This window comes from Rhinolophus ferrumequinum, chromosome 8 (genome assembly GCF_004115265.2).
Source record: "Rhinolophus ferrumequinum isolate MPI-CBG mRhiFer1 chromosome 8, mRhiFer1_v1.p, whole genome shotgun sequence".
Lineage (NCBI taxonomy): Eukaryota > Metazoa > Chordata > Mammalia > Chiroptera > Rhinolophidae > Rhinolophus > Rhinolophus ferrumequinum.
Genome location: NC_046291.1, coordinates 24,498,640 through 24,614,229, shown reverse-complemented (window position 1 = coordinate 24,614,229; position 115,590 = coordinate 24,498,640). Strand labels below are relative to the sequence as shown.

Sequence of the window (115,590 nt, the reverse complement as noted above, 5' to 3'; positions counted from 1 at the left end):
AGACAGTAATATGCTCTCTACAGGAGAATAAATCCGGAGAGAATATTGCAAGCCAGAGAATTGGCCTCATGGCCCAGAGAAGGAAAAGCGTTGGACCTGGGGAGGCCAGATGCCGGGATATGGTGTCCACTCCACTACTGACCAGTGTGGCCGGCCAAGCCCGTGGCTCCTCTGCACTCCAGTCTCAGATGTCATCTAAAACATGATGAGCCTGATTGACGTAACTAAGAGCACCTTTTGCCCTAACATTCTACAATTCCACAAAGGCTAGCATGTATTATCATTTTTCTAATTCAATAAGTTGGAAAAACATTTGTTGGTAGAACATTTGTCCTACTTCAATTCCTTGACTGGTGTGTGTGTGGGGTGGGGGCACTCACTTAGCTTCGATGCCTTTTTAAAAAGCAAAAAACCAAATACGTAGTGATGGAAGGAGAACTGACTCTGGGGTGGTGAGCACACAATGTGAGAGATAGATGATGTGTCACAGAATTGTACACCTGAAACTTATGTAACTTTACTAACCATTGTCACCCCAATGAACTTTAATTTAATAAAAAAAAGCTAAAAAACGTAGCATTTGTTTTAAAACAATTCTTGTTCTGTAATTCTGAGTCAGCCCTTGAATTTCAGACTTACAAATTACAAGATTTGCATCTCTTGGTTGCTGTGACAGCTTCCTCTTAGACCGACTTTTCGTCCCCATTACCTTTCAATGTGGCGTAATATGCAAAGGTTTACATCTTTAAAATATGTGCCTCTCCTACCCCAAAACCACTAGGCTGGAGGTCCGGAGACCCTGGGAGGCTACCAACTAGCTGGTCACCATGGACAAGTGAATTTGCCTCTCAGCGTTTTTGTGTTTACTCCTCTGTAAAACAAGCATTGAATGGTTGGACAGATCCCTTCTAGCTATAGAGTTCAGTGACTGACATGCATTGAGTAGCTATGCCTGGTTGAAAGAGAGGGACATTGGCAGAGACCCTATTCAGTTTAGATTTGAATTCAGCCAGTCACCCTTCTTTTCTGTCTATAGAGCTTTAACGAAAACAAGACTCTGGCTGGAAAGACACACAAAGGAGGGACTGGAAAGATGTCCGCTGTCTCAGGCATTAGCTGTTTCATAGAAGCCAACCCCTACAAAAGGCACAGCCCCTTTTATATGCCCTGAAGAATATCTGCACCCCTACATCTCTCATGCTATGTTCTATCAGATGCCTGGCTCTTAAGAAATTTCCCATTTAGAATCTCTCACCAACAGGAGACTGATTCCTATGCTTTTGTTCTCTCCCTGCTTCTGGAGGCGTGCGTAAGCATCCGCTTGGACTAGTGTTCACAGGCATCAGGACCACAGATGCTTTTTTTGTGGTTGCTAGGGAACGGTGACTGAATAAAAATAATTGGTTTTTTAAATACACCCCCAACTCCCCAACTGGGAGGAAAAAGTTATACATTTGGGACAGGACTGTGATCCTGACCTGGAGTTCACGTATTTTTGTTACCTGAATAGGCTTCAGTTTCCCATCTAAATGATTAATTGGAAAGCCGAGAGGATGTGAGAAGTCCACCTCCTGCAGGGTGTTTTATAGCACTTGGCTGCAGATCCAGGAGTCAAATGGCCGAGCAAGGATTTCTGAGGAAGGCAGTGAGCCTCTGGCTCCTTATAGGCCGAGGGTTCCCCCAAGCACTTAGGGTGATTCTACTTATCACTATAGACACAGAGCAGTGGAAATCCCGAAGAACCACACCCTGGTGCAGGCCTTTGCTAGGTCTCTCCACTTGGTTCCTCATCGTAAATACTTCCTCTTTTGTTTAAAGCCTTGTCGATGGTTTCTGGTTGTTCTTAGAATAAGATCTACACTCCTAACTATGGCCTGTGAGTCTCCTCCATGCCCCTGGACGGAGGCAGCTTGTTGCTCTGGCCCATCTGGGCCTGGGAATCTATCAATACCACTTAATCCTCATTCCCACGCCTCTCCACCAACCAAGTCTCCTGGTTACCTCAGATCTCAGGTGTTCTATGAGTGACAGTAAAAGTCTAGATTTGGATTTTTATAGATGAGTTGTTCACACCACACTGAATTTATATGGTACCCAGAAGGTTCCAGGCTTTGTGAGCCTGAAGGTTATACAATTTGAATTTCATAAATGGAAGAAAAAGGTTGCAAAATTTTGAATAGAAAATTAAATGTTTATTTAGAATCATTAATCACAAGTTATATATTTTAAAGAGCTAACAAATACCACAAACATTAAAAATGTAGGGGAAAAAAATCACAATATTATCTTTATTATTAACTGACATATCCTAAAATTCTTTTTTTCTTGCATACTCTTTGATTACCTCTTACTGTGACAAAGATTTTGGAATATTATTTTCTATTGAGAGATTGGAAAGACAATTCAGTCTTTCCTCTTGTGTGGCTATTTACGGTTTATTTTTAATTATACATAAAATATTAGAATAAACATAAGAATTGTTTTTCAGTTTACTGACACTATGTTGCTAATGCCTCTTCTATATTGTTTTCCACAATTTCCTACTCAAGAGATGCTCCTGGTACGAAGGCGACCCCTGGGAAATTTTAGCCTTGACCTTGCTAAATTTGTTTACTCCTGCCTCCGCATCACGCCTGCTTCCCCACCCCTACCTACCCCCCCCCACTCCAGCTGCTTACCTAAACATTTTTACTTCCAGGCTGCTTACCTAAACATTTCTTTCTTTTCTTTTAGTTTCAGGTGTACAAAACAATGTAATAGTTAGACATTTCACCTCTCACAAAGTGATAACCCCCCTTCTCCCATAAACAGTTCTTACTATCACTTTTGCCCAATGAGCATGCAGGATTCTAACTTTGTCAAGCCTTTTCTATTTGTCTCTAAATTTTAAAAATTAAACCTGTGTACTTAAAATGTTTATTCCTCAATTAAGTTTGCAATGAATTTACTTGCATTGTGTTGGCCAGAACACACAAGTTGTCACTCTAAAAATATGGGTTCTAGAGTCAGACTACCTGGGTTTGAATCCTACCTTTGCCACTTGCCATCTGTGCAGTTACGTTTACCCAGATGGCCACACAGTTCTCCTGTACCTTACGCTTTTCTTAAAAAGGGATACTTACACTACTCTCATTAAGGTTGGGAGGCAGGGTGTTACTCCCCTTGAATCTGGACAGTCTTGTAATTATTGTAGAAGTGAAACTGTGACTTCCAAGACTAGGTTTTCAAACACATTCATGGACTATTACTCAGCAAACTATTAATACCCGTGTATTTGGATGGATCCAAAGGACATCATGTACAGTGAATAAAGCCAATCAAAGAAGGTTACATAGTGTATGATTCCATTTATTTAGCATTCTTGAAATGATAAAACCAGAGAGATGGAGAACAGATAAGGGATACAAGGAGACAGGTATGGGGGAGGGGAGGGTGGGTGTGACTATAAAGGGTAGCACAAGGGAGTCCCTTTTGTAGAACAGTTTTCTATGATGATTGTGGTGGTGATTATATGCGTCTTAACATGGACTCAAATTGCACAGAACACACACACACACACACACACACACACAGAAGGCATATAAAAACTACTGAAACAGAGTAAGTTCATAGTCTAGTTAACAGTATTGTGCAAATGTCAATTTTTGGTTACGAGACTGGCCTACAGTTACAGCTGATCTCTCCCCTTTGGGGGAAGCTGAGTGAAGCGTTCATAGGACTCTATTACTATATTAGCAACTTCCTGTTAGTCTGTCATTTTGTTTAGTTTATAAAAATTGTTAGTCACAATTTTAAAAAAAATGTTTAAGGTGACACAGCTTTTACCTGTCTTCTTGGGATGCTTGCTTTTGGAGCCTAGCTGTAATGCAGTGGGGAAGTCAATGCCATATGAAGAGGACACATGTGGGGTTCTGGGTGACAGCGCCACCTGGGGTCTCAGCCAACAGACACATGAATGAGGAAACACTCAAGATGACTTCGGCCATAGCCATCATGTGACCGCAACTGTATGGGAGGCCCCAAGTGCGAATTACTAAGTGAGAACTGCCTAACTGGGCCCAGCCAATGTCTAGACTAATGAGAGGTAACAATAAAATAATTGTTATTGTTTGAAGCTAAGTTTTGAAATAATTCAACGGAGGACCAGAACATCATCAGTATGGTCTGGGTACCTGTGCTCCCCTTTACTTATGGAATAAAAAAAAAAATAGTACCTGCATCACAAGGTTATTGCGTGAAGCCAGTAATCAAGTGAAGATCTAGGGTCATGCTTGTATGAGGTTAATAGGTGTTAGCTACAATTATTATTGCGTATCTAAACTGTAACCAAAGACAAACAAGATACGGAATAGCCCATTTAGCTCTGGGTCAATTCCAACACGACACTAAATGACTTGTCTCCCCTTAACCCAACAGACTGAGAGTTAGCACTACAACTTGGCGATAGAGTGGCTTCTATCTTGAGCACATCCTTGGATGACCTCTGTCCTCTGGTTTGTCTGTGGGGTAAATGTACCTTCTAAATATAAATGATGGTTCTCTTAAGATATTCCCAACCCCAGAGTTACTCTTTCCTTCTATATAAATAAAAGCCTTCAGAGCTAAAAGTATTCGTGGGTGCTAATCCGCTCCTTGCAAAGAAAGTTTTTTTAATGGAAAATGTCTGTTGCTTGAACGCTTGAGCTATTTTGGAAGTCTATTACGTAATACACAACATTATAAAAGGCTGTACTTCTTTCTTTTTTGTTTGAGCACAGAGTGTGCTAAATCACATTCTTTGAGGCCCCCTTTTCACTACACCATTTATTATTACTTTTAAGTTATCCTTTACCTCCCACCCTGCGTGTACCTCCTGACCAGAGTTAATGTCAGCGTCCCTATGGATCAGGTCAGCAGACCATCTTTGGAAGGAAGAATTGGCAGAAGGGGAGGCAGAATTGATTAGGAGCAGCCTGGGGTCCTGAGACCACCTGCAGGGAGTCTGCATTTCCTCAAGGACTAATGCCTGTTCAGGAACCAAGGAGGGGTCATTTCATTCAAAGATGCTCACTCACTATAGCTGCTTGGCAGGGATATGCTGCTGCAAGTGAAGCCTGCAGGTAGCACTGGAAAAATACTTAGAACTTCAGACTTTGAAAAATGCCAAATCATTAACCCTTAAGTTCTGGTCCTTGCCCCATCTGTGTGTGTTTTTGGAGGTTGCTTTGGAATCTGGACTCATTCTGGCTACTCAGCCGAGTCAACCTTGTATGTAATACTTAATCCCTAGAGAGAGACTGGGAAAAGCAGAGGTCTAGAGAAACACACATGTCCACCCAGTGAGACAGTTTCTGCATTATTAATTTGAACTCTTTATCTGAGTTATCACAAAACAACATTAAAATACAACCTGAGCTTACTACGTCTTCTTGCTGAAGGTGTGAAATATTATGATAGCACATTTCCTGACGTATCTGTGATTAAATGCAAATATACATTTTATACAGGAGATTCTGGGGGGAAATATCATAGAGTTGCCTGAAAACTAGGACAAACATCCCAGCAGCTAGAGAATCAAGAACTCCTGCCTTACAAAGGACCCTGCTTTACAAAGGAGCACAGCTGACCCTGCCACTCTCCTGACCCCACAACTGGGAGTTCTTAAGGGAATGACAATGACAGTAAGCCCAGATGAACTATTTGAGAGAGTCTATGGATTCAGAAGTGGAAGGAAGGAAGGAAGCAAGCTGAAAAAGACAGGTTAAATGGTGGAACTCAGAGAAAGTCTCCTACAAATGAAAACTGCTGGTGACAGCAAGGGGCATAAAGTAAATAATACACTTTAAATTGTAGTCATTAGGGATTACTTGCAATTAATCATCCACCTCCTCTTTTGGAAATGGTTATATTACCCAATCAAAACTGTGTGTAAATTTACATTTAGTGGCTTTTCCCTAATCCCTTTCCATGGTTCTCAATCATCAGCAATCATAAGAATTACCTGGGGATTCCTGGAGCGCTGCCTTCAGAATCTGATTCAGCAGGTGGAGCCCAGGAATCTGCATTTTAATATCCAACTGGGGGTTTCCGATAGAATTCTCCAAATGGGTGTTCGGTGGCCCTTGGTTCATGTTTTGTCTCAATGACTGAGAAAAATGGTAATTTTGCCTCTATCCTGCTACTTACTAGCTGACCCTGGGCAAGTCATTTTTATTCTCTGGGTCAGTTTCCCCCTGAGCAAAATGCAGTGATGGACTGTGGCAGGAATTAAATGAAAATGCCTATAAAGGACCACACACAAAAATGAATTCCCTCAACTTTTACCCTACTAAGGAATCGAGCACTTACTATATTGCTTCTGCAAGAAGTTGTGTTCTAGTGACAAACAACTGAATTATCCAAACTTTTGAAACACAGTCTATTTGCAAGCTTGCAACTTGAACCTGGTATATGGTTAAACTTATTTACAGAAAACCATGCGTCCAGAGAAGAATTTACTTTGTAGTGTTATAGACTGCAGTATAAATGCTAAGGTCATTAATTTTGCATAGAACTCAGCCTATACACTGCTGTTCCATCACTCTAGATTACATGGGATAATTCCACTTACACATCCCAACCACTCTAACATGTTTAGAGTTTTTTACCCTCTCACCAGCTCAGGACTCTGCAGGGATTCTTTTTTCTTTCTTTCTTTTTTTGAGGGAGGTGTATCTCTTTCTCTAGGCACCTTTTGTGAAATCCATTTATTAACTATGTAAATTGAACATGGATGATTCAGTTTTGTTTTTTTATGTAAATACAAAGTGATTGGGCACTTGAAGTTTTACTCTTAATTGGCATAATTATGTCTTAAACATAATTTTCTCATTCTGCAAATTATTTCAAGTGGAAAGGCTTGTGTCTTCTTGATTCTGAGAAGGTATTACATGCATGTCTATTTCTCATGGGAAACTGAAAGCATTTCAAATGTAGTTGAGAATCCAAATGGGTTAATGCCTCACGTACAACGCCAATGATAAAATTCGAATACCACTTCTGTATACAAAATCACTAGTGAGTCCATTGCTGGAGAGAAAGAAAGATGTGAACTCAAACCACTTTCCAAAATGGGGAATTAGACTAAGAATTCATATGTAAGTAGGAAAATTCCATACTTTGATGTATCTTAAATCTCCGCCTGTGCTCAACTGGGAGTTTGTGAAGCTGTCACATCAGGCCTGATTCTTTTCCAGCACTTGTCTGAGGAAATGGAACACATATCACTGAAGCAAGTGAGACGGTCACAACTGTGCAGAAGAACAAGGATGAAAGCACTCATTGTACAGATAAACATGTTGCTTTCTCGGCATAGCTATAGGACACTTGAAGAATGTAGTCATGGAAAATTAGACTCAAGTTAACTTCAAATAAATTCTGAAAGGCATTCCCATGATACCAGTCAAGGAGCTACTGAAACACTGTAACAGACCCATTGACTCCAACCCCAAGGTTCCTGGCTCTTAGCACTGACACAATGTAAGTACCTGGTACAGCATGACTTGTAAGAGAAGTACCCATATCTAAAGGTTCTGGGTCTTATGGGACACTGATAGCCCAAGAGTGTCAGGATTAGAGGACATACTAAAATCTATTTGTTGGGTGAACTGTGTTCAAAGATATGAGAAATAAAAAAAAATCCTCATATAAAGAATTTGACCCAGATGGAAAAACCAGATTTAAAACTTTGGCTAAGATCCAAGTCGTAGGTATTCTTGGAATAGTACAGGGTGTGGTAATTAATTTGCAGGAATAAACAAGTCACCAACATGCAGGCTATCTCAAACAATAAAAATAGAAAATGATTGAAAGAAAAATAAACTCAAATAATTACAGCAAATGGAGTAACGGTAACCAGAAAATAGGGAAAATTTTAAATAGGTGAGAGTAGTTCTAGAATATTAGAATAAAAATTCAGAGTCAAAGTTAAGTTTTCAGTTTCTATCATATAGTTCAAACATTTCAGAACTTACTTGGGAAATTTGCAGTATCAAAACCTGTAGGGAATGCTTAAAAAGATCTTGAAGTAGGAAAAACAGCTCAATTAATGACTTGAAAACAGGAAGATGTGATTCATTTAGAAAAATGTTCTGAAGCTTAGTCTCTGCACATGTAAATAATGCACAAGGCAAAACAAAGCAAGGCCAACCAGGAAGACAATTCCTATGCATAAAACAAATGAAAGCTTCAATCCCAAAGAGTCCTAATAAGAACATGTCATGGATTCATCAATCCTTTTCTCCTTTCCCCACTATTATTATACACCAAGAAGTGTACCAAATCACTTTAGTAGTATTTCTGCCAAAAATAAAAAATGCAAGGTCCAAAATGCCACAAAAGGCCCTTAAGCATCTTTACTCCTAATTCTCAGTGTACAATTCAGGTGAAATTACAGGGGCAGGGCATTTTAGAGAGTCACTTTCTAGTGTATATTTTAAAAAGTTAAAGACAAGCTGAGTGGCATTGTGTCCCTCTATTAAAGGCAAAACAAAAGGCTTTGGCAGGAGCGTACGCCAACACTGGAGAGATAGTCCTTGGATGTGATCCCGGAGAATGTGGTCCTGTGCAATTAGCCCAAGGGATTCAAAACAAATTTCCTAATATATTTTTTAAGCTTTTTATGGTAAAATAAAATGGATACAGGAAGTCACACAAAACTATAAACAGACATACTTATTTCTCCAAAGGATCAGTAACTAGTGACCCTAGCACTCTAGTACTTTCATTTGCTTCTAACTCAGATCTGTCCCTTACTGCCAGCATTAAATTGTTAAATACCTCTCCAGTCTCTGGAGATGCACCTTGAAAATGGTAGTCTTCCAACACTTTCTGCTGAGCCACTGGCGGGGCGGGGGCGGGGGGGGGGGTCTGACCTGGAAAGGACCAATACATTCTATTGGTAGAAAAGGAAGATTGCGTGTAAAGGCCCTTCTCAGAGGAAGTCTCAGTTAAGAAAAGTAAACCGTGATACTGGGTGACCTAATATACAAGACAGTATTTTTCTTTACCCAATTAACTGCTTGTAAAATATATTACAATGCTGACAGGACCCAACTTGATGGAATCCCACTGGCCAAATGTGAGGCAATTTGAGCATCAAAATACATTACAGTGTTAGAGTATAACCCATTGAATACAGCAAGCATCCATGAATCCATACTGATATGAATGAATAAATAAATGGGGAGAAAGTTGTTCTTTACAGAATTTAAATATGTAATATATTTACAATATATGTAACTATAGAAGTTAGGATAATTATAAAATCACCAATGCATGCTTCAGTTATGGGTGAATTCTGATGAAGAGAAGTATACTTAAATAGCATCTCCCTACATGCTACTTATGTTTACAAAGGGGAAAATAGTACATTCACAGTAGAAATCAAGGTGGCTACCACCGTAACAAAATGAGCAAAGCTAACTTCACCAATATCAGGACAATCCATCTTCATATCCTTTCCTCCTCTCCCCACTATTATACACTGAGAAGCATACCCAATCATGTTAGTAGTATTTCTGCCAAAAATAAAAAATGCAAAACTTGAATCTCATTGCAAGGAAACATCAGACAAACCCAAATCGAGGGATGAAATAATTAGCCTGTATTCTTCAAAAATGTCAAAGTCAAGAAAGACAAAGACTTAGGAACTATTTCAGACAAAAGGAGACTTAAGAGATATGACAACTAAATGCAATATACGATCCTGGATTGGATCTTGGAGGGGAAGCTGTAAAAATGACTGGAGCAGTTGTGATTTGAATAGGGACTATATTATATTGTATCAGTTACATTTCCTCATTTTGATAATTGCATTGTCGTTGTGTAAGAGAGTGTGCTTGTTCTTCTTAGGAAATATACAATAGATTATTTAGAGGTAAAGGGGCACAATATCTTCATATTACTCTAAAATGGTTCAGGAAAAGAAAAACAAAAACCTGTGTGTATATGGAAAGGAAGACAGAGAGAATATGGTATTAACAAATGGTGCAAAAGTTAAAAATTGATAAAAGATTATGGGATTTCCTCATACTATTCCTTTTTTTTAAATTTATGTTTTTAAATTAGTTTCAGGCGTATAAAGCAATGTAACAGCTAGACCCTCATAATAGTCTTAATAATTTTTCTGTAAGCTTAAAATATCAAAATTAAAAGTTACAAAATATACTACAGCATTTGCAAAATTCACCTCAGAGATACCATCCAAATTCAGAATTGTTCAAGTTTCTTGTTCCAGAGGAATGAGCAAATGGGACGGTATACTTTCCCTAATATTAAAAATAGGGACTATGAAATAAAACCTCTAATAGCAGACAGGTGATAAAAGTACCTTTTCATCAGTATTTATATAAATAGTCAAAGTATTCCTTAATATGTTTATGTTAGTTTTTAAGCCTCTCTTTAACAGGAAGAGACAAGATCCTTAAGTTGGAGGAAATTTTTGTTATATAAATATTCAAATGGAGTATGGGAAATCACTTGTCAGGAGTATCTTAGGATTGTATGTATCAGGCAAGAATACAGAGGAGCTGTGATTGTAATTGCTAAGATTAAAATTTAAATATTTTCAGTTAAAAATTCCACTTAAGAAACAGTACTTGCTATTTAGAGAATTTCGAAGTCTAGAACTCTCATCTTCTCTGCCCCTGGATTCAATATTATGCTAAGCAGCAGTCATTTTCCGGGTCAACAATTCTGATCCTGATGCTGTTACAAAATAATCCATTAGTTTCTAGATGCATTGGTCAGCATCTATTCATTTGCTGATTATTTTAGAACATGAACTGGTTCTTGGACAAGTGTTAAATCTGATGTTGGCGCAAGGCTTTGCGGCCACAAAAATTCATCTGATCAACTCCCAGGACATTTGTGAGCACTGAAGGACCTACTTAAGATCATCCAATCCAATGCCATTATTCTGTTCCATGTGATGCTTTCTTCTTCCATCTAAACCTGAAAATGTGCGGGTATAGTAGAAAGAATCCTAGGCTCAGCTATAAGGATTCCTGGGCTCTAGGCCAAAATGGCCACTGATGTATTATGTAAGCTTCATCAGAGATCCTCTCAATGCCTCAATTTCCTTCCCCATAGTACATTGCTAATGCTGGGATGTGGACCAGCCTTTCTCCAGGTTAGACGCTTGGGAAACCTCTGACTGGTTCCTGTCCCTCAATCCCGACATCTCCTGGGACCCACCAATCTCCATCCATTCAACTTTCATTGCTCAGGATCTACCCCATTCTCTCCGTTCTCAGGGCCACTGTGAGTTCAGTTCAGATCTGTCACTTCCCACCCAAAATGCTACAAGAGCCTCGTAAAGGGTCTTCCTTCCTCATTGTGCCCACCACTCCCGCACTCCCTCCTTCCACTCCTATTCATTCTTCATAAAAGCTGCCCAGAGTGCAATTTTTTAAAATGAAATTATGATCACGCCCCTCCCATCTTAAGCCTTCAATGGCTCCTTATTAATTTACACGATAAGCCCTAAACTCCTTAGCATGTGCACAGACTCGTGCCTTCACAGTCTGTGGTTACCCCTTTTGTTCTCTTTCTTTGACCTGCTTTTCCTTTCACAGTAGGATGCTTATCTTTCTGTTTACTTACCCATTTTCCCCACAGTCAACTCCTTGAGGGCAGAGACGTTTCAAAATCAAATTCCTGTCGACTAGGACCTAGCATGGCGCCGGGCAACTAAAATGCACTTGGTAAATAAATACTCAGATTCGTCATTAGCACTTAATTTTAATTAAAAGTAATGGTTTCAATGAAGAACAGGCTAGGATAGTGTTCAAAACCAACTTCTGAAAAGTCACATTTATATAAAGGAAATAAAATAGGCCAGCAGAAGTCTGCAAAAGGTGCAGCTTGTGTTATTGCACTTGGATGAAATATACTGTTCAGGGTAGCATAATCTTTAGGCCACACAAGGCCAGGAGGAGGGGACAAACACAGGGGACAAACCCCCAGGGAGCATTTATCCTGGATTCCAAACTGTTTGTGGCCTCCAAAATCTTTAGCATTTTCGAAACATTCAATTAAGAGATCTTCACAAAAATGACTGCTGTGTCTTCAACACGTTTTGGTTACAACCATACTCTTCATTCTAATTCACGTGCAAGTTTAAGGTACAGCTTTACCTCACATGATGGGACACCTGTTACACCAAAACCACCCAGAGCCCAAGGCCATGGAAAGTGGGGAAGGGAGTGAATTTCTACTTTGTACAATTTTAGGGACCAATACCGTGGCTTAGTTTACTCTTTCAAGCACTCTTCATTTTGGTCATTTATATTGATCGGAACATGAGAAAAAGTGACAGTAAGTACCAATCAGCACTAAAGTAATTCCTAAGCTACTAGTAGAAAATAAAATAAAAATTTAAAAAGTCCCCAGCCACATTCATGAAGGTGGCATAACAGTATGTACAAGAAAAAGGCTGTAAACTTATAGAAAAGATAAACTCTGACTTCAAAACAAATTACAAAATGGATTTTGCCCTTATCCTTGAGTGTTATAGAGAAAAGTGTAAACCGGTGGCCCTAGTTACCAAAAATCACTTGTCCTCCTAGGCTGCGGAATGACCTTAAAGTTTGGCCTGAGCTAGTTTTATCTTCAAGTTTTCTCCGAGTTTGTCCATGAACTCAAACGTATTCAAGTAGTCAGAACGTTGCACACTGGTAAGAGAAGGAAAAAGAAAAAAAGGCAATTTAGTTTGTTTCTGATGTGGTAACAAGCAGACAGAGGAAAAGTCCTAGAAATGCTACTTAAAGTAGCTTTCTATTTATTTCTAGAAGAAAACTGATTAATGTGAACAAGCTACAAATGTATGGCTGAAGACTGTGCTCAAGGTTTAAGGGGCTGGCCCAGGAGGCCTGCAGTGGAAGCCCAGCCATACACACATTCGCAGTAGGTTCCTGGCCATGTAGCTTGGAGGGTGAAAGTCTCACAAAGCTTTAGTTCAGACTATCGCTTGGGAGACTGGAACCATCCCACTTTATGTTCCTCCTTCTTAAAAAAATAACAAAACCTATTCAGTGTAAAACCACGCTTTTAACCCATAACCCTACAAATTGTTATGTCCTTAAATAAAGTTTTAATGATCTTATGTCTATCAATGTCTTAAACAAACAAACAAAACCCAAAGGACAAGGGACTGGCTAACAATCCTGCTTATAACATAATTCAAATAGGTTGCAATGTACCATATTGATAAAAACATCTCAAATGCTGTAATTCTTGCGGGAAATTAAGGAAAGAAAAATGTAGTGATTGAGTATATCCCCATTACTGAGGTATACTGACCCTGAGATTTCTGGACACATAGCTGGGACATGGGATTAGTGTTAAACATTAGTGGTGTTTCTGGAGGTGAGAGTCATACTGTATTTCCCCGAAAAGACCTAGCCGGACCATCAGCTAGGTCTTAATATAGGACTCGGTCTTATTTTAATATAAGACCAGGCTTTATATAATATAAGACCGGGTATAATATAATATAATATAATATAATATAATATAATATAATATAAATATAAGACTGGGTATTAATTTTTGCTACAAAAGACGCATGAGAGCTGATGGTCCGGCTAGGTCTTATTTTTGGGGAAACACAGTAGTAACCAACCCTGACTTTGAGGGTGGAGTCTGATTAGCAGTTATTCCATCTGGGATCAGGTTCTCAGAAAAATCCTGGGCAATACCTGGGCCCTGGAAGATCTGACTGCTGGTTACAACTTAAGGAAGGGACTGTGACAACTGGGAATCTAATACTTGTGTTGCTTACTTTTATCTGTAAATTGAAGAAAATTGGAGTGAATACCATAATCTTGGGGGTTCCTTTGTTTCTGTCTGTAATTTTCTTCTTAAATTAAATGGAACCTTGTCACCCAATGACTATCAACTAGATCAGGGATCAGCAAAGTACAGCTTGGCCCACGGACCCAATCCAGGCTGCAGTCTAGTTCTGTACATACTTTGACTGGAACGCTGCCACATCCATTAGTTTCTGGTCCATCTACCCATATGACAGCTTTCATGCTACAGAGACAAAGTTCAACAGTTGCCTAGTTTCAAAAGGGCTGTATATTCCACAAAGTCTGAAATGTTTATTATCTGGTAATTCATAGATTGTGTCTGCTGGCCCCTGAACTAGATGATGAATAACACTTCCTGTAATTCCAAAAAGCACTGATGTTTTGAGCCCTGTGAGGACAAGTGGTAACTTGACCACAGAGCTCACGGTATCGTATACTTACTTGGGTAAACCTTTAATACAAGCAGCCAAGTCTTTGGTCATGAAGCCAGCCTCAATGGTCTCAACACAGACGTCCTCCAAAGCCTTTGCAAAGAAGCCGAGCTCTTTATTGTTATCAAGCTTCGCTCTGTGGGCTAACCCTCTGGTCCAGGCAAAAATGGAAGCTAAAAGAGAGAGAAAAAAACACATGTCAATCATACCAGCTACAGATATTCCCAAATGTTTCAGTTCCCAAAGCAGGTTTGCTTTTTTTTTTTTTTTTAGGTGACTGACTTCAGTACATACTATCCACATGCACTCTAAGTTTTAGGGGAGTTGGAAATATTTTACCAAATAAGAGATTTTTTCCCCTTGTTTATACTGGTCTCCCCTTCTCTTCCTAGGTGGTAATCTCTGTTTAACGTGCTGTCCTTGAAACCTGGTTAGAAGAATCTATCCATGTGGGTTTGAGATTCTTAGCCATATGTGACATCTCACTGCACCAGAGGAAAACGGACAATGCTTGTTGATAACATTCTCTTCTGTAATATGCATTCTCCCACCACATGGAAAAACATATATTATGTATATTTTAAGAAACATATTCAAACAATTTTTATTAGAACAAATCAGCCGTTTGGTGTTAATTTTACCCATAAACTTTTAGATAGCCAAAAGAATATGTCTGAGTCCCTTTGGAGATCTTCATTCTCTGGTTGGAAATCAGTGTAGAAAGCTGCGAACACTATCTTACCAATGGGATTGGTGGACGTCTCCTGTCCCTTCTGGTACATGCGGTAGTGACGGGTTACAGTCCCATGGGCAGCCTCTGCTTCTACTGTCTTGCCATCCGGACAAATCAGCACACTGGTCATCATGCCAAGAGAGCCATAACCTGTAAGTGGTAGAGCAGGACATATCAGCTTGCACTGCACAAAGAGCATCGGTCGCTCAGAGATGAAAGCAAAAGACTTCAACTTCACAGGTCTTGGTAAACAAAATAAACATGAGCATGTGCACTCATTGATAATACTGCCATTCAGAAAGCGGGATCCTTGCTTTCAGATCTCAGAGCCAGAGTCTGGAAAGGCCGCACTCTGCCCTCACTTTCCATGTGAGAGGCACCTGCTCCACGATGGAGGGCTCAGGGTCCGAGTGCCTGCATTCCAGCCTAATTCTGTGACTTCCTAGCTACGGTGGCTCAGTTTTCTTACCTATAAAATGGGAGCAATAGAAACACCTACTAAATCAGGTTGTTGTGAGAATTAGACAAATACACATCTATTCACGAATAAATACGTAAAGTATATTCATATTCCTTAGAATAGTATCTGTTATAGAAGAGCTCAATATACTACTGTTACTCTTATGTGCAGATGCTTTATTGTTCTGGGAAAATAAAGATGAATGAGTTGTCACCTGCCATCAAGCTGCTCACAGACTCATTAGGACAGGTAAGAAAAGGCAGGTGAAAGACAGGATGGGATGGATCCAAGAACATCCCACTTGCCCTGCTCTCTTTAACAGCCACAATTCTATTCTGTAACAGTTTCCTAGTTAGAGAACCGTATTACAACTTTTAAGTCTATACAATTGATTTTTCTTCTTTTATTCCCTTTTACACTTGTATTCAAAGAATCCTTTTCTCTGTTTTTGCTGTCTCCCAATAGCATCTCTAGAGTTCATGCAAATTTATAATAGGCTGCTACTTTTGTTTTTTGTTTTTTATGTCTGAGAGTAAGTAAATAAACAATATACATATAGTTTTAAACACATCTTCGAATATAGTTAGAAATTTCTGCATGGGGTTTCTAGTTCCCTTCGTATGATTGAATCGGTCTGAGGCTTTAGCAGAAGTGTAAGACCATCTCTATGGTGCATTTGTCTGCTTATTAATATTGGGAAACATTAGTTGGTACCACTGTCAAAACAGAAGAAATAAATGCAGTGTTTGGTGTGAGTCCAAAGCAGTTCCTGCCTCTAGAGAAAGAAGAATACTGTAAGGACAGCTCTGCTGCCTTTAATCTGCTTAGCTGCCTGGAGGTCACATTTCTGTACAGGCTCTGCCCAGACCGCCTAGGTTCCAGGTATCGTATCTTATCAGTGTGCTATTGGACCCTGCACCTCAGAACTCCTATTTTGAAGTGCTCTGTGCCTCGATAACTGGACATTTACATCTGAAATATCCCTCCCCATACTCTCTTCTTGTTGCCATGAGGACATTTAGACACAGTGGAATGACTGGGGTCCCTTTCTAAGAACTCTGATTATAAGGAAGTTCCCCTCATCCAGCATGGAGTCACCAACAGGCAACACTCCTTCCTCCACTGTACTGCGAGGATTTACAGAGTTGTGCACCTCATTTATCTGACATAAACGTTATCTTTAACCAGTTGAGCTACTGATTTTCAAGCTGATAGGAGACGCTTAACTTTCCACAAGAGAAAGAAAAAGCAATACTTCCTGGGGATAAGCAAACATGATTAAAGTTAACACAAACATTCATCAGTGGAGTTTCAAGTTGACGCAGCTGCCATGGGTAACTGAAATGGAAGGGTAACTCAGTGCTGAGGAAATCAGGGAGAGTTTCTGTTGATTACTCCAGACATGAAGCTTCTGGTTTCTGAATTTCTGTCAACAGCCCTGGGCTTCTTTGCTCAATTCCTTTGTACTTAAAGATAAGCAGTGAATTCCTGTGTATCATATGGCACCAGAATAGCCTCCAGGGATGGCAGAAAGGGCATGAGTAGGGTTTCCGGGCGGGAATTCCTACCCGTTCTCGGGAATTTTTTTCGCTTTTTGGTTTCCGAATCCCGAGAAAAGTTGGTCAGGAAATTGGGAAAACCGGCTCCTTGAACCCACGTGGTTGGTAGTACCGGCCATCACTTTGTGGAAACGATTCATGGTGGAGAACAGAAAACAGTTTATATCTCGGGATTCGGAACGGGAAAGCGGAAAAAATTCCTGAGGATGGGAGGGAATTCCTGCCCAGAAAAATTCCCGCCCGGAAACCCTAGGCATGAGTGGTACCCGTTGTCAGATGGATGACCTCTTAGAGAGAGCCGCCCTGGTTATTAGACAGCCCAGGCCTCTCACTTTACCTCTTCCTTGCCCGAGTGACCTCCTTTTTTACATTCTCATCAGAGGAAAAATAAAGGCAGGAAAAAGGATTGATTTTCAGATCATGCACTTGGGCTGCCTGCTGGTGGCACAGAACCTTCAAGTGGAGGAAAAGGTTGAGAGAGAAAACTGTGTTCACGCATCTAAGTCTAGAGCCAAGAGTCTCACCCCACTGAGTTACTTTCCTATGCTTCTGTGAGTAGTTGCTTCCCCAGTCCGAGCTTCATTTCATCTGTTAGTTCAGAAGATGGACCTAGATGTCTTGCAGCGCTAACCCTTCCTGACGTTTACAAAAAAGGGCTACAGAAGGCCCCTTCCATTATAACCCGGAGAACTACTGTGGCATGACCGGCCTGCCACAGGCCGAGCTCCATCTCTGCTGGGTCCTTCAACTCCTTACCTTGGGCCACGGAGTCCGACTGTACATCACCATCATAGTTCTTACAGGCCCAGATGAAGCCTCCCTCTGATTTCATAGCTTGGGCCACCATGTCATCGATGAGCCTATGCTCATACCAGATCTTCTGGGCTTCAAACTTGGACTTATACTGCCTAAGAACCAGCAAAGAAAAGAACAACAAAAAAAGGAGGAAATCGGTTTTAAGGACCCCATCTGCTTCTCTAAAGGGTTAGAGAGGTGGGGCTGGAAGCAGCACTTTTTTGTAGAAGCAGCACAAACTTGGGAATCTGAAAGACCTGGGCTCAAATCGCTGCCCAATCATTTTCTAGCTGTGAAGCCCCAATGTCCCCATCTATAAGGGCGATTTCACCTTCTTTGCAGAGATGTGAGAATTAAGTGAAACAGTAGTGTCCCAAGCACTACTTTGACAATTTTTAATACACTATGGATCAGATTCTTAAGATTCAGCTTACTTTAAGAATGTACTGAGGGGAAAAAGACTATTCTACCCCTGGATATAATTTAGCAAATTAGGACAGCTTCTAGGCTTGGTATAGATGGGTAGTGGGAAGAGGAATTAAAACGTCTCACGAAAGACAGCTAAATTCTGTGTGCTGGCCTGAACACTTGCATCTAAAAGGGAGTTACACCATCTTAAAATTTAACATATGCTCACATGTTGTTGAATCTAAAGTTGTTATAAATGTAGACTTCAGTTCAAGTGACTATAGCAAAGCAGAGTTTTAAATCCTAACAATGGGCTTCAGAAAGAAAGAAAACGGGCCCAACTCAGAAACGCATATATTTGAAAAATCGTACCTTCCTATCACTAACAGGGTACCTTTATTCAAACATTAAACAATTCTGGCTAAAAAATAAATGTGGGACCCTTATTTGAAAACACATTTACCTTCAAAAAGCAACTTAGACTGATTTTGTTTCAATCTTGTTACATCAAGTTTTGCCCTTGTCTTTAAGGGAAAGTGATGGCTTTTCACTCCATTTGTCCCAGGATCAAAGGGATAAGAATGCTAATTCTATACTATATATGCCAGCTTACTTGAGAAAAAAGAAAAAGGAAAAAAGAACTATAGTTACTTGTCATATATATCCTGAAAGATGTCTTTAAAACGTCCATCGTATTTCTTCAGAATAGTGTTTTTGGTGCTCAGATACAAAGGCCAACTCTTAGACAGAGCCATCTGGAAAGAACTGTGTGCAAAATCTTCAATTGACTTATCTTGATTGTACATCCCCATGGCAACACCACCACTCTCTGGAGGGGAACACAGATGGGAGAAAAAAGGAGAAAAGTAAATGGGATACAGTTGTAAGAAATCTAAATCATTCCACCATCAAAACACCCAATTCTTAGCTCCCATATCTGAGCCCAGGCTTCAAAAAGTCCCAGCCAAGTTTCCAACTTGAATATTCCATGAGTTCCTATGGCACATAATAGGAGGAAAGTCAGTTCTACATAAGGACATTCTAACTGATTTTGAAAGGGCAAATGAGAAATGAGAAAAACATGGTCTTTAGGATCCTGAAGATACTGAAATACCAAAAGCTATAGACATGAACCAGAAATACTCAAGAAAGGACAAATAATTTTGAAATTGTCTTTTCATACTTTTAAAATTTCAAACATGTATTTTAAACTCTTAAGTGTGCACTTAACTCTCAGCCAGAAAGTGAAAATTCTCCTAATTCCCGAGAGGATACTGACAGTCCATACTGTCATTAGTAGAAATAATTATACTACATGTAATCACTGGTGTTTCACAACTCTTATTAGTTGAACTCTGTTGTTACTGAAAGATAGAACTTGAATCCATGCTACTGTCCTGGGCCAATGTGGGCTCAGACTGTGAAAGGTGCTAAAACTGGCAGAATTAGATTCCATTAAAATGCTACTGATGAGAGGGGAAGGAAAACAAAAGCTAAATAACTTTTGAGGTTTTTTTTTTTTTTTTAACTTTTGAGTTTTTGATTGAGTGCTTTTAATAGCTTCAATAGTGGAGAAAAAGGGTCCTGTTTTGTCAACAACTTTTGGGTGGAATTTGCCATTATGGACCTTTGAAGCAGTAGGATGGTGAACAAGAAAATAGGCAAAAAACAAATGTTCCACTTCCACAGAATAAATACTCAGATGGGCAAGAAGAAAATTTCAGCAAATATGTAACACAACCATTTTTGTATATATAGGGTAGGACTACATGACAGGTAATTTGGGGCTATTAACGTTTAATTTATATAATTCATGCATAACAGATTCCCACCAACCTTCCCTTTGTGTTTTACGAGAAATGTCTAATTATCTACTTGTCTTTGCCTATATGCACTTCCAATTAAATGGCTAGTTCCTTTTGTGCCTTTATCTGTGCCACAAGCAGGCAGAGAAGCCAATTACTATTTTAGATTTTGGGTCCCATAGAAATGTTGTAGATTTAAGTGGTAATTTTAGGCAGCTACACAACTAATTTTAAACCACCAGAAATAATGTTGTCTAAATGATCTGTAAAAAAAATGATCATTGGGGTGGTCGGTTAGCTCAGTTGGTTAGAGCGTAGTGCTAATAACACCAAGGTTGCCAGTTCGATCCCCACATGGGCCACTGTGAGCTGCGCCCTCCATAAAAAAAAAAAAAGAAAAATCACGATAGACTTTAATTACATACCTTCAAAGTTATGTACCAAGTATGTCTTTTTTGGGGATCCATCACTTGGCGTGTAGGTTATCTCTACTTTTCCAGGACCAGGAACAACAAAATCAGTTGCTCTGTACTGTGTAGGAGTGAGGGGAGGTATAAAGAAAAAAAAAAACCAACCAAACATTTTAACAGGAATTACAAGGAAAAAAGAACCATAGAATATAGAGCTGGAAGACACCTAGACAAATAGAATAGTGTAGCTCAACCTTGTTTTATTGTGGAGATGGGGATGAAGACGTCCAGAGATCCCCAAAGCTAGTTAGTGTTAGTGCACATTAAAATTCAGTATTTATTGGGTGCCATCATGCACAGGGCACTGTTTTGAGTACTGATATGGAGAGAAGAGAGTATTAGCAAAGTATTTTCCCTTGGGACGCTCATGACCTAACAAAGACATACTTTTGGAGTCAGGCACCAGCAGATTCCAGCCACACCTATTTGTTTGTGTAGAGTAATACTAAGGACAGCTGATAAAAGAGCTGTCAGATAATGACAAAGGTTCAATATCTATTCTATGCAGAATATGTCTGACATATAAAATCCTTTACTATGGATGGTAATTCATTCCCATTTCTCAGAAGAAAGAAACCAAGGCACCAAAGCACCATGGATGCTTTGTAGAGGTTTATGCACATTTAAGTGATTCACCCTGAGGTTTAGAATCTGCAATCTGGAACTTTAATGACTAGAACAACCATTCTTTCAAGTGACTGATGCCGAAATAACAAAAAAAAGAAAAAGCACAAAAATGAAAACGCTGAACTCATAAGAACTTAGAGTGGTGTCCCCAGGATTAGTGAGTCTGTACTACTCCCACTGACAGCCCCTCTCCTGGGCCTCTGGGAGGTAATGTGTAAAGGGACTGGCCAGGATGAAGGGATAGTATGAGCCACAGATTAGAACTAAATAAAACTATCCTTCAAGAACTGGCCGGCTGACCTTGTCCCTAAAAACAGATTGTGGTCTGCGCTGGTCAGATTGTTCTTAAAGATAACTACATCAAAACCTCTAGATTTCCAAAGTAGGGACTCTTGTTTTTAAGGCTCTTTTCAGACATACACTGCTTTGTGCGAAAGTCTGAAACCTCGGTTTCAACATGAAATTTTGATTTTGTTTAGTTGGCAGGTTTTGTGTTTAATTTGGCAGCCAGCCTACTTGTACAGAAGTACAGAAAGTATACTTTCTTTCCCAAGCAGGGAAGAAATACTTTAAAGAGACTGCTTTCAACTACTGAGTGAGTTTTTCCTTTTGTGCATAAGATGATCATGTTTAATATAATCTTTTGTGGTTCTCAGCGCTGTCTACACATTGGAATCACCCGGACAGCTTTAAAATGCCTGAATCCCATAGAACTTGGATTCAGCTGGTATAGGGTGGGTCTCAGGCATTGGAATTAAAACAAACAAAAATTATTTTTAAAAAGCAAAACAAAACAAATACCAAAAACCTATAAAGGGACCCTTTTATAGCAAGGGTTGAGAACCACTGATTTGGTTGAACCACAGAAAATTATCTATTCAAACATATCAGTATCATATGTTTAACCTAATAAAAAGATAAGGAAAAAAAAAAACATGTCTGAAAAAAATCATTTGTGTTGAGATGGGTGCCTATCTCTAAGTTTTCCTGCATTTACTTTTATCTAAATGTGCATAAATATACAGATATACATATATGCATTTCTTAATTGTGTGCTTTGTTAAATGGGAGTAGACACCAAACGATAAGAATAAAACACATACATATCAGAACTGCTGGGCATCCAAAGGCCATGAAAAAGGAATAGAAAATCAAATTATGCCAACATGACTTACTTGATCCCCATAAGCATGGCGACCTATGATGATGGGTTTTACCCATCCGCTCACTAGCCGGGGGATATTTTTGCAGATAATAGCTTCCCTGAAGACAGTACCACCCAGAATATTTCGGATGGTGCCATTCGGCGACTTCCACATTTGTTTCAACTTGAACTCCTCAACCCTCTTCTCATCGGGGGTGATGGTAGCACACTTGATACCAACATTGTACTTCTTTATAGCTTCTGCAGCATCCTTGGTGACCTGGTCATTGGTGGCATCACGATTCTCTATGCCTAAGTCATAGCTGGGAGGGAAAAATCATAAGTAGAACTTTCCAGATAAACTGACAGGAGATTGAGGGTGCTACCATTCTATCTCTGCATGGTGATGGCATGCAGAGCTCGTCCTGCAGAAAGCGAAGCCTCTAAACATATTAGGTTGGTGCAAAAGCAATTGTGGTTTTGCACTTACTTTTGCACCAACCTAATAAATCTCCCAAGTTGCAACATTAGTGCACCCTAGACACAAAAGATGGCTGATAACTGAAAAAGCATTAAGAGAGGCTGGACTGCTGGGTCACAGCTCCTCGTGTGGCAGCGGGAAGCTGTTTAGCAGCAACTGAATGGAAACTGTCCTGCTCTGCTCTTTTGCCTGCTTTCACCAAATAGGGGCAGTAACAGCACTGAAACAACCCTTTTGCGGACTTCCTTCCACACAATTAGCATAAAAATGCAAGCTTAAGCACCACCTTATTTTTTCCTTAGTAAATATTGTGCTCTAAAAATAAAGCTGTCAGAGGGTTTAAAATAATGTAATGGGTTTTTTGGTATTTTGGCATTAAAATAGTGGGCATTACAGATGTGATAGTCAGTGCCCAAAATGCTAATGACTCCTTCGTAAATGCCAGTTACCATGTTTCCTCGAAGGTAAGACCTAGCCGGACAATCAACTCTAATGCGTCTTTTGGAGTAAAAATTAATGCAAGACCTGGTCTTATTTTACTATAAGACTAAGTCTTAGATAATATAACATGTCTTATTTTACTATAATATAAGACTAAGTCTTATATAATATAACATATAATGCTGGATCTTGTATTACTTTTTACTCCAAAAGATGCATTAGAGCTGATTGTCCGGCTAGGTCTTATTTTCGGGGAAACACGGTAGTCATATGACGAACCTTACTCTAATTCTTGGGCAAGTCTCTGTTCTGGAAACAAGCCTGCAGTTCTAGTTTATTGACTAAGTAATGGAATCAATGGACGGTTTTACATACCCCAGAGAGTTATAGCTTAATACGTACCAATGCCCAGACTGCAAGTTATTCAGAGCTGAAAAGAATGTTGGTTGTTCAACGGAGCATAGACACTGATTATAAAGCTTTGTAAAGTATGAAATAGTTTGTCGAAAATAGGGAAACAAAACAGTCATGTGACAATTTGTTTTGTTCTCCAAGTTTTTAAAAAACTTTTTCAGCTTTCAAAACTTGTTGGACCATGAAGCTTCTAGATATCTTTTTAGTTTTAGTATTTTCCTGTCTTTAGCTATCCCAACTCATGATGCAAACGCAAAGGTAGCAATCTTGATCTATTTCCAAATAAAAATAATTACAGACTGCTTTGACCTTAAATAATTCACATAAGTGAAATAAAGCCACTAGCTCTCTTATCTTCTGGCATAGGAAATGCTGAGTATCTACAAAGGTTTATTCCTAACTCAAACAAGAAGTGTGGTCAGCAGTTTTCATGTTCATAGGAACCATCTGTCATCAGAAGACCCTCCCAGCAAATTAGTGGATTTTTTGCGCTCTTAATATTTCTAATAGGAAAGACTGAACACATAGCTGGACCACTGTCCAGCCTGCAGGAAACAAAAATAAATTGCTTCACCTCCCTCAAAAAGAATCAGTCAGATAATAGTAATGTTGAAATTACCAACTTAAAACTTATCTGAGCTCTTTCCCTGCCGCCACGGAGAGTGCGGAAGCAGAGAGGCTTGGTTACATTCAAGATTCAGCTCCACCTGTAACCCACTGCCATGTCCGAGAAAGGCACTGCTGCTGAAGGTGTAATGGACGTTAATACTGCTTTACAAGAGGCGCTGAAGACCGCCCTCATCCATGAGGGACTAGCACGTGGACTTCGCGAAGCAGCAAAACCTTAGGCCAAACCCATCTTTGGGTCCTTGCATTCAACTGCGATGAACCTACATCTGTATGTCAAGTTGGTGGAGGCCCTCTATGCTGAACACCAAATCAACCTAAATAAGTTTGACGACAACAAGAAGCCAGGGGATTGGGTCGGCCTCTGTAAAATCTATAGCGGGAAAGCCCCATGAAGTGGTTGGTTGCAGTTGTGTGGTGGTTAAGGATTGGCAAAGAGCCTCAGGCCAAGGATAGCATCAGGAGGACTTCCCATGCAAGAAATGAACACATAAACTTGGCTTTGTTTTTCAAAAAAGAAAACAAAACGAAACAAACAAACAAAAAAAACAGCTTGTTTGAGCCTCCAAAAATTCTTTGGTCTGTAGTTAGCGATTCTTTTCCTTTTAAGCCTAAAAGACTGTCCTTTAAAACTACTTATGTCTGAAAGCATCTTTGCAACTATTCTACTGCCAAGAACTCTGGCTATTCATCTATTGCCATGTAAAGTTCTGAAACAGGGGAGTGCTTATAAAATGCTTTGGTAACCCACTTGGATGATTTTTTTTTTTTATGCTTTATTTCCTATATGTGCACGTTTGGTTGACCTCTGTAGGTACTTATTTCCTCCTTCTCATGGTTGCAATATAGACATTATCAACATCTTAGGCTTAGAATAATTTAAAAATCTACACCCAAGCAAACATAACAGGTCCTTAAATACAAGGCAAAGACTCAAGTCTTTAGGACACAAATGATTTACGGGAACTTCGACTGAAAAGTGAAGATTGTATTAAGTTACTTCAAGGGTTCTTTCTGTACTGTATGAAAAGAGCAAAAGGGAAGAAATAAAAAGGGGAAAAGGTCCATTGACTAGTTAAGTACCGGGATAGAAAAATAGAGCTTGAAAGGACAAAACTGTTAACTATGGTTACTTTACTGTTTAACAGAGGATGTACCTCTATTATTTTCCTTTCCACAAACACCTGTGCTACTCTTCGCCACCAATGTACTACAAATAAAACTTTGACAGGAAACAGAGGCTTGGAAAGACCTGAAAATCATGTTTCCATCACACACTTCTTGTCTTCTGAACAGTTAAGTCCAGTTTTTTAGCAAGGCTAAATTTAAAATAGAAGGTTCACGTGCATATATTTAGGTACTCTCCCCCAAGAGCTTTATTCACAAGATACAGCTATATCTATGTAAAAAAAAACTAGTTACACCTTGAAATCACATGGATTGCTACGTGTTGTAGTCACGTACCACATATACAACATAAGATTGGAATGGAGCTGAAAAATTCCTATCGCCTTCTAAGCCCTTGTGTAAATACTACACAAATACTTAACCATTGTGCTCCAGTTGCCTATGGTATTCAGTAGAGGCTTGCAGCGTAGGAGCTGTAGGGGAACAGAATTTGTCACCTAAAATATGCCTCTTTGGCATTAGGATTATTTTAGGCTGGATAATTTTAAGAAACAGCAGACATGGGAGAAGCTCTGAAAACCAAGTAGAATTTACCCTTTGTAAAAGGTATTTACATTTGTAAGGGAAACCTCCCCTTGTAAGGGCTTCTCCCCTGCTGTACCAGGAAGAGGGGGATTACTAGATCTCTAGAAATTTACCAGTGCAGAAGAGGAAGACTTAAATATACCTAACACCTTACCCTTGTTTACAGTGCTTTTCCTGGTAAACTCCCATAACTGACGCCCCCGGCATCCCCAGTATCTTTTGTCTTCAGTCGAAGATAGTTTTTAAGGTGATGGCTTCAGCCACTTTGGTGAGCTACTCAGTTTTCCTGGGTTGCTCCCATGTATACAGGAGGTATACATATTATTGAACTTTCGTTTGTTTTCCTCCTTTTCATCTGTCTTTTATCACAGGGATGTCTCAGCCAAGAATCCAGAAGGGTAGAGGGAAAATTATTTTTCCTCCCCTACTACTCCCCTGTGTAGTAGGCTATACCATCTAGGTTTGTGCAAGTACCTTCTATGATGTTTGCACAACAACAAAATTGCCTAAAGATGCATGTCTCAGAATGTTTCCCTGTCGTTAAGCTATACATGACTATAATTGATTTACCTGTGCAGGTCCAATTCCACATACGGAAAAATGAGTTTTTCTTTAATCAACTCCCAAATGATTCGCGTCATTTCATCTCCTTGCATCTCTACCACAGAACCGCCATGGATTTTTTGAGACATTTTGAATTCAATAAACCTTTAAAAAGAAAAAAAAAGATATGTCATTGCAGTATAAAAACAAAATGCAATTTAGTAACTATTAAAAGAACAATTCATAATATCACGACTGCATGAAAGCTAGTAATAACCATTATATTTACTAGTAGAGTTGAGCACGTTCTCTCTATAAAGCATTGTGTTACACGCTTTGTGTGTGGTTTGAATAAACCCTCACAACAGCCCTGAAAGATGGAAGTTATTTTCCTATGTAAGTTTGATCAAAGAAAAATAGCTTTTGCAAGGCCACCTGGCTAGAGCATAGGGGAGCCTGACCTTGTAAACATGCCCTTAATAATGTAATCATTATTCTTCACTGTTGGTTTGTCTTATAAAATTATTTCCACAATCTCATGCTTATTTGAACACTCCTATCCAACTTCTCATTTTACTGGGCCCTTGAGATGAGCACATGTTGAGTGCTAATACGTCCCCTCTTTGAAGAGGCTCTTTTGGTTAAAATAGCTACCCTTGAGGAGATTCAGCAAGTACTTGTGACTCATCCTCAAGGAACTTTAAGTCTGAAAGTGAAAGATGAAGAATTCCTGGTGGAACTGTTTTCCTGGAGACAATAATGGATACTGGGGATGTCGCGCTAAATAGTAAAGTGATTTCTCAAAGAGAGACATCTGTATAGGAATTTCCTAGGCCACTGCTCAGGACCCAAATATGTCCAGTCCTCTTCTCAGTATCCCACCCTATTCCTGCCCTTTTCTTCTGGCTGTTCATGGGTAAAGGTAAGCTGCCAGTGTGTGGCAATGGGGAAGCAGAAGGGTTCCTGGAAGAGATGTCATTTTGAGGAACTGAATGTGAGGGTAGCAAATACAAATCCATCTGATTCCCAGAAAGGGCAGGGGTGCACCCTTTGGAGGAAGCGAAATTATGAGGCTTAAAGGAAGGCCATGTTCTTGTCCGAGGGGTGTTCCTTGAGAGGCTGAGGAAGCCCTGAGTCTGCTAAAGATATTTGTTCCCTTTCATTAATGCTCTAATGGACACTCCCTCCCCACAACCCCTGCAAACACAACTGCAAATTGCTTTTATCCCCTTAAGTTACAGCTGAGGACTGGAAAAGTCAGGAGAACTGACATAAAAAATTACGAGCTCAGAGGCCTGTAAACAGTCCTCTTGAAAAGTTAAAGTAATTTGGCTTACAAATTAAAAAAATGTAATGATCAGTAGACTGTAAGCCGCAGTTCCTTGTGACAAGCCAGGATGTGTTTCTCACTCCAGGCTCATTTTCACTTCCTAAATCTGCAATTCTAGAATCCTGCTTATTAGTGTTTACGAAGTTCCCTAGACCACTACTGGGGAACCATCTGGAACTCAACTACAATAAAAAGAGATGAATAAACTGGTGTGGGTCAGTCAACTACTTCCCATTTGTAATTTCAAGTATAATTTACAGTACAGCTTAAAGTATATGATTCAGGCACACTGATCCCACTGTCACATCTGTCCTTGTATTTAAAACAAGACAAAACAAAAAGGAGGCAGTAAACTCATCTTGGACTTAATATTACATTTTCATGGCCATATCCGTATAAAGTATTATGCAAGCGTTATGACTTGGCTATTTTTCCTGGATGACAAATACGGTTAACAGAAGATCACACACCATACTTGAAATTTCAATACTGATAGCATTTTTAAATTACTTCCTTTTTAGTTGAAATAAACATTTTGTCCAGTAGTCTTTCTATATAATGCATACCTGAAATATTTCAGGTTTTTCTCACATTACTTAACTAAAATTTTACCACCTGTTAAACAAACAAGAGAAATTTATTGTAGATCCTGGCTTACTACAATGTAGGGCATTATTTTATGTCTTTTAGATTTGAATTCCATGAGATTGAATTTAGGCTCCACTTGTTTCACTTCTCTACCCTTGCCACTCAGATTTTCAATCTCCACCCAAACCCCAACTTCAGAAGGAAGGCTTTTTCCAAAAGACCAGTTCACTTAGTATAAAAGCAGCTGAATTCCAATCCCCTGACACATTTGCGCAATTCCAGAAAATAAATCTGGACTATTACAGAGTAGTTTAAGAAAACTACTGCTTACCCTACTTAATATTTTCATCAATTCCAAATTTTTATCCATTTTTCTTTCTTTAGCTGCTTTCATGAACCAGAAATTATTCTGGGCAAAAAAATAGTCCCCTGCAGAAAAGACGCTAGACTGAGAGAAACAAGGAAGCAGTTGTAATTTATTGTTGGAAATATTCCTGACTCATTCCCTTGCAGTGCTTCCGCCTACTTCTAAGACCAATTAAAAGAAGTATTGTCATATCAAAGAAAATACAGAACGGGAGAAATTGCTAATTCTTACCTTTACAGTGAGTCAACGTCTAATCACTCCAAATCCTCTTAATCTTGCAGGCTCAGGCGAGTTCAGTTTATGTCCTTAAAAAACAAACATACAAACAAAACAAACCAAACAGGGAATAGAAAGACAACATACAATTCGCTCACGTCAGAAGGATTTAGACAGCCGGGTTTATCTCGTTTAAAGTACAGTGCAGAGTGTACCCACAGGGGCAAAGGGCAGTTTTAGGTCCGTAGGCACCTTGCAACTAAAGATTACGGGAGCACCAATATCCGTGCCTGCACACACTGGATGGTGCGTCCCCAGTTCGTCGTCCGTTAGCTGGTTTTGGGGTTTGCACGTCCTTAGGTGAGGCTGTGACCAGCAGGGTCTTGGCCTGCATACGTCCTTGTGGCACTTGTGTAAGAGGGTTGAAACCGAAGCTGGCTCTATTCCTCCTTCCAGGTTCCCAGGCCCGCCCCTTCCCTCTCTAGTACCGAACCTTTAAACCCCTGGAGCAGGGAGCCAGCCAGGAAACGCCTCCTCTAGAACTCGAAATCCCCGCAGAGGTGGCGGTGTCTCCTCCACCTCCTGCCCCGCTCCTGTTGCAATCTGGTGGCCTAGCGAACACCCCTCAGAGCTGGAGCACCGCCCCCTACACGCCCACCAGGCGGACGCATCCACCCTGCCGCACCCCCAGTCCCTGCAGCCTGAGTTCGCTGCACACGCCCAGGTTCTCGACTTCTGCCTTTCTTTGCTTTTAGCTCTCCACTGCCGCACGTTTTCTTCCCTCTAAACCCAAGACTTAGTCTTCCACGTGTCCTTGCAGCTGCCCACCGCTTGATTTTTCTTTCTGCATGCTGATCTGAGCTTCTATTTGTCACTGTTTGCAACCTCACGCCGCCCAATATCACCCTCTGGTGCCCAAGAGCGGGCCTTCTACACCTCCAGGCATCTAGCACCTTCCTCCTCCCTATTTCCCTTTCCCACGTGCAATAACCTGGATTGTTTTTCCCTTCCTTGCGACCAGAACTCGCCGCTAAGTTCCTCCTTCCATACCTAAGATCAGATCTAAGCTTTCTTTCTTTCTCCCATTCCAGTCATTGGCGGACTCAAATCCTTTCCAAAAGCCAGGGGTCGGCCGGGGCCGCCCTCGCAGCTTGCGGTTACCTGCAGGGGAAGGTACAATGACGATGAGGCGGGGGCGCCACAGCCACTCACAAGCTCAAACTTACAAGCGCACACTCTGGCAATCCCAGCTGGGTCCCAGCTATTTCAGCGACTGACACCACCTCCGCAGAAAGCCACAGACTGGCAGGTGGGGTAGGCTTTTCCTCTTCCCGGCTTTTGTCCCCTCCCGGGCCGGCCCCCTCAGCCCACCTCCCGGAGCCCCGCCCCCGCCACGCCGCCAATCGCCGAGCGTCGACCTCTCCGAAGTGGGCGGGGCAAGGGGGCTAAGGGTCCGTCCTGAAAGTAGCAGGCAAATCCGCTGTATAGCCTTCACTGGGCTGGAGGTGGGGAGAAGGACGGCAGCGCCCCCTAAATTCCGCAATGTATTTTCATGGAGGAAGGACGTGAATGCCACCTACAGGCGGGAGAGCAGAGAGCTCTGGGGATGGTATTCTGAGACCCACGCCGCCAAAAGGCGAGCCTGCTTAACAATCTGTTAACAACGCTGAGTTTCCAGGTCCGCAGTAAAGGCAAAACCGGGAGACAGAGCGCCTGGACCCGTCCCCTTCAGGGCACTTCCCGATGTGCGTTAATCTGGAACCGCCTTTAGCTGGAGGAACAGTGCTCCAGACTAGGAGCACAGGTTCGCCTTGGGCGGGGATGTTGTCGGGGGGCGGGAGGGGTCTTCTCGGTGCCCAGCTAGAATGCAAAGGATTGAACAGTTAACACAAGCAGACATGCCACAGTAAATAATTTCCACCACTATCAATGATTAGGTCTTTAGAAGAGTCTGTACCTAGTACATAGTAGTCCCCCCTTAAATGAGTGGTTTCAGTTTGGGTGGTTTCAGTTACCTGTGGTCAACTGCAGTCTGAAAACATTACATGGAAAATTCCAGAAAAACGCAATCAATGAGTTTTAAATTGTGTACTATTCTGAGTAGCCTGATGAACTCTCCAGACTTGCTGCTCTGTCCCACCCGATAGGTGAATCACACCTTTGTCCAGCATTTACACGCTGCTCCCTTAGTCACTTAGTAGCCTGCCCGCTCAGTTATTACATCAACTATCTGATATTGCAGCATTCCCTGTATTCAAGCAACCCTTATTTTAGTTAATAATGCTCTCAAACTATTTACATAACTTTTATTACTATATTGTATATTGTTGTGATTGTTCTATTTTATCATGTTGTTAATCTCTTACTGTGCCTAATATATAAATTAAACTTTATCATAGATAGGTATGTATTGGCAAAACAGTTTAGTACCATCTAAGGTTTCAGCCATCCAGCGGGGGTCTTGGAATGTATTTTCCCTCCCCCCATAAGGGGGGACTACTGTAATTCCAATTACTACCATAAATAAACCTTATCGTTATTGCATTAGAAGATAAAGGCAATGAGGAGATTATTATCTGGGTTCCACAGAAGCTGGACTAAAGATGTGAAGCCTGAGAAACCAGTGGATTTAAAAACAGTTTCTGACCCCTGAAGGGAATTATTTTTTGTGTATTCCTTACTCTTGAAAATATGAGTGGAAAACAGTATTTTAGATAGTGATGTGTAGAATGATAGCATGCTTGTATGTTCCTGCCCGGGACTTAATGTTCCCAAACATTTATTTTTAAAAATTATCTCTAGCATCGGTAGCCTCGGATTATTACAATTACTCTTTGAAGATCAAGTGGTATGAAAGTCACTATGCAAGGTGCATTTTTGACACTAGAGGGCACTGGTATTTTTCCTAAAAGAAAAGGAAGAAAGAATACACAGGTATGGGGCTTGTTGGTTTTTGAGGTGGATTAACAGAAAGTAGCTATGAACTCCATATATTCCTGTAGAAATGATTATAGAGATGTATGAGCTTGTATTTCATCTCGAATCTGAGGCTCAAAGCCAGCTGAGATTGTAAAGTTACTCCATCTTATATTGGGGTTCACAGTTTTTATTACTCTTTGCCCATTACTGAAAGTATTTATATTCATTCTTGTCCCAGAAAGGATTTGGGCAGCCTTCAAGATACATACAGTATAGCACGATAAAAGACATTGAATATAAAATGAGGAAAAGAGAGGATAAATATAGGAAATTATATAGAACCAAAGTGAATTTAATCACAAAATATATTCCATCAAACCCAAACACTTCTGGAGGGGGGCTGCAAATTTGGCTCTAAACCAATGTGGGAAGAAAGGTAACTTATGGGAGTTTCAGCATCTAAAACAGTATTTCCTAAGCCAGTAATGTAGAAACTCCTTTTTCACTGAAAATAACTTTTTTGCAGATCCCTGGAATTGACTTATTCCTATAGATATGCATAAAACTAGATATTTGTTCCTTATGTTGCTAGCCCTTATACAACTATACAATAACAAATTTAAAGATAGAAAGCCTAGAAACAAAAGTATAATAGGTTACCATTAACAACATTAATTAAATGTAGCAAATAATGTTTGGCTGAAATTAAATTACTGCTTGAAATGTGAATATGAAACTGCAAATAAGGTGGGAGTCTTGTGTAGAAGAAGAAGAAAAGTCTATCTCAGCAAGAACTGTGAGGAGTACATAACATCTTTAAAAAAGCCAGGTGGAGGAAAAGGTCACCCAAAAGAGAATGAGAAGGACTCTGGGAATAGTAGAAGAATCAGTAGAGCCTGAGGGAAGCCAAAGGATGAGAAAGTTTCCAAAAACGTTTGGAGAGGGCAAGGAAGATACATCCTGAAAATACTTTGGCAAGTAGGAAGACCTCATGAATGCCCTTTAAGAAGATTAATTCTATCGGGGGGAAATTTGGAGAAAAGAAGGTTGACTGTGAAATGAAGATCAATGCTTTATTTAGTAAACATAATTTTTGATGACTGCATAATTGTCCATCATTTGATTGTATTACTTTCATGTGGTTTGTGTTGGTTAGAAATTTGTTTCTTTTTTATTTATTTCCTTTTTACTGTTTTAAATAACTGTGACAAACATATTTAGATATACTTTATTGTACTGGTATTAGCCTTCAGGCTTCGGTGTTCCTTAGGCTAGATTGCTAGAGTTGGATCCAGGAGTGTAAATACTTTTAAGGTGCTTATTAGATCTATCACATCATTTTCTAGGAGGGATATGCCTATCGATACTGTTCAAAGATAAATTAATTTTAATTCAATAATACTAACCAATATAAAAAAAGAGAGAAGGAAAAGCTATTCATTATTTATTTATTTATTTATTTATTTTTAGTATAAATGCAATACATATAGAGGACTACAAGCATAGTTCCATTATAATAATAATTGACTTGGCAAGAATCATAAATATGTGCTCTGATGAAAGCTTTTGAGAAGGATATTTAGAGAAGGAAGGATATCTCTTTACAGATAAAATTCTTCTGGAATTAATTTGACGTCTGGTCTGAGGTGAGAATTAAAACTGATTCCCCCCCACACACACACCAAATGGTAGCCAGGTTTCCATGTCTTTTTCACAGAAATTAAACTGTAAGCTAATACAGATATTAGACTGTAAGCTTCTTGAGGACATAGACTGGGTCCTGTTCAGAATTTTATCTCTAGTGTCTACTTAACATATTGTTCATCAAATCAGTCACTCAAAAATTTTTGTCAAATGGCCGTTTGGTTTTACCATTGTTAAACAAGGAGGCCGTTAGACTGAGGTGGTTTTAATGCCCTAGTAGTCTATGTAAGCAAACCAAAACCTAAGCCTGTAATGCCTCAAGGTTATAAATTGGAAACCTAAGAACAACCAATCACAAACAGCCACCTAGGCTTTCCCAAATAAGGCATCTGCTTAAGCTATAGCCAATCAAATAATTTCCTTGCTGTGCTTCTGCCTCTTCTCTATAAAAATCTTTCCTCTAGCTTCTGTCCTGGAGTATTCCTAACCACTTCCAATTTGGAGCTCCCCTATTCAAATTTATTTTTGCCCAAATAAATTCTTAACATTTTTAATATGCCTCAGTTTATCTTTTAACACCATTTATAGAATTTCTATATAATTAGGGTCTTGATTAGGCTAACTATTCTGTTTATATGATCTATGTGTCTGATTTATATTTTGTTGTAAGTTTATGAAATGTTAACATCTGGTAGATTAATTATAAGGGGGGAGTTTTTTGGTTTTTTTTAGACAGGCTTGAGCATATTTATGGGCTGAAGAGAGGAAGAGTCATTGGAAAAGGAGAGGTTGAAGATATGGTGCAAACTCCCAGGGGAGCTAGGAGAGGGTAGACTGGTACTGGTAGTATTGAGCTGGTGAAGAAGAAGAATCCCCTTTCTCCCAAGGTTGATGGCTGTAGGCAGGCCAGGGTAGATGTGGATGCAGGTAAATATGGTGTTGGTGGTGCTTAGGTTATTAGGGGTCACACTCAATAACCTCCGTTTTTTCACTTACCGTGTTTCCCTGAAAATAAGACCTAGCTGGACAATCAGCTATAATGCGCCTTTTGGAGCAAAAATTAATATAAGACCCGGTCTTATTTTACTATAAGACCAGGCTTTATAATATAATATAATATAATATAATACCAGATCTTATATTAATTTTTTTTTTAATGTGTCCAAAAGACACATTAGAGCTGATTATTCAGCTAGGTCTTATTTCTGGGAAAACCGGGTAGGTAGATGAGAATCTCTGCTGAGAATGATAGTCAAGGTAGTGTGTGTGTGTGTGTGTGTGTGTGTGTGTGTGTGTAATAGCAGTAGTGAGGAATGGAAGAGGAAGCTGACTGCCAACTCCTAGGATGATTGCCCAGCTGAGGATGGTGAAGATTTGTACTGGTATCAGCCATCAGGCTTCGGTGTTACTCTCCAGCAGCTAAGAAGACAAACTCAAGGAAAGCTGGGCAGGGATTTGTCAAAACTCTTGAGGAAAAGAGCTTGCAGAATTTAATTAAAATAGCACCTCACTTTTGGTTTAATTTCCTTTCCAATCACTCCTGCCAAGCTCCATAATTGCGATCAGCAGATTTTGACATGTTTTCTTCAGCTAATGGCACAACGCTCAACACAGGGCAAAATTATGGATAATTCAGGCTGAGCAAAATGGGGGCTTGGTAACTTTATTTGCACCAGTCTTTGCAACTCAAAATTTGAGTGAAAGATTAGCTATAGAGCTGTTGATGTAAGAAATGTCCAAACCTGTAGAGAATTTTTATGAGTTTATTTGAGCCAAACTAATGACAATTGCTGGGAAGCAAAATCTCAATGGATTAAAAAAATGCTTCGGAGAATGGCAGCTTATTTTATACATTAGAATGAAAGGTGGAGATGTAAGGAGGGTTACATAAAATTCATTGGTGGTGGATTAAGAGAGTAGGAGAAAGCAAAGTGGGGGGAGAATCTCTGGGGTTGGCCTAAAAGTAAAACAGAGAGACACATACTTCTCTTTTACACTGCTGGTACAGAATAGTTAATAATGAACATTTACAGAATACAGAGATGTAATGTGGGGAAACAAGATAACCTTGAGGGGTTCTGTGGTCTGGTAGTTTGGTGCTGGTGGTTGTGCCCTGAAGGGTCTGGAAAAGATTACTCCTACATTTCAAAGGTATGTTATTTAGATGCAAAAAGACAACAGGTAGGCTCACTTAACATAGATGTGTCTAGCCGCCAGACCTGCTTTTAGTTAGGAATTGGGAAGTTCAGACCATTCTATGTGGTTACTTTGGGTCTCCGGAATTTGTAAGGTCTGTCAGGAAGGTCTTCCCTTAACTTGTTAGGTTTAGCATGTGGCCATTTTTGGTCCAGTCCACAGAACTACCATCACTTACTCTGGGTTAGACACTATGCCAAATGCTTTATGTGCAATGTTTTACTCAATTTTCAAACAACTATCTGTTCAGTGGGTACTATTTATTATTAGGTCCATTTTACAGAAAAGAGGCCTGGGCCTAAAGAAGTCAGTAATTTAAGGTCATGTGACTAGGTAGGTATTGGCAGAGTCTCTCAAGTCTGATAACAAGTCGTCTCTCGATAGAAGTGCTCTGTACCACACAAGTGAATATCACTCTGTAAGAACATTGAGCGTAGTTACACATTATGAGTGCCCACATAATCGAACACATACGGTAACTGCCGTCTGGCACTCACCCATCTGGTGACGCCGCACGCGTGATGCTCACGCGCGCAGTCGGTCTGGTTTCCTGTAGGAAGGCTGAGACAGCCTAACCTCGGCCAAATTGTCCTGGACGACTCTATCTGGGCTGGACTCCCTCTGCCTGAGCATCTGATCCAAGCGTCTCGCGGGAGGGGGAGAAGAGGGCGGAGCACGTGGCCGGGAAAGTCGCGGATTGGAGGGGAGCAGAAACAGGAGGTGGAGCTTTGGGGGGAAGCAAGAAGCCGCATCAACCAGGTAAGCAGCTTTGCTGTCTGCGGCAACCGCCAACTGCCCGCGTTCCCCGGTGCTGCGATCCGGAGCCGGCTTCCTGTGTCTGAACCAGGTGAAGCTGCGGCTGGGGTGGAGGGGTCTGCAGGGCCCGGGCGGAAGGCGCAGATGAGGGCGGGGGACTGGCGCTCCGCCGGTTGGGGCGGAGAGTAGGGGAGAAGGCCGGTTTGGGGAGCTCGGGGGCCAGAGCGGAGGGGAAGGCTGAAGTGAAGGCGAGAGCCAGAGCTCCACAACCGCGGCTGGAGGCCAGGCTGCGACCGAGACTGGGCAACGAAGGGCAGATAATCTGTGCGTGCAGTTAGCCGGCTCCCCTGATTCCTCGGTTGCTCCTTGTCACGCGAGTGGGGAAGGGAGCCGGATGGGGCTGTTCCTGAAGAGGTTTCCTTGGAAACATTCGAAGTTCCCTTGTCCCTCCCTCTCTTTCCTGTGGACCTCCGCTTATTTTGGAGGTGCACAGTCCAATTCCTCCTCCCTCTGGTGGAGCAGCTCTCAGTCTGTCTGTCACAGATGAGTCAGTAGACTGGAAAAGAAAGTTCATCAGGTGCAGAAACGACAGCAATAGTGGGGTTTCAAATATGTGCATGCCTCCTTAAATGCTTGCCTGTGCTACTTGAAGCTATTCCATTTCTGTCTGTGTTTCAAAGTCTCTGAGCAGGAGACTTGATTTCCCAATTAGTATTTTCCCCTTTGCTTAAAATGTTCCCAACGAGAGGATTAGACTGGAATGTAATGGATATTTTTAAGGAATTAAGGGTCTTATGTCCATTGTAGAGATTATTGTTCTTAAGACACTCAAGAAATATGAGAAATGCTAGAATTCTGTATTAAGCAAATTATTTTTGTTTATTTGATGTGTGTATGTGTTAAATTCTCATATATTGATTCAGTGCATCCTCTGTTGTAAAATTGGTACGATATTGACGGTACAGGTAGTTGTTTGTTTGGTATTTCTGTCATATTTCTGATGTATTTGAATCTAATTCCTGATTTATTTGAATCTTGTTTGCTGCCACTCCAAAATTCCCACTCTATCAGGATTTTTAAAAAAAATACTTTTCAGTGGATTTGGGGTTGTGACAAAGATTGAGCAGGTTAAGTCTCTTCTGTAGGGCAAAATTACTTCCCTTTTTCTTTCTTTTCTTCTTCTTCTTCTTCTTCTTCTTCTTCTTCTTCTTCTTCTTCTTCTTCTTCTTCTTCTTCTTCTTCTTCTTCTTCTTCTTCTTCTTCTCTTCTTCTTCTTCTTCTTCTTCTTCTTCTTCTTCTTCTTCTTCTTCTTCTTCTTCTTCTTCTTCTTCTTCTTCTTCTTCTTCTTCTTCTTCTTCTTCTTCTTCTTCTTCTTCTTCTTCTTCTTCTTCTTCTTCTTCTTCTTCTTCTTCTTCTTCTTCTTCTTCTTCTTCTTCTTCTTCTCTTCTTCTTCTTCTTCTTCTTCTTCTTCTTCTTCTTCTTCTTCTTCTCTTCTTCTTCTTCTTCTTCTTCTTCTTCTTCTTCTTCTTCTTCTTCTTCTTCTTCTTCTTCTTCTTCTTCTTCTTCTTCTTCTTCTTCTTCTTCTTCTTCTCTCTCGTTCTTTTTTTTTCTTTTGTTTTTAAGTCTGCCTCCCATTGCATACTTTCCCTTTTCTTCTTTGGGGAAGAGTAATATGCATCACGCTGTGGTTTTCTTTTAGTGTTTCTGTTGGCATGTTGATCAAAAATTGAACAAAAAAATCTTTGTTGATGGAACATTTCTAGTATTCAGCTGTCCTGATATTAATATATTTTGAGTACTTAAAAAAGAAACTAGTTAGAAATGATTCCACTGATATTTGGATTTTTTCATCTGCCAAAATTTTGATATTGGCTGGTAGATCGGGTTTATTTACATTTGAATGTCTGATTAGCCTTCAGACTGGCTTAAGCATCAAGATAGTGTGAAGTGGGTCTGCATATAATTGCAACCTTCAAATGAGAAGAGGCAAAGTATTGGTGATACACCAGAGATCTTTTGAGGAAGTTAATACTTTTAATTATCAGTTAGGAAAGAGTCCTAGTTTATATAACAGTTATTAAGCTACCAGAGAATAAAATGTTGTAAGGTATTTTTTTCAGGATTCTGGTGTCATGATGTGATTTTTAAGATTAAGTCTATGTGATTGCATTTATGTTTCAGAGACTACATTTGCTGATGGTTTTCATTGTAATTTTTATCCTCATATCTCCATAGCATAATAGAAGTTTTAGGTGGGTGGGTGACCCTTAGAAGTAATGCCAGGACTCTTCAGGCAGATGGCTAACTGCTTCTGATGTTACTTGTGTCAAAGTAGAATGTAGGCTGATTTCCGAGGCCTGAGGGTTATTGCCATCACATTATTCTTTCTCTACAGTGCTCCTCCCCACCCCTTTTTACCTTTTGAAGTTTACGTTTGATGAATCTCCAGCTTATTTTCTAACTCTTTATACTGGACTATGGATTGTCATTACACTTTAGCAGGATTGTTGACTACTCTTTCCAACACAAGATATTAGGGACCCTTCTTCCCTCTCTCTTTCCTCTTCTCTCCTCTGCACCTTCCTCTTCTTCCTCTTTGCCTTCCCCCCTTCTTCCATCCCCATAAACATTTACTGCCAAAATTTTGTTCAAGTCAGTGGTTTCATTTCTGCTTTGTTTAATTAATTTATTAAGTAAATTATTAATCAGGCAACATCTTGAGTAGTTAGAATTCAGATAGGCTAGAATTGGAGGTCTGTGAAGAGCTACAAAAGTAATTTTGCTCTAAAGAAGAATTCTGGGCTGAAACTTGGAGTTTAGTTACAACTCTACCACTGACCCGTTGTGTGACCCTCAAGAAAGTTGTTTTAGGTTAAGTGTACAATGGTTGCCTCAAAGGTAAAATAAAGTAATAAGACCAGTTCTGTGAGCCTTCCAGGATTTTGTAAAAATTAAATGAGATGGTAGATATGATTTTGCAAGTGAAAAGAGTTTTATAAGAATGTAATGTCCCCTTTGTAAAGTATAAAGTAGATTACACACCATGGCACTTTGATGACTAGAGTTATGCATAGTTCTTGGTTCCTGTCTTTTATTTGAAGTATTAATCAATATGGCAGAAAATAGACATAGGTGCTTTTCTGTAATCTCCATCTGGTGATGTGTTTTCCTTTACCGCTTTGGTTGAATTATGAATTTTGGTTATTTAAAAAAAATGCCCTTTAAGATCTTCATTTTAATGTCTATATGAATTTAGGCTTACAAGGAGAAAAACCAGGTTCATTTGCCCACGAGGAAGATGACAGGGAACAGCTTGTTGATTTGGGTAGTTCTCAAGGTGTTGAGGCATAGCTTGCGGTAATTTTGGAGGTTATATAGAAGTGTCATTAAGGGATGACTATTTCATTTTCTTGGAAATGTTTATCTTTTACATTTTTTAAAAGAAAAAATTGAAATAAGTAAAATAAAGCTGTGAGGAATTTATATGCTTGTGTAAAACCAGTTTCCCCTCATGATTTTAAAAAGCTATTGAATGTCTTTTTCCAAAAATATCTTAAAATGAAAAATATATAAATTATGCAAAAATGCGTTTTTTTCTTTTTATCTGCTCACATTTATGCCTTACCTCCAATTTTTAAAAATAATTTTGATATGTTCTGTAATTTTAGTAGCAATGTTGAAAATTCGATTGGCTCTGTAATCATAGTTTTAGGTGATGGAGACTTTCTTATGATCTAGACCTCAGAGTTTTTAAGCTTTAATTTGGAGATTATTTGTTCTTTGGTTTTCACAGGTCTGAATTTTCAGAGTCAGATTTTCAGATATTTAGGGATGCTGTTTGGAATTAAGGTTTGGGCTTCCCGAGGAACATATCTTTAGCTTATTATTATTATTTTTTTTTAGACTCATGAAATGGCCACAGATGATAAGACTTCCCCAACACCGGACTTTGCCAATGATTTGCCTCGATCTCCTACTAGTCCTTCTCATCTCACACATTTTAAACCTTTGACTCCTGATCAGGACGAACCTCCTTTTAAATCAGCATATAGTTCTTTTGTAAATCTCTTTCGATTTAACAAAGGTAAGACTTATTCTTAAAGATCAGAGAAACTACAGTTTTGATTCTCTGAAATTCTCTTGTTCAGTTTTAATGTCGTGTCTGCAAAAAGGTGAATTATTAACACAAAGAGAGAGCTTTAATTATAGGTTACTGGGGTTTATTGCTTAAGAAAAGCTAGAATTTTCACTGTAATTTTATTAATTGTTGGTAACTGAAGATTTGAATTGAAACTAAATGTTAAAAGGAGGACTCTTTTTAAAGTGACCATTTCCCTCCTTTCTTTATATGTTTCAATTTCCTTAAGTTCACAGAATGGACTTTGTTCTTTCAGGGGTTAATGGCCAAAAGATTTTTTTTTTTTTAATTAAAATTTATTGGGGGTGACAGTGGTTAGTAAAATAACATAGATTTCAAGTGTACAATTCTGTACTACATCATCTATGTATCACATTGTGTGTTCACCACCCAGAATCAGTTCTCCTTCCATCACCATATATTTGAAAAAAGATTTTAATTAAAGCAATGAAACTAAAAGGGTCAGCACACGGGAGAAAAGGTTCTTATTTTTTAAAAATGGAAATTATCAGCAGGCCTGTTGTTGACTTCAACCCTTTAGATAAGGTGTAAATGTAATACTAGCAAGTTAAAAGATACTTTTAAAGTGAGCTCTTTTTAAGTAATATATTCTTCACCTGGAAGAAAAATTAAGAAAACATGGATACAACTTTTGCTTTATATTTGGCTGTATTTGAAATGGATTAGAAAGTGATCCCCTTTGTTGTAAGAAATTTGGGGTTAGTAGTTTAATTAGCTCAGTAGAAATTTTAATAGTATTAACTGGCATTTATTAGTAGTCATGTTTAAAGTTCTATAAAAACTATTAGTCCATCTTTAAGACAATGATCTTTTTATATTTTTAAAAAGTAAACCTTATTGTTTAGATTAGTTTTAGATTTACAAAAAAACTGAGAAGATAGTATAGAGAGTTCTTATATACCCTGTACACAGTTTCTCTTATTATTAACATCTTACAGTATTAGGTAAGACAGTGTTCTTCATTCCTCTCTGTGTTAGTAAGATGTAATTGTACATTTTAATAATTATAATAATTGTACATTTATTATAATTAGCGAACCATTATTGATACATTATTATTAACTCAAGCATGTATTTTATTCATCTTTCTTCAATTTTTACTTAATGTCCTTTTTCTGTTCCAGTATCCTTCATTATATTTAGTTATCATGAGACAACAATTTTTATTTAGCAAATGTTTATTGATCACCTACCATCCACTGGGTACTGTTTTAATAGTGCAAGGGATCTAGTCCATAAACAAAACAACCGCCCCCACCACCCCCCAAAAAAATCTCTGCCTTTATGTGTAGCTTCCATTCTGTTTTCTTTAATGTGCTTAAGGTATTTCCAGTGCAAAGTAGAACAAACTGAAGATCACATATACCAAGGATGTGATCTTATTATAGGCCTGTAATTTTGCTACCTTTTTTCAATGTTTCAAACCTTAATTTTTAATGATGCATGTTGTGCTTATGTTCTTATGTTCTTTCCTGAAAATTTTCACCTATTTCCTTCTCTTTGCTGAACTCTGAGTCTTAGTTTTTCAAATAACGCCAAGCTTTCCTTTGCTACAGAGAGAGCAGAAGGGGTCCAGGGAGAGCAGCCGTCTCTGAGTGGAAGTTGGACCAGCCCTCAGCTCCCTTCACGAGCGCAATCTGTGAGGTCACCTACACCTTATAAGAAACAGCTTAATGAGGAGCTCCAGCGACGATCTTCAACAGTGTTAGGTAAGACAGTGTTCTTCATTCCTCTCTCTGTGTTAGATTTTTCCAGTCATTGTTTCCCAGGGTGTTTATTGACTTATTGACTTAACTTTTCTGCTATTTGGAATAGTCAGGTACTCTTCAGAATGAGTGAAACTATTACCTAGGTAGTGAAATAATTTGTAGGTACCTAACAAAGAGAAATTCTTAAACATTTTTTTGTTAAACTTTAATTTAGGCCAGGCAGAGATCTCTTGACTGTTTTTTGATTAATTACTTGCTTGGCTTTCAGCAGAGAACAGTTTGCAACATCCCCAGGAGAACACAGGTTAGTTTCAGCTTTGTGAATGAATCCTGCATCTGTCCTTGAGATGGCTAGTGAAATGTGATGTGCATGCCTCTGGCCGCAGAGCTCTCTCACCTCCGTTAGTCGGCTGCCCCTTGTTCTTGGCCTTTTGTCGTGTTGGGGTGCAAAATGTCAGTGTGGCTGCATAAGCTGAGCTCCTCTTGCCTGTTTGTTCTCCATCCTTGTTCTCCATTGCTTTATATTTGGCTGTATTTGAAATGGATTAGAAAGTGATCCCCTTTGTTGTAAGAAATTTGGGGTTAGTAGTTTAATCTCCTACACAGGTTCAGCTCCTTCATTTTCATGCTCTTCTGAGGAGTATAGTCTGGGGATCAGTGCCTGAAGTGAGAGGCTAGATAAAGTGAGTTGTTGATGTTTTATTTTTGTTAGAGTATTAAACTCAGCGCTGTGGTTTGCCCAACTCAAGGTGATAGAAGAAAGTCAGTGAGAGGAGACAGAATAGAGGGGAAAGGGTGCAGCCTTGGAAATCAAATGGCCCTGAACACCAGATCCTGTCTTGTCTGCACAATTTTCTCCATGAGATCTTCGAGTGAAAACTAGGCAGGTGCAGGTAATGGCAGGTGGAGGAGGATATTTTATTGCTAGTTGGGACTTGGTTCAGAACAGTCTTCTGGTGGGTCAGAAGGAGGAGGATAAATCACGCAGAAGGGTTTCTCTCTAAGGGCTGGAACAGAGCTGGCTGCATCACCTCTGCAGGTTTCCTAGGGCAATGAGCCTCAGCTTGGGTTATGTCAGCCATTTGGAAGGAAGAATCAGACGGTGAGAAGGGGGCGAGGGAGAAAGGAGCTCTCCTTTTACTCTAAGGGATGGAAGGAAGAGACCAGCCCCAGTTTAACTTTTAGCCTCAGTAAACTCTCCTTAGCTTTTTAACCTGACCAGTGGCAATTTGCCTATTTTTGTTGTGGGAGCTCTTCTGACTAAATCCTGTGCTGAATTAAGATTAATCTAATCTTGTAGGGGTTACAAATTGACAGCCTACCAAATCTTGCCTTGGTGTTTTGATAAATTAGACTTTAAGTATCACCGAGTGGAGTTTGTAGTGTCTGGTTTGCTGCAGCCCCCACCATGCCTTACTGTGTTTTATCAAGTTCACTTGATTCTTTGATTTGACCTTAGCTGCGAGAGGCCCAGAAACTGCGACTATTTGACCAATCAAGTTCCTTTTCCTACTAAAAGGCTGTCATTCCACAATTTGCTAGTTTTGTAACCTTAGGAAAGTCATTTAATTTACTGATATCTGTTTTATAAGAGAAGCAGCTAAGATGGTTTGTCTAAGGACCGACAGAGTGCTGGACCAGATTTTCTCTCAGGGCTCTTACATCTTTATCTGAGATCTCTGATTATGTTGGTGTCAGGAACAGTCTTGCTCTTCCTTTTCCAGTGGTTGATGCTATTAATACTCTCTTGTATTCCTAACTGGCTAACTGCAAGGGGCTTCACAATTAATTGTGAAGTAGAACCATTAGGATTCTAACAGCTTCCTTTGTCTCTTTTTTCCATTCATAAATCATGGGGAGTTGCTTTATATTGTGATAACTCAAGAACATTTGGTGATTCTAATTCTCATTTATTTTTATTCGAGTAACAACACAGGTGTCTGCTGAAATTAGGACATTACTATTCGTAAAAAGATAGTTTTCTAACATAGGTGCTGTTTAGATAGTTATTTCTATAGTTAAATTATCTTGGGAAGTTCTTTGTCAATTTATATTTAGATACCAACCTCTTTCTTTTTTTCCCACGCAACCCAAACAAAGCACACCTAAACCAAATCCAGCAAACAAGTGAGTTTGAGAAAGATGTAGGTGGGCTCTTTTCCATCTTGTTTTGCCATAGGTTATTAGGTTGATGAGGTTAAAGGAATAGGGAAGTTCATTCTTTTTGTCAAGCCACCTCCGTTTCATCCTCAGGTATTTTAACTGCTGGAGCCAGGAATAGGTAGAAACTTCAGTAGTAATCTTGCTCTAAAATAAGGAAATGATATATGACAGTTTTGGCAGCACACCCCCTTCTGACCGCAAAGCTGGAATTTGCGCTTGTTTTATTATTGTTAGGACTGGACTCAGTTATTGCTGTTTTAAGTGTCAGTGATCCTTCCAGTTTGGAGCTGTAGGGGTCAAGAGGTAGCTGGAAAGGTAGGATTGGAGTTCCAGCAATCCTTTGGCAGTTTTAATGTACATGGACATTGCTGAAGGAAGAAACTCTGTGGGTAAATGACCATCCTGGACGTGCTGAAGTCTGTCACACTCTTTGGGGACTGGGCTATAAATTCCTTTGTGATCCCCTGCTGCATGAGACATTGATATGTGGTCTGCCGACTGGACTGTTCAACCTCGCTGCTGATTGCTTGACCGTAGAGGCTAAGCCAGGTTAACTCACTGGGATTGCTTTTCCTTCTGCTAAATTTCTAGCAGATATTTATTATGTCTTGGGACCAAAGGGCCCAAGAAATCATTAATGAATTTGGGGCCATTTAACCAATCCACCCGTCCCAGGCCTCAAAATCATCCGTGGTCTCACACGGTGCTTGTCTTAGGTAACACTTACTTGCTTGTGAAGTAGTGTTTTACATGGTAATAAGAAACACTTTCAACAACCTTTTACCTTCATAAAGACTAGTTTTAACTCTCGATTCATACCACTCGTTGGGAAAACATAAATATGTACTAACCATAAGAGGCACTGCGCATCACATGTGTACATTGTTTTGCATAGATACTGTTAATAGACTATTAACAGGTTGCTTTTTATTTTTTTATTTTTGGCAAATCTGACTCAGAAACAAGAAGGAAAGCAGAGAACCTACCTTTGGAGGTCATGACCCTCGTACAGCTGTTCAGCTTCGAAGCCTCAGTACAGTATTAAAACGCCTCAAGGAAATCATGGAGGGGAAAAGCCAGGTACTGTGTAAGGGCTTTAGAAGATTACATATTAATCAGTTATACGGAGCTCAGGGCATGCTCACTGAAAATGGCATAATGTCCTTGAAAGAAAGTTCAGTTAGTACTTTCTTCAGCTACGAACACCGTAATTTTACATATAGGTACTTAATTTTAATTGATCAATTTTTTCCCCCTTTATAGTTAGTGGTTTTCATGTCCCGTTTAAGAAGTATTTAGCCCAAGGTCAGTAAATATTCTTCCATGGTTTCTTCAGGAAGCTTTATTATTTGTGTGACGTTTAAGGGTCAAGCCTCCTTTTTTTTTAAAGGCTGTCCCGTTGGACTCAGCTCCTTTTTGTTTTGAACAAACGATCCTTCACTGATTGTATTATAAATCTTGCCCTAAGTCCATATATGTGTGTGAGGGTGTGCCGGGGCTCTCTTCTGTTCCATAGCTCCATTGTTTTCTATCCTCGAACTGGTTCTCTAACGTTACTGTAGCTTTAGAATAAGTCTTGATGGCTGGTAATGTTAAGTCCTTCAACTTTTTTCTTGAAGAATGTCTTGGTCATTTTGGCCCTTTGCATTTCACTAGTTTTAGAAGTGGCGTGTCACTCTGCGAAGGAAACCTTCTAGGATTTTCACTAGCATTGCCTTTGCCATTGTGACTTAGTAATCGGTATTTTCAAGAAGGCTTCCCATATTTTTATTGTTACAGGATAGTGACCTGAAGCAATACTGGATGCCAGATAGCCAATGTAAAGAGTGCTATGACTGTAGTGAGAAATTTACAACCTTTAGGCGTAGACACCATTGTCGACTGTGTGGGCAGATTTTCTGCAGTCGTTGCTGTAACCAAGAAATTCCGGGAAAATTTATGGGCTATACAGGTAAATGCATTTTATTGACACTTTTACAATTGTTAAAGGTCATAACTATAAAATAGTTATAATACAGAACTGATGTCAAGCCAGTTTTTATTTGGGCTTTACATGCGAACCATGGGAGGCACAGGTGAGGGGGATGCAGCATTGCTTTTAAGACTTTATAGTCGAATAATAACTAGACAGGGATGGATGTGCATATGTGAATAAAAGAGAGTGTATTGTAGATGCTGTCAAAACACCCTAGGGACGTCAACATGTATTAGACAAGGTGGAGAGAGTAGATTACTAGTTTATATTACTGTGTGAGTTTCATTTTTACAAAATCCAGATCTTCCTTGAGTTGTATGACACTGTGCTTTAGCAAACTGCATCTTGCATTCTTCCGTAAATTCTAGCAATACAGAAATTTTAAATTATTTATTGAAGCAGAGAAAAACTAAACAATGGTGTTTGGATTTATACAGTGATTTGGGAGCGGAAAGTGGGCAGAAGTTATCAAAAAAAAAACACTCTTAGAATCTCTCACGTTATTTTTATTATCATGCAGATCTTCCTTTTGGCCATATTCACTATTTTTTTTTCCACCGAAACTGCTACAGAGTTCAGAACTGAATTAATCTTTTATCCGGATTGTGGCTACAACCTTTGAAAAGATATTTTTACTGTTAGTTTTTTTCTACCTCTGATTTTTCATGCTCTAGTTGGTATTCTTTGTTAAATGCTAATTCGATCACGTCGGGGGTATTCCCCTGCCTAAAACCCTTTTGGAGCTCCTATTACCCTTAGGGTAAAATCCTGTCTTATTAATATGGTTTTTGCGTTAGTTTTCTAGGGCTGCCATAGCAAAATATTACAAACTAAGCAAAATGTTAATTTTGCTTAAAATACATGCATAGTTTAATAAAACTGAGTACTTTATAATAGTAGTCTTAAAATGAAAAAATAAAATGAAACAAATAAATTATACTTGATAGTAATTGTGACAAAAACACAGTGCAGTTGACTTTAAGAAATCTTTTGTTCCTCATCACATCAGTTTTCTAATGTTAATGGTAGAAAATTTAAGTTTGAAATGCTAAATAACATGTAAGGTTTAATTATCTTACCTCTTTTTTTAGGACACTAAAATGTTACAGAATCACACAAATACTTGTTACAGAAAAACAGGGTAGAAATGACAACTTATATTTGGGCAGAACTGAAATAAAATTACAGCATTTAAGAGTTTTAAATATAAATAACCTTGTTGTTTGTCCTTCCAAGAATATTTCATTTTCATCCTAACTTTCACTGTAAGAATTTCCTTAATTTCCCCCCCATATTTCATATTGTCTGTAAGCCCATTTTGTCAGTTTGTTTTTAAAACAGTTCCCCCTTGTGGAGGCCACTCTTCATGACTCCATAATGAAGACCCAAATAACATTTTTCCTCCTTCCTTTTTGTCTTTGTGTTGGATTATTTACTCTATTGAAATTTTTTTGAATCTTCTGTCCCATATTTCACTTTTAGAATCTTGAAAAACCAGTTTTCTAGTATAATTAGTTTTCTAGTATGATCAGTTTTCTAATACAGTTGAGTCATATTTTCTTGTTATAAAATTTGAGGTAATTTGTATACTTGGATTACTTTATCATAACGATGGTTTTTAAAGTATATAACTGAGCTAACAAAACTATTTAACTTTTTTAAAATATTTTTTTGGTAGTCTTTACTTGAAGACATTTGCCTGTTATTAGATTAACTATTAACCCCAAGATTTAATGTGTTCTAGTTAGGTAATATGTTATTGTTATCTTTTACTTAGTTTTTTTTTTCCCTTTCTAGGGGACCTCCGAGCTTGTACATACTGTAGAAAAATAGCCTTAAGTTATGCTCATTCCACAGACAGTAATTCCATTGGGGAAGACTTGAGTGCTCTTTCAGATTCTGCTTCCTCTGTGTCTGTACTTGATCCAAATGAACCCCGAACACCTGTTGGGAGTAGAAAAGCCAGTCGCAACATATTTTTAGAGGATGATTTTGCTTGGCAAAGGTACTGTCACTTAAATATAGTTTATATTTGGGAGATACTAGTTGTCTTGTGACCTATGAGTGCTTTTAGTTAACTTTTACCTGTTTGAATTGTTTCCTAAAAATTCCCTGTTTTCTCCTCTTTCTTTGAGTTGCCTCCAGAATATGTGTATGGACAGAGATTATATTGACTAATTAAAATGTAAGCACTACAAGAGGAGAGACTTTATATTTTCCTTATTCACTGTTCTATCCCTGACACCAAGAACAGCGTATGACCTACATATGATCTTGATAATATTTATTGAATAGGCAATATAAGTTATTGATTAATAATTTCTAATGTAGCCTTCTTAGAGGAGAATGCTTATAAGATTTGTATTCATAATATTTACAAATGAAATAGGTATTTTCCCCTTCCTAAGGAACATTTCATGTTTTTGCATATGTCTAAATATGCTATACTCACTGGTAGTGGAGCATGTTACTAACTTTTTCTGGGTAGTTACCTGGAATTGTTTGAATTAGAATCCTAGATTCATCAGTTTCTGATTGTTTTCTTTAGCTAAATTATTTTCTTATGCATAATACCCAATCTGGCCATGTTAAAGAGCTTAGAGTTTTAATTCACATCTTTCTGATTAGTTCTTATGTCAATTACCCCTTAAGGGAGTGAGGAATTTGTAGGTAACCAAAGAATTTTAACAGAAGTCAAAAATGAATGAATTATAGTTACATTCCACGTGTATGATTCTCAGGGACATAATGTAGAGTAGGAAAGAAAGTCACATTCATCTCTAGTGATTATTCTATTTATATAAAGTTCAAAAATATACAGAAAAAAGCACACTAGTGTTTGTCTAGTGGTACTAACATGGTATGTATACTTAAAAGGAAGAAACTGATAAATATGAAATTGTAGTTTCATTGAGGTCAGCGACGGGAATGGGGTTGGATAGGGGAACACAGGTACTTCAGAGTCTTTTAAATTGCTCAGTGGGTGCATTAGTGTTTGGGACATCATGATTCTTTATATGTTACATGTATTTTATACATTTTAAAGGTTGATTCTTCATTTAATAAAACAAAGTATATGGATTCTTCAGTTCTTGCTTACTTTAGTTAGTAGTGCCGTTTTGTTGTACCTGGCCCTGTTGTGTGAGACCAGAATTGGCACATGTGATTTAATAAAACAGACTGGGTTTGAAAGCTTCCTTAGAGAGATGTAGGATAGATGTCAGAGGGAATTGCTAATTGTTTAATGCTCACTCTCTTTTAGTCATCATATCTCTGTAGTAGGTACCACTTTCTCCTTTGGACAGATGTAGATGTGGTTCAGAGAGAGTAAGTAATGTCCCCAAGGTCACACAGTTAGTAAGACTTGCACCTTACTAACTGCCCTTGCACCTAGGTTTCTCTGACTCTGCATTGCTGTTCCATTGGGTTATGGGGACTGAGAATATTTTAACTCAGGATTTACTCCCCAAATTATTCAACCTTGTGAAAAGGAGTTCTATAGGTATCCATCCAACCAATATTATTTTAATGGCATTCCATATACTTAATAAACTGTTTAATCAACCTTTTGGTATTTGATATACTTAAGATAAAAAAAAAAAAAACACTGTTTCAACCTTAATTAAAGGAAGAAAACAAAAATGACCCAGGATCTCATTATTGCAGAGGAAAACAATCTGCTTCTAAATCTTAAAGCGTTTCATTGAAATTGGATTTACTTGTTACTGTCCCAAGTCATCTCAGTATTTTTCTTTTTTGTTTGTAGTTTGGTTCATCCAGATTCCTCAAATACTGCTCTTTCTACAAGACTTGTATCTGTTCAAGAGGATGCTGGGAAATCTCCTGCTCGAAATAGGTAAACTGCCAAATGAAAACACTGTATTCTGTGTCTGTTTTTCTTTCTTTTTAGAGTAATGAGAAGAACAGACACATAAAAATGGGTGGGAATGATTGTTACACACTTTCTGAGCTTTAAAAGCTGAATGAAACTGTCATTTCCCTTTTGCTAGTCAGCTTTTGCTTACACCATCTGAGTGGCTCTTTTCCACTGTTCTCAACTGGCTTGAGATCTTGGAACTTATACTTTCCTCTTCTAGCTTAGCAGATGAACTTACTTTCTATTACGTAGCAAAGAGGAGATAACAGAAGGGGACTTCCTCACTCTTAACACCACTCACCAACTTGATTACATTTGGAGTGCATCCTTCTTCTCTACCCTTCTTGACCAAGGTTTATTCTCCATTTGTATTCTGGATCTGATCCCTTCTCATTTTTTGTTAGTTATCCTATTGATGTTCCCTATCGTCCACCTCTCTCTCTGCTGACTCCTTAACATCCGCATTGACAAACTTAAGTTACCTATTAAAAACAAACAAAAATCCCTCCTTTGTGTTTCACCTCTAGTTACCTTTTTCTCAGTTGTTTCTGTTCTTAGCTAAATTCCTTGAAATAGTTGCCTATAACCATTCTACACATGTACATAGCCTTTTTCAGTTTACTAGCTCTTACTAATGTGCACACTTCCCCACTGAAAACGCTTTCCTTTTACAAGTTTAAGTGGTGAATAAGTCATTGTAAACCTCAAGAACTACATATCTAAATTACGATGGTTTAATGTACTTTCAACTTACTCTTTCAACAAGTATTGTTAAGTACCTACAAACTAGGTGTATGGAAGAAAGCAGTGAATTAAATAGACAAAAATTTAAAACACTGAAAAACATAAGGAACAGGGATGGAGAGTAGAGTTTTAAATAGTGTGCTCAATGAAGCCCTCACTGCGAAGGTGACATTTGGGCAAAGACCTGAGGGGGTGAGGGAATAGCCACGTCTGCCCTTGGTAGAAGAGTGTAGCAAGAAAACAGGGAATAACAAATTCCTGAGAGGGAACATGCCTGGCAAGGAATAGCAAGAGGTCCTGGTTGTACTTGGAGTAGAGCATTGCTCCAATTCATTGTAAGGACTTTGTCATTCTCTCTGGGTGAGATGGGAAGCTACTGGAGACTTTTGACTTAAAAAAAAATAAAAAAATTATTATTTTGAAAATATTTTAGACTTGCAAAAAGTTGCAGGAATAATAAAATAAATTCATATATTCTTCATTAAGGTGCACTAATTTACATTTTACCCATTCTCTTTTTATATAGTGTGCATACTGTTTTACTTTTCTGAACAATTTGCGAGTAAGTTGCAGACATCAGCATCCTTTACTTTTAAAAAAAAATTAATAAACTTCATTATAGAGGTTCACAGAAAAACAAAATTGAGCAGGAAGTATTGGATTTCCCATTTACCACTTAACCTCCAACACACAGAGCCTCCCCCTGTCAACATCCCACACAGAGTGGTGCATTTGTTACAGTTCCTGAACCTACGTCGGCATTATCGTTATCACCTGAGTCCATAGTTTGCTTTAGAGTTCACTCTTGGTGTTGTGCCATCTATGGGTTTGGACAAGTGTATAATAACGTGTATCCACTATCGTAGTATAGTACAGAATAGTTTCACTGTCCTAAAAATCCTCCGTACTCTGTTTATTCATGACTCCCTCCTCCAACCCAGGGCAACAACCACTAATCTTTTTACTGTCTCCATAGTTTTGCCTTTTCCAGAATGTCGTATAGTTGGAATCATACAGTATGTATGTACCTTTTTCAGATTGGCTTCTTTCATTTAGTAGTATGCATTTAAGTTGCCTCCGTGTCTTTTCACAGCTTAATAGTTCGTTTCTTTTTAGTTCTGATGAATATTCCATTGTCTGAATATACCACAGTTTGTTTATTCATCTACTGAAGGATATCTTGGTGGTTTCCAAGTTTTGGAAATTATGAATAAGGCTGCGATAAACATACTTCTGCAGGTTTTCCTGTGGTCATGTATTCAGTTCATTTGGATAGATACCAAGGAGTACGATTGATGGATCATATGGTGAATATTATGATTAGTTTTATGTGAAATTGCCAAACTGTCTTCAGAGTGGCTGTACCATTTTGCTTTCCCACTGGCAATGAGAGTTCCTATTGCTCCACGTCCTTGCCAGTATTTGTGGTTGTTAGTGTTCTGGATTTTGACCATTCTAATTGGTATGCAGTGATATCTCATTGTTTTCATTTCCAATTCCCTAGTGATTTATGATGCTGAAAATAAGATCTTTTCATATGCTTCCTTGCCATCCATATATCATCTTTAGTGAGGTGTCTGTCCAGATCTTTGGCTCTTTCTTAGATTGGGTTGTTTGTTTTCTTATTGTTGAGTTTTAAGAGGTGGTTTTTGTTTTTTTTGATAAATTCTTTATCAGATGTGTCTTTTGCAAATATTTTCTCCCAGTCTGTGTGGCTTGTTTTCTAATTCTCTTGGTATCTTTTGACAGAGCAGAAGTTTTTAATTTTAATCAAGTCCAGTTTATCAGTTTTTTTCTTTTCTGGATCATGCTTTGGTGTTGTATCTAAAAAGTCAGCACTATACTCAAGGTCATCTAGATTTCCCTCTATGTTATTTTCTGGGAGTTTTATAGTTTTATGTTTTACATTTAGGTCTGTGATCAGTTTTGATTTAATTTTTGTGAAAGGTTCAAGGTCCGTGTCTAGATTTATTTATTTATTTTTTTGTATGTGAATATTCAGTTCCAGCACCATTTGTTGAAAAGACTTATCTTTGCTCCATTGTATTGCTGTTGGTCCTTTGTCAAAGTTCAGTTGAATATATTTATGGGGGTCCATTTCTGGGCTGTCTTTTCTGTTCCATTGACCTATTTGTGTATCCTTTCACTAATACCACACTGTCTTGGTTTCTGTATCTGTATAGTAAGTCTTAAAGTTGGGTGTGTCACTCCTCCAACTTTGTTCTTCTCCTTCAATATTGCGTTGACTATTCTGGGTCTTTTGGCTATCCATATAAACATTATAATCAGTTTGTCAGTAGCCACAAAGTAATTTTTGGAGATTTTGATTGGGATTGCATTGATTTATAGATCAAGTTGGGAAGAACTGACATCTTGACAATATTGAGTCTTCTTATCCATCATCATGGAACATCTCTCCATTTATTTAGTTTTTTTATTTCTTTCATCAGAGTTTTGTAGTTTTCCTCAGATAGCTCTTATATGTACTTTGTTAGATTTATACCTAAGTATTTAGTTTTGGGAGTACTAATGTAAATGGTAATGTGTTTTTAATTTCAAATTTCACTTCTTCTTTGCTGGTATATAGCAAAGTTATTGACTTTTGTATATTATCCTTGTATCCTGCAACCTTGCTATAATTAGTTTTAGGAGGTTTTTTAATTGATTCTTTAGGATTTTTATATAGACAATCATGCCATCTGTGAACAAAGAGTTTTTCGTTCTTTTTTCCCAATCTATTTTTCTTTGATTTCCTTCTCTTGTCTTATGGCTTAGTTAGTACTTCCAATATGATGTTGAAAAGCAATGGTGGGAGGGGACATCATTGCCTTGTTCCTGGTCTTGGTGAGGAAGCTTCATGTTGCTCATCATTAAGTATTATGTTAGCTGTAGGTGTTTTGTAGACATTCTTTATTAAGTTAAGGAAGTTGGCCCCATTCCTAGATTGCTGAGTGTTCTTATCATGAATGGTTGTTTGATTTTATCAAATGCTTTTTCTGCATCTATTGATATGATCATGTAGTTTTCCTTTAGCCTACTGGTGTGGTGGATTACATTGATTTTCAAATGTTGAACCAGTTTTCATACTTGGGATAAATCTTACTTGGTTAGGGGGTATAATTCTTTTTATACATTATTGGATTGGATTGCTAAGATTATGAGGATTTTATGTTCATGAAAGATATTGGTCTATAGTTTTCTTGTAATGTCTTTGTCTGGTTTTAGTATTAGGATAATGCTGACCTCATAGAATGACTTAGGAAGTAGCCCCTCTGTTTTATCTTCTGAAGGAGGTTGTAGAGAATTGGTATAATTTCTTCTTAAAATGTGTGGTAGAATTCATCAGTGAACTCAATCTGGCTTAATGATGAGTCCATCAAAGGAATTTGTTCATTTCTTTTGCAGTGTTTTTGATCTGTAGCATTTCTTTTCAATTCTTTCTTAGACTTTTCATCTCTCTGCTTACATTATCTGTGTCTTCTTGCATGTCGTCTATTGTTTCCATTAAAGCCCTTAGCACATAAACCATAGTTTTAAAAAATTCTTGGTGTGAGAATTCCAATATTCTTGCCATATCTGACTGTAGTTCTGATGCTTGGTCAATCTCTTCAAACTGTATGTTAGAAGATGTCATCAATTTGGATTTGTCTAATACATCCTCGTGATTACATTTAGGCTATGCATTTTTGGGTGGGAATTCTACATAAATTATATATCCCTTTTAATCTAGCATATCAGAGAGGATATGAATCAAGTTTATCCCATTGGTAATATTGACATAATCTCTTGATTAAGGTAGTTTTCTGGGTTTCTCCACTGTAAAATTACCATTTGCCTCTTTGTAATTAACAATATGTGGGGGAGATACTTTGATACTGAGTAAATACCCTGTTCCTTATTAATCTCTCACTCTGTAGTTTTAGCATCTATTTGTGATTAACACTGTGATGATTGCAAAATGGTAACCTCCTATCCATCATTCCTTCTACATTTATTAGTTGACATTTTACTCGAAATAAACTTTTCCTTATAGAAGAATTTTGAATGGGGAGCTTGGGAGGATTACATGACATGAATTATGTTTTGAAAGGAGCACTCTGGCTGCTCTGTTGAATAGGTTCTGGGACATAAGAATAGAAGCAGGGATACCATTTATAAAGCTGGTGTGCAATAATCCAGGCAAGTGAATTGACTCAGGTCAGAGTAGGAGAAGTAGGGATGGATAAGAAATGGTCAGATTCTAGATATATTTTGATTATAGTGCTCGCAGGATTTGCTGAACAACTGGAGGTAAAAGGTGAGTCAGGCTTTTGGCCCGAGTGGTTGCAAATGCCATTTACTGAGATGGCAAAGATTGGGAGGAACAATTTGGTTGCACATGTTGAATTTGAGATACCTTCTAGACATCCAAATGAGATGTCAAATAGACAGATATGTGAGTCTAGAGTTCAGGAGAGAGGTACCAGCTGGAGTTATTAGGTTGGTGCAAAAGTAATTGTGGTTTAAAAGGTTAAAAATAATTGCAAAAAGCGCAATTACTTTTGCACCAACCTTCTATAAAATTGGGTGTTGTCATCATGTGGATGGTATTTAAAGCTATGAAACTGATTGGAGATTGTCAAAAGGATTGTGGAAAGTGAGGAAATAAGGACCAAGATTGAGGAAATAAAGAGGAACCAGAATAGGAGCCTGAGAAGGAGAGAGCCTAAGAAGGTGAGAGGAAAACCAGGAGAGTGTGTTATCTTAGTAGCCAAGTGATGTCAGTTTTTCAAGAAAGGGGGAGTTACCTTGCTGATATGTCAAGTAAGATGAGTGAAAACTGACCACTGGATTTAACAGTGTTGCTAACCTTGATAGGCAATTTCCATGGGTTGTTTGGGGTTCAGGAGAGAAGGGAAGAATTGGAGGGAGGAGTTTTGATACGGTGAAGGAGGGAAATGCAGCATAGGCGTGTGGAGTCAAGATGTTTTTAAAAGATGAGACAAATTACAGTATTCCTGCTGGCATGTGCACAAATGTAGAGATAGCTGTGCCAATTTGCAGTATGTCTTTGTGTGTTTCGAATTAATGCTAAGATTGATGTAAGTCTTTAGGAAAAATGTAATTTAGTCAGTGAGTATTATCTCTAAGAAAAATTTTAGTCAGCACTCTTACCATAGGCTACTTATTAAAATATTTGACAATGAAATTGACTAATTTTTTTTTTTTTAAATTCTTGTTGCCACTATATCAGAAGATGTGTAGGGATGGTTAGAATGTTAGACAGAGAAGTAGAATGGCTAATGCTCACCTTGGAAGAGATTTTAATTAGCTGAATAAGATATAGTGGTAACTTCACTAAAAGAACATGCCAAGAAACGAGTACCTGATTATTTCAAAAATTTTGCTTATAGACTATTATTTATTTGATATCAGAGGTTTCTCATGAACCATTAAAAATGACTTTTTGCTAAGCCTGTTACAGCCTATGAGTAATTTCTTAAATTTTAAAAGTATCTTCCTGCTGAGGAAAGCATAGTTTTTCAAGTGAGACCTGGTTTTGAATGACAGACAGCTCTCTTATTTATTAGCTGAATTATCTTAGACAAATTATTTCATCTCTGATTCTTGATTTCCTTATCTGTGGAATGGATCTAGTGGTATTGACTCCGTAGGATGCTGTGAGGATTACATGAGGGAAGATACGTACGTTGCCCTACTGAATGAGTATATGGTGTCTGGCACATTGAAGATACTTCTGCCTTTTATCCTTTATATAGAAGCTAAAACTCGGTTTTATTTTTTCAAGGTAGAAGCTAACTAAATTTCTAGCTAAAATTTTTGTGTACATAAAAGTTTTCTTGGTGCTATTGATATTCTACTCACACGTCATTTATTTGGTAACTTTGGCAAGAGGCAACATTAAGGATATCGTGTAAATACTCACACAACAAGAGAGGAAACAGATTTTCTCCAATTGTTTGTTGATCAAAAGCAAAATATAATAATAATTGAGGACAATATTTTTAATGTAGGTCTACTAATGAGAAGAAAGGAATTCTTTTTTGGGGGATATTTTGCTTAGTTTGGGTTCAAAGTGAGTGTTTCTGTCATCAGAACATTAGAGATGTTCAACTGAAAACATTCTTAGTTCACTGGTTATGCAAAAACCATTTGACCGGTGGGCCGTGGTTTCCTGTCCCTGATCTGTAAGATTATTTCTGCATTTACACTGTGATTGTTTATATTTGTCACTTAAAAAGAATACTAATTTTCAGCATTTAGCAAGGAGTTTTTATCTATTTCCTTTGAAATATTACTGTTAAATGAACTACATCTATAATTGTTTTCCTGTAATCTTTCTATAACAACTTTGTTTTAAACTTATTTTGAAATGATTTCAGACTAACACAGAAGTTGGAAGTATAGTACAGAGAATTTCTGGATACTCTTCTCCCAATGCTATCATACATAATGTCATAACTACTTTTAAATGTACCCTTAACATTGACAAATAAGCATTTATTTAAAAATGAATTTTCACTGTAGCTGTTTATTGATGAAGAATTTACAACTGTGTTTTCATTTTTTGTTTTTATTTCCAGATCAGCCAGCATTACTAACCTGTCACTGGATCGATCTGGTTCTCCCATGGTATCTTCATATGAGACATCTGTCAGTCCCCAGGCTAACCGAACATATGTTAGGACAGAGACCACTGAGGATGAACGCAAAATTCTTCTGGTACTGCTCCCGTATCTTTGAGCCATTGCTAGTTTTGAGCATAAAGAATGTTTATCTCACTGATTTCCTTTTCAAAGAAACATACAAATGAAATAGCCAGTTAGCATATGAATTAAATAGAGGAAATAATTAGCTTAAGTTTTTATTAGGATCACATAAGCAATTGGTCATGCATTCCATACTCATATTGCCTTAATATTTTCTTGACCCCTTTCACCTGGCAAGATCAGAATTCAGGTGCCTACTAATAAGCGAGCTGAACTTTTAGTTAGGTCCCAGATTGCTGTTTAAGCTTTAGAACATATTTCTCATATCCATGGAATACTTTTCAGACAGTTAGTACTATATGTTTATGTGAGATGCTAATCAGTTGTTTATTGAATTTATCTAAGTTACAATAATTTACAATACTAATTTACAATACTGTGTTCAATCAAAGAAATGGAAGATACGGCTTTTGTCCTCAAGCTCACAATTCACAAAGTAGAAATGAGGTTGATGGGCAGGTCATTAATAGTAAAAGAAGTAATACTTTAATTATAAAAAATAGAAAGATCATTAGTAGTGAGGGAGTTAGGAAAGGTTTTGAAGTGAAAGGCTTGGAGTGGATCTTGAAGTGTGGAATGGATTTGGGTCAGCAATGAGGAAAGCAAACCTTATTTAAAAGTGTGAGGAAAGGGATAGTGGTGAGCATAAGCATGGCGTTTTTCATGGACTGAAGTAGGATTTGTTAATTGGGAGAGGTTGGGAGAGAGATTAGGTTGGAATCTGTGGGCAATGAGAATGGAAAGGTATTTGGAGCTACCTGGTGGAAGGTGGTGAGTTCACTCTTTACAAGTTTAGATATGTACCTGTAGGCCCTGAGTAATGTTGGAAGTTTTTGGAGAAGGGAATAATTCATCGAAGGCCTTTCTTTAGGAAAATTCACCTGACAGTTGGGTGTAGGGGAGAATGGTGAGGATCTGGTGGAGCGAAGCCTACTAGAGACATTTACTATAGATGAGTGTTGTCTGTTCAGTCTCTCCGCCTTCCCCGACCTCCAAAGAGGAGTATGAAATTTTATAATTAGATAACTAGGAGACTGATAATATGTGCCACTGACTGAAAAAACTTATTTGGGATAGTTGGTTTTCAAGAGAAAAAGTTAGGTTTGGAATTAGATGAGCTGAGTTCAAGCTGTTCCCCATGCATGTGTCATTTCTATTAAATTGTGTAAGTTAGCTACGACAAAGACATCTGAATTGAATTCTTTTTATGAATCTGCAAGTCACAAGAAAGAATCCAAAAAGGTATATAGCATCCTTCTCAGGAGTAATTGCTTGTAATTTCAGGACAGTGTTCAGTTGAAGGACCTGTGGAAAAAAATCTGCCATCACAGCAGTGGAATGGAGTTTCAGGATCACCGCTACTGGCTGAGAACGCATCCCAACTGCATCGTAGGAAAGGAATTAGTCAACTGGTTAATTCGAAATGGACACATTACTACAAGGTAATGTGATCTTAAGAAAGACTTACTGGTATTATTTAGTAATTTATTTTTAATGCGAACATATGATTGTACATATAAGGGGAACCAGGTTCTTTGTGAGTAGGGTGCTTTTGTTTTCTGCATTTGGTGTTTGGGGTACTAATTAATCAGCCCTCCTCCCTTCTGGGTTTTAACCACTAGAGAATAGATGCAAGGAGCCAAATGGGGTCACAATTACCTAATTTATTAAGGGCAGAGTGTATAGTAATTCCCAAAACACTGAGCTCTGTAGTTAAGCAGGATTGGGGAATGTAGGTAGGCCCGAAGACAACAGTGGTTTCTGCCACTGCTCCCTAATCTGGACATTGCAACCTGTCCTGAGAATTGGGTTCATGAGCCACACCTGGAGTGTCCTAGTGAGATTTGTTAAAATCTCACAAATAATTTGTAAAAAAGAGAGACAGGTCCTGTTGCCTTTCAAGGTAACATGTTCCCGAGCTTTTCTACTTGTTTAGGTTAGTGACTCCTCTCATGGGAACAAACAAGTATGTAGGAAGAGAGAGAAACAGCTTTAAGCAGTGAAGCCTTGCATTCCAGTTTTGAGTGTCTCTTTTCAGCTTTGTGCTTTTAGTCAAGTTACTCAATTTCTTTGAGACTTGGACCTCTCAGTTCCAATATGAGGAAAATGCATAGTTTTTTGAGAAGAAGCTGTGAGGATGAAATGAAATAACATGGCTACAGTGCTTTATAGGTTGTGAAATGCCATATAAATGCAATGTGTTAATATGTGTCTATTTCATGGATATACATACCGTGTTTCTCCGAAAATAAGACCTAGCCAGACAGTCAGCTCTCATGCATCTTTTGGAGCAAAAATTAATATAAGACCCAGGCTTATATTATATTATATTATATTATATTATATTATATTGTATTGTATTACATTATATTATATTATATTATATAAGACCCGGTCTTATAGTAAAATAAGACCGGGGCTTATATTAATTTTTGCTCCAAAAGACTCATTAGAGCTGATTGTCTGGCTAGGTCTCATTTTTGGGGAAACACGATATATACATTTTATACCTGTATCTGTAATATTTGGTATTGTCTTCTTGTCAAGACTGTAAGCTCCTTGAGGGCAGGAGCCAGGCTATTCTCAATATTTGTTTTAAGTATGGGGCATGCATGCCTTGAGTACTTCAGAAATGCGGGAATTAAGTTAGGTTTTGTTAGGACTGACTTACCGATAGGTTCTTTACTATGGTACTTTGAAAAATCTTTTAATTTAGCTTCAAGTCGCTCTTGTTTTATCCCTCACCTATCCAAGGACGATTTGAAATTCCAACTCTGATGAGGACAGGGAAAAGAAATTTAGTTTGTGTCTCATCTTGTACCTGTAAAATTCTTCCGACTGACTTGTAAAAGTTTTCGTTTTTGTTGGTGTTGATTCAGGGCGCAAGCTATAGCAATTGGACAAGCGATGGTGGATGGACGTTGGCTAGATTGTGTGAGCCATCATGATCAGCTTTTCCGGGATGAGTATGCGCTGTACCGACCACTGCAGGTAGTTCTCAGTGTCACCGCTAATGAGAATGTGGCGAGCTTGCTGTGGTCTTTCTTCATCCGTGGGAATAAAAAGTACTTGAATTACTCAAAGATACGTGTGTCTAACATGTTTACCTTGCTGTTTGAGGAAAGTTAAAACATTTTTACTTGGTAGGTAGTGGTGGCGGAAAAGCTATCAGATTCAAACATTCAGTTGGTGTGGCTTTTCTTAAGTTTGGCCTTGTGGTGTTATAGTTTGTCATTTACTTTCAGTGGGTTTCAGATTTACTGTGTCTGTGTTTTTAAGACTGAGATAGAGGATACATAACAAAATGATTGAAAAAATTTCATGTCACCGTTGCAATAGGTGACAATTAATACTCATTAGCAGTATTACATTGTATAGCAATGGTAAAATGGTGAATATTCTTTTTTTTAAACTTTAGTTAGGGAAGTGGAAATTATTGAAAGATAGAACTTTCTAAAAAGATACACTTTTCCTTTTGGTTTATGTTAATTTGATGTATACGTGTGTATATATATATAATGTTTAGTAACACCTTTGTGAACTAAAATTAGAAACTCAGTGGTTAGAAAAGACAAATAACAAAAGATTGGTGTGGCGATATTTGTTAAAATCTAAAAGTTGTTTTCCAGGATGTATCCTAGTTTGGTGCACAGGGTTAGGATAAATTCTAAGCCCTGTTCATTCACTCTCAGGACTAAAGTATGAAGTGAAACACCATGAGGTCTCTCTATTATGTTGTGTTCATAACATACTGCCTAAGCCTACTGATTAATAAAAATGACAGTTTTAAGAGTGAAATTGTCAGCATGATGCTGGTTTATAACTTAGTTTCTACTAATTTGCTTATTTTTGTATAAATTTATTTGGTGGTTAGCTTTGTAAAAATACTGGGCTAGACCTTCTTTGTAGTGTGACAGTCTAACTTCCCTGTGATTGCTATTGAAGGCGAATTGCTTAGATCCTGTCTCGATCCTTTCAGAGCACGGACTTTTCCGAGACCCCTTCTCCAGACAGTGACTCTGTGAACTCGGTGGAAGGACACTCAGAGCCATCGTGGTTTAAAGACATAAAGTTTGATGACAGCGACACGGAACAGATAGCAGAAGAAGGTGACGAGAATTTGACTAGTGAGTTTTAACTTTCTAACATTTTCGTTTTTATGAATCATTACCATAATATGTGATCAAATAACGTTTTTATTTGTTTAGTTGAAACAGTCCTACTTTAAGATTTATGGCTCGCAACTAAATGTAAACATCTGATAGCAATCCTCGTCCTAGATACAGTATTTTCTTAAGAAACCAACTTGTTAGGCTACTGGCGTTTTCAGATTTTGCCATAGTCTTTAGTTTGCAGCAGCTTAAAATAACTCTGAGCTAATAATGTCACAGCAGACAACTTTCTCACCTCTTCACTATGATATCAGACTTTCTCTCTGCAGAACCTCCAATATTTTCTTCATTTAAAAAAATTCGTTTTACACTTAACTTGATCAAATTTTATTAAGTCTACACAGAAGTACATGAAAATACTGTATCCATTTTGGTATTGCACATTGGGCTTGTATATTAAAAAAAACATTTTTCTCCTTTCCTCCAATACCCTCATGAAACCCATTTTTTACTCCCCTCCTCTCCCTATATTTCTTTCCCCTCCCCAACACTAAAAGATTCTGCCAGTCCTAGCAAGCGTACATCAGTCAGCAGTTTCCAGTCCACAGTGGACAGTGACTCAGCCGCTTCTATCAGCCTGAACGTGGAGCTGGACAACGTGAACTTCCATATCAAGAAGCCCTCCAAGTACCCACATGTGCCCCCTCACCCTGCTGACCAAAAAGGTAGGAGGTAGTCACCATCTGGAATCCAAATGCAGGCTGGAGACCTGGGCCATAGGATCTCATGCCAGCTTGTCCCTCTGGCTTCCTCTGTCCCAGATGGCTGAGGGGATTTGGTGTGGGTTTTGTTCCACCCTTTCTCATTTTCCCCACACCTCCTCCCCATACCTTTTTTGGTTGGTTCCTTTTGTTTCTTGTTTTCTCCCTCAGGACCACCACACCCAGTTGAAAGCTTGTAGTCTTTGAAAGGAACTACATCTGACTGCTCTTCCCTTAGCATAATGTGCAACTTCCAAGGTGGCATTTCTTTGCATTTATAACATGGATGTTCTGCTCTATTCATTTCTCTTTCTTCATTTAACATTTTAGAGCCTATTTGCTTATGCTGTTACCCAGTAGCTTATTTCCATAAACCTTTTCAGATGCCTGAACTAGACTGTGGGAAAAACATTCACATATCCCAAAACATCTTTCTACTCTAATTTAAAATGCTTTTTATGTACATGCTGTGTTTATTACAAAGTTCTCTTTGCTACAAAACGAATTCATTCTTTATTTTTAGCTATCTTATCTGAGACTTGGGTTTGTTGACTCAAAAATAATAATGGCTGTATTCAAAAAAACATTTGGTATAAAAGAAAAATAAGGTAAACCGTTACTAAAATCTAACATAGCAGTGCAGAAGAAATGAATGCTTTTTTAAAATGCATGATGAAGTTTTCTCGGTTGTATATAATTAAAAACCAATTTAAATTTTAGCCATAAGATGGCATTATGTAAAAGTAAGTAAATAAAAAATGTGTCAGTAAATAAATAATCGTGGGATTGCATTATGTTATAGTCACTGAAAAATCATTATTATAAAGATGAAGGAATTTGTTCTATGATTTCACTTGGAGTTTGAATTTTTAACTTGTAGTTTTCTAAAGCTGAATTGTCTCCTCAGATCAGTAATACTTGCTTAATTCTTTGCTACTCCCTATTTTGAGCCTAAAAATATGATCAGAAAAGAAAAGCTTATGACCTTAAATGTCTGTGCTAAAAAAAATTGGAAACCACTTACATTTCTACAACAAATTTCTCATAATTGTTAATATTAGCCATTATCATCAAGATGTGGTAAACTGGTATTTGAATTACAGTAATAAAAAAGGTGTATCTTATTTAAAAATGGAAAATTAGAGAGGGTGTGGGAAAAGTGAGACTTGGCGTAGTGTTGAACATGAGTAAGATACTCATTTTTATGGGAATCTTCAAAACAGAAATTGGAAAAATGGTGGACAACGTTTGGGTGAATATGGAAGGACAATGAGCAGACGTGAGTTACACTTGTGTGAGAACTAACTGTAGACTGTGATCACATGGAGGATATTGGGTGACGCCCTTGTGATATACAAATTACAGATGTGGGTCAGAGGTGGGATCCGTCATGTGGAGAATATCAGTTCTCTGGACATATCTGTTGGCTATTTCATTTTGCTGCAAGTAGAGTGCAACATACATTATTGACTTGCTGATGATTTCACCTTTTGGAAAGTTTTACGAAGTTTTGAAAAAATCATGATGAAAGTTGATCTGTCATCATAGAATTCATCATAGCAAAAGATGGACTGCTGAGCACAGTCAGACATTTACTTTAGGAAACTTAACTTCATAGTGTTGGGAGACGAGTAGAACAGGAGGCTCCAATAACAACATTTTTATAGTACAGCTTCAAATTATGTCTCTAAGGAAAATGAAAGGCAAAGCACCTGCAGTTGAAAAAAAATCATCATGACTCTTTTGGAACCTTTCTGATATCGACTCTTCAAGAAGATTGTCTACAAAAGTTATAAGAGGCAATCTTCTTATAAGGATGGATCTGAAAGAGGGGCCAGTACTTAAAAAAAAAAAAGACAGGATACCACAAGTCCAGATTGTACTGAAGTTTAGAGTAAATGCCAAGGATATTTTAGCAAAGATTTTAAAAAATTGTAATGCAAAGAAAGAAAGAAAAATTAGTTCAGTTATTTGGGGGAGTTGTTTTAGTATTAATCCCCCGCCAAGATAATCTTATCAGACAAGAACACACATGGTTAAGAGGAAAGTGAAGTTCAAGATAATGAAGAGATAGACCGTGCCTGGTTATGTCTGTTGCTAGGTTCAGGCAAACTGTATACCAGATTATTGAAAGAATTTGGAGCTGTGACCATGAGGCCAGAGCATATCTTTGAAGAATTGTGCAGAATAGAAGACACTTTAGGTGACTAGTAATAGATGCATTAAAAATTTTTAAAAGATGGGTTTTTGATGTGACAGGAAGTTGGCACAATTGTAGAAAAATTTAATGAACAGAATGTACTTTGATATTTAGAAAAGGAATTGGTGGTGACTGGGCAACAGTGTTGGTTAGCTAAAATAAGTCAGTCCGAAACAACCTTATTTCCATCTTTTATGGTGATATAAGATTGGTACATTAGGAGACCGTGATAGATACTGTCGTCTTTCATGTTAGTAAGACTTTTGGTGGTCTTTCAATAACTTTGTGGACAAAGAGGACAATTTTGCACTGGAAATATGTTAAAGAGGTAGTTAGTTGTAGGCAGTGGTCATATCTACCTGTTAAAAGCACAGGCTCTGGAGTCTCTATGAGCCTCTTTATGTAAAAACACTCATAAAGAGCTAATGTGTTTGGCAAATGTAAGAACCACTATTACTATAATGCATGGATTCATAGTTTGTTTAATGGTTGTACCAAACATTGAAAGAGTAATTAATAATTTGATGTCAGCAGGAAGGGGATGCTTCTAGATTATGCTAAAGTCTTTTGTCTATCCATATTCTGTGTTCAACAACTTTTATGGTCAGCATTTTGAATGTCTTTCAGATTCACACATCATTAAAATATGGGAAGAACTGCTAGTGTGTTGGATAGCAGGAGTAGAATTTAAAAAAATCTTAAGCAGTAGACTAACAAGATGAAATTTAACACAAACAAAGAATGTAATTAGGCTTAAGAAGTTTACTATTAATACTCTGGAGAAAGCCATTCTTAATATTTCATGTGTTGTTGCTGTTAAGTATCTGAAGAGTATCTGAAAGAAACGATTCTTATTTTGTATATGGCTGAGGGAAAAACTCAGTTCAGTAGTTAGGAACAGTGAGCTTTGGCTGCTGTGCCCTGGGAGTGTGCAGATGGTGTCTGAAGGTCCACCTTTCAGAGTTACTGAGGATCGATACGGAGGTTAGGTAGGCTTGGTGACTTCTAAGTTTGCTTTTAATTTGGAATCCGTGAAATGAAAAATTGAGATGTGGAATTTTAAAAGAATTATTAGGGGGAGTAAGGAATCCTTTGGCCTGCACAGTAAGAATATAATCCAGGAAATTCCAGCATCAGAAAGAAGGTAATTATTAGATTGATCTCTTGGGTCATTTGCAGCCTCAGGAATCTACAATATAAGAACTTTATAAATCCCTTAATAATTTTTCCTGGTTTTCACAGTTCTTTTGATAGTTTTTAGCATACTGAAATGAATTAATCTTTTTCTATTTTTCTTGTGACTTTGAAATTCAATAATTGATTTTTTTCCACATTGTAGTTAAGGTGAACACTCATTACCGGAAAGTAAAGATGGTCAGAATGATCTAGTAGTGAAGTGAAAGAATAATAGACTTCTCCTGCTTCTTTTTTCATTCCTCTTAAAAATACAAATGGAAATGAGCGGTTTTTAATCTTTCTATTGAGGTTAAGGTAATACTAAATTTTTTCTTACAGATCGTTTTCTGTCTTCTAAGGCTGAGAAAATTTGGATTTATAAAATCGATTGAAATATCTGCACTTAAAAAAATTGTGTTTTTTTCCTTGTGTAAGCAAGCCCCTCATTGTCAGAAACTTATAAAACTTAGTGTGATCTTCTGGTTTGATTAATGTGTGACTACTGGTCTTGGAGAGTGATAGAATTAAAATGTATTTTATTATTATGTGCTGCAAGCAGGATTCTGAAGCATTCTTGGAAAGATAAGAAGTAGGACCTAAAGGAGAGTGAAAATCGTGGCTTCCGTCAGCCTATCGGTCTAACTTCCTATTTATGTGCAAACATGGGGAATAGGAGCAAGTTCAACAGTACCATGAGGAAACAGTTGATCAAATCCCGAATGTGGGGTCTGCTTTAGATTAAAAAGGAATGAAGAGAATGCAGTATATGAACCTTGTTGGATCCAGGTTTGAGGAAAAAACATTATTAAAGCATTTTAGGGACAGTTAGATAAATTTGAATATGGACTGAGTCGATATTAAGACATTCATTGTCAATATTCTTAAATGTGTGTAAAGAAGAATGCCCTGATTTTTAAGAGATGCATGCTGAAATATTAGTGGAAAAGTGCAATGATATGTATAACTTCAAATGGTTGGGGAAAACAGAGCATATGTATATGAGTATGTAGCAAGAAATGATTTTAGCAAGTTAACAATTATTGAACCTAGATGGAGAGTATTTCTGTATTTGAAAGTTTTTCATAATAAAATGGGGGAAATTCATCATTTCTGAAATACATACACACACACACACACACACACACACACACACACACACACACACACACACACACACATATATGCTTTAGTATGAAATGTAAACATTTAAAGCCAATACCTTACTTGAATGAACAGGGGTTAGCATTATTTACTTCTGTGAGGGAGGTGTAGAAATAAAGTGTTAACATCTATTTTTACCTGTCTGCACACTTGATTTTATGTTATTTGTCACGAAACACTTGAATTTTCTAAGTAAAATTTTTTATCTGCTTTCTTGTTTGAAAGATGAGCATATTGGCTTATAAACATTGACTTTTGAAGCCCATTTGTTTATAAATGAAATCTACTTGGAAAGAATTTTGTGAAGAACCTATACCTTAAAGGTCTTAAAATGCATTGTGGTTTAATTTGCATGGTAGAAAGAACCCCACTTGAGCTATGCTTGGTCACAGACCTAGAGAAAAGTTCATGGGGAAGTAAAGAATAAGTTTCACTTGTAAGAAAATTAATATTCTAAAAGTTCTAAAAGAGCACATTCTGAGTATGTTCAGCAGTTATCGCAACCAACCATTGGGCAGTGTTTGGTTAGAATTTTTGAAAAACTAAAACTTATTAGAAAACTAAAAAAATCCTTTATTCCCTGCCAATGTCACTTTTGTGTTAATTTGTTTTTAGCTTATATCCTGAAATTAAAAAACACCGTATATTATTTTGTGAGGTGGTTTCTCTATCTGTGAATTACCTCGTGTAGAGACAAAGTCATTATTTATTAAATAACACAGTAATACATGAGAAAAACTATATAACTTTTTACATTTGTCATGCACATGACTGAAGATCTCAATTTCCTTAAAACGGGTTAAGTTTTAATAAGGGGAAAAAAATCTGTTAAAGTTAATCTAACATTACTGTTCTTATTCTACATTATTAGTTCAAGTCTATTAAGTTTAGTATGTAGCTTGTGAAACAAGTTTAAAGATACATTTTAGCCTGAAGCTTTCTTGAATTGGCCAGGCAGTGATGGGTGTAGTATGAGTAATACTTTGCATGTGGGTGTGTTCTCTTTATAATCGTGCTGGCTTGTTATAGTCATAAGTCTCTCCTTTCCTTCCTCCTCTCTCTTCTTTCCCTGGTGTGCAGAGTATTTGATTTCTGACAATGGAGGACAACAGCTCTCAATAAGTGATGCCTTCATCAAAGGTAATTTTATCAAAAGCTGTACATGTGATGGTGTCTCTTGTTCATGAGCATATACTTAGGCCTAGCACACTGAGTGGTGCAGAGTACGTACTGAAAATGTATTTGATTATTTTAGTATCACGGGAACACAGTTTTTAATATATGTAGTAATTTTGAGACTGTTAAGAATCAAGAATATAAACTTGGACTTAGTTTGAGAGAAGGTCTGTGATCTGAAAAGTAATTGTTTAAAAGCTTTTAAATAGAACTTGAATTTTATTCTTTTAAAGGCATGACTATTTTATGCTTTCCTACAGCATGATAGCATGAATATAATGTTAAGCTTTGATACACGTAGCATCAATGATTGTCAAACTTGTCAAAAAGCCCACAGGCAGATCTTACCTAGTTGAGGATGCTGCTTGCCCTGTGAAGTTGGGAAGAGAAGTCGGAAGCAGGGATAAAGAACTAACTGCTGATCAATTTCTTGGGGGCCAAAAGGACGGATAGAAGAGTACAAGCCTTTTCTTACACCTTCTCTACTTAGCTTACTGTGGAGTAAAGACATGCTTAACTTAATTGGTCCATAACACTCCACAGCTTAGGCCTTAGATAATAGGAGGGTTTCAAATAAAAGAGAAAGTAGGGCAAGCTGGTACAAGGGAGGCCACTTGCAGCTGATGTCATAACTTAGCAGTGTTTCTGAATTCACGTCTTGGCATTGGATTCAACTAGAAGTTTATAGACAGCCGTTTACATAATTGAAATGTGCTGTCCTTCTATCTCACTTGTCTTGGACACATGCTTTAATGTGTAGTCTGCTGGACTATTTGGTTAAAACATTTTTTTTTGGTTTGGTTTGCTTTAAAGGGGAAGGATTAGAGAATTTTTATAAGCATTTCCACCTCTTACCATTCATTCAGTCACATTTTCAACAGTTCCTTAGCAAATTTTTTTGTAAAGCATTTAGTATTACCTATTAATTTTTCATCTAAGTCCATTTTTGTTCTTTTAAAAAATTTAATGGTTGTACAAAATTTTACATAAATTGTTATGTTTCATGTTTTAATATTTCTTTATAGTTAATTTTTGGGTCTGTCTGACTTGTAAAAGTTTTGCTAAAGAAAAAGCCTTTGGTCCAAATCTCTAAAAAGAAACACAATTTAGGATTGTCTGAAGAGACTTTCTGCACTGGTTTGTACTGGTTCAGACGGATCAGAACTGAGCTTTTTTCTTTAAACGTTAGCACCCACACAATCACATGTTGTTTTGTCAGCATCCAGATTTCTGTTGAATGCAGTTTTCAATTTGTGATTTTATAGGGAAAATTAACCCCCCTCTTAATGTCCCCAAATAAATTAAAGGACTGTAAAAATTGCATTTTACTTGCTTTTCAGGAGCTATATTTATATTTACTGGCTTGAGAGTCCTAGTTGCTTATGTAAATTTGCTTCTCATAGTTCTATCTCTGATTGTAGCTGTTGGAAATACTGATGCTCCAATGCACACTTAATTCTTTTATTTATGTATTTATATATGTCCCTGCCTTTTCACACCAACAATTTGAATTGGCCAACTTAAAAAAAAAGAAAAATCGACAACTTCTAAATCTGTGAGTTGATGGTATTATACATTACATTGAAGTATTTCTTCTTTTACACTTTGCTTAGAATCTTTGTTTAATCGTCGAGTCGAGGAAAAATCCAAAGAGCTGCCTTTCACGCCTTTGGGCTGGCATCATAACAACCTGGAGCTGCTGAGGGAGGAAAATGGAGAGAAACAGGCCATGGAGAGGTTACTGTAAGGCAATGAGCTTTTTGATTGGAATTTTCCATTTTTATAATCTTCAGACATAGTTGTATGTGCATAGTCCTTTTCCTTATAAAGTCAAAATACTAAGATTACTTAGGAAATAAAGCCTGTTCTGATGAAAGTTTTTGTAAAACAAAAGTCCTAACCTGTGCTTATCTGTCCCCACTGTAATTTATGTGTTAAAATTTTTATCACATTAAAGGGGTTATCTTAATTGGAGATATTTACAATTTCATTTATGAGCAAATCATTAGGGTCTAGATATAATGCAAGAATAAAATTGACCACGAAGATCTTATGTGTGAGCCTTAATTCCTGGGCTTATTTCTTTGTAGACTACTTATTGCATCTTCACAATTATTGCCTCTGGCAGTATTGACTACACAAACTTCTCTTTTGTAACACTTTTATAGTTCAGCTAATCATAACCACATGATGGCACTACTCCAACAGTTGCTCCATAATGATTCATTGTCACCGTCTTGGAGGGACATCATTGTATCACTAGTCTGCCAGGTTGTTCAGACAGTCCACCCTGATGTCAAGAACCGTGATGATGACATGGATATCCGTCAGTTTGTCCACATCAAAAAAGTGAGCTCTGCTAATGCTTTCCTAATGCTGGGAACTGCTGAGATGGGCCGGTAGTAACTTGTCTCGTAACGGTAATCTACAAAGTCTTTACCGTGTGGGGTGCTGGGTGAGGAGGGGCAGGATTTTCTGTCTGCTCAGTTTGTTAGCTCTGCCCTTAGGGATCATGGAAGCCACTCAGGAAGTGAGAGGTAAATGGCAGGGGTGAGTTGGGCATGGAATGAGTTGGGACCCCAAGCAAATATAAATATAGTTTCTAACCTTCTTGCTTCCTCTTCTTGACTTGCCACTTATGAGAAGGCCTGTTTTTAGATTACTGTCGCTGTTCTGAGGAAAAGCAGTGAGTAATTGCTTTATTTAGATAGCAATGGAGTACTATATGTATTTATTTATGTTTTTTACCCATGACACTTACTAGTGGTTTCAGTTGCCAGAATGCACCGATTTATTAAAATGAGTATTTTAGAGTACCAGATAGTACGTCAGAGTGGGAGGTGTGAAAATAGACAATTGTGCTAGATGCCATTAATTACTGGTTGAAAGGAAGAACTGTATCCTGAAACTTTTTGGTCTGATTTTCGATTACATATTTGATAAAATAAAAAATGGAAATAAATAATAGTATCCGTCAGACTGGAGTCTAAGAATGTATCACTGAATTTTATTGTTTTCTTAATTGTTTCATTAGATCCCAGGTGGAAAAAAGTTTGATTCTGTGGTTGTCAATGGATTTGTTTGTACCAAGAATATTGCACATAAAAAGGTAATGTGATTGTCTTCAACAGCGAAGTCCAGCAAGCTATAACTGCTGTAGTACCCTCATCGTGGAAGGAAAGGAGAGTGGGCATCGAGGAGTAACTTAGCAGTGTCTGCCATAGGGGCAAAATTTTGGAGGTTCAGGGAAGGTCTCCCCGAGCTGATGAGGGTTGGGATTTCGATAATGGAATTCATCAGACAAAAGAAAGAAGGGGGAAAGAGTGAGAGGCTTCCAGACCAACACAGTGATAGGATACTAGTATCATTTCTCTCCTGACCCTGCCACATCTCAGAGAGGCAAGCTTTCCATAACAGACTGGAGGCTCTCTGCAGGACTAGCATTTTAAGCTCTGTTCTCTTCTAGGGCTGAGCTGCAGAAATGTCACTGGCATTCTGTTCTTTCTCACCTTCTATCTCTACCTTCAGGCTGGAGGCCTCTTTCTAGCACTCGCACAAAGGAGTGGGGTGAAATAACTTGGTGTATTAAGGAAACTCAGTAATCCTAAGAGGCAAGATAGGAAAGGAGATGAGGCCGGAGGAAGCAGGCAAGGGCTTTGAATCCCATTATGGATCTTGAACTTTATTCTGAAGGCCACTGATTCTCAAAGTCTACTGTACATGAGCTTCAGGGTGGACTTTGTTAGAACGGTAGATTCCTAAGCCCAGCCCTTAGAAATTTCCACTCAGATTTAGGGAAGTGAAAGAGTGGGGTGTAAGAGAAGTGTGGGGCTGCTTTTCAAGTATGCACTCGAAGTATTTCCAATGTCATTTGTTGGTCCTCACATTCTGAGAATCCTTCGAACTATAGGAGTGTTCTCAATCCTTGCTGTGCTTCAGAATCACTAAGGAAACTTACTGAAAATAGAGACGCCCTGACCCCACCTCTGGGAATACTGATTTGATTACAGTGAGAGCTCAGGCAGATTTCTAGTCTGAGGGACTAGATGGATGAACGACCTGTTTTCATTCTTTTCTAAACAGAGACTGATGATTTATTTTTTGTAAGGCAGTAAGCCTTCTGAAAATTGTTAATGGCAGTAGATAAAAAAAAGTATGCCTGGACTTGCCATTATTTCATAGCAATAATCCAAAGTCGGTATTTCTACGTGGAGTCTTACTAAAACAGTGCATTACCCATTAAAGCAGTCCTATAAGCCAAATGAAACGATCTTCATTGAACAGAGAGGTAAATATGTGGTGCTTTTGTCTGGAATTGAAAATTGTGTGTGGGTGTGGTAGAAACATAGGTATGAATGACTGTCTTGCTGCACTGACCATATTTAGAGATAGTCTTTAGTCTGTAGTTACTGAAAGAGCCTGACCGTAGTTCCCTAGCTGGTGAATCACTGTTTTCAGGAGTATTTGTCAGTCTGGAGTCCTTAAGCTTGGTCAGTCTGAAATCGCCACTGCAGCCTTCAGGCCAGTCTGCCTATGTCTTTAGTTGCATGATTAGGGTATATTGTTTGGATCTCGGCTTCTGGAGAGGCTTTTTTAACTTCTTGTTACCCAATTGGCTTACCAATATATAAGTGCTTGGAAATAATTTCTATTATAAATATATTCAAGACGCATTTTCATTCTTTTCTCCCTCCTGTATACTTCTTGAATTTTTGAAATGTTAAATTACATTTTCTAGATTGCTGATCTCTGAGAGTTTATGAAATGCCCTGTCTTTTTTTAAAAATCTTTATTAAGTTTATTGGAGTGATATTAATTAGTAAAATTATATAGGTTTCAAGTAGTGTACAATTCTATAATACATCATCTATATATATCGCATTGTGTGTTCACCACCCAGAGTCAGTTCTCCTTCCGTCACCTTATATTTTGACCTCCTTTACCTTCTTCTGTAATACCAACCCTCCTCCCCTTACCCTCTGGTAACCACTAAACTGTTATCTGAGGCTGTTAGTTTCTGTTTATTTGTTTGTCTTGTTCCTTTGTTGTTTTCAATTTTATATCCCACATATGAGTGAAGTCATATGGTTCTCAATGCTTTCTGTCCGACTTATTTCACTTTAGCATGATAATCTCAAGATCCATCCATCTTGTCACAAATGGCAGTATTTCATCTTTTCTTATGGCTGAGTAGTATTCCATTGTGTATATATACCACATCTTCTATATCCAATCATCTGTCGAATACATTTTGGTTGTTTCCATGTCTTGGCCACTTTTAATAATGCTCCAATGAGCATGGGGGTACACATATCTTTACAGATAAATGTTTTCAGATTTTTTGGTAGATACCTAGAACAGGGATTGCTGGGTCGTATTAAGAACTCTATTCTTAATTTTTTGAGGAACCTCCGTACTGTTTTCCATGAAATAGCCTGTCTTTAAGCCCCATTGCCCTCTATTCTGGACTTGTTATCTATTATTGCAGCATTAGAAATGAAAAGAAAAAATAGTTAAGATTTTAGAGGAGTAGATTAAAGTAGCATTAGTGAAACAAAGCAGGTTTTTGAAGAATTTTGCATTGCCCTGAACTAAATTATTTGCTTTGAAAAAAATAGAATATCACAAAAGAACAAAATGAGAGTATTTTAAAATGAATATAATGAGATAATCTATTTAACAGGAATTATGAACAGTATGGATGTAAAGGTATGCTTAAAGGAGGTCTACAAAGCAGAAACTTGAAAAGCTTTAACTAACTGTTCATTTTTTTGTAGATGAATTCTTGTATTAAAAACCCCAAGATTCTTCTGTTGAAGTGTTCCATTGAGTATCTCTACAGAGAAGAGACTAAATTTACTTGCATTGATCCTATTGTGCTGCAGGTAGGAACTTACTGAAGCAATAATCTGGGGTGTTTGTATGTTGTGCTGCTTGCAAAATCTTACAACTCATTCCAGCTGATGGAATTTGATAGGCAAAGAAACTTATTTGCTCTTGTTTCACTTTCCACATTTATTATAAAAGATATTTTTTATGTCTTACACTTTAGCAGTTTACCAAAACCTCTGTCACTCTTCAGAGTTTCAAAGTGTTAAAGGGACCACATGACTTCTGGGGACTATATGGAAGAAAAAGCGAAAATCCAGTTCCTGATTGCCCTTCACATTTGGGTCATTGATTTACTTTTTAAGGATTTCTCTTACCTTGTCAGGTTCCCCCTGGTAATATCTGGTTTTAATACAGTGTTTTCTATTTATACACATGCTTCTAGAACATCAGTTAGTTTACACGCAACTGGTAAATGGGAATAACGTCAGATGGAAGTTGTGGTTTCCATGTGGTTTTTCTTAAGTAAGAGGGCCCAGAATAGCTACTCAGCTGGAAAGAAAAACAGTCTCAGCTCAGTGGCTATGCAGGCACGGACACTTTTGGCTTTATTTTAGGAAATTAAAAGTGAGCTCCTGCTCGAAGGTCCCTCTCCCCAGAGATGCACCCCAGCCTTGGACGGCTGTTAATGGCTCTGCTGCTCAGAGCTCCACTTCCAGTTGTACTGTTGCAGTTGCTTTTGTACATTTTAAATTTCTCTTGAGGCAGTTCCAGCTATGCTGAGCTGCCCGCCTGGGCTGTCTGGGTTCTCTCTCCGGGTGCCAATTATTGTTTTTGTTAGTGCTCTGTTGCATAGGTTTAAAAAGTTTTCTGCCCCAACCCCTTTTCTCCCATAAATGCTATTAATTTTAATTTGTGGTTGTTAAAAATGGAAGGCTTTCAGGAATGTGTATATTATAGCAGAAACACTTATATTCAGTTCCAGAAACATTTAGGGAAAACATACTTGAAAATTCATTGGTGATAAGCCCAATTTTTCCAAGAGCGGTAGAGGCAATCTCTTTTGTACTGAATTCAGACACCAACAGGAACCTGAGTTGTGGTGAAAGGCACCGGGGTTTATGAAACTGCTCTGTTGCTTAATGAACTCTGTTACCTGGGGCTGGTTCCTCTTTGGAATTCAGCTACGTACTGTGTTTCCCCGAAAATAAGACTGGGTCTTATATTAATTTTTGCTCCAAAAGACGCATTAGGGTTTACGTTCAGGGGATGTCATCCTGAAAAATCATGCTAGGGCTTATTTTCTGGTTAGGTCTTATTTTCAGGAAAACACGGTATCAGTACAAGTGAGAGGTTTCGACAAGTCTTTACCATCCCTTCTAGCTCTGATTTACTGTGACTCTTCAGTGGAGAGCTGAAATAAGGATTGGGGTGAAACACAATTATCATTTGTCGATCTAAGATCCTTGATGCTAAGTTTTCTTATCTCCCCAAAGGTGTCAGAAGAAGACTTTTATAGGATTAGATCACAACTACGTAAGCTACATCTTGGTTTCAGAGATGTTAAAATGTGAAAAATTGTATGTCTCGAAATTGGTGAACTAGATCATTGAAATCTACAGCTATTTATTTACAAAAAAGTTGTACTTAAATTTATCCACTTTATTTTACTCCATTGTTGTAGTCAGGTTAACAGACTAAAGTCTTTTCATGTTAGAGAAGTATGCTCTGGGCAGTATGTACTTAAGAAACGTGCCTTTATTCATAAACCTATAGTGTCTTGTTCATCAGTGCTTTAAAACATAGTTTATTATATCTTTAATTCCTATCTTATTAAAGCTTTTAGTTTGAATTGATAGACAATATCAGGCAAATTTTTTCTGACCTCTCCCTCCCCCTCCTTTTTTTTGGTCCACTCAGTGTGGAATGACCGAAAAATCCAAGAAGCTAAAAGGTAGATTGAAAAAGGAGGATCAGAAACCAAGGGCAAGGAGATAATTAGCCTGAAGCTTTACTGTCTTCATCAGGCCGACCTTGCTAGGTGTGTTGGTTTGCCACTGCTCCATTCCGTGCTCATGGCCTACTTCTAATTCTCCTTCTGTGTGGAGCCTGGCCCAGGCCTCTTTCTTTAACATGGTGCTTCACGTACAGTCGGGATAGTTGACTGGAGTTGCCATTCCTATACCAGATGCCAGAAGTTGCATCTGGTATATGGAGTTGCCATTCCTATACCAGTTATACTGTTGGAATTGCACGAATAAAGTCATTTTAAATGCCATTAAATTGCAATTTTGTAAGCAGAGTAGGAAGTTAACACGTTTCAGGAAAGAAAAATTCTGTTTTTGTTAAGTATGGGAGAATGTTACAATATACAATTTCTATCAGTGTAACCGAGAAAGGTGAGAAGTATACTCCATAACGGGGCAGGTTCATTGTAGGGAATGGGCTCCTCCCTGGCTGGTGGCGCTGATCATGGATACAGTCTCTCTCCGAAAACACTGTGGGCATATGGGGCAGAAGTAACAAACTTGCTCACATGTCTAGTTGTCTCCTGTCTGAGTTGAGAAATTATATGAAACAATTAATGAATTGTATTGTTTTAACTGGTTGTTATTTATAGTATTCATTGGCTTTGAAAATAAGTCTTTGTCATGAAATTGTATTAAGCATTGTGTTTTAATTTTTAACTGTAGCTGTTCTAGGTAGAATCTGATCTGCTGGGAGATTGAAATTAGGAAGTAGCTGGACTAGCCTGTTAGAGAGTTATTTATGCAGATACCCAAAAGAAAAGATACTCTGGTGTGCTACAGAGTGTAAAAAGTGGAATCCTTAACTACATCAAAAACACTTAGAAATTGCTTTCATTTGGGGGGTTGTGAGTTAGGTTTTTGTTTTTTTTTAACTTCTGAGAGCTAGCTAATTGGATTCTGGCTTTTATATTACAGATCATTAAGAATTAAAAATTCATCAAAGTAAAATTAGTGAGTTGGAGAATGGAATTTCTCCTGAAATTCGTTCCAGCATAATCAACAGTTTGGAGACATGAGTAATATTCTTGATTGTGTTTGAATTAACTTACTTGCAGACTTATTTATGGACAAAGAAAACTTAGCTGACATTGATATTAATAGGCAAACTATCCTGATATTTAAATGTCTAGATCTTGACTTGTACCACATATAATATTTCTGATTTATCTTATTTAGGAAAGGGAATTCTTGAAGAATTATGTTCAGCGAATAGTGGATGTTCGACCCACGTTGGTTCTAGTAGAGAAAACAGTATCTCGGATTGCCCAGGACATGTTATTGGAGCATGGCATTACTTTGGTCATTAATGTAAAATCAGTGAGTTTTCTTATTTTTCTATTTTTATATCATTTAAAAAAAAAATCACATCTTTTAAGTTTATATGCATGTGTGGGAGGTATGCAGGGATCATTGATTATCTATTTCTTTGCTGAGCTACATATATTGAAAGTGGGACAGGAAGCATGGCAGCTATTTCACTATTTAAAATGGGAGAATCACAGGCTGGAAGAAAATGTGATTAATTATATAACCTCATTATAGGTGTCTGCAAGACCAAAGATGTAATAGACGTTAGTTAATAAGTATGTTTATTGATCCCTGATTTTGTATGGGGAATTGTACAAAGCAGAAAATGCTCTCGCCCTTGAAAAGTTACTCCCTTCAGAATAATTGAATTCCAACCCAAGAAGTGCCTCCCCTGCCCCTAGAGTAACCTGTACCAGTGTATGGTGCTTAAATGCCTTTTGATGACGTTATTAATGAGTGTGGTTTATTTTAGAGGCACGTTTTGATTACTAAGCTACTACGTACGTGTGGACTAATCTAGAATTTAAAGTCATATAATTACCAAAATTAAGGAAATTCATTGTAAAGGATAGTTTTAATTTTTCCTATTACCTTTCCAGATTAAATTTACAAAGGATCATATTCTTCTCTAATTTTGTAATATAATGTTTTTCTTTGTTCTAGCAAGTTTTAGAACGAATCAGTCGAATGACCCAAGGTGATTTAGTCATGTCGATGGACCAGCTGCTCACAAAACCCCACCTGGGCACCTGCCACAAATTTTATATGCAGATGTTTCAGTTGCCTAATGGTGAGTGATCTTTAGCATCGATTCACCCTAGATCGGGGGCCTGAGGATATTGGTTACCTATCAATACTTAGTAGGTGGTATCTACGGTGTTTACTTAGTAGGAGGTATCTGTGAACGTGTTAGCAGGGGTTACATGAGGATAGGCAACTGTGATCTTTTCTCTTACAGATGGTAAGATAGTGAATTCATTCTGTCTGGCCTTCGGACTGCATTGCCACCTATTCTTTACTTTCTGTTTGTTTATTTGTAGAACAAACCAAAACACTGATGTTTTTTGAAGGCTGTCCCCAGCACCTGGGCTGCACCATCAAGCTTAGAGGAGGCTCTGATTACGAGCTGGCTCGAGTTAAAGAGATCCTAATATTTATGATCTGTGTAGCTTATCATTCTCAACTCGAAATCTCATTCCTCATGGATGAATTTGCTATGCCTCCTACATTAACGCAAAACCCTTCCTTCCATTCTCTGATCGAGGAACAAGAGGGTGAAGAGGCTGCACTGGAGCCGTTCAGCGGGAGTCCCCTCCCTCAGGAGCCTGGCTTCCCTCTGGAGTTTCTGCCCTCTGATGATGGCAGTTTGCTAGAATCAAGGCTTGTGTTTGAGAAGGGTGACCAGGAAAATAAAGCTGTTTCACAGGATGTGGCCTCTGTGAGGCATCCGGAGTTTGCCACAGCCGCTTGCCCGGCAGGTATCCCCTACGCTCTCTTTCCATCAGTCCCGGAATCATTGTTGCCACTTCATGTGGATGACCAGCAGGATGCCCTCGGCATTGAGCCGCCAGAGACTTTGCAGCAAACAGATGAGCTACAGGACCCCCAAAGCCAGATGAAAGCCTTCAGAGACCCTCTGCAGGATGACACCGGACTCTATGTTACGGAGGAAGTTACCTCTTCTGAAGATAATCGAAAGACTTACTCTTTGGCCTTTAAGCAGGAATTAAAAGACGTCATCCTCTGTATCTCCCCAGTGATCACATTTCGGGAGCCCTTCCTTTTAACTGAAAAGGGGATGAAATGCTCCACCCGCGATTATTTTGTAGAGCAGGTTTACTGGTCTCCTCTCCTCAATAAAGAGTTCAAAGAAATGGAGAGTAGGCGGAAGAAACAGCTGCTCAGGGATCTCTCTGGCCTTCAGGGCATGAATGGAAGTGTTCAGGCCAGGTCTATTCAAGTCTTGCCCTCCCACGAGCTCGTGAGCACTAGAATTGCCGCGCATCTGGGTGATAGCCAGAGCTTGGGGAGAATGCTGGCCGATTATCGGGCCCGAGGAGGAAGAATTCAGAAAAACTCAGACCCTTTTACTTACTCAAAGGATGCATCAGGTACTTCAAGTGGCAAATCAGGAAGCAAAACTGAGGGTGATGAAGAGAGAGGCTTGATTCCGAGCGATGCGGTGTGGTCAACAAAGGTGAGCGAGCCCACTTTGGGTGCTTGTGTAAATTGAGAATGTGTTGACAACTCCGTTATTGGCAGGGTGAAAAAAAAAAAATCAAATACAACAAAACTGCATGCAGATTTATTTATTAAATATTTCTTTTATGCTTTCTTTGTGTCTTAGGTCTATCTGCTTATGTGTTTTTTAAAATGTGTGAAGTAGGAGTATAATGTAACTGGGTTATGAGAGTTTCAAGCTGAGCTCACAGTAAACTAGGAAGAGCTCTGAGGGAGGGATATATGGAGCGGCTTAAAATTTCTGGCAGGATGACTTGGGTGGGATGTGGAGTATCTTTGATTCTTTTACTGGTAGTGAGGGGGAGAACGGGAGACGGAAGCTTATTATAGGAAACAGAGGTGTTTTTAAAAAACCCTTCCTTCCATTTAAAATGTTTTTAAAAAAACATTTTATTTAGGTTAACATAAAACACTTTACATTGTTATTTAACTGACAGTGCCCTTTCTCTTTACTTTTTAAACAGAAATTGAGGGCAGGTTAAGGAAGATTTATTCGTGGACATATTATTGATCGTGGTGGTAATAAAATTAATGAACAAATTCATCTCTAGATGAGGAAATGCAGTTGTTTAATAAAACAAATTAAAAAATGTCCAGTTTTGCTGGTAGTCGGGAAAGTGCTAAATAATAATGGTATACCATGTTTTATTTGTGAGATTGGCAAAAAGGAAAAGTGATAAGAGCCATGGTTAATGAAGTATGGGAAAATACCTATAATAAATTTTATATAAATTTGTGTTTATACACATTTACGTAAATGTATAAAAAGCAATAGGGAGGTAGGTCTCTACTAGTTTACATGAGCATGTATGTACCTTTGATTTAGGATTCCTATCTTTTATAATCGATCCTGCAGGAAGAAGTAAGCATTTTGTATAAGGATGTTTACAATTTATAGGAATATATGTACAAGGATGTTTCCTAAAGCATCATTTCTAATTGCTTGCTGTAAAATGGATGAGTTGGATCTTATTTAGTGACCCAGATAGAGCCCCATGATATATTTTCAAGTTTTAAAACAGCAGGTTATGGTTTAGTATATGTAGCATCATCCCATTTTTATAAAAATAATCACCTGTTTATACTTATGTGGGTGTTTCTGTTTGTAGTATGTGTATGAGCTAGCAACAAGAATGCATGGTTTTAAATGAGAAACCAAAACTCATAGACACAGACAATAGTTTAGTGGTTACCAGAGGATCAGGGGGGTAGGGGATGGGAGATGAGGGTAAGGGGGATCAAATATATGGTGATGGAAGGAGAACTGACTCTGGGTGGTGAACACACAATGGGATTTATAGATGATGTAATACAGAATTGTACACCTGAAATCCATATAATTTTACTAACAATTGTCACCCCAATAAAAAAAAAAAGAAAAAAAGAAAAAAAAAAGAATGCATGGTTTTTAACCAGTCAAATCTGTCAATTTGGGAGGTTAGGTGGCATCAACAGAAGAGAGGCTTTATGTACTTCATGAACTTTTTCATATACCTCTGTACTATGTGAATTTCAACAGAGAGCAGGTATTAACCTTTGTAATGATCAAAAACAGGTATAAAGTACAAATAAATAAATACCTTAGAATTTAGATTTCTGGGTATTCAAATGGACGGTTTCATATTTAATTAGCTATTTACTTCCAGAATAATTTAATATAGTTTTGTAAAAATCAAGAGCATTTAAGAAAACAAGCCTATGTAGACATCTGTTTGTATTTTTATAACTTTAATTTAAATTTTTTTGTATTGTTTCACCACAAAAACTAACTGCTCTTTTTCCTTCTATTTAGTTTCTTACAGTTTTAAGTCTTCACTAGAACTACCCTTCAGTGATGATAGGTGGTTTTAAAAATCGAGTGGAATGTGTTGGATTTGATAAGCGTCCAGAGGGCCCGGGGTGTGTAACAGCTTCCAGGTGCTCACCTGTTCCTTCTCTTCCAGGTGGACTGTTTGAACCCTGCTAACCACCAGCGACTATGCGTGCTCTTCAGCAGCTCATCGGCCCAGTCCAGCAATGCCCCCAGTGCCTGTGTCAGCCCTTGGTAGGGTCCTGTCCCCATGCTCTATTGCACCTTGCTTAAGAACAGAATTCCAGCAGCTTAAAGAAATGCTTAGGATCTGTTTTCCGGTCCATGGCACGCTGTCGGCCACGTATGAATTGATAGAACTTTTAAACTTGGCAATTAAGTACGAAATTTCTGTTTATTCATGGGTAGAAGTAAATGAGATAGCCTTAAAGTAAGAGTGAAAATGTGAGTCTGGAAGAGAAATTTGTAGTTATAAAAGCGAGAAAGTTGATATATAAAAGCTGATTTTCAGCATTTTGATAACGTACAATTTAGGCGGGTTTTCCTTTAGGCATCATTTTCATAAAAGCAGTCAGTCTTTTGCCTTAAGTTTTATCCCAAAACTTAATTCTAAGTATTGATAGAAATGCATTTTATAATGTTATAAATTATTTGTTTCAAATGATGGTCACAAAAACCTAGTTATTATGTAGTTTACCTTTAGTTTTAAAAGAACTGTGGAACATAACTACTTGTTTTTGGAGCACTGTTTCCATGACAAAATGTGTTTTATATTTTAATTTTGGGCACCAGAAACACTTATTTCTGCCAGTGAGATCAGGGATTCTTCTAGTATCCGTATAGTTCTAGCAGGCTGACTGGGGGCTGGAGGAGCCCATAGGAATTTTCTCTGGGAGTTTATGGACTCCTTAGGTCAAGGCCTGAATAAGATGTGGGAGTCAGCAGGGGTGTAGGCAAGCTCTCGTGTTTGTGGGCATTGCTGTGTTACCTGTAAGGTGAGTAACTGGCTCTCCTGAAGCAGATGAGCTACACTTCACCATGCTCAGGAGTGGCCTGGCCTAGAGAGCACGAGAGACAGGAGTCCCATGTTACGGTGACAGGGCTTAAAGCTTTGTAAAGAGACTTTTACTTCCTCCTAACTCAAATCAGTTTTACTGCGTTAATAGTATAGTTGATGCATCCTGATTAAATAGTTTCATAAGACACAAATGGACTGGGAGTGGATAAGAGGCTGTAGTGTGGCTAGTCCAAACCTGTTTTTATCTGATAAGGTAAAACCTATAACGATAAAATAATATTACCTGCGTTAATATGATACTATATTATAAGCACATCAACAGATAATCGGTTTGTAAGCTCATGAAATGTCTTTGCTGTGTGGTCCTAATTACGATATGTTACTAAGAAATGATCTCTTCTTTTAGGATTGTAACAATGGAATTTTATGGAAAGAATGATCTTACATTAGGAATATTTTTAGAGAGGTACTGTTTCAGGTAAGAACAAATTTTCTCTTTATGTTCCACTTAACGCTTTTTCGATGCCTAAAACATAAACATGAATTAGAGTATTGTAGTCTGTCCTTCACTTTCATACCACATGTTAAGAGTGTCCCATGCAAAAAAGTAGTAGTCTGCTTCATATTCAACCTGGGGTGTCTTACCCAGTTCATTCCTCAAATCTTTGCCCACCTAATTATCCTGCCAACCCTAAAACTTTTTTCTTTTAGGATGTTTGTTTTTACAGTGATTCAAATGAGAGGCAACAGAAGCCCAGGGTCTCGGTTTAAGTTTTAAGGCTATCACCTGCCAGTTATATTTCAAAGAGCAAGTAACTTGATCTTTACCACTCCCCTTTGTAGAGAATAACAAGCCCCAGAAATGCCAGGAGTTTTAATAGGTAAAATGAAGTGATGTTTTAAAAATGCTCGGCAAATTAAGGGCACTTAACAAGTGGGAACTGTCACCGTACTGTAGTTGAAGACAGGATGTTGGACGGGAGGCCCCAAATAGTACTTGTCAGTGGTACTTGGAACAGACTCTCCACCCATTGTCCTTACTCTAGAGAGGGTGCCGCACTTCCTTGGCAGTGGCTCTGATTAGCCAGCATTCATTATACATCACTCCTAGCTTTATGGCTAATGTGGGGACTTTCTTGTCAAGGTCTTCTTATCAGTGTCCTAGCATGTTCTGTGATACCCCCATGGTGCATCACGTTCGGCGCTTTGTCCATGGCCAAGGCTGCGTGCAGATAATCCTGAAGGAGTTGGATTCTCCTGTACCTGGATATCAACATACAATTCTCACTTATTCCTGGTGCAGGATCTGCAAACAGGTAAATGTACCCTGTGGCTATAGTATTTCATATGATATCATGTATTTCTTTATTCATATAGTTCTTTTTTGTGTGGGGGTGAGGCTGGTCTCTTATTTTGGATGTGTTGTCATTGGGCTCTTAGTTATTTTACCTTCTGGTGTTGTATGTTCCATTTAATGTTTGTTTCTTGAAGATTCTATGTTAGAATTTGTCAGATTATCTTGTCTAGTCCTGACAGTTCTCAATTATGTTTGTGTATTCATTCAGCAAACACTTACTTAGTACCATCTGTGTGCCAGGTACTGTGCTAGGCCTTAGGAATGAAAAAAGAACAGGATATGGCTCCTGTCCTCTAGGGGACAGACAGACTTACAACACAATAATTACAGTATGCTAGGATATTTGTATAAGTTTGAGCCTATATCTGCGTTGCTATCTTAAGAGGTATAGATGAGGCCATGTTTAAATTGATCTCTACTGGTGTTTCATGTACATTCTCGAGGAAAGGACTATGTGTTTTATTTCTTTTGTGTGCTTTTCCTTTATAACTCCAGAGGAAGTATTTGGTGCCAGTTCTATGTTTTTAATATGTTTTTTATCCAAATTGTTTGCAGTGAGCATGTGCCAAATTTAACTTTATTGGCATCTTTATTGGCTTATTTTGGAGTGTGCTTTTGGAAGGTACATATGGGAATTACAGGTAAAATTCTAGTGTAGCCTGTATCGATATTAATGGTTGAGGAGGGCAAAATCAAAGTTAGCTCTTCCTGCAGTAGCAAACGTACAGCCATGAAATCATTTCTTGCAATTATCAGTCTTACTTTTTATACTTGTTCTCATTGGCCTTTAGTTTCTATTAGACAGCTGGTAATATTTTGTTGTAGAATACATGAACTTTTGTGCATTGACAAGTGAACTAAATGAATACTTAAATTTGATCTTTATAACTTGCATACTTTGATATATGCACTTTATTTTAAAACATAAATTTCCGCCTTTGGGATTACATTAGAAAGGAAAAGGTAAACAGTGTTCGTTATACCAAAATGAAAAACTTCTATGTATCAAAAAAAGTTTTAATTAATACATTAATATATTTAATATTAAATTTCTGTAAGCCACAATAATAGAAAAATGGGCAAAAGGCACAACAAAACCATTTAACACAGATTGCCATTAGATTTGTGCAAATAAATTTTACTTAGTGGTAGTCAAAGAAGTATATAAATAAAACACCAGTGAAGTGCATTTTTTTTCCTTTGAAATCTTTGATCTTTTACAGTTTGAAATCACATTTTAAAGATTCATAACTCCTGAGATTGGTGAGAAAGTGGAGGAAGTGTTATTCTGATACTATTGGAGATGGTGTAAACCAATACACCTGTTTTAGATGACAATGTGACAGTGTCAAAGACCATGTAAATATTCATGCCCTTTGACCTACCAATTCCCACTTTCAGTCATTTATTCCAAGGAAATAATTGTGGTTATTTATGAGTATTATATACAAGAAAGTTCATCAGAGCATCATCAAAATAAAGAAACACTTGTAATGACTTAAATGCACATCAGTAGGGATTGGTTAAATATCTCCATATAATGGAATACTCTGTAGCCATTAAAAATCAAGTTGTACAAGAGTATTTCATGTGGGAACATATTTGTGATCTATTGCTAGTAAAAAATAAAAGGTTATGAAACTAGTTACAGGAAAGAGTTTTTATATACAAATATGCTTCCTGTACATACATACAGAAAGTCAATATGCTGCATATTGATGGTGGTGGTGGGATTACTGGTGATACTGCTCTTCCCAGCCGTCCCTAACTCCACCCACTTTTAAACCTGTCTTTTGCCAGTTTTCTGCCATCAGAATGTATTAGATTTATATTAGAAAAGAAAATACATTATTTTTTTAAAAGAGAGATTCTCAATATATGATTAGATAAGTGATTTATGTTGAATTTCAGGTAACACCAGTTGTTGCTCTTTCCAATGAGTCCTGGTCCATGTCATTTGCAAAATACCTTGAACTTAGGTTTTATGGGCACCAGTACACTCGTAGAGCCAATGCTGAGCCATGTGGTCACTCCATCCACCATGATTACCACCAGTATTTCTCCTATAACCAGATGGTGGCATCTTTCAGGTAAGAAATCAGAGCGCTTGTACACAATCACATACTCCCTGGAAAGCTTTGTGACTTTTCCACTACTGGGTTGAATTAATTTGTGATGTGAGTCGTTCCCCACACCCACCTTTGCAAATGCAAAGGGTCATACTCTTGTGTGAAGATCTTTCAGTGTTGTTTATTTCATCCTTCCTCTAGGAAATAGCTATTATTACATACCCTCATATGGAGAGCTTATAGCTCACTTATAAAGCTGGCAAGTGATGAAGTCATAATATGAACTAGTAGACCTGCTACTACAGGTGTTACTCTTAACCACTATTTCTGTTTTTGCATCTGAGAATTTGTCAGAATTTTTGCTAAGACATTAACTAGGATAATCGGATAATCGGACATAAGGATAATTGGATATTCTGGATAGAGCTAAAATCACTAGTTCAGAGACGGGTAGTTACACTGCGGTATTAAATGATTTGAGAAAGCCCTCAGGTTCCGCCTTCAAAATATGTCCAGACTCTGAACACTTCTCACCACCACTTCCACTCTAGGTTGATCCTGTTATCTTTCACTAGATTATTGCAGTAGCCTCAACCAGTTTCCCTTTGGCCTTGACCCCTGCAGCCCTGTTCTCCACACAGCTGTCAGAATGATCCTGTTAAATGAAAATCAGGCCAGGCCACACTTTCTAATGGGCGTTTCACCCAGAGTCCATTTATGGCCTATAAGCTCCTACATGCTCTGCCTGCCCCCTCACTGGTGTCCTGGCTGGGCCTCAGTTATGTCAGGTAGGCTCCTCCCTGGGACCTTGCATTTGCTCTTCCCTCTGTGAACCCCCGCCCCCACGCCCCAGACATCTGCCTGCTTTCCTTACTTCCTGTCTTTGTTCAGATTTCACCTGCCTTGATTCCCTATCACCTCTAGCATTCCCTGCTTTCCTCCAGCTTTATTTTTCTCCTTAGCACTTACCATATGATATAATACACATTTTAAGCATTTATTTGTCTTGTTTGTTACCCAAATATTATTCCTGAATCCTGAGGGCAGGAATTTGGCCCTTGCTTAGTGCTGTATCCTCAGCACCTAAAACAGCACTTGACACATAATAGGCCCTCAAGAGATATTTGTAATTGGACCTTATTTCCTTTTTGAAGCAAGAGCTTTTAACCATGACCCTAGGGCATAGGTGGGGTATAGCCCTTACTAGACGACTTACACCTTCAGGTGGAGAGGAAAGAGAGACTCTTGGAGAATTCTCAGGAGCCAGGAAGGTGCTGAGTACCTGTCTCAGCTAATTGTAGGAAGGAGTCCCGCTCCTCAGTTGAAGAGGTTTGTATCCTAGTCATGTTTGTATTTAAAACACAGGAGGGATAAATGGTGACATCACAGTGCAGTGAAAAAACAAAATCCTTCCAAAATTGCGAAGAATATTTATAATGGTTCAAAGTTGTGTTCAGCATTTTTATAATTGTTTTTAAAACGCCATTTTATGGAAACTTTACTATTTCTTATGCCTCATAGGATTTAGTTGACCATCATGATTTACCTTTATTCAGAATATTAAAATATTTTTCACTTTTCTATTACCTGTATTTTCTTCTCTCAGTTATTCTCCCATTCGGCTCCTTGAAGTATGTGTTCCACTCCCCAAAGTATTCATTAAACGTCAGGTCCCATTAAAAGTGTCCCTTCTTCAGGATCTAAAGGACTTCTTTCAAAAGTAAGTTTTAATTTCTTTCATTATCTTTTTTGTTCAGTACTGCCTGTAGTCTATAGCTGTTTTAAATATCAGGTTTGTTCATGTAGCTTTCTTTGAAAATGTAACTCACTGCATTTTTCTAATTGTGTGTTGTATATGCGTTACGTAAAAAAAATAAAAATGTAGACAGTACATAAAAGTATTAAAAAAGAAGACAAACCCTGTCAGACGTAACAACTGTTAAAATTTTGATGCATATCCTTTCAGGTTGTTTTTTCCTGCAAAATGATATATGATTATTAATTATATAAAACATTAAAGTTTTGTTTGTGACTTCTTTTTTCTATCTATATGAGATTAGAAAATTTGATTCTACTTTTCTAAAGTGTTTAATCTTTATACTGTTAAGAGTTTCACAGGTTTATCTTGCTATTGATGAAAGACTTGCATCTTTGAAAACTGATACGTTTAGCAAAACAAGAGAGGAAAAAATGGAAGACATCTTTGCACAAAAAGAGGTAATTTATTTCTTTGACAGAAACCCAAAAGTTAACTGTTAACTCATTGGAAGTGTCTTTTGAGGTGTGTCTCAGGTGGCTGGAATTGTTTCTGTTTCTTGCAGATGGAAGAAGGGGAGTTCAAGAACTGGATTGAGAAGATGCAAGCAAGGCTTATGTCTTCCTCTGTGGATACCCCTCAGCAACTACAGTCAGTCTTCGAGTCACTCATTGCCAAGAAACAGAGCCTCTGTGAAGTGCTACAAGCCTGGAATAACAGGTATGACTTTGCCGACTGGTGTTTCTTTAATAATGTTGCAAAATTTGCTCTGCCATGATGTTTTTAATTTAAATGTCTTTATTAACTATGGACATTTCATTGTGCTCTCACGTTGTGGAAGATTTTATTTTCTGTCTCCACTACCGCCCCCACAATCTTTTCATCTTTTAAAATAAATGTGCTAATCTTTAGGTAATTTGTGAAGATTAAAACTGAAGATGAGAATAGCCTCTAATGCTGTTTCAAATATTTATAGTGTGTGTGCTCATTGAATCTAATATATGTGAATTATTGTGTGTCTTATACCTTTATTTAAATATTTATTTTGTGACATATTTCCCTTTATGCTTATCTAAGTGTTCAGTTAGATTATTATAGCGTTCATTTGTTGAGCACTTGGATTATGCTGGGCACTAAGTAAGGCACTAGACGAACATCTACTCTTTTTTTAAATTAAATTCCTTGGGGTAACATTGGTTAAGAATAACATGACATAAGTTTCAGATGTACAATTCAGTAACACGTCATCTGTGTATTGCGCTGTGTGCTCACCACCCAAAGTCTAGTCTCCTTCTGCCACCATATGTATTTGACCCCCCCATTTCCCTCTTAATGCCCCCTTCCCCTCTGGTAACCACCATACTGTTATTTGTGTTTACATGTGTTTTGTTTGTTCGTGTTCGTTTGTTACTTTCTGCTTTATATCCCACATAGTAGTGAAATCATACGGTTCTTGTCCTTTTCCATCTGACTTATTTCACTTAGCACAACACTTTCAAGATCCATCCATGTTGTCAACAAATGTCAATATTTCATCCTTTGTAATGGCTGAGTAGTATTCCATTGTATATATGTACCACATTTTTATCCAATCATCCATCGAAGGACACTGTTTTATCCATATCTTGGCTACAGTGAATAATGCTGCCGTGAACATGGAAGTATATATGTCTTTCCGAATAAATGTTTTCAAATTTTTGGGGTATTTACCCAGAAGAGGGATTGCTGTTAGCTCTATTCTTAATTTCTTGAGGAACCTCCATCCTGTTTTCCGTAGTGGTTGTACCAATTTACAACCCCACCAGCAATGTATGAGGATTTCTTTTCTCCACAGCTTCTTCAACACTTGTTATTTCTTGTCTTATTGATAATAGCCATTCTAAGAAATGAGAGGTGGTAAACATTCACTCTTTTATTGGGTCTTAGGAGTCCTACAACGTGTGTACTATTTTCATTTTACAGAGGAGCAAACTACGGCCTTACAAGACTTCAGAGATTTGCCCAAGTTACACAGCTGTTAATTGTCAGAGCTGGGGTTTGAGCCCAGGTGTACTGGTCCCTATGGCCTTTATTATGTTATGCCGTCTCTTAATAATAACTTGCTATTCCTTTGTAAGTGTAGTCATATCAGTAATGGCTCTTGATTAATTGATTAGAAATAAGACAAAAACTTAGTCTTTGTTATGTACAACTTTAAAATCTATTGCAATCAAAATGTTAGGAAAATCTAATTATCGTAGCTTCAAATCTATAAGGAGAAAATTTGTAAATGTTATTTAGGATATTAGAAACAAAAACCATATTCTTTTTGTTTGTTTGTTTTCTTTGTTTGTTTTCTTTTTTCCCCCTTTAACTGTAGGTTGCAGGACCTTTTCCAGCAGGAAAAGGGTAGAAAGCGGCCTTCAGTTCCTCCAAGTCCTGGAAGAATGAGACAAGGGGAAGAAAGCAAGGTAATAAAATGTAGTTTTGTCTTCAGGCCTCCACTGATATAAATATTATAATTAATTTCATTTATGACATTTAGAAATGGTAGTTTAATACATACTTTATTAATATTAAATAGGGTTTTTCATTTTAAAGTTGTGAGGTTTCAAGGAGACATAACCTGGATTAATATTTTATCTTAGCCTAAAATAAAATATATTATAATTTATTTGTTGGAAACATTTATCAAAAGCCACTGTCTACTGGCATCACTGGGGGTAGCATCTCGGTGGCAGTAGGTGCTATAAAGGACAAATTGTGGATGCTGTGAGTGTATAATAGAGTTCTGATTTATTTTACTGTGCATTTCTGGGTGTTTTTTTGTCTCTGTGCTTAAGTGAGAAGCTTTTCTTAAGGGGTCTGTGCTGGGTTAGTTCTGTTAGTTTTGTCTTGCTGCATAACTAATTACCACCAACTTGGTGGCCTAAAACACAAAGGTATTACCTTGCAGTGAGTCGGGTCTGACACAGTGGGGCTGGGTTCTCTCTCAGCCTCACAGCTGCAATGAAGGTTTCAGCCAGGGCTGTTATCTGAGGCTCAGGGTCCTCTTCCTGGCTCATCTAGGTTGTTGACATAATTCAGTTCCTGGTGGTTATAAGACTGTGGACCCTCTTTTGTTGTTTGTAGTCAACCAGAAATGATTCTCAACTCAAAGAGGCTGCCTGCTCTCCTTGCCATGTGGCCCTTTCCATTTTCAAAGTCTACACCAACAATGCATCAAATCCTCTTATGTTTCAGATCTCTACATTCATTTGTGTCTGACTTCTAGACAGATTTAAAGAACTTGTGATCAGGTCAGGCCTACCTGGATAATTCTCCCTCCTTGAAGGTTACTGATTTGGGACCGTAAACACATCTCTTTTTGTACAAGTGTATAATATCTATAGAGGAATATTTTCATGGAATGATGGCTCCATGTACCTTAAATCTTTGTGTGACTTATATATAAATGAATTCTTCCTTCTTGTCTCATACATAACTATATAGCAATCACTTTTTCTAAAAGGTTAGGTGATAGGAAGAATAAGGATTACTGAAGGTGATTTGTATAGTACTATTTGCCAAGTAGTCTAGGGCTGTCAATGGCTAGCACAGATTGCTGGTGGCTTTTCTATTTGCCCACTGAAGAAACTGCAGAGCTAGTAGTGTAAGACCTTTAATTACATATAGACACAGAATTGAAACTACAAAATCATTCAACAGATGATTGTCCTTTTTTAAAAGATTGAAAGTTGATTTGAAAATGTGTAGCACTGCCTTTATCTATTTCTTAATTTATTTTTTTAATTAAAGTTTATTGGAGTGACAATTGTTAGTAAAGTTACATAGATTTCATGTACACAATTCTGTAATACATCACCTGATTATCACACTGTGTGTTCACACCATCCAGAGTCAGTTCTCTTTCCATCACCATATATTTGATGTAGCACTACCTTTATATTCATTGATTTTATAAGTAGTTCTTGAGTGCTTTTGGGCGCTGTTCTAGGTACGAGGCATACATTTGTGAACAAAGGCCATAGTCACTGTCCCCCGTGAACATTTGCGTAATGAGGAGGAGATTGAAAATAAACAGATGAATCGATAACCATTTAAAAAACCAATGGAAAAAAGGCTATGGAGAAAAAAATAAGGGAGACGGAGAGTATTGCCAAGGGAGTGGGTGATGGTGGGTTATTTTATATAGTGTGGCCAGAAAGGTCTCTCTGGTATGGTGAGTAAATCCAAGAACCTTCTAAGCAGCAATCTAAGAAATTACTTTGTAATCAAATTGTACACAGAGCTTATAGTCATTCTAAAATATATTATCTATGAATAATGGGACTTGAGAAAGTCCAATGGATAATGAAAGGTTTCTAGATTTAATGGATAATCATAAGTAGTTCCTAGTTGCTTCAATACTAGGAAGTGAGCTACTGTTTAGAACAATGTTCTCAGAGTGTGTGTGGTTCGAGGACCCCTGGGGGTCCAAGACCCTTTCAAGGGCTCTATGAGATTTCCCTTTTTCAATTACATATCAATGTGAGGCTGAATATTTTTTTTATACACTTCAGTCATAATAATGTAGCTCAATAGATTACATGCAGAAGCCAGAGGAAAATCTCATCTATTAAGAATGTCATCTATTAAGCTAGACATTAAAGTTTTGTAAAAGTGTAAAACAGTGCCACTCCATTACCTTTTTTTTTGAAAATAGCTATTTTTAAAATGAAAAGATACATTGTTTATGTTAACAGGGAATGGGTTTATTGTTATTTTTAAATGAATTAATAAATGCATATTCTAAAACTTTCTCAGTTTTAATTTCTAGTAAGGTAAAAATTGGAAGATCAACCCATATAAAAGCTGAGTGTCTTAATAATTCTTAAGAAATTGTAGGGGTCCTGAGACCCAAATGTTTAAGATTCACTTGGTTAAAATTTTTTTAATGTGATTTTAGTCATATTAAGAACAAAGTGTATTCTTTTCTACAGATAACTACAGTGGATGCGTCTCCAAGAAATATTTCTCCGGGACTTCAAAATGGAGAAAAAGGTTGGTCCTTGAGTCTAATGATCACCTGCCATTGGATTTAAGGAAATTTCTTAGTCTAGTAATTGTTTTTAACTGCTAATTTTGAGAATTTTTTTCTGATGCAATTGTTCATAGACTTATTTTTTTCCTTCCTGTACAGCATTTATAGCACTGTCAGTTTATCATAAGATTGTCATAAAGTATATTTCAAGAAGAGAAATTAGGTTCCTGAAATATACTATAAATGGAGAAGGCTGTTGTCTGGGGAAGACCACACAGAAGAAAGATTGAATTTCTGTTTTGCTTGTTCCAAAGTCAACTCCCGGTTTCACTGCAAAAATCTTACAAAGTTTAACTTAATATTTTTGTGTTACTAAAATCTCCTCTAGCTGTTTTTCACAGTAGTTCATTAACTTGGCATCCTAGAAAATTTGTTGGAAAATTTACTTAGACTATTTTCGTAGAACAAGACCTCAACTTAGAGTTCATGGCATTTTCCTATTATAATTAAATGAAGTTTTACCCTGAAAATAAGCATGTGATTTTTTTCTTTTCCCAATTCTCTATTAAACTGAATCAACTAGTATTTAGGTAGGCATTCTGGTCTAGTGCAAAGAATACTGTATAGGAGTCAGCCTTGGTTGCCGGTCACAGTGCCGTCACCAAGGTGTGATTCTAGTCAAATCATATGGCCTGTCTGGATTTTTGAATCCGTTTCTAAAATAGGCACCAAAATGGCCTCAATAATTTTTAGGAAGCTAAAATCCTTTGGTTTATGAAGTAAAAATATGAGTTGGCATTGTAGAAACATTACTATCAGGTAGAAATGGACTTAATGTTTTTAAATGACTCATGTAAGTTTGTGTTTCTCTTTAGAGGACCGCTTTTTAACAACCTTGTCCAGTCAGAGCTCCACCAGTTCTACGCATCTCCAGTTGCCTTCTCCACCTGAAGTCATGCCTGAGCAGTCGGCGGGAGGGCCCTCTGAATTAGATACAGCCAGCATTTCCGAAGGTACAGTTCGTCACTTTTACTGTACTTGTTCCAAAAGAGAAAAAGTCTTTGCAGGCTTTGACACATACTCTTTTAGGTGTAGCTTCTTATCATATTACTTATTCAGTTGCAATGTTTGACAGGTAAATATCTCAGTAATAGAATATTATTCAGCTTCATCTAATTTCTGGGGAATATTCCTTTCTTAAGTCCCATGAAGCACAATTGTTGCTTTGTAAGAAATAAGAGAAATTGCAGGGATTTCTCCAACAACAAATGTTTCATTAATAGCAAATTTATGCCTTGCTTCTCTCTTTCCTTGCTTTCTATTAAACAGTAACTACTTAATTGTAGTGCAGACTTTAAAAATAACTTTTAAATTGTAATGAAACTTAGATGTCATGGCCCCAGTGCACACACATGACTGAGGGGAAGTGATAACATGAACAGCTGTGACTAAATTCATAGGTGGTCAGGCAGTAATTCCATCGCGGCTACTGCCTGGCCTCTGCCATTGATGGCAGGATGATCTCAATTTCAGAAATACTGACGTATAAAAAAAGAGACCCCTTGGAGTCAGTGCGGTGTATGCTTCATTGTTGCTTCCTGTTTCGGCCCATAATAGTCATTGCTAGGTCAGAAATTTTACATTACAGTGGGTAATTATTGTGTGCATATACCTGTGTTCCAAAAAGGAAAAGAAATAAAGGCGATGCTTTATACTTTTTTTTTTTACTCTTCCTGAATATTAACATATAAGTAGATTATTTTTCATCCTAGATGTGTTTGATGGACATTTGCTGGGTTCCACAGACAGCCAGGTGAAGGAGAAATCAACCATGAAAGCCATCTTTGCAAATTTCCTTCCAGGAAATAGCTATAACCCTATTCCGTTTCCTTTGTAAGTATTACAAAGAGCCAGTGGTTGTTGGGTGGTTTTATTTATACTGAATTAAAAAAAAAAAATCTCTCTATAGATTTACTTTCTACATATTTAAATATGTTTATTTAACTCTATGTGGGTATTTCTCAATCCTAAATGACGCTTCATCATAGTCTTTGGGTATAATGTAATTTGTAGAACATGTTATATAATAGATGAGTGGATGAAAAAAAGCATTAATTAATGTTGCTTAATGCTTAAGATTACTGGTTCTGAAAATAATTGTTATATGTGTGTGTATATATATATACATATATATATATATTTTGTTGTTGTTGAAGATATATTGCTACATTTGTTGATCTCAGAATCCTAAAAATTTACTGCTGATTGTATATAGGATGATATTACCCAATAATTTACTGGGACATGGTACATTTTCTAACAGTGGTGATGAATTACAAAGACTCATACAAGTGTTTATGTGATCTTGTTTGTATTGGGCTCCCTTAGAGTGGGAAAAAATACAAGCTGGCTGTGAGTGTGTTGCTTCTCCGGCCGCTCTTGTTACATTGGTACAAGTGTATCCAAAAAAGGTGGATGTTTGTTAATAAGGACTTTATTCTTAATCTGACTTATGTATTTATTTATTCAGTCAATATTTAAACTTATTGATTGCCAGCTCTAGTGCCCCAGGATGTAGTAAAAGATTAATAAGGAGAAATCACTGCTCTCGGGAGCTCACAGTCTTGGGGAGGAGACAAGCAGAGACTCACGATACAGTAATCTTACATACTGTGATAGTCGTATGTAAAGATCCTCGTTTACTCTGTTTCAGACTCGAATATCTTAGTTTCTTGACTGGTTATGGTTTCTCTTTTTTTATGGCCATTGCACATGCGCTGGCTTTCTTCTTAGTCATTAACTCTGTCAGTCTTTCTCAGGAGAACTTGACTAGACCCTCCCCTCAGCTCCTTGCCCCAACCAGGTTAGGTCTGTTTGCTATGTGCTCTCATGATTCCCTCATGGTACTTACCACAGAAGGTAATTAATAGGATTATTTGTTTTTTACCCCACTGTGCTGTATATTCTACCATGCCTATTTTTTTTTCTTCACTATTGTATTGTTACCATCTTATGCATGTTAGGTGCTTAATAATAGTTTTGCTCAGTAAATAGGTGTTACACGAATGTATGTTTCCCTTGGGGGTTTAGGGTGGAGGTTGAGGGAGCAAGATTTGGGTTAAAATGGAGTCACACCATTGAGTTTCCATGTGATAATAGAGTGGCTGTGTTATGTTCTTTCTTATTGGACTAGTAGCACATTTCCACAATTCTAGAAGACTTTCCTTTTGGACTTAATAGAGCAAAGTTTTTTACACTTACGTAAATCCTTTTTGAGATGAATATGGCCTAATGTTTTGGCGGTGTGGGAAAAGCTTTGTTTGGAGTAACTATTCCAGAACCCTCTGATTTGAAAACTAATTCTGATAATTTTCAATTGCCTTCAAAAACTTTCTGTTGATATGTTTTCGTTGGCTGTTTGGTTCAAGTTCTGCATACATTTTGGCTTATTTAATTACATTCTTATAATTGTGCAGTATGTACTTAACTTAAGATTGTCCTGAGCTGTATTTGCAATGTGTTCATGGTTTGTATATGTGACTCGTTGCTAATTTTGCTCTTATTTATTTATGTACCTCAAATTTTGAGCAGTGATCCAGATAAACACTACTTAATGCATGAACATGAACGGGTACCCATTGCAGTCTGCGAGAAGGAACCCAGCTCCATCATAGCCTTTGCTCTCAGGTATTATTAATGGGGCTTTTCCTCCTGTGGTTATATTTCTATATTTTATGAGTATTTATTAATCGCCTCGTTGAGATCTGTCACATAGAACAGAGCAAAATGATTAAATATAAGTAAAAACATATGCTCTTTGGGTGTGATAGCTTATTCTGTTTCTATCTGAAAATAGAAACTCTTTACCCACATAATTACAGGATAATTCTTAAGAAAGCTCCTAATAACTAAATTGACTAGGCAAGTTGTTTACTAGTCCTTATATCCTCTAACCATTCTTCCTTTATACTATAGTATGTGCCATTGTATCCCTTCCTTTGATTTACTTACTGACACAGTACTTAGAACGTATTTGCCTTATAGCACGTGAATATCTCTTTGTACTCTTCATTTCACTTCCTTCCTGCGTCTCACACATAGCAGGTAGTTTTCTTACTTAGAGTAATGCTGTTTCTGTGCCTTAGCCCATTTATATGCCCACAGTAAAGCACGTGTCTTAAAGAAGCATCCATCTTTAGAAATATTTATGTTATCTCTAAAAGAACAAAGCTTTTTAATCTTAACGGTATCTTGGCAGTGGTAGAACCTAGTTTAAGTAGAATCTAAGATGTTTAATTAATTTTTTTATTGCAAGGTGTTGAAATTCTGATTTTTTTATATATTGGTTATAAGGAGTACACTTATTCAATAAATATATGAATATTCTACAATATGTGGTATAGTAGGTATTGGATGTACAAGGGTAAACAAGATAGATTTATATGCCTCAGTATTTAGAGTTTACTGTTTGGATAATGAGGACTTTTCTTACTTTAGAAGATTTCATATGAAAGATTTTTTATCATTGCCTTTTGGCCTTTTTGAAGATAGTATTTGCTTCTTGCTTTATTGCTTAGTCGCACTACATTAATAGATAAGAAAGGTAGGAAAGTCAATCAAATCAAAAACATATTTTGTACTATTAGGAAGCAAATGTTCTAGTTGAAGTCACCTTTTTCTAATGTCCTGGCAAAATAGTATACCCTAAGATGCTTCTCTTGTTCCCTAACATCTGATTTGTCTGAATTAGGGCTCCCAGGCTGCTAGTCCAAGAGTTGGATTTTTGTTTTTTCCACCAATGCAACATAAAAATAATTTTAATACCTTGAAATAGAAAAGAACTCTCTCAAGTTCCTTTCCTTTCTATTATGCTAAACCCTGAAGTTTCATATTTTTAAATTAACCCCTCAAAGTATTTGATCGAAATGTTAGTATGCAGGCCTTCACATTCTTTGTTTAGGATATTGATGCTGGTTGGTGTGTTGAGTAGTATTTTGTATTCTGTCTGAAGACATTGACCTTCATGAAGTTCCTACTTGGTAACTTTTGTTCACTAAACGTATTTGTTTCATTATGGGTACTTACAATGATTGTGTTTTTATACTGCAATACTTATTCAAAAGCATATTATTTATTTTAAAAGGAGAGCTTAATGTTTAACATTTTTTAACCTATTTCTACCCTAAGTTGTAAAGAATACCGAAATGCCTTAGAAGAATTGTCCAAAGCAACTCAGCGGACCAGTGCCGAAGAAGGGCTTCCAACCAATAGGTGATCTGTGACTGAGTAGAATCTATTTTAATTGAGCTATGTCATTTTTCTAAATGCTCACACTTCAGTTTTATCAACATGAAAGTTTCTAGGATACACACTATATTTTAGCCAATAATTGATAGAAGAAAATTCAAGTATAGCAAAAGACATTAAACTCTTTCTTCAGATACTGTTTTCTGATAATTGCCACAAAAGTGCAGTGTATATTGCAGATTTAAATTTTAAACATTTTTAATTGTCTTTATTATTTTCATTTTAAAAATAGTAATTTGTAAAATTAATAAGGTACTTAACTGTTTGTCTTTGTAACTTAAAATATTTGTGAATTTTCCATAATAAGTAAACATTCTAATAGTGAAAACAAACAAAAAACCCCAAGCCCCCAAAACCGTTTCTTTTAGTGTGTTCAGTATTCTAGACATTTAGACAGAAATTGTCATAGTCTTAGTATTTTGATTCTTATAGAGATAGGTTTTCCAATTTTACTAATGTGATAAAATTTTATTTGAATTATATAATTATATATCACAATGATATGAGAACTATGAAATTGGTTATTTTCTGTAATTGTTTGATTTCTCTATGCTAATATAGCTCTAATGGACTTGGGCAAAATATTATAAAAGCAAGAGCTTATGCTTTTATAATATTTTTCCATACCCATTTATAGTGTAACATTTTGTTTTTTGAAGTCCAATAGACATTTTAAGACTTTTTCTTCCATTTTCTAATCTGTGTCTGTGTAATTATGAATCAGATCTATGATATTGTGGGTGGGGTACGTGGGGAGTAGATTAACAAAGGAATCAGAGTACTTGTAGTTTTCTGTCTGAATAATCTAAAACCAGTTTTTCTTTGTTTTTCATTTTAGTACTTTAGACAGCAGACCAAAGAGTAGCAGCCCTATTAGGTTACCTGAGAGCAGTGGAGGTCAGACAAACCGTACAGCAGAAGCAGAACCACAACCAAGTAAGATTACAAATGGAGAAATAGTTATTAGTTTTGTTTCTAATTGTGGTTTGAAGAAGAAAACACATTAAATAAAAAATGCCATCTGGCAAGGATTTATTTCTTCTGGTCTTGAAATATAATATGGATTTAAAATGTTTTTGTGTTTCCATTTTTATACATATTTTGCTTTTCTTTGATTCCTAAGTTTATTGAATTTGTAACTCCTAGGAACTCACAGGTCTATGCAGAAAGAAGCAGGATCTGTCTTCCTAGGTAGAGTTTTCAGATCAAAGTGTACAACCTAAGAAATACAACAGCAACTCATTTTTGGTTGTTGGCATTGTGAAAAGAACTTCTTATGTATTATCTCCTTTAATCTCCACAATAACCACACAAGGGTTATTTAACACATCCCCATTTTTCAGAAAGAAAGTTTAGACTTGGATTAAGGAATTTGCTCAAGGTTATACAATACAGTTGGTGGAGAACACTGGATTTGAACTTGGGTCTTTGTCAGTTGGCAATGTATTCACTGCAAGTAATAGAAAACTCGTGGCTATTGGGGCTTAAACAAATGACAGTTTATTTTTCTCGAATAATGTCTGCGGTGGTTCAGCTACTCAGCATTGTCATGACAACATAGGGGTAGTTTTTCTATGAGTCTCTTTAAGTTTTACCCATGGTCAAAAATATTCCTCTTAATGTCTACATTTGAGAAAGAAGGTAGGGAGGTATAAGCTGCAAACTGTTCCCTTTTATTAGGAAAGTAGAGATTTCCCTTTAATCTCATTAGTTAGAACTGAGTCTCATGGCCTCCGCTTCCTACAAAGGAGACGGAGAAAGTGGTGAGCAGCGTTGTCCTGGCTGGCTTATATAAATCATGAGTCATTTCCTGGGGCTGTACATGCCTCCCTTCTGTATCCCCCCGCCCCAAATGTTGACTTCTGTTAGCAAGGAACAAGTAGAAGGCCATAATGGTGTCTGGTACCTTCAGTAAGCACTTTACGATGAACATTTGGTATGGATTTTGTAGATGGTAAATGTACAAGATTAGAATCATATATACTAAGCTCACAGATCATACACAGATCACACATATTAAGCTCAAAACCAAGAATAAAATTATAGAGCAAGCTTTAGTAATATTTTTGGCCATCCTGTACTACTTACTTTCTGAAACATGTTAAAAACAAAATCTTACATTTTGCTGTATTAAAATGTAAGACCACAAATGTGACATAAAGATGTTACCTTTAAGTTTGAATTCTCATAGCTTGTAATACTGTTTTGTATTAGTTTAATTAATTGTATTGTAATACTATAAGAATTCAGCCCTAACTTAATCTTGTTGCTTAAAATATTATGACTGTCTTGGAAAGATATTTTTCAAATAGAATTTCTCACATTTTTATATATAGCTATCAGATCATTGTTCTTTTTCTGTTTCTGATAATAAGAATGCTTGACTGCTCCCTCCCAAAATCCCTTAAACCTATGGAATAATAATCTGTGCAAATGGAAATGTCAGTGTTACTCATATTTATCACCCTCATGAAATGGTTACTGCTAACAAGGGAATGATTTGAAATTTTTAATTTTTCCAGCTGCAGCGATCTGTAATTAATATGTTTCCTCTTATTTTTAGCCAAAAAGGCTTCCGGAATGTTGTCCTTCTTCCGAGGGACAGCAGGGAAAAGCCCTGATCTCTCTTCCCAGAAGAGAGAGACCTTACGTGGAGCAGACAGTGCTTACTACCAGGTTGGGCAGACGGGCAAGGAGGGGACGGAGAACCAAGGCCCTGAACCTCAAGGTGCGTCAAAGGAGACCATTTGTGCTTATTCTGGGCTTGGACTGACTGGTTTTAGTTGCTTGTGTTCCCTGAAGCCTTAAGTAGATAATTCTTAGTGCTGAAAGCAGGGCATTCCTTCCTTCTCACATCTCAGTGTGGTAGAGTGGAGAAAGCATGGCACTTGCAGAGTCCACTGGTCTCAGATGTCATTGCTATCACTTACTGTGTGGCAGAATCAGAAATCCTTAGTTTCCATGCCTGTAAAGTGGCAAAAGCAATGTCTTTCAAGGACTAAGTGACATTACACATGTAAAATACTTGTCTCACTATGTAACTCACAGTATATATTCAAATGTTTTTCTTCCGCTACACCCTCAGATGTTTCCTGTCTTTTCCAGTCCCTGTAAGGTTGAGACTATTTGTGTGCACCTTCATTTTGATATTTAAAAAAAAATGTCTACCTGATTGTGTTTGAGTGTGGGGGTAAACCATACTGCTACTGGGCTGTGATCCTTAAAAGGCATTGGTGCTTCGGAAAAAATAATTTTGAAATGTGAAACTTGGAGGATGACTTGTTCTTCTAGATAATAAGAAGTACTCAAATCTACAATAATTAGAGTGCATCTGGCAGTAGTTTTGTCAGACAAATCTGTCAAATATAAAAAAGGAAGTAGCTCTGAAGTAGACACTGGTCTATTTCACATATAATATACACATCTTAGTATACGATAAAGAAAGCCTGGCGAACTATTGGGGAAGCATTGTTCCGCACTTGGGGAAATTGCTCAGAGACTCTGAGAAAGAAGCCCTGGAAACTCTTAATGTAAGAACTGAGTTAGTATATTGCTACCATAGGAATGACATAAATATAAGAAAAATTATTCTTTAACCGAAATTCTCTTATTTTTAATCTAAAAATTGATCTTTCAAAGGGTACACACATTTTTATTGTAATAGTTTACATGGTTGAATTGTACACATAATCCTTGCTTCAAGTGATTTGACTATGATAGAGAGTTGACTTGTTAGTTTTTATTGTGATGTCAGGGAAAAAAGAACAGGCAAAATGAAGTGATAGCTGTTTAAAACTTTGACTTTACTACTGATATTAAACCTTTTAGATGAAGTAGATGGAGGAGATGCACAAAAGAAACAACTCACAAACCCTCATGTGGAGCTTCGTAAGTATGAGATAAAATCTTGTTGGTTTGGGGACATGGATTATAATTGCGCTAACTATTATTTGTGGCTTCTAGCTTCATACTAGGTAAAGATCCTCTTTCTTGAAATGAACATTAAGTGTGTGTGTTGACATAAGTTTTATTTAATCTAGGTTTAGTTTATAAAATGTACATTATTCATTTATAAAGAAAGTTAATTTATGAATTTAATTGAAGTTAAAATTTAATTTATAAATTATAATTTGATTTAATTTCTAATGTTTAAATAATTATTTACTATGTAACCTAACGCCACAGAGCCTTGACAAGGCATCTAGAATTGTGTGTAACTGTGTGTCCCCAAAATTTATCATCCAGAATAATATATACAGTAAAATTTAAGATGTAAAAGTACAGTGATGAAAATACAGTAACTGGTATATAATGAGAAATGAGTCTTATATTGTGTTTGATTTTTCTGTCACTATGTAAAGGTCGTCATCAGATGGTCTCTAATCCTCCCTGAAGATCATTTTAGCAGAATTATGACGATTAGGGATATAGTAGACTTAACATGAAAAACTCATGGAGAAAATTAAATGGTTGTATTTGGTGTGAGTGGGGAGGTGGGCAAGAGGAAAAAGATATTTCTGATCCATAAAAGCTTTATTTTTTTTTTCTTTAACACTTCTATGTATAGAATTTTCTGATGCTAATGCCAAGTTTTACTGTCGGCTCTACTATGCGGGAGAGTTTCATAAGATGCGGGAAGTGATTTTGGGAAGCAGTGAAGAAGATTTCATTCGCTCCCTCTCCCACTCGTCGCCCTGGCAGGCCCGAGGAGGCAAATCAGGAGCTGCTTTCTATGCGACCGAAGGTTTAAGTCTTTTTAATGATTAGCTAATTAAATAGCACCCATCTTTTTCCTTCAGACAGTTTATGAATGACTGTAGCTGAGGTAGTACGATACTGTCAGTTGGCAAACAAAGTTTTCTGGGTTTTTTTTGTTTCTTTTGTTGTTTAGTTTTTACATTTGTGTTTTATGCTATATCATAAAATATTTAAAAGAATATACATGTACATGGTATGTAATGAGAGACAAACATTGATCATATGCTTATTAAATATTTTTTAGTACTGAGTTTTCCAAATGTCATTAGAAATAAGAACTTTTTGAAAATTCAAAAGGGTACCTCAGAGCTAATGAGAGAAAGACAAAAACAGAAATATTTGGCCTGAAAATAGGAAGGCCAAGTTCCTAACCTACTAAGGTTTGCAGAAGATCATGACCATTTGTGCTTCACATTTCATTCTCCAGACCACTGAAAGCAAAATTATTTGAGATAATGCAGCAGGAACAATATTGCTTGATAAGAACTTCCATAACTGTTTCTTACTGGATTGCTAACAGAGGAGTTTATAAAATTTTAGTTACTAGTTTTAGAAAGTAGGTCATCTAGCTATGAATTTAAGGGTGTTACTTTCTGTCAAAAACAGGCTTCTTGACTCTATAAGTCCTTAGAAGCTCTTTCAACTGTTGAATTACTTGAACCATGTTCTGATCAGAATTTTCTCTGTGACATCAGAAAATATTCCTTGAAAACATGACGCAAACAAATCGTTTGGGCTCTTTGGAATGATTTATTATAGATTACCTCAGTAAATACTGTGGGTGAATAAACACATGAAATTTCTGCCTTGTAGATGATCGATTCATTTTGAAGCAAATGCCTCGTTTGGAAGTCCAGTCATTCCTCGATTTTGCACCACACTACTTCAATTATATTACAAATGCTGTTCAACAAAAGGTAGAAATCCCAAACTGTGATCTGTAATTCGAGTTTCCTGGGTTTTTTCACATCCTGAGAGATAGTCCTGATGGCAGTTTCCTCCGTGCTAAGATATAAACAGGGCATGGCTAGATCTCTGGTGTGCTACTGATGTGTGATAGAATGCCGTGATTTCAAGCTTTTTCCTACCTTTGCCAGTGAGGAACCAAGAGGTCTCGAGCAAGTTGCATTTAAGTAGTATATGTATAAAAGTCAATTAAAAACATTAAGACTGAATGACTATAACTGCCCACTTAGTGATTTGTAATTTGCTGAGACAGACATTTGAAACGTGTTGAGAAATGAGTGCATGGGTCCCTTAGGCAGGAAGAGAGGAGGAGCCTGTGGCGCAGGTCTGCCCAGTTATCACTGCGCAGTGATCCTCCAGTAAGAGGATGAGGGAGTCACATGGATTTTCTTTTTTCATTTATGATTTATTTCATGTTATTGGGGAAATCCTATGTCATAACAGCATGTGTGAATTTGAGCAGTTGTGAGAATGTTGAGGATCTAATATTTTTATTGGCATCGCTGCTACTTGCTCCTGAGATTCAATGGCTCGAGTTTCTTTCAAGGTCCTTCAGTCATATTCATAGAAAATCCTGTTTGGATATTACATGAATGATCCAGGTATCACTATTAAGATACAAGTAATCCTTTTTGATAAGAGTTAACTTTCATCTTTTCTTGATTCAGAGGCCCACTGCATTAGCCAAAATTCTTGGAGTTTACAGAATTGGTTATAAGAATTCTCAGAACAACACTGAAAAGAAGTTAGATCTCCTTGTCATGGAAAATCTTTTCTATGGGAGAAAGATGGCTCAGGTAAGGATATTAGACTGTGCAAAGCATTTAGCTACTAGAGCCCTTTGTACTTCTGGTCCCTGAATGTATTGAATTAGAGAATAACATCTTCTGTGATGGTTAATATTAAACTGGTTACTCAGCCAAATTTACCTTTTCACTAGTTGAACCCTATAGGAAAGAATAAACAGGAATATTGTGGACTGGTCCTAAAATTTAACATATTCAGTATCCTAGAAACACAGAATTACAGAATTAGAGGGCAGATAGACTTCCACCTCTCAGTTTTAAACATGGAGAAACTAAAACCCAGAGAAATTAAGTACTTTATGACAGTCACAAAGATATGCCTAGAACTTGGATTGTCTGTGTTCTAGAACAGTACCCTTCAAAGTGCTGGTTCTTGAATTGTCTCCAGAATGTGGAGAGATAAGGAGCTTGCACTAGAATGTAATTCAATGCACTGCTTCCTCATTGAGAATGTCTTGCTATGAGAAAAACATCAGCTAAACAGTGTGCTTCATGATACAATTGATTTACATCCTGGCTCTAGGCCTTTACGTCATCATGAGCCAGGAACAACTGACTAGGAGCAGTCTGTCAAATACACCTCAGGTCACTGGCCTAGTACCTAAGTCCTTTGACCTTTGAGTGTGTTGCTTTTGCTACCATCCCAAAATTCCTAGAGATACGCTGTTGTTTCTAGGCTGCCATAGTAATTACAGAGTTTTGGTTTCAAAACTTTTAAGTTTCCTAAGACTATTTGCATCTGGTTTTTAAACTGCTTTCTATTCCAATGGTACATATTTGGAGTTACTTGGTAATGTTTTTTAAAGATGATTAAATGGGTCAGTTATTTCTGAAATGTTTCAGTAACTGAGTACTTGGTATTTCATTTGATACAGTTATATCACTATGCATTTTATGTATTATACAATTATGCATGCATTTAATGACTTACGTTATACATGTTATGATTAAGTTTTTAAATTAAATTTAAAAGTGTATATAGTGGTAGTAGTTATAGGGAACCTTTCTGCCTTTTCAATTTAATTACATTAACTAATCATTTGTAGCAACTAACAAAAATAACCGAGGATTTTCTTTCTGTTAGGTTTTTGATTTGAAGGGTTCACTTAGGAATAGAAATGTAAAAACTGATACTGGGAAAGAGAGTTGTGATGTAGTCCTGCTGGATGAAAATCTCTTAAAGATGGTTCGAGACAATCCTCTGTATATCCGTTCTCATTCTAAAGCTGTGCTGAGAGCCTCAATTCGTAGCGACTCCCACTTCCTTTCTAGTCACCTCATTATAGATTATTCTTTGCTGGTTGGACGAGATGATACCAGCAATGAGCTGGTAGTTGGAATTATAGGTAAGTCAACAGCATACCTTGCTTATAATTCATGTTCATGATTGAAAACAGAATAAAATTTCAAGATCATACTGAACCTGGTCTAGTGATAGCTTATTGAATATTTTCACCAACTTTCATTTGAAAATTCAAAAGTAATAGTTTTTAAATTCTAATACCCTCTATTCAGTTTCCTCATTTCCATTTTCATTATCTTTACCAAAAATGTTTGTATTCAAAAGTCACTTATAAGTGAAGCCCCATGAGGTTTTTGTGAGGATTAAATAAATTAATATGGGGGAAAAAAACCCTTAGGACAGCACTTGTCATATTGTCAGAAGTCAATAAACAATAAACATTGTCAGAAGTCAATAAACATTAACTATTGTAGAAGTAATAGTAATAGTAATCACTATAGTCATTTGCTTATGTTTATTCACATAACTTTACTGCTAATATTGCTCCCTGCAACAGATTATATTCGAACATTTACATGGGACAAAAAACTTGAGATGGTTGTGAAATCAACAGGAATTTTAGGAGGGCAAGGTGAGCAGCATTCATTTTCGTTTTGTTTACTCTTTAAACTGTTCTTATGTTTTCCTTATCAGTTGACATTTAAAAAATGGATATTTTTAAATTCTTAAAAAATAAGTGGTTATCTATCATCATCATTTCCAAAATGATCAAATCATAAAGGGAGTTAATTAGGTGAGGAAATACTGTGTTTAAATTTGTGTTAAAATGCCAGAGGTTCTCAAAATGAAAAGTTGGAAAAAAAAGGAGGGGGGCAGAGGTTCTAAATGAGAGGCTGTATTTAATTAACACTTGAAATCTTCGAAGTTCTCTGAACACTGCTTGCCCCCTGTGCTTTCATATATCTTCATCTCTAGGCAAGAGCTAGTCTTTTAAAATAGAAACTCCAGGGGGGTGGCCGGTTAACTCAGTTGGCTAGAGCGTGGTGCTGATAACACCAAGGTTGCCAAGGTTGCTGGTTCGATCCCCACATGGGCCACTGTGCACTGTGCCCTCCTTTAAATAAATAAATAAATAAATAAAATAGAAACTCCTACCAGGAAGGACCTGTCCCATGTCATGTGGCTCAGTGAACAACACCCCTGCCTCCTTTCTGAGACTGCTGGGGTGTATGTGTCTTTCGGGCAGTTTACATGAAAGAACCTAGTTGTTGAAGTCAGTTGGCTGATCATTTATGTGATAGCTTTCTTTTTCTCTTTCATAATCTTAGGTAAAATGCCAACTGTGGTCTCTCCAGAGTTGTACAGGACTAGATTTTGTGAAGCAATGGACAAGTATTTCCTGATGGTACCCGACCACTGGACAGGCTTAGGTGTGAACTGCTGAAATGAGGCAGTCAGTTGGAAATGGACCGTGAAGGCAAGGGGACTGGAACAAAGGACCAAAAATAAGCTGCATGTTTTATTTCTTCCTCCCATTCACCACTGTTCCCAGGGCCTTTCAGTTTTGTGGCTATGCAGGATGCCTGTAACTGAAGGGTTAAAGCTATGGATTTGCACTTTAGTTTTTGATACCCACAAAGTGGCTATCCCTAGGCTGGAAAGTTGTGTGCACATTTTTTCACTTAAGCTTAAATATAGACACATTTCAAGGGCTAAGATCAAATGTATGGTTAGAGATGAGGAGATAGGGTGAAAATGAGATGTCAGATTTGGTAACAATCTTGTTAAGAAAACAAGGTCTCATAGATTGTGGTTCTCTTAGCATCACATTTGACACCTTTTTTACTTGGAACTCATTTGTAGAGCTGGTGAATTTTTTGTTGTTGTTTCTTATGTAACAGTTTAACGTTTCCTATTATCAGAATTTCTGAAACCTTTAAAAAAATTCTGAATTATTCTATTAATGGCCAGTTAAATGGGTGGACACAATCTGTTCTTGTTTTACCAAGGAATTTGACTTATATTGGGAATCCTGCCATGTTCTGTATCTTACCCTGTTTTCCAGTATGTTTGATGTTTTTCAGGTTCTGTCTTTACTTCTCTGTGGATGACAGGAGGCTACAGCCATTAACTTTAAGCCTTTTTAAAGCTTGTTAACCACGTTTGTGCAATTAATATGTTAACCTTATCAATTAACACTTAATAAGTGTTAACTGACACTTATTAATTAACACTTATCTGCACACACTCTTACTCTAGGTTTTTTCCCTCCACTTTCAGGGAAACATCAGTAAATGAGTCTACAATGACTAAATCCCGAAAGTTTTAGTATAAAGTCTGATTAGGAAGACTGATTAATGAAGGATTTTTTTTTTCATGTAAAAAATATGTAATATAAAAAATAGGCCCTATCCAAGAAATGGGTGAGAGAGAAGCACTTGCTTTTTTTTTGTAACGGTAAAGTGTCTTTTTCAATATAACCAGCAATATAAGTGATATCTATAAAATTAGAAAGTTTCCAGTGTGGACATCCCTGTTTCCTAACTTTCTGCAGGAGTTTCTAGGCCAGTTCTGACTACTGAGAATTCGTAAAAGGTGAAATAGTCTTAGTAAGGAACCTCTTGTTTAATAGAGTGGTTGTTTAAAAAGTGGTCAGAAATACTAAGCGTACTAACGTAACTGAATATTTCCTCTTGGCTTCTTTCTATAACAAGGATATTTCGGGGATTTATAAAGTTGTAAGAGTTCTACTCTTTTCAGGCTTCCTATAATATAGCACACTTTTTTTGTAACTTTCACATAATAATAAGAACAAATCTGGGTACATTCCAGTTACAGAGACTATAATACATGAAATAGGAACATTTTGGAAAGTTTGCTTTAGAGAACGAAAGCATTAGTTTGGTGTATGGTGCTTATTAGAAACGTGGTTTGTTTTGAACTAGAAGCAACGTGACCACGGACTTATGACTGATCTGATGATAAGCATTTTTTTAAAAATGTGGTGTGCCTTTTGAAAACATACAAAACACTGGTGATTTCAGTTTTGATATCAAAAACTAGTAAAGGAGTTGTACAGGAGTGAAACATACGTGGAACATTATTAGTTTCTTATGTGTCCAGGAACGATGGATGTTGCATCTCATTTTGAATGCAAACACTATTTTGTCTCACTGTTCATTTTTTCTGTCAAGATACTTTGGGTTATTTATCCTGTCTGTTTCCTGCACCCCCAGTCATGAACACTCCAGTGGAAAGTATCTTCCCCTGGCTATAATCAGGTTGGTTGTCTCTTTGTTTTAGTCTCCGTACCATATGTGTGGCTTGGATCCTTCATTGGAATGGCTCCAGAAAATAATTAATGTGTCTTTTTGATTTTGTTTTCCTTGTCCATGACTTGAAGAACTATTTTTTTAAAGTACTCCTGCCAATTAGATACTTTTGTGACTAAAATAAAATTCCAATATAATATAATCTGAAGTGATACTTGCTGCCTTGCAAGGGTGATCTGTCCTTTTAAAACTGTCTTAACGAAGGAGGAATATAAAATGTAATTTGTTGGGAGTGGTAGAACTGTATCCCTGGCCCCCTGCTGCTCGTGTTTAGGCCACCCATATGTATGAAATATTTCAAATACTGTGCTACTCAGTGTTAAGCATTGAATGACGTTACCGCTCTTGAATTCCCTTTCGAGACCTGGAGAATATTAATGCTGAAAAGTTAAGAATAAGGAAGAAATCTTAATACTTTCTTCCTTAGAATAAAATACGAAGCCTGAGATTAATTGCTAGTACGTAGCACAAGAAAACTATATAAACATTGTATTGTGTAAAAATCTTATTTACAAATGTGAAGCTTTTTGATGCCATCAAAATTTTATTAAAAAAATAAAAGGATTTACTTTTTTCTTACCCAAGCCTGAGAAAAATAAGGGGAATAAGCTGTTGCAAACCCTTTTGTAGTCTATTGACTATTTTAAATTAATAGATACTCAAATTTTCCTATAAAATGTCCTGCTTATAATTTTTTCCTTGATTCAGCAGTTATTGGTTTTCTAGCTTTGGCTTTTATTGGATAGTGTAAAAATTAGGGTTGGATTGGTTTTTATGGTATTAATTTCTCCTTGGCATTTTACCCCTTAGCAGTGCACTTGTATAAAACTACCACGGAAAGTAATCTACTTGTAAAAAGTTTGCTTAGCTAATAGAGTGGAAACTATTGCGAGTGAGCCTGATGGAGAAATAGATCGGGCCATTCAGTATTCCTTAGTAACATACTGACTTATGCAGTATTCAGAGCATATAGTGCAATGCCTTTTTTTGTTTTGTTCTTTTTTGTAACACAGGTGCAGTGTATTATAGAAATATTAAAATTACAGTCATGAGCATTTTTATCAATGCTTCTATGGTGATTTTGTAAAAAATGTACATTATGTCTTTTGACGGTTGTAATTTTAACTAGAGAAATGATATTGTAAATCATTATAGCCTCTTCTAATTTAGTGTGAAAAATTCAATTAACAATATTGAAAATATTCAATGTATTATATTGTATATATTTCTCTACTTTGGTTCTAGCTGTTTTATATGATTGACATGTTATTTAAGAAATGAAACTGCCTTGACCTTTTGAAGACTTACACTGTAAATAAAGAAGACTTACGATAAATTGAGAATCAGCTTCACTTAGTTTTGAATCTGCTTGAGGAAATTAGTAAGGGGAGATGGGGTTTGGTGCGCCGGCCTGGTCCCCGGCCCCCGGCCCCTGGTCTCTGTTGCCCTCTGTTCATTCTCGCCCTATTTGTTTTCCAAGAATTTACATCTCTCACCAGTCCTTTTCCTTACATCACAGAAAGGGGATCTTAAATCATAGGTTCCCTTCCACCAGTAAAAAGCAGCCCGACCTTTTGTGCCGTTGCCCAGCCGGGAATCCTGAATCTGTCTCAGGCCCTCTCAGCTATTACTTTCTCCCACATTCAGAGTTTACCTGAAGTGGATCCAACTGTGCTGCAACTTGGCAGCTGTGGGCGTGGCGGCCCCTCATCAGGTGCCTGGACTCACCCTGGGGAAGTGAGAGCCCAGGCTCCCACTGCCAGGGTCACTCAGATGGCACGGCCGCTCTGCTTTTCCCTCACAGTGGTGGGAAAGGCGCAGGCACTGAGTTTTCTGCCCTCACCTCGAAGTCTCTTGTGTCAGAAATTAATTTCTGACAAAATTCCTGCGGTAATGCTTAATGTAAACTAAGATTTTTTTAACCTCATTTAAAAATTTTTGGTTAAAAAATAAAATGTATCATTTTAACCATTTTCAAAGTTCAGTAGTGTTAACTATAGTCACATTGCTCAATGCATCTCCAGAACTTTCTCATCTTGCAAAACTGAAACTATACCCATTAAATAATTCCTCCTTTCACCCGTCACCCCAGCCCCTGGTAACCACCATCCTATTTTCTGTTCCCATGAATTTGACTGCTTTGAGTTTGCATTATAAGTGGAATCATACAGTAGTTGTCCTTTTGGGACTGGCTTATGTCACTTAGCCTAATGTCTTCAACTTTCATTTCAAGTTGTAACATTTCGTTTTCTAAGGTTGAATAAAACTTCGTTGTATGTGTGTACACTTTTTTTTACTCATCATCAGTGGACATTTGGATTGCTTCTACCTCTCGGCAATTGTGAACAACACTGCTATGAACATGAGAGGACAAATATGTCTTCAAGATCCTTTTTAAAAATTCTTTTGGATAAAACAAGTGGGATTGCTGGATCACATGGAGGTTACATTTTTTAAATTTTTTGAGGAAACCCCATATGGTTTTCCATAGTAGATGCACTATTTTACCATCCCACCAGTAGGGCACAAGGGTTTCAATTTCTCCACGTTCTCTCCAACATCTACTTATTTATTTATTTATTTAGTCAGTCACCACCCTGATGAATGTGAGGTAATACGTCCTTGTGGTTTTGATATGAATTTTTCTGATGACTAGTGACGTTGAACATATTTTCATATACTTGTTGGTCAAAGGAAAAAGGTAGTTCTCTATTCCTGACTAAAAAATGATTTTTAAAAAATCCAATCTTTTAATTGAAGTCCTGCGACAGAATAGACAATAGCATAACGAGGGAGAGAAAATTTTAATTAGTTCAATATACAAAAATATGCCATGAGGTACCGCCAGATAGTTGTGACCTGCACACAGATGTATATTATCACCTGGGCAGAGCATGTTCTGGGGAACATGGAACCCTGAGCCAGACTGCTGGTGTTGCCACCATCTTTGTCTTTTAGCTTCTTGTCTTGAAAGTGCTGCATAACATCAAGGTTGTTCAGGAATGTCTAGGTATAATGAATTGTCCTTTAGCTTATTGGCAGCAGAGCATGATAGCTGCTTCCATATTTTTCCACATGAATTTAACACATTGCTGCTGCTAACTTGCCACTTCATCTAGGAGAAGCCAATCTGGTCCCCCCTTCGCAACCCTTCCACTAACAGTCATGATTCCCTCTAGTGATATCACTTAAAGCGCCAAACTACAACACGGTATCGTGACAGAGCTACTCCTTAGGAGAGTCCAGCTCTGCCTGCTAACAGAAGAGCACAGCCTAACGTTCTAGAAGTGATTCGTCTAGTAACATCTGCTTTGACTGTTCACAGCACCATTGAATAGAGGCCCTGCTGTATCTTCCATGCTTCATTGCTAACTGCCCATAGGTGCAAATTACAAGAATTACTCTTAATTGCAGAGGATTGCTTTTTGCTTCTGTCTGTTGGAAGTGAATGCAATTGTAGGTGACACTGAAGAAAGTGGATGAGATGGCTCTAGGAAATCCACGCTCTTTGGTGATGATGGAAGGTAGACACTGCCTTAATCCAAGCCTGGAAGCTGCTCTCTGGCACATTCTGTCTGGCTGCCACAGGACAGAGATTGTTATCTGCTACTTCTCATCAACATGGCGTGTACTGTTCACAATCAGCAACACTTTTCTGCTGCATCCTTGTGGTAATAAGCCACCTGGTGAACAGAGGGTTGCTCTGGAATAAGTCAACCCATGGCTATTTTGCTTCATGTCACTTTGGTTCTCAATTCTTGTTTGCTTTTGCAGTGTTTTCCCAAATGGCTGTGTGTGCGTGTATGCAAATTCACAGGGAAAATTATCAATAGTTAGATGATTCTAAAACTTTTTGTTTTGCTTCCAACCAAGTTTAATTAACCAGGGAAAAGCTAAATTGTGTGTAATGGAAGCTGTCTTAACCAAGAGTATATTAATTTATGTTGTAATCTATGAATAAACTGATGATCTAGAAACTTTTATGCTTAGATGATCATATAGATGAGGTTTACAAATTTTAATTTTGGTAATTATATTTGCTACAATACTTGCTGATTTAAAAAACTGCAAACTAAAATTGACAGTCCCTGCTATTATTACAGAATGATATGTACATTATGTGTAAATGAAGAATATTGTTTTCAAGGAAGCAACAAAATACCATTTCTAGAATAAGATAAATCCTAAGCCTAAGCAAATGTTAGTTTTACAGTTCTTATGAAATTTCACACCCCCTCAGATTAATAGTACAGTATTGTCTATTCCCATTAATATATATTTAATCTATTGTACAAACTAGATGAATTTGTTTCTCAATTCATCTGTATTACTTTCAACCTTATCCCAAAGGTGGAAGAGTGTCTTCTCCTTTCCAAGGTTAACTCCGCTCTCGTCTTTTATTCTTCATCTCTTACTGTCATATCTTCTGCTGGATCATTCTCCAAAAAGTAGCCCTTATTTTTCTTATCCCTTTAGCTTCTCTTGTATTTACTCTTTCCTTTCAATAGACTGGCATGTTGTAGTTCCAGTCACAATCACAGCCTTCTCCCTGAGCCTTCGCTACTCCAGTAATCTTGTCTTTCCTCTTCCATTACAGGATTTTGCAAAGACACTTGCCGCGTTCATTGCTGTTTATGTCATATACCTCATGCTAACCTCACCTCACCCCGTGCAATCTGCTTTCTATCCCTGACTGATTGCCCCTTTGAAGATCCCCTTTGGTTTAGCATGCTTGTGAAATCTAATGGCCTAAATGCATGTTGATTACTGGTTAGAATGGAAAAGACATTTATTTTTAAAATCAACTAAATCCAGACAATACCTTCACTCATTCAATCAGCATACATGTATGGAACACATACTCTTGGCTGTGTCCTAGTGCTGCAGATGAAAGACACCCCGCCCAGCCTCAAGGAGCTAACAGTTCAGTAGTGGAAATGGATAGAAAACAACCATAAGATGTGAGGTAAAAACATAAATGTCTATTTTGTTGATGGAGGTAAATGTTTATTCAATAAGCAACATGACAAATTTGCTGATTTGAAGAATGGCATGTTTAAATGAATCTAGAAAAGAGAATTGTTTTTACTTTAATAATTTTAGAGAATAATATTACTTACAAAAATCTTTTATTTTTTTCTTTAAGATGTAAACTTGCTGCAATCTTCTTTGTAAAGTGATGCATTCCCCCTGGGAATGTCAAGAAGTTTATTTTAAGCATCTCTCTTGGAACATGCTGAATGGCTAAGGGATGGTGGTTCTCTAAGCTAAGGCTGAAGGATAACCCAAAACCCTGGTGAAGACACCTCAGTGAAATCCTACTTAAAAACTATTATAGTTTGAAATTGCTTTATGAAGACAGTGACCTTTCCTTACTCATTTTTGTGTCCTCAATAACAGTCTTTTGCATAGAACTAGAGACAAAGCCATGGCACTCTAGGGACAGAGTGCTACTTGTAAGTAGCCACAGTTTCTTCTATGTAAGCTGCCATGTTTTTTGTCATAGGACTTGGTTATCATGATCCTTACTGATTGATCCAACTGTTCTTTATGCCCAAAGCAGCCTTTTGCATAGCTTAGATGTGCAGAGCCCACCAGCCTATGAGGTGATCTGGTTTGAGGACTCGATCCAATAGAAAGGCTCCATGTTGGATGGTACTTAATGGATCCAATCAAATTCTCTTTTCTTGGTCATTTTGACTTATAAAGAAAGCTTTAGAAGTAGGAACTTTCTATAAACTGAGACAGCAGAGGGAGAAACTGAGAGGGAAGCTGAGTTGTGAGCAGCGTGGGGTCAGTGTAGGGAGGAAGAGAGAGCTGGCTTCTGAGCGGATGACCCGATGGCCATGTCTTCAGCACTTCTTTGAGTTGCCACTCAGGATAGGGATAACTTCCCAGCTCTCCATGAAGCCCAAATAAGTCCAGGGTTTCCTTTCTTTCCCACGTATAGATAATAAATGCCCACCAGGTGACCTGGCCATGGCCCGAAAGTCTAACACAATATTTAGGCACTAATAATTCCAAAAGGAATTAGTAATGCTTTCATTGCCATATCACACAGTACCAGCAGGCCAACTTCACCATACTATTAACATCTAGCCTTATGTGGTTTCTATGTTTTTCAGTCAGTAATGCTCGCATTTTTTGCCAAGATAAGATAGTGTTAAATGGTATTGCTTGAAATACTGTGCCTTTTAATGTAAACCAGCACTTTAAACAGTACTACAAAGGGAACCAATCAGGTAAGCTTGGTTTTATCATCTATATTATTTTAGA

At 37.6% G+C, this 115,590-nt stretch overlaps 2 protein-coding genes across 5 annotated transcripts; one reads left to right on the top strand and one right to left on the bottom strand.

Annotated features, from left to right (window-relative positions):
* Positions 1-11,746: 11,746 nt before the first annotated feature.
* IDH1 (isocitrate dehydrogenase (NADP(+)) 1) lies at positions 11,747-30,311 on the bottom strand. Of its 4 annotated transcripts, none has more exons than XM_033112014.1 (10): positions 30,211-30,311; positions 29,000-29,073; positions 26,511-26,648; positions 22,296-22,587; positions 20,449-20,554; positions 18,870-19,047; positions 17,772-17,923; positions 15,006-15,146; positions 14,274-14,436; positions 11,747-12,692 (listed from the first exon to the last, which is right to left on the bottom strand). In XM_033112014.1, the coding sequence occupies exons 3-10, from the start codon at positions 26,630-26,632 to the stop codon at positions 12,602-12,604; spliced, it is 1,245 nt and encodes a 414-aa protein (XP_032967905.1). In that variant the 5' UTR covers positions 26,633-26,648; positions 29,000-29,073; positions 30,211-30,311; the 3' UTR covers positions 11,747-12,601. The 4 variants fall into 4 exon arrangements, with proteins under 4 accessions (XP_032967905.1, XP_032967906.1, XP_032967908.1 ...); XM_033112015.1 differs by having other exon boundaries at positions 30,146-30,298; XM_033112017.1 differs by lacking the exon at positions 30,211-30,311 and adding an exon at positions 29,478-30,103.
* A 6,146-nt stretch (positions 30,312-36,457) lies between these two features.
* PIKFYVE (phosphoinositide kinase, FYVE-type zinc finger containing) lies at positions 36,458-110,621 on the top strand. The gene is given in 44 exon segments (XM_033112212.1): positions 36,458-36,590; positions 40,403-40,583; positions 42,215-42,367; positions 42,636-42,671; positions 45,490-45,506; positions 45,509-45,610; positions 46,310-46,481; positions 48,303-48,510; positions 50,272-50,361; positions 57,711-57,849; positions 59,181-59,338; positions 60,776-60,887; positions 61,876-62,023; positions 62,566-62,733; positions 68,387-68,446; positions 70,096-70,225; positions 70,651-70,831; positions 71,517-71,591; positions 74,260-74,367; positions 77,518-77,658; positions 78,313-78,439; positions 78,690-79,846; positions 81,834-81,934; positions 83,125-83,196; positions 83,863-84,034; positions 85,987-86,165; positions 87,751-87,864; positions 88,253-88,361; positions 88,466-88,620; positions 90,260-90,350; positions 92,862-92,922; positions 93,778-93,915; positions 94,675-94,795; positions 96,494-96,589; positions 98,090-98,173; positions 99,048-99,145; positions 100,773-100,937; positions 102,038-102,097; positions 102,777-102,953; positions 103,781-103,884; positions 104,602-104,730; positions 105,824-106,085; positions 106,539-106,613; positions 107,311-110,621. Coding segments are annotated over 43 exon segments (6,333 nt in total). The 5' UTR covers positions 36,458-36,590; positions 40,403-40,411; the 3' UTR covers positions 107,427-110,621.
* The last annotated feature ends 4,969 nt before the right edge of the window (positions 110,622-115,590 follow it).

Excerpts from the sequence above, each read along its gene's own strand:
- IDH1 (XM_033112014.1), bottom strand. The coding sequence starts at position 26,632 with ATGTCTCAAAAAATCCATGGCGGTTCTGTGGTAGAGATGCAAGGAGAT. Across the intron at positions 22,588-26,510 it reads GTGGAATTGGACCTGCACAG|CTATGACTTAGGCATAGAGA; the intron begins GTAAATCAATTA and ends TTTCCCTCCCAG. Across the intron at positions 17,924-18,869 it reads TTTCAGGATATATATGACAA|GCAGTATAAGTCCAAGTTTG; the intron begins GTAACTATAGTT and ends GCTGGTTCTTAG.